This window comes from Salmo salar, chromosome ssa19 (assembly GCF_905237065.1).
Source record: "Salmo salar chromosome ssa19, Ssal_v3.1, whole genome shotgun sequence".
NCBI lineage: Eukaryota > Metazoa > Chordata > Actinopteri > Salmoniformes > Salmonidae > Salmo > Salmo salar.
In genome coordinates, this window is record NC_059460.1 from 32,741,626 (window position 1) to 32,885,804 (window position 144,179).

General features: G+C 44.4%; 2 protein-coding genes and 1 long non-coding RNA gene across 7 annotated transcripts; 1 reads left to right on the forward strand and 2 right to left on the reverse strand.

Annotated features, from left to right (window-relative positions):
• The first annotated feature begins 7,188 nt into the window (after nucleotides 1-7,188).
• LOC106578792 (uncharacterized) lies at nucleotides 7,189-105,960 on the forward strand. 4 transcript variants are annotated; one of them, XM_045702239.1, is made up of 15 exons: nucleotides 7,189-8,095; nucleotides 61,300-61,604; nucleotides 64,402-64,561; nucleotides 64,681-64,872; nucleotides 65,586-65,738; nucleotides 66,935-67,152; nucleotides 67,851-68,040; nucleotides 70,987-72,231; nucleotides 87,101-87,358; nucleotides 88,417-88,494; nucleotides 93,391-93,477; nucleotides 94,199-94,376; nucleotides 94,571-94,780; nucleotides 104,661-104,837; nucleotides 105,434-105,960. In XM_045702239.1, the coding sequence occupies exons 1-15, from the start codon at nucleotides 7,517-7,519 to the stop codon at nucleotides 105,811-105,813; spliced, it is 4,410 nt and encodes a 1,469-aa protein (XP_045558195.1). In that variant the 5' UTR covers nucleotides 7,189-7,516; the 3' UTR covers nucleotides 105,814-105,960. The 4 variants fall into 4 exon arrangements, with proteins under 4 accessions (XP_045558195.1, XP_045558194.1, XP_045558196.1 ...); XM_045702238.1 differs by having other exon boundaries at nucleotides 7,191-8,095; nucleotides 104,658-104,837; XM_045702240.1 differs by having other exon boundaries at nucleotides 7,191-8,095; nucleotides 87,101-87,298; nucleotides 104,658-104,837.
• On the reverse strand, nucleotides 37,313-39,000 carry LOC123728998 (uncharacterized). The gene is made up of 2 exons (XR_006760707.1): nucleotides 38,865-39,000; nucleotides 37,313-37,395 (listed from the first exon to the last, which is right to left on the reverse strand). It is a non-coding gene; the product is annotated as an uncharacterized lncRNA (long non-coding RNA).
• Nucleotides 105,961-124,633: 18,673 nt separating the features above from the next.
• Nucleotides 124,634-137,722, reverse strand: ntpcr (nucleoside-triphosphatase, cancer-related). Of its 2 annotated transcripts, none has more exons than XM_045701853.1 (5): nucleotides 137,289-137,614; nucleotides 134,823-134,985; nucleotides 133,880-133,982; nucleotides 132,816-133,025; nucleotides 124,634-125,336 (listed from the first exon to the last, which is right to left on the reverse strand). In XM_045701853.1, the coding sequence occupies exons 1-5, from the start codon at nucleotides 137,335-137,337 to the stop codon at nucleotides 125,259-125,261; spliced, it is 603 nt and encodes a 200-aa protein (XP_045557809.1). In that variant the 5' UTR covers nucleotides 137,338-137,614; the 3' UTR covers nucleotides 124,634-125,258. The 2 variants fall into 2 exon arrangements, with proteins under 2 accessions (XP_045557809.1, NP_001134734.1); NM_001141262.1 differs by lacking the exon at nucleotides 137,289-137,614 and adding an exon at nucleotides 137,657-137,722 and having other exon boundaries at nucleotides 125,081-125,336.
• Between the last annotated feature and the right edge of the window lie 6,457 nt (nucleotides 137,723-144,179).

Below are 144,179 nucleotides of genomic sequence, written 5' to 3' on the forward strand. Positions count from 1 at the left end.
TGTCAGGAGCTGGTGGTGTCAGGAGCTGTCGAGCTGGTACTGCTACTGCCTGGTATGGCAACTGCACGTCGCATCACCGGGGGCAAACTACCTGCCCTCCAGGACACCTACAGCACCCGATGTCGCAGGAAGGCCAAAAAGATCATCAAGGTCAACAACCACCAGAGCCACTGCCTGTTCACCCCGTTACCATCCAGAAGGCGAGGTCAGTACAGGTGCATCAAAGCTGGGGCCGAGAGACTGAAAAACAGCTTCTATCTCATGGCCATCAGACTGTTAAACAGCCATCACTAACACAGAGAGGCTGCTGCCTACATACAGACTTGAAATCATTGGCCACTTTAATAAATGTATCACTAGTCACTATTAATGCCACTTTAATAATGATGTTTACATATCTTGGACTATCCGTCCCAGATGTATACACTGTATTTTATAACAGCTATTGCATTCCATTTATGCCGGTTGGTCATGGACCATCCATATATTTTTATGTACATATTCTTATTAATTCCTTTACACTTGTGTGTATAAGGTAGTTCTTGTGGAATTGTTAGATTACTTGTTAGATATTACTGCACGGTCGGAACTAGAAGCACAGCATTTCGCTACACTCACATTAACATCTGCTAACCATGTGTATGTGACCAATACAATTTGATATGATTTGATATTAACGATAGAAATGCTGCTGTTTTACAGAACTAAAATCCTTCCATTCCTCTATTCATTCCTGGGTTCTTCACTGGTGGTGAACTGGAAAGCAACGTTAGAGTTCTTGAAGGATCTAACTAATGTCGAACCATGTGTTTAACCCAGGACTGCTGTCTGTTCAAAGTCCTCAGCTGTTAGACATGACATCTATTGAATGTTGTAGTTTCTGTCTGGACCAAACTCTGAGAGATATATACACGGGGCACTATAGGAACTCTGGGGGTTATTGTATCAGTTTTTCGGTACATAAAGACATCACACCTGAGTTTTCAAGCCTCCCCCCCCCCAGTATGTCCAGTCTCTCTCTGATTTGAAGCTGCAGCACATTAAAATGTGTTACTATTATGACTTCATCTTGGAACAACAGCTGTTTTAAAAGCCCCATTAAGCAGGTCAGAGCCAGGGAGCAGCCATATGGTGGTCTGCTGACTGAGGTCTACAACCAGGCCGTGACTTCACTACTAATGGATGCATTGTTCTATGGACACTACGTTTCTTTCTCCTATTTCCTAGTAAAAAGATCTCTGTTTAATTGTGTAACATAGATGTGGTTGGATCAGCTTTTTTTCATCCACCTGGTCAGGTCAGCAGCTAAAGGTCAAGTGAGAAAGTTCCTTTTTTAGGAGCACAGCTGTTCCCCTCCTCTCCTCTCTGCAAATGTTTTCTCTGCTGTTGTGTCAACTCAATAACACCCACCCCCCTTCCTGTCGTTCAGATCAGCCAGCCTATTGGTGGTCCCAGCAGTGAACCCCCCCTCCTGTCGATCAGATCAGCCAGTCTATTGGTGGTCCCAGCAGTGATCTGGGTCTAACCATCTAGATACAGTGTGTTCAGTGTGTTCTAGAGGTCAGGGTGTTCTAGATATCAGGGTGTTCTAGAGATCAGGGTGTTCTAGAGGTCAGTGTGTTCTAGAGGTCAGTGTGTTCTAGAGATCAGGGTGTTCTAGAGGTCAGGGTGTTCTAGAGGTCAGTGTGTTCTAGAGATCAGTGTGTTCTAGAGATCAGGGTGTTCTAGAGGTCAGGGTGTTCCAGAAGTCAGTGTGTTTTAGAGGTCAGGGTGTTCTAGAGGTCAGGGTGTTCTAGAGGTCAGGGTGTTCTAGAGGTCAGGGTGTTCTAAAGGTCAGACCTGTGCCTGTCCTTTACCTCCTGTAGTTGTCAAGACAGCGTTCTAGTGAAAGAGTTGATCTGTTGTTTTCCACAGCCTCTTGACAACTGTTCCTGGAGCTGTGGTTGTCTGACAGACAGCTGGGACAGAGGAGAGTGGAGACAGAGAGAGATAGATTCACTCCTGAAGGGAGTGCAAAGGCGTCACTACTGTTCCTGGCTCGATTCCAGGCTGTATCACATCTGGCCGTGATTGGGAGTCCCATAGGGAAGCGCACACTTGGCGCAGCGTTGTCAAGGGTAGGCCGTCATTGTAAATAAGAATTTGTTATTAACTGACTTGTTTAAAAAAATATACACTGCTCAAAAAAATAAAGGGAACACTTAAACAACACAATGTAACTCCAAGTCAATCACACTTCTGTGAAATCAAACTGTCCACTTAGGAAGCAACACTGATTGACAATAAATTTCACATGCTGTTGTGCAAATGGAATAGACAACATGTGGAAATTATAGGCAATTAGCAAGACACCCCCAATAAAGGAGTGGTTCTGCAGGTGGGGACCACAGACCACTTCTCAGTTCCTATGCTTCCTGGCTGATGTTTTGGTCACTTTTGAATGCTGGTGGTGCTTTCACTCTAGTGGTAGCATGAGACGGAGTCTACAACCCACACAAGTGGCTCAGGTAGTGCAGCTCATCCAGGATGGCACATCAATGCGAGCTGTGGCAAGAAGGTTTGCTGTGTCTGTCAGCGTAGTGTCCAGAGCATGGAGGCGCTACCAGGAGACAGGCCAGTACATCAGGATACGTGGAGGAGGCCGTAGGAGGGCAACAACCCAGCAGCAGGACCGCTACCTCCGCCTTTGTTCAAGGAGGAGCAGGAGGAGCACTGCCAGAGCCCTGCAAAATGACCTCCAGCAGGCCACAAATGTGCATGTGTCTGCTCAAACGGTCAGAAACAGACTCCATGAGGGTGGTATGAAGGCCCGACGTCCACAGGTGGGGGTTGTGCTTACAGCCCAACACCGTGCAGGACGTTTGGCATTTGCCAGAGAACACTAAGATTGGCAAATTCGCCACTGGCGCCCTGTGCTCTTCACAGATGAAAGCAGGTTCACACTGAGCACATGTGACAGACGTGACAGAGTCTGGAGACGCCGTGGAGAACGTTCTGCTGCCTGCAACATCCTCCAGCATGACCGGTTTGGCGGTGGATCAGTCATGGTGTGGGGTGGCATTTCTTTGGGGGGCCGCACAGCCCTCCATGGGCTCGCCAGAGGTAGCCTGACTGCCATTAGGTACCGAGATGAGATCCTCAGACCCCTTGTGAGACCATATGCTGGTGCGGTTGGCCCTGGGTTCCTCCTAATGCAAGACAATGCTAGACCTCATGTGGCTGGAGTGTGTCAGCAGTTCCTGCAAGAGGAAGGCATTGATGCTATGGACTGGCTCGCCCGTTCCCCACACCTGAATCCAATTGAGCACATCTGGGACATTTTTACATTTACATTTAAGTCATTTAGCAGACGCTCTTAGTCTCGCTCCATCCACCAACGCCACGTTGCACCACAGACTGTCCAGGAGTTGGCGGATGCTTTAGTCCAGGTCTGGGAGGAGATCCCTCAGGAGACCATCCACCACCTCATCAGGAGCATGCCCAGGCGTTGTAGGGAGGTCAGACAGGCACGTGGAGGCCACACACACTACTGAGCCTCATTTTGACTTGTTTTAACGACATTACATCAAAGTTGGATCAGCCTGTAGTGTGGTTTCCCACTTTAATTTTGAGTGTGACTCCAAATCCAGACCTCCATGGGTTGATCAATTGGATTTCCATTGATTATTTTTGTGTGATTTTGTTGTCAGCACATTCAACTATGTAAAGAAAAAAGTATTTAATAAGATTATTTCTTTCATTCAGATCTAGGATGTGTTGTTTAAGTGTTCCCTTTATTTTTTTGAGCAGTATAAATGGAGATCATCCTCGAAACAACATCACTGGGACAGAATATGCTCTTTTCAACAAATATATATGGAGATCATCCTCGAAACAACATCACTGGGACAGAATATGCTGTTTTCAACATACAGGGAATTTCATCTATTACGCTTTTTAACTAGAGAAAGACAGGTGACCTCTAATCCTGACAGGTGACCTGAGGATTAGTTGGGTTTGGCACAGAGACAGAGAGATCTCAGTAAGACAAACATAATGGTGTTCCAAAAAAGGTCCAGCTGCCAGGAACACAAATATAAATTCCATCTAGACACCGTTGGCCTACAGCACACAAAAAACTATACATACCTCGGCCTAAACATCAGTGCCACAGGTAACTTCCCCAAAGCTGTCAACGATCTGAGAGACAAGGCAAGAAGGGCATTCTATGCCACCAAAAGGAACATAAAATGCAACATACTAATTAGGATCTGACTAAAAATACTTGAGTCAGTTATAGAACCCATTGCCCTTTATGGTTGTGAGGTCTGGGGTCCGCTCACCAACCAAGAATTCACAAAATGGGACAAACACCAAATTGAGACTCTGCATAAATATCCTATGCGTACACCATAAAACACCAATTATTTATTTTTATTTCACCTTTAAGGCAAGTTGAGAACAAGTTGAGAACAAGTTGAGAACAGAGTTACACATGGAGTAAAACAAACATACAGTCAATAATATAGTAGAAAAATAAGTCTATTGTAACGACCGTCGTCGCAATGAGACCAAGGTGCAGCGGAGGATGTGTTCATCATAAAGGATTTTAATAAACGAATGAACACTACAAACAAACCACGAAAAGAAACGACAGCCAAACAGTCCTGTCAGGATTAACACAAACCTAGACAGAAAATAATCACCCACCAACCCCAAAGGAAAAACAGGCTGCCTATGTATGACTCTCAATCAGCAACAACGATCTACAGCTGTTCCTGATTGAGAGCCACACACGACCAAACCAAAGAAACAAACCAACATAGAAAAATAAACATAGAACGCCCACCCATGTAACACCCTGGCCTAACCAAAATAGAGAACAAAAAAACCCTCTCTATGGCCAGGGCGTTACATCTATATACAAAGTGAGCAAATGAGGTGAGATAAGGGAGGTAAAGGCAAAAAAGGCCATGGTGGCGAAGTAAATACAATATAGCAAGTAAAACACTGGAATAGTAGATTTGCAGTGGAAGAAAGTGCAAAGTAGAAATAGAAATAATCGGGTGCAAAGGAGCAAAATAAATAAATAAATAAATACAGTAGGGAAAGAGGTAGTTGTTTGGGCTAAATTATAGATGGGCTATGTACAGGTGCAGTAATCTGTGAGCTGCTCTGACAGCTGGTGCTTAAAGCTAGTGAGGGAGATAAGTGTTTCCAGTTTTAGAGATTTTTGTAGTTCGTTCCAGTCATTGGCAGCAGAGAACTGGAAGGAGAGGCGGCCGAAGGAGGAACTGGCTTTGGGGGTGACCAGAGAGATATACCTGCTGGAGCGCGTGCTACAGATGGGTGCTGCTATGGTGACCAGTGAGCTGAGATAAGGGGGAACTTTACCTAGCAGGGTCTTGTAGATGACCTGGAGCCAGTGGGTTTGGCGACGAGTATGAAGCGAGGGCCAGCCAACGAGAGCGTACAGGTCGCAGTGGTGGGTAGTATATGGGGCTTTGGTGACAAAATGGATGGCACTGTGATAGACTGCATCCAATTTATTGAGTAGGGTAATTCATTAACCAATTAATGCACGCAGAGCAGAATTAGTCCGGTACCCGCTAATGATCAAAATCCAGAAAAGAGGCATTAAATTCCACAACCACCTGAAAGGAAGCTATTCCCAAACCTTCCTTAACAAAGCCATCGCCTGCAGAGAGAGGAACCTGGAGAAAAGTCCCCTAAGCAAGCTGGTCCTGGGGCTCTGTTCACAAACACAAACAGACCCCACAGAGCCCCAGGACAGCAACACAATTAGACCCAACCAAATCATGAGAAAACAAAAAGATAATTACTTGACACATTGGAAAGAATGAACAAAAAAACAGAGCAAACTAGAATGCTATTTGGCCCTAAACAGAGAGTACACAGTGTCAGAATACCTGACCACTGTGACTGACACAAACTTAAGGAAAACTTTGACTATGTACAGACTCAGTGAGAATAGCCTTGCTATTGAGAAAGGTCGCCATAGGCAGACCTGGCTCTCAAGAGAAGACAGGCTGTGTGCAACACTGCCCACAAAATGAGGTGGAAACTGAGCTGCACTTCCTAACCACCTGCCAAATGTATGACCATATTAGAGACACATATTTCCCTCAGATTACACAGACCCACAAAGAATTAGAAAACAAATCCAATTTTCATAAACTCCCATATCTATTGGGTAAAATACCACAGTGGGCAATCACAGCAGCAAGATTTGTGACCTGTTGCCACAAGAAAAGGACAACCAGTGAAGAACAAACACCAAATACAACCCATGTATGTTTATTTATTTTCCCTTTTGTAATTTAACTATTTGCACATTGTTACAACACTGTATGTAGACATATGACATTTGTAATGTCTCAATGCTTTTGTAACTTTTGTGAGTGTAATGTTTACTGTTCATTTCATATTGTTTATTTCACTTCTGTTTATTATCTATTTTCACTTGCTTTGGCAATGTAAACATATGTTTCCCATGCCAATAAAGCCCCTAAATTGAAATTGAGAGAGAGAGAGAGAGAGAGAGAGCAGAGAAAGAGCAGAGAGGTGGTGACTTCATTCCCCTCTTTCACAAAACCTCCACATTTTCCCCTCCTCCTCCTTCTCCTCTCTCTCTCTGTGTGTCCCTGGCTGTGTGTCAGGGTGTTTCAGCAGCATTATGCCTGCAGTGTTCCTACTGCTCAGAACCCTGATAGGATCCCTGCTCCAGTTCCTCAGGAGGACTCTGTCCTCAACCTTCAGCCACGTGGGAGCCGCGCTGAGATACGTCTGGGACAGGATCAGCTCTCAGGAGTCTAAAGAAGCCATCCTGGGCTGTGTGCTGTGTCTCCTTAACATGCACAAGAAGGTGGATCAGCCAGCAGCTGACTCTCACTGAGTCACTCTCTTGGCTTTTCTTCCTCTTCAGAAAGAGAGAGAGGACAAGAGAGAGAGAGAGGAAGAGAGAGAGAGAGAGGAAGAGAGAGAGAGGAAGAAAGAGAGAGGAAGAGAAGAAAGAGAGAACAAGAAAATAACAAGAGTTTGAGAGAGAAAGAGAGAGAGAGAGAAAGAAAGAGAGAGAGAGATAGAACAAGAAAGAAAGGAAGAGAGAAGAGAGAGAACAAGAGAGAGAGGAAGAGAGAGAGAGAACAAAAGAGAGAGAGGAAGAGAAGAGAGAGAACAAGAACAAGAGCGAGAGAGAGTGAGAGAGAAAGAGAGAGAGAACAAGATAGATATAGGAAGAAAGGGGAGGAAGGCAGAACGAGAGAGAGACAGAGAGAACGAGAGAGAGAGAGAGAGGAAGAGAGGGAGCTTTCTCTGGTGAGCTCTTTCTTCTCTTTTCTTTCACCACTTGTTTAGTGGGAGAGAGTGAAAGACAACAAGAGAAGAAGGGAGGTTTCAAAACTTGAGTAGCTTTAATTTGGACTGTAGTATTTCTCTTAGCAGAGTGGAGCTGACTGATTCAGGTGAACGAGACTATATTTCTCTGTGTGGACCGTATAGTACCGCTGGGCTAACCATGTCAGAGAGCATCATTAGGAAGGTACAACCCTTCACCATCGGAACCAGGCTCTCCGTCTCTGGACCTGCCACCAGGTCTAGAGGTCCAAACTTCCCCCAGCAGCCGTCCTGGCAGAGTGACCGGGTCTCCCTCTACCTCAGCCAGGTGCAGGTGAGTGTGGCTACTCCTCATCTAGCTCCCCTCGCTAACCGGACCACCCCAACATCGGTACCTGTCAAACAGCAGCAGGAGGACATATCTACCCAGGACCACCGAAACCAGAATACCATGTCTGTGTCTCCCAACTCCCACCGGAGCTCTGTCTCTCCTACCGCCACATCCAGATCCATCAGGAAGATCACCATTTCTGGGAGCCCAGAGAAGGAGTACAGCTCCTGGAGGAAACAGGTGGAGTCAGACCACAGGGTGGTCAGTATCGGACCAGGACCAGGACGACCCCCTGTCACAGGGAACCCCGGATCAGAAAACATCATCATCAACAACAACAACAGCAACAACAACATCAGCAGCTCCAAGCAACAGCTGCCCAGAATAGTGGGAGTCAGCTGTGAGAACAAACCCAGCTCACATTTTAAGGTAGGAGACTTATCTTTTAATGGTACACAACATCAATGGTTGTTACTCTGTCTAATGTGGTTGTGTCATTAGATTGCAGAATAGCTTGTCTATTAAGTTTCATGAATAACCTAAAACTGATAGACTCTTTCTTGCCAATAGACACGTAATCAACAGTATAATTACACATGGATATGCAGGTTCATAGTTATCAATGGCAAAATAATTAGTTTTTCATTCAAAGATGGACTGGAATGAAAAAGTTTTCTGTGGAATATAGAGAGAAGATGGTGCCGACAGAGAGGGCTGCCTCGCTTCTAGTCCTTTAGTTTTTTATGTATTATATCACAAGAATTTCACTACATCCGCAAAAACATCTGCTAACCACCATGTGTATGTGACCAATACAATTAATTTTTTTTTTTTTGGGGTGCTAGACACTAATTTCTCATATGAATATCAGCTATGGAAAATGTGAACACCGGTGCGGTGTGGTCAATACATTTAATAATCACACACAGGGCAATTTTGCAGGGTTTGGTGTCAGAGCTTTTTGCAGGGTTTGGTGTCAGAGTGTTTTGCAGGGTTTGGTGTCAGAGCGTTTTGCAGGGTTTGGTAACAGGGTGTTTTGCAGGGTTTGGTAACAGGGTGTTTTGCAGGGTTTGGTAACAGGGCGTTTTGCAGGGTTTGGAGTCAGGGCGTTTTGCAGGGTTTGGTAACAGGGCGTTTTGCAGGGTGTGGTAACAGGGCGTTTTGCAGGGTGTGGTGTCGGGGGAATTTGGACAGGGTGTGGTAACAGGGCGTTTTGCAGAGTGTGGTGTCAAGGAATTTTGCAGGGTGTGGTAACAGGGCGTTTTGCAGGGTGTGGTGTCAAGGAATTGTGCAGGGTGTGGTAACAGGGCATTATGCAGGGTTTGGTGTCAGGGAATTTTGCAGGGTGTGGTAACAGGGTGTTTTGCAGGGTGTGGTGTCAAGGAATTTTGCAGGGTTTGGTGTCAGGCATTTTAAAGGTTTTGGTGTCAGGGAGTTTTGCAGGGTTTGGTGTCAGGTATTTTGCAGGGTTAAGTTTCAGGGTGTTTAGCAGGGTTCGGTGTCAAGGAGTTTAGCAGGGTTTGGTGTCAAGGACTTTTGCAGGGTTTGGTGTCAGGAGGTTTAGCAGGATTTGGTGTCAGGATGATGAGCAGGATTTGGTGTCAGGGAGTTTTTCAGGGTTGGTGTCAAGGCATTTTACAGGGTTTGGTTTCAGGACATTTTGCAGGGTTTGGTGTCAAGATGTTTAGCAGGATTTTGTGACAGGGTGGTTTGCAGGGTTTGGTGTCAAGATGTTTAGCAGGATTTTGTGTCAGGGAGTTTTGCAGGGTTTGGTATCAGGGAGTTTAGCAGGGTTTGGTGTCAAGGATTGTAGCATGGTTTGGTTTCAGGGGATTCAGCAGGGTTTGGTGTAAAGGCATTTTGCAGTGTTTGGTGTCAGGGAATTTTACAGGGTTTGGTGTCAGGATGTTTGGCAGGATTTGGTGTCAGGGTGTCTTGCAGTGTTCAGTGTCTGTTAGTTTTACTGGGTTTGGTGTCAGGAGGTTTTGCAGTATTCAGTTTAACAGGGATTGGTGTAAAGGCATTTTGCAGGGTTTGGTGTCAGGAACTTTTGCAGGGTTTGGAAGTTTAGCCGGGTTTGGTGTCAGGAAATTTTGCGGAGTTTGGTGTCAGGTATTTTTAAAGGTTGTGGTGTCAGGTGGTTTTGCAGGGCATGGTGTCAAGGAGTTTAGCAGGGCTTGGTGTCAGGGGGCTTTGCAGGGTTTGGTGTCAAGGATTGTAGCATGGTTTGGTTTCAGGGTGTTTAGCAGGGTTTGATGTCAGGGGATTCAGCAGGGTTTGGTGTAAAGGCATTTGCAGGGTTTGGTGTCAGGGACTTTTGCAGGGTTTGGTGTCAGGAAGTTTAGCAGGGTTTGGTGTCAGGGTGTCTTGCAGTGTTCAGTGTCTGTTAGTTTTCCAGGGTTTGGTGTCAGGTAATATACAGTGTTTGGTGTCAGGGCATTTAAGCAGGATTTGTTGTCAAAGACTTTTGCAGGGTGTGGTGTCAGGAAGTTTTGCAGGGTTTGGATACAAGTAGTTTAGAAGGGCTTGGTGTAAATTAGTTTAGCAGGGTTTGGTGTCAGGATTTTTTACAGGGTGTGTTGTCAGGAGGTTTAGCAGGATGTGGTGTCAAGGAGTTTAGCAGGGTATGTTGTCGAGAAGTTTAGCAGCGTTTGGTGTCATGGTATTTGTGAGCCCACATTTTTAACTGAAGTTAAGCCAGATGTTTTGGAGCAAGGTTTGGCGTCAAGGCATTTTGCAAGGTTTGGTGTCAGGGTTTTTGCTCGGTTTGGTGTCAGGAGATTTCATGATGTTGTGTCAGGTCTTTTAGCAAGATATGATGTCAGGGAGTTTAAGCAGGATGTGGTGTCAAGGGGTTTAGCAGGATTTGGTGTCAAGGAGTTTAGTAGGGTTTGGTATCAAGGAGTTTTGCAGAGTTTGGTGTCAAGTAGTTTAGCAGGGTTTGGTGTCAAGTCATTTTGCAGGGTATGTTGTCATGGAGTTTTAGCAGGGTTTGTTGTCATGGAGTTTATGCAGGGTTTGTTGTTAAGGTGTTTTGCAGGGTTTGGTGTCAGGGTATTTAGCATGGTTTGGTGTCAGGTAGTGTAGCAGGATGTGGTGTCAAGGAGCGTAGAAGGGTTTGGTGTGAGGATTTTACCATGTTTTTTGTCAAGGAGTTTTGCAGTGTTCGGTGTCAGGGTGTTTTGAAGGGTTTGGTGTCAGGAGTTGTTGAAGGGTTTGGTGTCAGGAGGTTTTGCAGCATGTGGTGTCATGGAGCTTTGGAGAGTTTGGTGTCACAGAGTTTAGCAGGGTTTGGTGTCAGTGTTTTTTGCATGGCTTGGTGTCAGGAAGTTTTGCGGAGTTTGGTGTCAAGGCGTTTTGCAGGGTTTGGTGTCAGGAAGTTTTGCATGGTTTGGTGTCAGGGCATTTAGCAGGATGTGGTATCAGGAAGTTTAGCAGGATGTGGTGTCAAGGTGTTTAGCAGGGTTTGGTGTCAAATAGTTTAGCAGGGTTTGTTGTCAGGTTGTTTTACATGGTGTGGTGTCAGGAGATTTAGCATGATTTGGTGTCAGGCAGTTTAGCAGGGTTTGGTGTCAAGGAGTTTAGCAGGGTTTGGTGTCAAGGAGTTTAGCAAGGTTTGGTGTCAAGGAGTTTAGCAGGGTTTGGTGTCAGGATATTTGTGAGCCCACATGTTTAACTGTTGTTAAGCTATATGTTTTGGAGAAGGGTTTGTTTTCATGGTGTCTTGCAAGATTTGCTGTCAAAGCATTTTGTAGGGATTGGTGTCAGGTAGTTTAGCAGGATGTAGTTTAGCTGTTTAGCAGGATGTGGTATCAGGGTGTTTAAAAAAAGGCAGAAAATCCACCTATGAAAAACAAACACCTGAGCGTTTTATCCGCTTTTGAAATGCAAAACTCGTCACATCAGTGCAGCAGACACACGAAAACGTGAAACTTAAACCGTCTATAAGGTTGTTAAAATAGACATGGGAGTACAGCAAAATCACGTTCAGTGTCAAGGAGTTTAGCATAGTTTGGTGTCAATGAATTTGGAATGGTGTCAAGGCATTTAGCATGGTTTGGTGTCAGGGAGTTTTGCATGGTTTGGTGTCAAATAGTTTTGCAGGGTATGTTGTCAAGGAGTTTAGCAGGGTTTGCTATCAGGGTATTCGTGACCCCCACATGTTTAACTGTGGTTAAGCTACATGTTTTGGAGAATGAGATTAATACATTGTTTACTTACAAGGCTTCTTAAATCTACTTATAATATTATTCCATGATGGACACCAAGCGACCTCCTCTTCATGATGGATTAAGTAGATTTTGATTGGTAGTTAAAGCCTTTCTCTCAGTCTCAGCAACTTCAATTACGCAAATTCACAGTTGCAAATATCGTACGTCACGTGTCCTACATGTCTCTAATTGTTGAACATTTATTTTGGCTAACAGAAGCAGGCTTTCAGTATTATTCGCTTATATTGTTTTCTGTCAATATGCAAATAAGGTTAATCAATTTCACACTTTGTATAAAGAGGGTTTACATTTTTTCCCCCTATTTAATTGTGGTTTCCTGAAATTATTCTCTGGGGTTCAAACCAACAGAATCACATTCTATTGTTTATCATCAACAGTCAAACACTAATTATAGGATCTGATCTTTGAATGAAAGATTCAACTCTGTACTGTACTCAGTTCAGCGTTATTCATATAATGTAATATAATTTAGCAGTAAGGCCCGAGGGAGTGTGATATGGCCAATATACCACGTCTAAGGGCTGTTCTTAACCGCAACGCAATGTGAAGTACCTGGATACAGCCCCTTAGCCGTGATATATTGGCCATGTATCACAAACCACCGAGGTGCCTTATTGCTATTATAAACTGGTTACCCAGGAAATTAGTACAGTAAAAAGTATGTTTTTTGTCAAACCCGTGGTATACGGTCTAATATACCATGGCTTTCAGACAATAAGCATTCAGGGCTCAAACCACACGGTTTATAGTATGATTCATATCACTGTAACAAGGATGAGCTCATCAGACTCCATTATGCAACAAGACAAAGACACTGTTCAGTCTCTGCTCTCTCCACAGATATACTGTAGCCCACAGCGAGATGACTTCATGAGTACAGCTGTCTAGCCTGATACAGTCAGATCATTATGTATGAGTCATGTGCTGTAATTATGCTGTGATTATGACGTGATTAAGGACTTCTAAGACGCTGTTGAGACAGATAATGGTTTTTCATTTACAGTTGAATCTAAGTTAGAATAAAGAATCCCATCTAATTTAAGACTTCATGATGTGGTTAAGAACTTTCTGGATGTTGTGGAGACAGATAAACTTTCTTCTTTGACAGTTTGAGTCATAATATCATATCTAATTTAAGCTAATTTGAAGCGCCAGCAGGTAGCCTAGTGGTTAAGAGTATTGGCCGATTAAACAAAAGGTTGTGTGTTCAAATCCCCGAGCCGACTAAGTGAAAACATCTCTTGATATGCCCTTGAGCAAGATACTTAACCCTATTTGCTTCTGGATAAGAATGTGTGAAAAATGCAAATCCTGAGGTAATACCATCTACATTAAACTATTATGAAACTTTTTATGGTAATGTTTCATTGCTGTATGTAGCTAATACCATCTATATTATACTATGGTGAATCTCTGTATTTAACACCATCTATATTAAACTATGGTGAATCTCTGAACGGTAATGGTTCAATGCTGTATGCAGTGGTGTAAAGTATTTAGGTAATAATACTTGAAAGTACTACTTAAATTTATTTTGGGGGTATGTGTACTTTAGTATTAATATTTTTGTAAACTTGTACTTTTACAACACTACATTCCTAAAGAAAATAAAGTACTTTTATTACATACATTTTCCCTGACACCCAAAAGTACATTTTGAATGGTCAGGCAGGACAGCAATATGGTTCAAGTCACACACCTATCAACATAATGCGCTATCATCCCTACTGCCTCTATCAATATAAAGTGTTGTCATCCCTACCGCCTCTATCAATATAACATGTTGTCATCCCTACTGCCTCTATCAATATAATGTGTTGTCATCCCTACTGCCTCTATCAATATAACGCGCTGTCATCCCTACTGCCTCTATCAATATAACAAGTTGTCATCCTACTGCCTATATCAATATAACGTGTTGTCATCCCTACTGCCTCTATCAATATAACGTGCTGTCGTCCTAATGCCTCTATCAATATAACGCGCTGTCATCCCTACATCCTCTATCAATATAATGTGTTGTCATCCCTACCGCCTCTATCAATATAACGTGTTGTCATCCCTACTGCCTCTATCAATATAACGTGTTGTCATCCCTACCCCCTCTATCAATATAACGTGTTGTCATCCCTACTGCCTCTATCAATATAACGTGTTGTCATCCCTACTGCCTCTATCAATATAACGTGTTGTCATCCCTACGGCCTCTATCAATATAACGTGTTGTCATCCCTACCGCCTCTATCAATATAACGTGTTGTCATCCCTACTGCCTCTATCAATATAACGTGCTGTCATCCCTAGCGCTTCTGACCTGGTGGACTCACTTAAGACAAACACTGTAAATGATGTCTGACAGTGTTGCTCTGGCTGTTCGTAAATAATTATGAAAATACAATCGTGCTGTCTGGTTTAATATAAGGAATTTAATGTACAGCATTTACTTTTACTCAAGTATGACAACTGGGTACTTTTTCCACCACTGGAAAATGACCTCGTATTTTTTGAGGGACCAATCATCAGTGGAATTTGTCACACAACCTGATGTGATTGGTAAATGAGTTGCAAAAATCGGACCAATAGTAGGCAAGCTTGAAATGTAGAAAGCCTCATTCATTGTTCCACCTATAAACCCAAAAATTATTATTGGGTTGTATTCATTATGTCTGGCAACGAAAACCGCTTAAGAACCAAATGGAAGCAAACAGAGCAAACGGAACAAAATGGGGAGGGACCTACTTGAATTTGTCCATTAGAAACTGTCATTTTGCTTTGTTTGCTTCCGCTTGCTCATAAATGGTCAACTGTTTCCATAATGAATACACCCCACACCCCAGAGGAAGTGTAACGGTCGAAACGAGTTGGTTTTACATTGTTAAACAATCTGGAAGCAGTAGCGGTGCGTGGGTAAAATCACTGAGGAAGACAAGCCAAGCCAGTAAAAAAGCCATATTACAACCTATGTTGTTATAATTGTGTTTTTTGCTCTATAACCCATTGGTTCATACACCACCGTGATATACAATAAGACAGAGACAACAAAAAGACAACAGTCACACAGTGGCAGAAGAAATTCAACAAAACATACATTTGTTTCATCACAAAACCAGAGAGCAACATCTGTCCGGTGAAGTCCGCAAAGCAAATATTGCATGTAACAAACAGTTGTATCACCTGCAGCACGGTCAAGCAATTTAATGTTTTCAACAGTTTACTAAACAACTACTGATTAAGAACCACAGAGTTAACGCAAGTCAGCACAAAGACAACAGGAACACTGCATCCACTATTCCAAACATTTAAACATCATCAAATCAACAATGCTAAAAACACATTTCAAATTACCAAAAACTATTTAGTCCAATCAATGTTGCTAAATGTTATGTGGCTGTCCATGCAACTGATTTCTGTCTGTCTGTGTGTATGTGTTGTGTTTAAAAACCCTACTTGTAGACTAGTTGAACGCCAATGCCATCCTCCTCTCTTTCATGTTGGAAAAATGGTCTATGGCTCTGTACACTTTTAGATTTTGTTCTCATAGGCTACCTAGCTAAAATAGTTGCTAGACTAACTTCCTGGCATCAACAACAGTGAAGCAGCTAAGTTAGCTAACGTGAACCTACTAGGCTACATTTAGGCTACATATTGAACTTCAATAGTCTCAGCCCAGTGGCACAATATATGAATTTATGGTTAGATCAGAATCGCAATCATAATTATCTGTACAGGCCAATGATTAAGTCAACACCACAAGTACAAATCCACATCTCTGTCCATGGCTTAGGAAAGGGGCCGATTTAGTAAGCTAGCTACTGCAGGACATCATCACAAGCAGAACAGAAACATATGTTTTTCTGACAATGATGCTTAGAGATGCTTTGCTTAGGATGTGATTTGATTGGTGTGAAGCCAAATCCAAACTGGCCTCCCTTGGGTGGAGTTTTGCTGCGCCAGGACAACCAACAGTTGAGCTCAGCTCAACCCTGATTGGCAAATGATTTTTCATCAAGGGAGGCCAAATGCTTGCTGGCATGAATCAATCAAATGATACGGTGGCAACAGGTTATACTCTTTTGGTCCAGACAGCATCAGATACATGGACTACACATACTGTTTCCCTCCAGTGAGATTCAGCCATTTGCAAATTGACAGAAAACTATGAAAACACAAAGGCGAAAGACAAATTATTATTTGTCACATTTTTGGGGAAGCCTAGCTTCCCTTGGCATGCACGAATACACACCACTGTAAAGAAGCACTTCTATCATCTTCCAACTCTCACTTTATTCATATCCACTGTCCTCCAAGGGCTGCTGAATTTCCTCTTTAGTCTCACAGGTGAGGTGAAATTATTCAACATTGCTCATGATACCATAGGCTAACAACAGCCAGAGAACCAGACACGAAACATACATGTAATTATTTGCTCAGTTCATGCACCTTGCTTGGAGAATGAGGTAGCAGCAGTGTTCAAATCACTTAACTTAAAAAAAATAATACAAATGATAAATTAAGAGACAATACACAATGGAGTTGGTAGAGAACAGATCTGGGACCAGGCTAGTAGAACATGGTTGTTGGTAGAGAACAGATCTGGGACCAGGCCAGTAGAACATGGTTGTTGGTAGAGAACAGATCTGGGACCAGGCTAGTAGAACATGGTTTTGGTAGAGAACATATCTGGGACCAGGCTAGTAGAACATGGTTGTTGGTAGAGAACATATCTGGGACCAGGCTAGTAGAACATGGTTGTTGGTAGAGAACAGATCTGGGACCAGGCTAGTAGAACATGGTTGTTGGTAGAGAACAGATCTGGGACCAGGCTAGTAGAACATGGTTTTGGTAGAGAACATATCTGTGACCAGGCTAGTAGAACATGGTTTTGGTAGAGAACATATCTGTGACCAGGCTAGTAGAACATGGTTTTGGTAGAGAACAGATCTGGGAACAGGCTTGTAAAACATGGTTGATGGTAGAGAACAGATCTGGGACCAGGTTAGTAGAACATAGTTTTGGTAGAGACCATATCTGTCACCAGGCTAGTAGAACATGGTTTTAGTAGACAACATATCTGGGAACAGGCTAGTAAAACATGGTTGTTGATAGTGAAGTTGCATAATTAGTTGTTAGAGTATTTTTATCCAGTGTTCAGCTCCACAGGTGTTGCTGAGAAAAGAGTCCAGTGCAGAGCAGCAGTATCTCAACAACACTGCAGGTCCAGGACAGATCATATTACCATGTAACAGGTCTAACTCAGACTGTAATACAGGGTTTGACCAGTAGACCTATGGATGTGTATTCTTTCTACATTAATACTCAAAATATGGAGCCTGGTGGAACCAGCCTGATCGCCGCGTTCACCATTCTGATATGTGACGGGAAACTGACTGGTTACAACAAGCTACAAAACAGAGGCTCTTATTGAAAATGGCCCAAAATAGTGTGTAGCGCTTTCTCTTGTCATGCTCCATTCCCATAGTGGCTCAGTGGTTCAGTCCAACCATACATGGTAATAGGCCGGGGGAAATGAAGGAAGGGAAGTCATGGGGTCAAGTCTTAAGGAGTTACACAGAGGCTACGTCCCAAATGGAACCATATTCTCCTAGAGTCAAAAGTGCTGCGCTGTATAAAGAATAGTGTTGCATTTTGGACACAACAGGGAAACGGCTGGTGAAGTCTTTATTGAGCTGTGGGGTTAATGGGACACAAACAGGGAAACGGCTGGTGATGTCTTTATTGAGCTGTGGGGTTAATGGCACACAACCAGGGAAACAGCTGGTGAAGTCTTTATTGAGCTGTGGGGTTAATGGGACACAACCAGGGAAACGGCTGGTGAAGTCTTTATTGAGCTGTGGGGTTAATGGGACACAACCAGGGAAATGGCTGGTGATGTCTTTATTGAGCTGTGGGGTTAATGGGACACAACAGGGAAACGGCTGCTGAAGTCTTTATTGAGCTTGTGGGGTTAATGGGACACAACCAGGGAAACGGCTGGTGAAGTCTTTATTGAGCTGTGGGGTTAAGGGGACACAACCAGGGAAACGGCTGGTGAAGTCTTTATTGAGCTGTGGGGTTAATAGGACACAACCAGGGAAACGGCTGGTGATGTCTTTATTGAGCTGTGGGGTTAATGGGACACAACAGGGAAACGGCTGGTGAAGTCTTTATTGAGCTGTGGGGTTAATGGGACACAACCAGGGAAATGGCTGGTGATGTCTTTATTGAGCTGTGGGGTTAATTGGACACAACCATGGAAACAGCTGGTGAAGTCTTTATTGAGCTGTGGGGTTAATGGGACACAACAGGGAAACGTCTGGTGAAGTCTTTATTGAGCTATGTGGTTAATGGGACACAACCAGGGAAACGGCTGCTGAAGTCTTTATTGAGCTGTGGGGTTAATGGGACACAACCAGGGAAACGGCTGGGGAAGTCTTTATTGAGCTGTGGGGTTAATGGGACACAACCAGGGAAACGGCTGGTGAAGTCTATATTGAGCTGTGGGGTTAATGGGACACAACCAGGGAAACGGCTGGTGAAGTCTTTATTGAGCTGTGGGGTTAATGGGACACAACCAGGGAAACGGCTGGTGAAGTCTTCATTGTGGGGTTAATGGGACACAACCAGGGAAACGGCTGGTGATGTCTTTATTGAGCTGTGGGGTTAATGGGACACAACCAGGGAAACGGCTGGTGAAGTCTTTATTGAGCTGTGGGGTTAATGGGACAGTGCCGGTACTGTTCACTTTATCCTTCTCAGATTGCGGACAGTAGGGTTTGTTTACAGACATAAGGGACGTCTGTCTCCTGGGGGACAGTCTGGTCTGAGACATGTTTAAATGTGCAATTACAGTAACTATTTAAATGGACAGTTTAACATTCTCCTCAAGTGAGGTGATTATGGTTGAATGCTGGGGGCCTGATTGGCTCATGTCTGTTATGGCTTGAACCAGTGGTGAGGCTTCACTCAGAGAGGAGTAACCATGCACCAACACACTGCTAAGGCTCTGGAAGTGGGTTACTGTGCCTCCTCTTAACAATGATGTTTGATCCATTAAATGTTGTATTTTTTGCCTTAAAGGACCATGGCAGCGTGTTTGGGTTCCTACAGACGTTGGGGCCCAGAGCAAGGTCCCCAAGGAAAGACAGAGATGCTGAGACAGTAGTGGTAGGAACCAATCATCCTTAAAGGGACAGTACCCTCAGCAACCACAGTCGAACTAATGTTTTTAGTTCATAACACATGGTCAATAGATTGATTTGATTAGTGTTTTCATGTTGGTTAATACATGCCTGATCAGCTTGCTTTCAATGAGCAAGCACTGCAGTAATGTGGTTGGCAGAAAAACAAGCATCATGTCAGGGAGAAGGAATGGAGACCTTGTCCCATGATCCTTAGAGCAGAACAGAATGTTGAGTGATTTAGATTCTGTCCCGAGTATGAGCTATGAAGCGCGGGAGGGAAGTAGAGGAGGAGGGGGTAGGACGGGGAGAAGAGTAGAGAGGGGAGAAGGGGAGAGGCAATGGGAGGAAGAAGAGGAGAGGTGAAGGGAGGGGCTGGAGTGAGGGACCAGCCAAAAGGGTAGAAATGATTTGTGGATGACATCATTGTCTGGCTCCATGTCTTCATGCCTCCTGAAGAGTAACCCTAACCCAGTACAGAACAACCAGCCAGCCAACCAGGCAGAACAACCCTAACCTTAACCTAGTACAGAACAACCAGCCAGCCAAACAGACAGAACAACACTAACCCAGTACAGAACAACCAGCCATCCAACCAGGCAGAACAACCCTAACCCAGTACAGAACAACCAGCCAACCAACCAGGCAGAACAACCCTAACCCAGTACAGAACAACCAGCCAGCCAACCAGGCAGAACAACCCTAACCCAGTACAGAACAACCAGCCAGCCAACCAGGCAGAACAACCCTAACCCAGTACAGAACAACCAGCCAGCCAACCAGGCAGAACAACCAACCAGCCAACCAGGCAGAACAACCCTAACCTTAACCTAGTACAGAACAACCAGCCAGCCAAACAGGCAGAACAACACTAACCCAGTACAGAACAACCAGCCAGCCAACCAGGCAGAACAACCCTAACCCAGTACAGAACAACCAGCCAGCCAACCAGGCAGAACAACCCTAACCTTAATCTAGTACAGAACAACCAGCCAGCCAAACAGGCAGAACAACACTAACCCAGTACAGAACAACCAGCCAGCCAACCAGGCAGAACAACACTAACCCAGTACAGAACAACCAGCCAACCAACCAGGCAGAACAACCCCAACCCAGTACAGAACAACCAACCAGGCAGAACAACCCTAACCCAGTACAGAACAACCAACCAGCCAAACAGGCAGAACAACACTAACCCAGTACAGAACAACCAGCCAACCAACCAGGCAGAACAACCCCATCCCAGTACAGAGCAACCAACCAGGCAGAACAACCCCAACCCAGTACAGAACAACCAGCCAACCAACCAGGCAGAACAACACTAACCCAGTACAGAACAACCAGCCAACCAACCAGGCAGAACAACCCTAACCCAGTACAGAACAACCAGCCAACCAACCAGGCAGAACAACCCTAACCTTAACCTAGTACAGGTCTGTCTCACGGTCTGCAGCTGCTCTGTCTCCTTCACCACGTCTGTCTCTCGTGGCAGTCTGCCTGTGTGTCTCGTGGCAGTCTGTCTCTCTGCCTGCCTTTCTGGGTCTATTTAAAATAACCTGTCTGTCTCTTGGCTGCTCTGTAAAACAGCCTGTCTGTCTCTTGGCTGCTCTGTAAAACAGCCTGTCTGTCTCTTGGCTGCTCTCTAAAACATCTCAGCTTTCTGCAACTCACTTCCATGGTAGAGAGGAACTAGAGGAACAGGGCATTACAAGATTCAGTTCAACATAATTGGTTATTGGATACATTGTCATCGTTACTGTAGCCAATTAGAACTGTTTCCTGTCCACCTGACCTGTTTGGTTGCTAGGCTACCAGTGATACATTGGTCCTTAGCGACCTTGGCTTATAGAATTATGATGGGGTCAAATGATTAATAAATTACAGAAATCCATGTGGAAAAGTTGCATATATCAGCTTCCCATGCTTTGTGGGTGTAAAAAATAGCTACATTTGGATCGACAGTCCATTGTTTTTATTATCAGGTCAAAACAGGAAGCAACAGGAAGAAACAAAGAAACATAACTTCCTGTGCGAGGTCATTATGGTCTGTATGCTATGGAGGAGATGAGCAGAGGCCTGGTTAGGAAGGGAGGCCTGGTTAGGAGGAGAGCAGAGGCCTAGTTAGGAGGGGAGGCCTGGTTAGGAGGGGAGCAGAGGAGGCCTGGTTAGGAGGAGAGCAGAGGAGGCCTGGTTTGGAGGAGAGCAGAGGCCTTGTTAGGAGGGGAGGCCGGGTTAGGAGGGGAGCAGAGGAAGCCTGGTTAGGAGGAGAGCAAAGGAGGATTGGTTAGGAGGGGAGCAGAGGAGGCCTGGTTAGGAGGAGAGCAGAGGAGGCCTGGTTAGGAGGAGAGAAGAGGAGGCCTGGTTTGGAGGGGAGGCCTGGTTAGGAGGAGAGCAGAGGAATCCTGGTTAGGAGGAGAGCAGAGGACGCCTGGTTAGGAGGAGAGAAGAGGAGGCCTGGTTTGGAGGGGAGGCCTGGTTAGGAGGAGAGCAGAGGAGGCCTGGTTAGGAGGAGAGCAGAGGAGGCCTGGTTTGGAGGGGAGGCCTGGTTAGGAGGAGAGCAGAGGAGGCCTGGTTAGAAGGGGAGCAGAGGAGGCCTGGTTAGGAGGAGAAGCAGAGGAGGCAGGTTAGGAGGGGAGCAGAGGAGGCCTGGTTAGGAGGGGAGCAGAGGAGGCCTGGTTAGGGGGAGAGTAGAGGAGACCTGGTTAGGAGGAGAGCAGAGGAAGCCTGGATAGAAGGGGGGCAGAGGAGGCCTGGTTAGGAGGGGAGCAGAGGAGGCCTGGTTAGGAGGGGAGCAGAGGAGGCCTGGTTTGGAGGGGAGGCCTGGTTAGGTGGAGAGCAGAGGAGGCCTGGTTAGGAGGGGAGCAGAGGAGGCCTGGTTAGGAGGAGAGCAGAGGAAGCCTGGATAGAAGGGGAGCAGAGGAGGCCTGGTTAGGAGGGGAGCAGAGGAGGCCTGGTTAGGAGGAGAAGCAGAGGAGGCAGGTTAGGAGGGGAGCAGAGGAGGCCTGGTTAGGAGGGGAGTAGAGGAGGCCTTCGTTAGGAGGAGAGTAGAGGAGACCTGGTTAGGAGGAGAGCAGAGGAAGCCTGGATAGAAGGGGGGCAGAGGAGGCCTGGTTAGGAGGAGAGCAGAGGAGGCCTGGTTAGGAGGGGAGCAGAGGAGGCCTGGTTTGGAGGGGAGGCCTGGTTAGGAGGAGAGCGGAGGAGGCCTGGTTAGGAGGGGAGCAGAGGAGGCCTGGTTAGGAGGGGAGGCCAGGTTTGGAGGGGAGGCCTGGTTAGGAGGGGGAGAAGCAGAGGCCTGATTAGAGGAGCCCAGCAATACCTCCATGTCACTACAAGGCCCCAGGGAGGTCTTACATTTAAAGACCTCTCTCTGAGGAGAGATGACATCATATTTTAATGTTATGCAAATACGCTTGTGTGGTTGCCAAGTGATTTGAGGTTTTGATGGTTAGTTGACATGAAAGAAGAACTGTGGTCGAGCCCAAAGAGATACCGTATCATGTTTTGTTTCATTCTGTGGTCAAGCCCTTCGTTAGAGCAGTTCACCAGAGCCTTTCACTCAAAGTACCTCTTAGAAGTCCGCAAGATACCTCTAGCTGTTTCACTGGAGTTGTGAAGGTGAAATGTAGGATGCTTCCCAAATGGCACTACTTTTGACCCATAGCTCCCCTGTCAAATGTAGTGCACTTTAAAGGGAATAGGGTGTCATTTGGATTTCATTGTCATCTGTTTAACCATCATCTCTTACCACCATCTCACTCCCTAGCCCTGGATAACTATAAAAACAGCACTGTGTAGATGGACTCTTTGTGCTACGATCAGAGTGAAACAGGCCATTAACCATAATGCCTTATTTGATCCATATGATTACTGTGTCGTTGGTGGGCTTCTGACAGCTACAGGCAGTTACAGATACATTTCACACCAAACTGTAGTGTTCTTCAGTTCCTAGAGTCTGGCCACCTGACTCAGGCCGCTGTTCTCTCCAGGAAGGGCAGCAGTTCAGAAAGAGAAAAATCTGCGTCCCAAATGGCACCCTATTCCCTATGGGCCTTGGTCAAACCAGCATGTTACATGTGCAACAAGAGGAAAAGAAACTCTACACCACCATTACTCCACACACAGAGATACGTACAAAACTCTCCCTCGCTCTCCACTTGGCAAATCTGACCATAATTGTATTCTCCTGATTCCAGCTTAAAAGCAAAAACTAAAGCAGGAAGTACCAGTGACTCGCTAAATACGGAAGTGGTCAGATGACGCAGATGCTAAGCTACAGGACTGTTTTGCTAGCACAGATTTGAATATATTCCAGGACTCATCCGATGGCATTGAGGAGTACACCACATCAGTCACCGGCTTCATCAATAAGTGCATTGATGACTTTGTCCCCACAGTGACCGTACATACATACCCCAACCAGAAGCCATGGATTACAGGCAACATCCGCACTGAGCTAAAGGGTAGAGCTGCTGCTTTCAAGTAGCAGGATGCTAACCCGAACGCTTATAAGAAATCCCGCTATGGCCTAAGACGAACCATCAAACAGGCAAAGCGTAAATACGGGACTAAGATTGAATCCTACTACACAGGCTCTGACACTCGTCAAATGTGGCAGGGCTTGCAAACTATTATGATACTACAAAGGGAAGCTTAGCTGCGAGCTGCCCAGTGACACAAGCCTAACAGATGAGCTAAACAACTTCTATGCTCGCTTCGAGGCAAGCAACACTGAAACATGCATGAGAGCACCAGCTGTTCCAGAAGACTGTGTGATCACGCTCGCCGTAGCCAATGTGAGCATGACCTTTCAACAGGTCATCATTCAAAAGGCCGGAGGGCCAGATGAATTACCAGGATGTCTACTGTGAGCATGCGTTCTGAGGAGGCCTCCCTCTGCAACTGGATCCTGGACTTCCTGACGGGCCGCTCCCAGGACCTAAGGGTAGGCAACTACACATCTGCCACGTTGATCCTCAACACGGGGGCCCCTCGGGGGTGCATGCTCAGTCCCCTCCTGTACTCCCTGTTCACCCATGACTGCATGGCCAAGCACGACTCCAAAACCTTCATTAAGTTTGCCAACAACACAACAGTGAGACAGCCTTTAGGGAGGAGGTCAGAGACCTAGAAGTGTGGTGCCAGGACAACAACCTCTCCCTCAACGTGATCAAGACAAAGGAGATGATCGTGGATTACAGGAAAAGGAGGGCCGAGCACGCCCCCATTCTCATCGACATGGCTGTAGGGGAACAGGTTGAGATCCTACAAGTGTCTTGGTGTCCACATCACCAACAAACTATTATGGTCCAAACACACCAAGACAGTCGTGAAGAGGGCATGACATTGTCTATACCCTCTCAGAAGACTTGGAATGGATCCTCAGTTCCTCAGCTGCTCGGCCTTCGACCGCAAGGCGCTACAGAGGGTAGTGCATACGGCTCAGTACATTACTGGGGCCAAGCTTCTTGTCTTCCAAGACCTCTATACGAGGCGGTGTCAGAAGAAGGCCCTAAAAAATTGTCTAAGACTCCGGCCACCTTAGTCATAGACTGTTTTCTCTGCTACGGCACGTCAAGCGGTACCGGAGCGCAAAGTCTAGGTCCAAAAGACTTAACAACTTTTATCACCAAGCCATAAGACTGCTGACCAGCTCATCAAATGGCTATCCAGGCTATTTGCATTGACCTTCCCCCCTTTTTTACGCTGCTGCTACTCGCTGTTTATTATCTATTATCTATGCATAATCACTTTACCCCTCCCTGTTGGGGTGGCAGGTAGCCTAGTGGTTAGAGCATTGGGCCAGTAACCAAAAGGTTGCTGGATCAAATCCCTGAGCTGACAAGGTAAAAATCTGTTGTTCTGCCCCTCAGTAAAACAGTTAACCCACAGTTCCCCTGGCACTGAAGACGTGGATGTCGACTACGGCAGCCCCCTGCATCTCAGAGGGGTTGGGTTAAATGCACAAGGCACATTTCAGTTGAATGCATTCAATAATTCAACTGACTAGGTATCCTCCTTTCCCTACATGTTCATATTACCTTGACTAACCTGTACCCCAGCACATTGACTCTGTACTGTAACACCCTGTATATAGCTTCCACATTGACTCTGTACCGGTACCCCCTGTATATAGCCTCCACATTGACTCTGTACTGGTACTCCCTGTATATAGCCTCCACATTGACTCTGTACTAGTACCCCCTGTATATAGCCTCGTTAATTTATTATTGCTTTTCAATTTTTTACTTTAGTTTATTTAGTAAATATTTTCTTAACTCTTATTTTTCTTAAAACTGCATTGTTGGTTAAGGGCTTGTAAGTAAGTATTTCATGGTTAGGTCTACACCTGTTGTATTCGGCGCATGTGACAAATACTATTTGATTTGATTTTGTCATTTTGGTTTTTTTCTTCTTGGTAGCAGATTAATTTCTTCAGTCTCCTGAAGTTGAAGAGGCGCTATTGCGCCTTATTCGCCACACTGTGGGTGTGGGTGGACCAATTCAGATTGTCCATGATGTGTACGCCGAGGCACTTGAAGCTTTCCACCTTCTCCACTGCAGTACCATTGATGTAGATAGAGGCGTGCCCCTTCTGCTGTTTCTTGTAGTCCACGATCAGCTGCTTCGTTTTGTTGCCGTTGAGGGAGAGGTTATTTTCCAGGCACCACTCCGCCAGGGCCCTCACCTCCTCCCTGTAGGGTGTCTTGTCATTGTTGGTAAAATTACTACTACATCAGGCTTACTACTGTTGTGTTGTCTGCAATCGTAATGATTGATTTGGAGGCATGCATGGCAATGCAGTCATGGGTGAACAGGGAGTACAGGAGGGGGCTGAGCATGCACCCTTGTGGGCCCTCAGTGTTGAGGATCAGCAAAGTGGAGATGTTGTTTCCTACCATCACTAAGTACATTTACATTTACATTTAAGTCATTTAGCAGACACTCTTATCCAGAGCGACTTACAAATTGGTGCATTCACCTTATGATATCCAGTGGAACAACCACTTTACAATAGTGCATCTAAATATTTTAGGGGGGGGGGTTAGAAGGATTACTTTATCCTATCCTAGGTATTCCTTAAAGAGGTGGGGTTTCAGGTGTCTCCGGAAGGTGGTGATTGACTCCGCTGTCCTGGCGTCGTGAGGGAGCTTGTTCCACCATAGGGGTGCAAGAGCAGCGAACAGTTTTGACTGGGCTGAGCGGGAAGTGTGCTTCCTCAGAGGTAGGGGGGCCAGCAGGCCAGAGGTGGATGAGCGCAGTGCCCTCGTTTGGGTGTAGGGACTGATCAGAGCCTGAAGGTACGGAGGTGCCGTTCCCCTCACGGCTCCGTAGGCAAGCACCATGGTCTTGCAGCGGATGCGAGCTTCAACTGGAAGCCAGTGGAGAGAGCGGAGGAGCGGGGTGACGTGAGAGAACTTGGGAAGGTTGAACACCAGATGGGCTGCGGCGTTCTGGATGAGTTGTAGGGGTTTAATGGCACAGGCAGGGAGCCCAGCCAACAGCGAGTTGCAGTAATCCAGACGGGAGATGACAAGTGCCTGGATTAGGACCTGCGCCGCTTCCTGTGTGAGGCAGGGTCATACTCTGTGAATGTTGTAGAGCATGAACCTACAGGATCGGGTCACCGCCTTGATGTTAGTGGAGAACGACAGGGTGTTGTCCAGGGTCATGCCAAGGTTCTTAGCACTCTGGGAGGAGGACACAATGGAGTTGTCAACCGTGATGGTGAGATCATGGAATGGGCAGTCCTTCCCCAGGAGGAAAAGCAGCTCCGTCTTGCCGAGGTTCAGCTTGAGGTGGTGATCCGTCATCCACACTGATATGTCTGCCAGACATGCAGAGATGCGATTCGCCACCTGGTTATCAGAAGGGGAAAGGAGAAGATTAATTGAGTGTCATCTGCATAGCAATGATAGGAGAGACCATGTGAGGATATGACAGAGCCAAGTGACTTGGTGTATAGCGAGAATAGGAGAGGGCCTAGAACAGAGCCCTTACTACTACACCAGTAGTAAGCCTTCCCTGTGGCTCAGTTGGTAGAGCATGGTGTTTGCAACAACAGCATGGTGTGTGCAACGCCAGGTTTGTGGGTTCAATTCCCACGGGGGGCCAGTACAAAAAAAAAAAAAAAACCTATGAAATGTATGCATTCACTACTGTAAGTCGCTCTGGATAAGAGCGTCTGCTATATGACTAAAAGGTAATGTAAATGTAAGTGGGGGTGGGCAGGTAGCCTTATGAGGGTTAACACGCTTACATGTCTTACTCATGTCGGCCACATAGAAAACGTGGAGACAGCCCACAATTGTTGGAGGCACTGTGTTATCCTCAAAGCGGGCGAAGAAGGTGCTTAGCTTGTCTGGGCACAAGATGTCAGTGTCCTCGATGTGGCTGGTTTTCCTTTTGTAGTCTGTGATTGTCTGTAGACGCTGCCACATATGTCTCCTTTCTGAGCCGTTGAATTGCGACTCCAATTTGTCTCTGTATTGACGTTTTGCCTGTTTAATTGCCTTGAGGAGGGAATAACTACACTGTATTCGACCGTATTCCCAGTCACCTTGCCGTGGTTAGGATGTTGGCATGGGAATACCCCCATGAAATGGACAAAAATGAATGGGAACATATTGCCATTGGAAGAAACATATACACAATCGCAAATACCCCTCAATTGGATGGCAGTTCATGCAAACCATATTGCAAATGGCATATGGCAAATGCCAAGTGTCATACAGCAAAGATCCCAAAGATGACGAGTGCGCTCCACTGTAGATTTTCATATTGCAAATGGACATAAAGTCAAGACCCAAGTGTCAAATGTAGAAAATTAAAAACATTTAAATAATGTATAACCCTCTAAAAAAGTGCTTTCTGGACCATTTTTCTAAATTCTTTCAAAATAATTGTCAATTATACATGTATAAGAACTGTATGAACATACCTTTGTCATATTGTATTGTCATGCTTTTTTACTTGTCCATAAGGCATATGTTTTGTCCATTTGCAATATGATATCATAGGAAGTCAAAAGTCAAAGTCAAAAGTCTGTGAACCATTGCCAAGCGCCATAAGAAATGTCCAAATGCAATATGAAAGCATTGAAAGTGCCAAATCAGGATGTTATGTCCATTTGCTATATATGATCATAGGAAGTCGGTTTCAAAACCCAAAAGTCAGTGAACCATGTCCAAATGACATTTATACTGCCCAAATGATATATATCACTGTGTTAACCTGTTGGGTCTAAGGGGCAGCATTTGCACGTCTGGATAAAAAAAATGTACCCGATTTAATCTGGTTACTAATCCTACCCAGTAACTAGAATATGCATATACTTATTATATATGGATAGAAAACACTCTAAAGTTTCCAAAACTGTTTGAATGGTGTCTGTGAGTATAACAGAACTCATTTGGCAGGCAAAACCCTGAGACATTTTCTGACAGGAAGTGGATACCTGATGTGTTGTATTGACTTTAAACCTATCCCATTGAAAAACACAGGGGTTTAGGAATATTTTGGCACTTCCTATTGCTTCCACTAGATGTCACCAGCCTTTACAAAGTGTTTTGAGTCTTCTGGAGGGAGATCTGACCGAACAAGAGCCATGGAACGGTGATGTCCCATTAGACACCTGGCGCGCTACTTCATGTTGGGTACCCTCGTTCCAATACGTTATAAAAGACTATGCATTCGTCCACCTTGAATATTATTCATGTTCTGGTTAAAAAAGGCCCTAATGATTTATGCTATACAACGTTTGACATGTTTGAACGAACGGAAATATATTTTTTCCCCTCGTTCATGACGAGAAGTCCGGCTGGCTTACATCATGTGCTAACGAGACGGAGATTTTTGGACATAAATGATGAGCTTTTTTGAACAAAACTACATTCGTTATGGACCTGTGATACCTGGAAGTGACATCTGATGAAGAGAATCAAAGGTAATGGATTATTTACATAGTATTTTCGATTTTAGATCTCCCCAACATGACGTCTAGTCTGTATCGCAACGCGTATTTTTCTGGGCACAGTGCTCAGATTATTGCAAAGTGTGATTTCCCAGTAAGGTTATTTTTAAATCTGGCAAGTTGATTGCGTTCAAAAGATGTAAATCTATAATTCTTTAAATGACAATATAATATTTTACCAATGTTTTCTAATTTTAATTATTTAATTTGTGACGCTGACTTGACTGCCGGTTATTGGAGGGAAACGATTTCCTCAACATCAATGCCATAGTAAAACGCTGTTTTTGGATATAAATATCAACTTGATAGAACTAAAAATGCATGCATTGTCTAACATAATGTCCTAGGAGTGTCATCTGATGGAGATTGTAAAAGGTTAGTGTATCATTTTAGCTGGTTTTATGGTTTTGGTGACCCTGTCTTTGACTTGACAAAACATTACACACAACTCTTGTAAATGTACTGTCCTAACATACTCTAAATTTATGCTTTCGCCGTAAAACCTTTTTGAAATCGTAAAACGTGGTTAGATTAAGGAGATGTTTATCTTTCAAATGGTGTAACATAGTTGTATTTTTGAAAAATTTGAATTTTGACATTTATTTGGATTCAAATTTGCCGCTCTTGAAATGCACCTGCTGTTGATGGAGTGCACCACGGGTGGCACGCTAGCGTCCCACCTAGCCCCAAGAGGTTAAGCCCTGAATCAACCTGGCAGGTATATTTGTCATGCAGGGACATGGTGAGAGAGAAGTAGGACTCTGTCATTTTTTTATGATTTTTTGAAAAACATCCAAAATGACCAGGGGCACCCCCTATTGGATGGGCACTGGTGGGGGATGCTCCCTACCCAGATGTGGACCCCTTGCACCCTCCTAAAGGCATTCAAAACCATTTACAAAATGTCTTCCTGGTAACCCGTTCCAATCACCTGTCCACAGCTGTCCATTTGCAATATGTTTCAATGGGCATTTACCATCACAAATTTTCCATGCTCAAAATTACTGCAGAAATGCAAAATTGACTGGCCCGATGAACTCGGGATGGCCGGGCAGTAATAGTGGTTCCTCTCCATCGCTCGTTGTGTTGATTTCATCATGTCCACTTGGTGATGGTTTTTCACTGTTGAATCTTATTGCAAATGTATAAAAGTCAGCCAGCAAGTGAGCGTCCATCAGTCAATAAGATATCATTCTGACACCAAACTGATACAAACTAACACAAAAAACCCACTTTGTCCAACTCGGTTAGAAGCCAACTATTACATCTTTCAGAGCAGGCCCAAAATTCACAGCGCCTTCTGTTTAACCTGTTAGGGCTAGGGGGCAGCATTTGCACGTCTGGATAAAAAAAATGTACCCGATTTAATCTGGTTACTAATCCTACCCAGTAACTAGAATATGCATATACTTATTATATATGGATAGAAAACACTCTAAAGTTTCTAAAACTGTTTGAATGGTGTCTGTGAGTATAACAGAACTCATTTGGCAGGCAAAACCCTGAGACATTTTCTGACAGGAAGTGGATACCTGATGTGTTGTATTGACTTTAAACCTATCCCATTGAAAAACACAGGGGCTGAGGAATATTTTGGCACTTCCTATTGCTTCCACTAGATGTCACCAGCCTTTACAAAGTGTTTTGAGTCTTCTGGAGGGAGATCTGACCGAACAAGAGCCATGGAACGATGATGTCCCATTAGACACCTGGCGCGAGTTCATGTTGGGTACCCTCGTTCCAATACGTTATAAAAGAGTATGCATTCGTCCACCTTGAATATTATTCATGTTCTGGTTAAAAAAGGCCCTAATGATTTATGCTATACAACGTTTGACATGTTTGAACGAACGTAAATATATTTTTTCCCCTCGTTCATGACGAGAAGTCCGGCTGGCTTAGATCATGTGCTAACAAGACGGAGATTTTTGGACATAAATGATGAGCTTTTTTGAACAAAACTACATTCGTTATGGACCTGTGATACCTGGAAGTGACATCTGATGAAGAGAATCAAAGGTAATGGATTATTTACATAGTATTTTCGATTTTAGATCTCTCCAACATGACGTCTAGTCTGTATCGCAACGCCGTATTTTTCTGGGCGCAGTGCTCAGATTATTGCAAAGTGTGATTTCCCAGTAAGGTTATTTTTAAATCTGGCAAGTTGATTGCGTTCAAGAGATGTAAATCTATAATTCTTTAAATGACAATATAATATTTTACCAATGTTTTCTAATTTTAATTATTTAATTTGTGACGCTGACTTGACTGCCGGTTATTGGAGGGAAACGATTTCCTCAACATCAATGCCATAGTAAAACGCTGTTTTTGGATATAAATATGAACTTGATAGAACTAAAAATGCATGCATTGTCTAACATAATGTCCTAGGAGTGTCATCTGATGGAGATTGTAAAAGGTTAGTGCATCATTTTAGCTGGTTTTATGGTTTTGGTGACCCTGTCTTTGACTTGACAAAACATTACACACAACTCTTGTAAATGTACTGTCCTAACATACTCTAAATTTATGCTTTCGCCGTAAAACCTTTTTGAAATCGTAAAACGTGGTTAGATTAAGGAGATGTTTATCTTTCAAATGGTGTAAAATAGTTGTATGTTTGAAAAATTTGAATTTTGACATTTATTTGGATTCAAATTTGCCGCTCTTGAAATGCACCTGCTGTTGATGGAGTGCACCACAGGTGGCACGCTAGCGTCCCACCTAGCCCATAGAGGTTAAACCATAATAATAACATAAAACACGTAGTTACGTTCTAGCTGCGGGTCCAGTTCTGACATTATGTGTAGGCCTAGCTGAGGCAAAACACGAATCCTGAGTTTCGGCTCGATAGGTCATTCGGAGCCCGAGCAGCAACCTTAATTGTTGCTGAAAATCCACTTTCTCCGGGCATTGCTACGGAGTCCTTGAATGAGCTATCGGACAGAAACGTTAGGGTCCATCTCTATGGGCTGAGGCGGTTTCAATGCACCTAGTCTTGTGACTCGGGGACTTTTCTAAATGTCGTCATTTTCGCGATGGTCAAAATGAATTGATGTTATTGCAAATGTACAAGGTTGTTTCTCGGCCTGAGAACCATCTAGAACCACATAACTCACTGTGCACAACCGACTTAAGCCCTATAACAGGTTTATAAAGTTTCAGAGGTCTTGGTTTGATGGTTCTTTGATGCTTCGAACGCAGGTAACTATTGCAGGCTCTGTGTGTCTGTAAGCCCCACACTGTGTCACTCCCCATTGACTGTGCGTACAATAGAAAAATGGCTAGTTCTATTTTTCCTTACACTGTAGGTTCATGTACATTGACGTGAAGCAGTCAAATTAGCTCTGTATTACTGTTTTTAACCTTTAATCCCAGAAAATGGGCATCAACTCAAAAAGCATTGCGGCCTTGACGCCATCTTGTTTCTGGGCTAAAAATACATTTGGCCAAACCTGTGCTCACCGAGTTTCGTCTTCGAAGTATTTTCCATTTACGAGAAATGTCCGTTTGGTGATGTTTTGTCCATTTGCAATAAGCAGCCAGTTGCCATCTGATGGAATTTTCAGGAACAGCAGAAAAATGTCAATATTAAAAAAAAATATATTGTGGAAACCAAATGTCTGAGAGACTTTGATGACTTCCCGGAAGACCGGGCCCTGGGGGATGACTTGAGGCCAAGTTAACAACACCAGCGGACATCAAGTAAGGGACTGTATATTTGCAATATGGAGATCCTCATCAACCACATGGGAAATGCCACCCTTATGTAGGAAATTGAACAAGCACAGCACTTAACCTCTATGGGCTAGGTGGAACGCTAGCGTGCCACCCGTGGTGCACTCCATCAACAGCAGGTGCATTTCAAGAGCGGCAAATTTGAATCCAAATAAATGTCAAAATTCAAATTTTTCAAAAATACAACTATTTTACACCATTTGAAAGATAAACATCTCCTTAATCTAACCACGTTTTACGATTTCAAAAAGGTTTTACGGCGAAAGCATAAATTTAGAGTATGTTAGGACAGTACATTTACAAGAGTTGTGTGTAATGTTTTGTCAAGTCAAAGACAGGGTCACCAAAACCATAAAACCAGCTAAAATGATGCACTAACCTTTTACAATCTCCATCAGATGACACTCCTAGGACATTATGTTAGACAATGCATGCATTTTTAGTTCTATCAAGTTCATATTTATATCCAAAAACAGCGTTTTACTATGGCATTGATGTTGAGGAAATCGTTTCCCTCCAATAACCGGCAGTCAAGTCAGCGTCACAAATTAAATAATTAAAATTAGAAAACATTGGTAAAATATTATATTGTCATTTAAAGAATTATAGATTTACATCTCTTGAACGCAATCAACTTGCCAGATTTAAAAATAACCTTACTGGAAAATCACACTTTGCAATAATCTGAGCACTGCGCCCAGAAAAATACGCGTTACGATACAGACTAGACGTCATGTTGGGGAGATCTAAAATCGAAAATACTATGTAAATAATCCATTACCTTTGATTCTCTTCATCAGATGTCACTTCCAGGTATCACAGGTCCATAACGAATGTAGTTTTGTTCAAAAAAGCTCATCATTTATGTCCAAAAATCTCCGTCTTGTTAGCACATGATCTAAGCCAGCCGGACTTCTCGTCATGAACGAGGGGAAAAAAATATTTACGTTCGTTCAAACATGTCAAACGTTGTATAGCATAAATCATTAGGGCCTTTTTAACCAGAACATGAATAATATTCAAGGTGGACGAATGCATACTCTTTATAACGTATTGGAACGAGGGTACCCAACATGAACTCGCGCCAGGTGTCTAATGGGACATCATCGTTCCATGGCTCTTGTTCGGTCAGATCTCCCTCCAGAAGACTCAAAACACTTTGTAAAGGCTGGTGACATCTAGTGGAAGCAATAGGAAGTGCCAAAATATTCCTCAGCCCCTGTGTTTTTCAATGGGATAGGTTTAAAGTCAATACAACACATCAGGTATCCACTTCCTGTCAGAAAATGTCTCAGGGTTTTGCCTGCCAAATGAGTTCTGTTATACTCACAGACACCATTCAAACAGTTTTAGAAACTTTAGAGTGTTTTCTATCCATATATAATAAGTATATGCATATTCTAGTTACTGGGTAGGATTAGTAACCAGATTAAATCGGGTACATTTTATTTATCCAGACGTGCAAATGCTGCCCCCTAGCCCTAACAGGTTAAAGGACTGAGAGAAATTGATGATAAAAAGATTGCGGGGACTGTTTTGTTAGATTTAAGTGTGGCTTTTAACCTCTGGGCTAGGTGGGACGCTTGCGTCCCACCTACTCAACAGCCAGTGTAATCCCGTGGCGCGATATTCAAATACCTCAAAAATGCAAAAACTTCAATTTTTCAAACATATGACTATTTTACACCATTTTAAAGACAAGACTCTCATTAATCTAACCATACTGTTCGATTTCAAAAAGGCTTTACAACGAAAGCAAAACATTAGATTATGTCAGCAGAGTACCCAGCCAGAAATAATCAGACACCCATTTTTCAAGCTAGCATATAATATCACATAAACCCAAACCACAGCTAAATGCAGCACTAACCTTTGATGATCTTCATCAGATGACAACCCTAGGACATTATGTTATACAATACATGCATGTTTTGTTCAATCAAGTTCATATTTATATCAAAAACCAGCTTTTAACATTAGCATGTGACTAGCATTCCGACCGAACACTGCCGGTGAATTTACTAAATTACTCACGATAAACGTTCACAAAAAACACAACAATTATTTTAAGAATTATAGATACAGAACTCCTCTATGCACTCGATATGTCCGATTTTAAAATAGCTTTTCGGTGAAAGCACATTTTGCAATATTCTGAGTAGATAGCCCGGCATCACAGGGCTAGCTATTTAGACACCCAGCAAGTTTAGCACTCACCAAAGTCAGATTTACTATAAGAAAAATGTTATTACCTTTGCTGTTCTTCGTCAGAATGCACTCCCAGGACTTCTACTTCAATAACAAATGTTGGTTTGGTCCCAAATAATCCATTGTTATATCCAAATAGCGGCGTTCAAGACACTATCCGAAAGGGTAAATAAGGGTGACGAGCATGGCGAATTTCGTGACAAAAAAATTCTAAATATTCCATTACCGTACTTCGAAGCATGTCAACCGCTGTTTAAAATACATTTTTATGCCATTTTTCTCGTAAAAAAGCCATAATATTCCGACCGGGAAAGCGTGTATACGTACAAAGAGAGAGAAAATAAAAACATCTCGTGCCCTCGTACACGCGCCTGAGTCTCAGAGTACTCTGACCAGCCACTATCCAAACGCGATAATGTGTTTCAGCCTGGGGCTGCCTCGATATCATTCAGCTTTTTCCCGGGCTCTGAGAGCCTATGGGAGCCGTAGGAAGTGTCACGTTACAGCAAAGATCCTCAGTCTTCAATAAAAAGAGCCAAGATGAACAACAACTTGTCAGACAGGCCACTTCCTGTTCAGAATCTTCTCAGGTTTTTGCCTGCCATATGAGTTCTGTTATACTCACAGACACCATTCAAACAGTTTTAGAAACTTTAGGGTGTTTTCTATCCAAAGCCAATAATTATGTGCATATTCTAGTTACTGGGCAGGAGTAGTAACCAGATTAAATCTGGTACGTTTTTTATCCGGCCGTGTCAATACTGCCCCCTACCCCCAACAGAATAACCTTTATTTAACCAGGAAGGGCTCATTGAGATTCGAAATCTCTTTTTCAAGAGCGTCCTGGCCAAGATAGGCAGCACCAAGTCATTACACAATTACAGACAGACAACATGAAAAACTACAGGTAATCTAGTAAAAAAACATAGAATTTACAAGAGTATAACAAAATCATAAAACAGCTAATTAGAAACATTGACAGGTCAGGGAATCAGCCTCAAAATCCTTCATCAGTGATTTAAAAACACCAATCGGGACAAGTTCTTCCAGTTTAAAAGTATTTTGTAAGGTGTTCCAAGCCGATGGCGCAGAATACATTTACATTTACATTTACGTAATTTAGCAGATGCTCTTATCCAGATCGACTTAATACATAAAAGCCCTTTTAACAAATTCAGTTCGGACATTTGGAACAGTTAGCAGGATAAAGTCCTGCGAACAAAGAGAGTACCCACCACATTTCTGACCAATAAAAATGGCCAAATAAAATGGTAGTAAACCCAAAATGGCTTTGTAAATAAAAGTATAACAATGACTGAGCCTATGACTAACTACAGAAGGCAAGCCAGCCCTGGTATTTAAAGTGCAGTGGTGGGTTTTGCAGTTCAAAATAAATCTTAATGCTTCACGGTAAAGAGTGTCAATTGATCTCAAACACTGAGTGGAAGCATTCATATATAAAATATCCCCATAGTCTCGTAAAGGCATAAATGTAGCTGATACTAGCCTCCTTCTGGTTTCAAAAGAAAAAACGGCCTTATTCCTAAAATAAAATCCCAACTTCAGCTTTAGGTTACAGTCTCAATCTCATTGCCCTGACAGGTAGTAATTGTCACGCCCTGATTTGTTTTACCTGTCCTTGTGCTTGTCTCCATATCCCCATGGGTACTTATACCTGTGTTCTCTGTTTGTCTGTTGCCAGTTTGTCTTGTTTGTCAAGTCAACCAGTGGTTTGTCTCTGCTCCTGCTTTTCCCCAGTCTCTCTTTTTTCCTGGTTTTGACCTTTGCCTGTCGTGACTCTGAGCCCGCCTTCCTGACCACTCTGCTTGTTGTGACTCTGAGCCCGCCTTCCTGACCACTCTGCCTGTCGTGACTCTGAGCCCGCCTTCCTGACCACTCTGCCTGACCCTGACTCTGAGCCCGCCTTCCTGACCACTCTGCCTGCTCCTGACCCTAAGCCTGCCGTCCTGTGCCTTTGCCCCTTCTCTGGATTACCGACCTCTGCCTGTCTTGACCTGTCGTTTCCTGCCCCTGTTGCTGTAATAAACATTGTTACTTCAACACAGTCTGGATTTGGGTCTTACCTTGATCCCTGATAGTAATAGGTGAAAGGTTCAGAGGTCTATTTCTTGCTTTTGAAAACACCATTAGTTTAGTTTTGTCAGTATTGAGGATAAGCTTCAATTGACACAAGGTATGTTGAACAGTATAAAAAGCAGTTTGCAAGTTCTGGAAAGCTTTTGTGAGAGACGAGGCACAACAATAAATAACAGTATCATCAGCATAAAAGTGAAGTTGCGCATTTTGCAAATTTGTGTCTAAATTATTTATATTAATAGTGAATAAGAGGGGACCAAGTACAGAGCCCTGGGGCACACCATTACATACAGACAATTTAACCTGTTATGGCTAGGGGGCAGTATTTTCACGGCTGGATAAAAAACATACCCGATTTAATCTGGTTACCACTCCTACCCAGTAACTAGAATATGCATATACTTATTACATATGGATAGAAAACACCCTAAAGTTTCTAAAACTGTTTGAATGGTGTCTGTGAGTATAACAGAACTCAAATGGCAGGTCAAAACCTGAGAGATTCCTTTACAGGAAGTGGCCTGTCTGACCATTTCTTGAACTTATTTTTCATCTCTATCTTTTACTAAGGATCTCTGCTCTAACGTGACACTTCCTACGTCGTCCATAGGCGCTCAGAGCCCGGGAAAAAACAGAATGTCGTCATCCCAGCCCCAGGCTGAAACACATTATCGCCTTTCTCAAGTGGCCGATCAAGGGACTCTGGGCTTAGGCGCGTGACCCGACCGCCCCCGCCTTTGTGATTTTTTCCTCTGTTTGCCGAAAAGGAGATTCCCTGTCGGAATATTATCGCTTTTCTACGAGAAAAATGGCTTAAAAATTGATTTTAAACAGCGGTTGACATGCTTCGAAGTACGGTAATGGAATATTTAGAATTTTTTTGTCACGAATTGCGCCATGCGGGCGACCCTTCTTTACCATTTCGGATAGTGTCTGGAACGCACGAACAAAACGCCGCTATTCGGATATAACGATGGATTATTTTGGACCAAACCAACATTTGTTATTGAAGTAGCAGTCCTGGGAGTGCATTCTGACGAAGACAACAAAAGGTAATGAAACTTTTATAATAGTAAAGCTGATATTGGTGAGTGCTAAACTTGCCGGGTGTCTAAATAGCTAGCCCGTGATGCCTGGGCTATGTACTTAGAATATTGCAAAATGTGCTTTCACCAAAAAGCTATTTTAAAATCGGACATATCGAGTGCATAGAGGAGGTCTGTATCTATAATTCTTAAAATAATTGTTATGCTTTTTGTGAACGTTTATCGTGAGTAATTTAGTAAAATGTTAGCGAATTCCCCGGAAGTTTGCGGGGGTATGCTAGTTCTGAACGTCACATGCTAATGTAAAAAGCTGGTTTTTGATATAAATATGAACTTGATTGAACAAAACATGCATGTATTGTATAACATAATGTCCTAGGGTTGTCATCTGATGAAGATCATAAAAGGTTAGTGCTGCATTTAGCTGTCTTCTGGGTTTTTGTGACATTATATGCTAGCTTGAAAAATGGGTGTCTGATTATTTCTGGCTTGGTACTCTGCTGACATAATCTAATGTTTTGCTTTCGTTGTAAAGTCTTTTTGAAATCGGACAGTGTGGTTAGATAAAGGAGAGTCTTATCTTTAAAATGCTGTGAAGTAGTCATATGTTTGAAAAATTGAAGTTTTTGTATTTTAGAGGAGTTTGTATTTCGCGCCACGCCCATCATTGGATATTGGAGCAGGTGTTCCGCTAGCGGAACGTCTAGATGTAAGAGGTTAATTAACAGACATGAGCCCATCAAATTGAGTGCACTGAGTTCTATCAGACAGATAGTTAGCAACCTACGCTCGACAATCTCTGCCCCAGTATAGCATGATCAACTGTATCAAAAGCCTTTGAGATCAATAAAAAGTGAGACACAGTGCTGTTTTTTTGTCAAGGGCTTCAGTGATGTCATTTATTGGATTTCTATTTGCCATATATTTTTCAACTGTGCTGTGATGTTTCACAAAAGTTCTGAACCTTTCTATTCTCATTGCTTCGACAGATTTAAAACATGCATGTATTGTATAACATAATGTCCTAGGAGTGTCATCTGATGAAGATCATCAAAGGTTAGTGCTGAATTTAGCTGTGGTTTTGGTTTTTGTGACATATATGCTTGCTTTGAAAATGGCTGTGTGATTATTTCTGGCAGGGTACTCTCCTGGCATAATCTAATGTTTTGCTTTCGCTGTAATGAAATCGGACAATGTGGTTAGATTAACGAGAGTCTTGTCTTTAAAATGGTGTAAAATAGTCATATGTTTGAGAAATTGAAGTTATAGCATTTTTGAGGTATTTGTATTTCGCGCCACGCGATTCCACTGGCTGTTGACTAAGGAGTTGGACGCAAACGTCCCACCTTTTTGCCACAATTTTGGAAGTATGCTTGCGGTCATTTTCCATTTGGAAGACCCATTTGCGACCAAGCTTTAATTCCTGACTGATGTCTTGAGATGTTGCTTCAATATATCCACATCCTTTTCCTGCCTCATGATGCCATCTATTTTGTGAAGTGCACCAGTCCCTCCTGCAACAAAGCACCCCCACAACATCATGCGGCCACCCCGTGCATCACGGTTGGGATTGTGTTCTTTGGCTTGCAAGCCTCCCCCTTTTTCCTCCAAACATAACGATGGTCATTATGGCCAAACAGTTCTATTTTTGTTTCATCAGACCAGAGGACATTTCTCCTAAGAGTACAATCTTTGTTCCCATGTGCAGTTGCAAACCGTAGTCTGGCTTTTTTATGGTTGTTTTGGAGCAGTGGCTTCTTCCTTGCTGAGCGGCCTTTCAGGTTATGTCGATATAGGACTCGTTTTACTGTGGATATAGCTACATTTGTACCTGTTTCCTCCAGCATCTTCAGAAGGCCCTTTGCTGTTGTTCTGGGATTGATTTGCAGGTTTCGTACCAAAGTACGCTCATCTCTAGGAGACAGAACGCGTCTCCTTCCTGAGCGGAATGACGGCTGCATGGTCCCATGGTGTTTATACTTAAGTACTATTGTTTGTACAGATGAACGTGGTACCTTCAGGTGTTTGAAAATTGCTCCCAAGGATGAACCAGACTTGTCGAGGTCAACAATTGTTTTTCTGAGGTCTTGGCTCATTTCTTTTTATTTTCCCATGATGTCAAGTAAAGAGGCACTGCGCTTGAAGGTAGGCTGTGAAATACATCCTAAGGTACACCTCCAATTGACTCAAATAATGTCAATTAGCCTATCAGAAGCTTCTAAAGCCATGACATCATTTTCTGGAATTTTGAAGGCACAGTCAACTTAGTGTATGTTAACTTCTGACCTACTGGAATTGTGATACAGTGAATTATAAGTGAAATAATCTGTCTCAAAGTGTCTCGTCCTGACCATAGCAAGTTGTTATTTTCTATGGTAGAGTAGGTCAAGGCGTGACAGGGGGTGTTTGTCCGTTTTTGTATTTCTATGTTCAGTTTCTAGTTTTGTATTTCTAGGTTGGTTTTTGTTTGGCATGACCTCCAATTAGAGGCAGCCGGTTGTCGCTGTCTCTAATTGGAGGTCATATTTAAGTTAATGTTTGTCCCACTTGTGTTTTGTGGGTTATTATATTTTGTGAGTAGTGTTTGTCCCTCCTGTGTCACGGTTTGTTGTTTTGTCCTTCAGTTTATTTTGGTATTGCATTAAGTTTCACAATCTAATAAATATGTGGAACGAAACAGATGCTGCATTTTGGTCCGATCATTTAAACAGCCGTGACAGTAAGCAATTGTGGGAAAAATTACTTGAGTGAGGCACAAAGTAGATGTCCTAACCGACTTGCCAAATCTATAGTTTGTTAACAAGAAATTTGTGGAGTGGTTGAAAAAGGAGTTTTAATGACTCCAACATAAGTGTATGTAAACTTCGGATTTATATATACAGTGAGGGAAAAAAGTATTTGATCCCCTGCTGATTTTGTATGTTTGCCCACTGACAAAGAAATGATCCATCTATAATTTTAATGGTAGGTTTATTTGAACAGTGAGAGACAGAATAACAACAACAAAAAATCCAGAAAAACGCATGTCAAAAATGTTATAAATTGATTTGCATTTTAATGAGGGAAATCACTATTTGACCCCTCTCAATCAGAAAGATTTCTGGCTCCCAGGTGTCTTTTATACAGGTAATGAGCTGAGATTAGGAGCACACTCTTAAAGGGAGTGCTCCTAATCTCAGTTTGTTACCTGAATAAAAGACACCTGTCCACAGAAGCAATCAGTCAATCAGATTCCAAACTCTCCATCATAGCCAAGACCAAAGAGCAAACAAGGATGTCAGGGACAAGATTGTAGACCTACACAAGGCTGGAATGGGCTACAAGACCATCGCCAAGCAGCTTGGTGAGAAGGTGACAACAGTTGATGCGATTATTCGCAAATGGAAGAAACACAAAAGAACTGTCAATCCCCCTCGGCCTGGGGCTCCATGCAAGATCTCACCTCGTGGAGTTGCAATGATCATGAGAACGGTGAGGAATCAACCCAGAACTACACGGGAGGATCTTGTCAATGATCTCAAGGCAGCTGGGACCATAGTCACCAAGAAAACAATTGGTAACTGTCACGACTCCCGCCGATGTCCTGTTTTTCATTTCGCTAATCATGTTCATTATTTAACCTCTGCATTTCCTGTTTGTCTTGTCGGTGATTGTTTGTCTGTTTTGTGTAGTTGGAGGTTTTTCTCCAAACTATGTATTTTTCTATGAGAAGATTTATTGATATTTTTAGTAAACACGTTTGTTTACCTTTATCCCTGTGTCCTGCGCCTGACTCCTCCACTTCTCTAAGAAAACCATTACAGAATCACCGACCACACAATGGAGTCAGCAAGAGCAGCCAGCCCTCCTATTCATATAGCGGAGCGCGTTCAGCAGCACGCGAGTATGATCCAGAATCTTATGACTGCCATGGATTGCGTGCTGCTGACCATGGAGAGAGTGGAGAGTAAAGGATGTCCCGTCGACCCAGCCTCACCACCGCCCGGCGCACCTCTGGATCATATCCAACCGCCGTCTAGATCCGGTGGGATTCGGCTCTCGCTCCCGGGAGCGTATGGCGGAGCAGCTGCCGGGTGTCAGGGGTTCCTACTCCAGCTGGAGCTCTACCTGGCGGCTGTCCAGCCACCGCCCTCGGGACGCGAGAGAGTGAGCGCCCTCATCTCCTGTTTGACTGGTAAAGCCCTGGAGTGGGCCAACGCCATCTGGGAGGTGGAAGACCCGACTCGGGATAACTACGAGGACTTCTCCCGCCGCTTTCGGGCAGTTTTTGATCATCCACCAGAAGGAAGAGCGGCGGGAGAGCGCTTGTTACATTTAAGGCAGGAGATGAGGAGAGCTCGGGAGTTTGCACTGGATTTTAGAACTCTGGCGGCTGGTGTGGGATGGAATGAGCGGGCCCTGATCAATCACTACAGGTGTGGTTTGCAAGAGGACGTTCGTAGGGAGCAAGCCTGCAGGGACACCACCCTCCACCTGGACCAGCTGGTGGACTTATCTATCCAGCTGGATAACCTGCTGGCCTCCCGCGGACGTCCGGATCGGGGTCCGTTGTTTCCATCCTCCAGTCCCTTAGACCCAACACCGATGGAGTTGGGCGGGGCTGGTACTACGGAGACCGGAGGGGAAACCGTTCCATGCACCAGAGGTGACCGCAGAGGACACACTGCTGGTCGGTGCTGGGGAGGTTTTCCAGGTAGTCGAGGTGGTAGGCGGAACACTGGTGGTTCATCTCAGGTGAGTAGGCACACGACTCACCCAGACCCCCCTGTTGCTCACATGTGGTTATCTATAAGATTTCCGGGGTTTTCCCCTCATTCCAAGCATAAGGCGCTAGTAGATTCAGGCGCAGCTGGGAACTTCATTGATCGGTCCTTGGCCAATAGATTAGGCATTCCTATTGTTCCCGTTGATGTTCCCTTCCCTAAACATGCCCTAGATAGTCGTCCTTTGGGGTCTGGGCTGATTAGGGAGGTCACAGTTCCCATTGCTATGGTGACGCAGGGGAGTCATGAAGAGAGTATTAGTCTCTTTCTGATTGACGCTCCTGCGTTTCCTGTTGTGTTGGGGCTTCCCTGGTTGGCTTCTCATGATCCTATTATTTTGTGGCAACAGAGGGTTCTCAAGGGATGGTCCTGTCAGTGTTCAGGGAGGTGTTTAGGTGTTTCCTTAGGTGCCACTACGGTGGAAAGTCCAAACCAGGTTTCCACCATGCACATTCCTCCCGAATATGCCGATTTGGCAATCGCCTTCTGTAAAAGGAAGGCGACTCAATTACCACCCCATCGACCGGGGGATTGTGCGATAAATCTCCTGGAGGGTGCTGCACTTCCCAGGAGTCACGTGTATCCTCTGTCACAAGAGGAGACGGCGGCTATGGAAACAGATGTCGCTGAATCTCTGGGACAGGGATACATTCGGCCCTCCATTTCACCTGTCTCCTCGAGCTTCTTTTTTGTGAAGAAGAACGATGGAGGTTTACGCCCGTGCATTGACTATCGAGGTTTGAACCAGATTACTGTTAAATACAGTTACCCGCTGCCTCTCATCGCCAGTATGACAGAGTCATTGCTCGGGGTGCGCTTCTTCACAAAATTGGACCTCAGGAGCGCGTACAACCTGGTGCGTATCAGGGGAGGGGATGACTGGAAGATGGCATTTAGCACTACTTCTGGGCACTATGAGTACCTCGTCATGCCGTATGGGTTAACCTGTTAGGGCTAGGGGGCAGTGTTGACACGGCTGGATAAAAAACGTACCCGATTTAATCTGGTTACAACTCCTGCCCAGTAACTAGAATATGCATATAATTATTGGCTTTGGATAGAAAACACCCTAAAGTTTCTAAAACTGTTTGAATGGTGTCTGTGACTATAACAAAACTCCTATGGAGGCCAAAACCTGAGAAGATTTCAAGCAGGAAGTGGCCTGTCTGAGAAGTAGTGTTTCATCTTGGATCTTTTTATTGAAGACTCAGGATCTGTGCAATAACGTGACACTTCCTACGTCTTCCATAGGGTCTCAGAGCCCGGGAAAACGTTGAACGATATCGAGGCAGGCTCTGGCTGAACACTTTATCGCTTTTGGCAAGTGGCCGCTCAGAGTACTATGGGCTTAGGCGCGTGCCCGCTTCGACCGAATGCTTTCTTTTCCTTTGTCTGTTTATCTAAACGCAGATTCCCGGTCGGAATATTATCGCTTTTTTATGAGAAAAATGGCATAAAAATTGATTTTAAACAGCGGTTGACATGCTTCGAAGTACGGTAATGGAATATTTAGAATTCTTTTGTCACGAATTGCGCCATGCTCGTCACCCTTATTTACCCTTTAGGATAGTGTCTAGAACGCACGAACAAAACGCCGCTGTTTGGATATAACAATGGATTATTTTGGACCAAACCAACATTTGTTATTGAAGTAGAAGTCCTGGGAGTGCATTCTGACGAAGACAACAAAGGCAATAACATTTTTCTTATAGTAAATCTGACTTTGATGAGTGCTAAACTTGCTGGGTGTCTAAATAGCTAGCCCTGTGATGCCGGGCTATCTACTGAGAATATTGCAAAATGTGCTTTCACCGAAAAGCTATTTTAAAATCGGACATGTCGAGTGCATAGAGGAGTTCTGTATCTATAATTCTTAAAATAATTGTTATGCTTTTTGTGAACGTTTATCGTGAGTAATTTAGTAAATTCACCGGCAGTGTTCGGTGGGAATGCTAGTCACATGCTAGTCACATGCTAATGTAAAAAGCTGGTTTTTGATATAAATATGAACTTGATTGAACAAAACATGCATGTATTGTATAACATAATGTCCTAGGGTTGTCATCTGATGAAGATCATCAAAGGTTAGTGCTACATTTAGCTGTGGTTTGGGTTTATGTGACATTATATGCTAGCTTGAAAAATGGGTGTGTCACGTCCTGACCAGTAGAGGGTGTAGTTGGGTCAGGACGTGGCAGAAGGGAGTGAGTGTTTTATTGTTTCATTTAATTTTGGCCGTGTGACTTCCAATCAAGCACAGCTGTAGAGGGTTGTGGTTGATTGGGAGTCACACATAAGTTGCCTACGTTTCCGTTGTGTGGTGTGGGTAATTGTTCTTGTCACTGTTGTTGCACCTGACAGGACTGTGTTGGCTGTCAGTTTTGTTGTTTTGTGAATTGCACAGTGTTCGTAACATTAAAAATGACGAACCCTAACTCCGCCGCATTTTGGTCCACTTCTTCCGTAGACAGCCGTTACAGAATTACCCACCAAACCAGGACCAAGCGGCGGAAGAGGAAGGAGCAGCAGGACTACTGCGTTATGGACAAATGGACGTGGGAACAGATCCTGGACGGAGAGGGACCATGGACTCAGGCTGGGGATTATCGCCTCCCGCAGTGGGAGATTGAAGCGGCGAGAGCGGAGAGGCGATACTACGAGGAGAGAGAGCGCAACGAGCGCGAGAGGCAGCCCCAATAATTTTTTGGGGGGGGGCACACGGGACAGTCGGTGGAGCTGAGGTCGGAACCAGAGCCAGTCGGGATGACATTGGAGGTGAGCGAGGGATATGAGACAGAGACTGTGACGGGGTTAATGGGAAAATTAGGAGAGAGAGAGATGAGAGAGCTGCTAGTGTGGTGCATAAAGTACGGCATTCGCCCTAATGAGCGTGTCGTGGGTATGATGTCACCTGAGGCAGCTCTCCATACTCGTCCTGAGGTGCGTGCTGGTTGTCTGGTAAAGACTGTGCCTGCGCCCAGAAACAGGCCTCCTGCATGTCCTCCCAGCCCTGCACATCCTGTACCTATGCCCAGAACCAAGCCTCCTGCATGTCTTCCCATCCTGGTCAAGCCCGTGCCTCCTCCACGGACCAGTCCTCCAGTGGGTCTCCCTATCCTGGTCAAGCCGGTGTCTCCTCCATGGACCAGTCCTCCAGTGGATCTCCCTATCCTGGTCAAGCCCGTGTCTCCTCCACGGACCGGTCCTCCATTGGGTCTCTCCACCCTGGTCTCTCCTGTGCCACCTCCTCAAACCAGGCCTCCAGCGGGCCTTCCCAAACTGGTGAGTCCAGGGCCTGCGCCCAGAGCCAGGACTCCGTTATGTCTCCCCAGCCTGGTGAATCCTGAGTCGGAGCTGCCCGCCAGTCAACAGTCGTCGGAGCTGCCCGCCAGTCAACAGTCGTCGGAGCTGCCCGCCAGTCAACAGTCGTCGGAGCTGCCCGCCAGTCAACAGTCGTCGGAGCTGCCCGCCAGTCAACAGTCGTCGGAGCTGCCCGCCAGTCAACAGTCGTCGGAGCTGCCCGCCAGTCAACAGTGGCCGGACTGCCCTGAAATGCCAGAGTGGCCGGACTGCCCTGAACTGCCAGAGTGGCCGGACTGCCCTGTTCTGCCAGAGTGGCCGGACTGCCCTGTTCTGCCAGAGTGGCCGGACTGCCCTGTTCTGCCAGAGTGGCCGGACTGCCCTGTTCTGCCAGAGTGGCCGGACTGCCCTGTTCTGCCAGAGTGGCCGGACTGCCCTGTTCTGCCAGAGGTGCCCGCCTGCCCTGATCTGCCAGGGTGCCCGGCCTGTCAGGATCTGCCAGAGTGGTCCTCCTGCCCTCCGGCCCAGCCCGAGTGGTCCTCCTGCCCCCCGGCCCAGCCCGAGTGGCCCGCATGTCTTCCGGCCCAGCCCGAGTGGCCCGCATGTCTTCCGACCCAGCCAGAGTGGTCCGTCTGCCAGGGTCAGCCCGAGTGGCCCTTCTGCCCGGCGCAGCGATCGGCGCCAACAGAGTGGGCGACGCCGAAGGTGGAGCGAGGTCCACGTCCTGCACCTGAGCCACCTCCAGGATAGGTGGGTTGGGGAGGGAGGGTGTAGCACAGTGCCGTCGGTGACGGCAGCCACCCTCCCTTCCCTCCCTTATTGTTTAGGTGTTCCTTTTTGTTGGGGATTTTTTTTTGTGTTTTCCTTTTTTTAGGTGCATCCCGGGGTCTGCACCTTGAGGGGGGGGTACTGTCACGTCCTGACCAGTAGAGGGTGTAGTTGGGTCAGGACGTGGCAGAAGGGAGTGAGTGTTTTATTGTTTCATTTAATTTTGGCCGTGTGACTTCCAATCAAGCACAGCTGTAGAGGGTTGTGGTTGATTGGGAGTCACACATAAGTTGCCTACGTTTCCGTTGTGTGGTGTGGGTAATTGTTCTTGTCACTGTTGTTGCACCTGACAGGACTGTGTTGGCTGTCAGTTTTGTTGTTTTGTGAATTGCACAGTGTTCGTAACATTAAAAATGACGAACCCTAACTCCGCCGCATTTTGGTCCACTTCTTCCGTAGACAGCCGTTACAGGGTGTCTGATTATTTCTGGCTCGGTACTCTGCTGACATAATCTAATGTTTTTCTTTCGTTGTAAAGGCTTTTTGAAATCGGACAGCGTGGTTAGATTAACGAGACTTATCTTTAAAATGGTGTAAAATAGTCATATTTTTGAAAAATTGAAGTAATATCATATCTAAGATATTTGAAAAACGCGCCACAGGATTCAACTGGCTGTTGAGTAGGTGGGACGCAAGCGTCCCACCTACTCAACAGCCAGTTGAATCCTGTGGCGCGTTATTCAAATACCTTAGATATGATATTACTATGGGCAAGATATGATTTTACTATGGGCAAGCGTCCCACCTAGCCCATAGAGGTTAATGAATGCTCCATCCGTCTTCCAATCATTTGTGGATGAGATCTTCAGGGACCTGCACGGGCGGGGTGTTGTGGTGTATATAGATGATATTCTTATATACTCCACCACCTGCGCTGAGCATGTGTCCCTTGTGCGTACAGTGCTTGTTCGACTGTTGAAGCATGACCTTTACGTCAAGGCGGAGAAATGTCTGTTCTTTCAACAGTCCGTCTCCTTCCCTGGGTACCGTTTGTCCGCGTCAGGGGTGGAGATGGAGACTGACCGCATTTCAGCCGTGCGTAATTGGCCGACTCCAACCACGGTAAAGGAGGTGCAGCGGTTTTTAGGGTTTGCCAACTACTACCGGAGGTTTATCCGGGGCATTGGCCAGGTGGCGGCTCCCATTACCTCCTTACTGAAGGGGGGACCGGTGCGGTTGCGGTGGTCGGCTGAGGCGGACAGAGCTTTTGGTAACCTGAAGGCTCTGTTTACCACGGCTCCAGTGCAGGCGCATCCTGATCCCTCCTTAGCGTTCATAGTTGAGGTGGATGCATCCGAGGCTGGAATAGGGGCTGTGCTATCTCAGCGCTCGGGTAAGCCACCAAAACTCCGCCCCTGTGCTTTCTTTTCGAAGAAGCTCAGCCCGGCGGAGCGAAACTATGACATGGGGGATAGGGAGTTGTTAGCTGTTGTCGGGGCTCTGAAAGCATGGAGACATTGGCTTGAGGGGGCTAGACACCCTTTCCTCATTTGGACTGACCACCGAAATCTGGAGTATATTCGGGCAGCGAGGAGACTGAACCCTCGCCAGGCTAGGTGGGCTATGTTTTTCACACGCTTTTCTTTCACTCTTTCCTATAAACCAGGTTCCCAGAACGTCAAGGCAGACGCACTGTCCCGGCTGTATGATACAGAGGAGCAGTCCACAGAGCCCACTCCCATAATTCCAGCCTCATGCCTGGTGGCACCGGTGGTATGGGAGGTGGACGCGGACATCGTACGGGCGTCACGTGCAGAACCCACTACCTCCCAGTGTCCCGTTGGGCGCGTGTACGTGCCGTTTGATGTTCGCGATCGTTTGATCTGTTGGGCCCACACATCACCCTCCTCTGGTCATCCTGGTATCAGTCGGACAGTGCGTTGCCTTGTGGGGAAGTACTGGTGGCCCATGTTAGCCAAGGACGTGAGGGTTTATGTCTCCTCCTGTTCGGTATGCGCACAGTGCAAGGCACCTAGACATCTGCCCAGAGGGAAATTACAACCCCTTCCCGTTCCGCAACGACCGTGGTCACACCTATCGGTGGATTTCGTGACGGATCTTCCCCCATCACGGGGTAACACCACGATCCTGGTCGTTGTGGATCGGTTTTCTAAGTCCTGCCGTCTCCTTCCTTTGCCCAGTCTCCCTACGGCTCTACAGACTGCGGAGGCCCTATTCACCCATGTATTCCGGCACTACGGAGTGCCTGAGGATATAGTCTCTGATCGGGGTCCCCAATTTACGTCTAGAGTCTGGAGGGCGTTTATGGAACGCCTGGGGGTCTCGGTCAGCCTTACCTCAGGGTTCCACCCCGAGAGTAATGGGCAGGTGGAAAGAGTCAACCAAGAGGTGGGTAGGTTTCTGCGGTCCTATTGCCAGGACCGGCCAGGAGAGTGGGCATCATTTATCCCTTGGGCGGAGATGGCCCAAAATTCCCTACGCCACTCTTCCACTAACCTTACCCCTTTTCAGTGTGTGCTAGGGTATCAGCCGGTCCTGGCACCATGGCATCAGAGCCAGATCGAGGCTCCTGCGGAGGATGAATGGTTTCGGCACTCGGAGGAGACATGGAACGCTGCCCATGTACGTCTTCAACGAGCCATCAGGCGGCAAAAGGTGAGTGCCGACAGCCACCGCAGTGAGGCCCTGGTTTATGCACCGGGGGATCGGGTCTGGCTCTCGACCCGAAACCTGCCCCTTCACCTGCCCTGCCGGAAGCTGGGTCCGCGGTTTGTGGGGCCATTTAAAGTCCTGAGGAGATTGAACGAGGTTTGTTATAGGTTACAACTTCCCCCTGATTATCATATTAACCCCTCGTTCCATGTGTCTCTCCTCAGGCCGGTGGTGACTGGTCTGCTCCAGCAGTCTGAGGTACGGGAGGTTCTTCCGCCCCCTCTGGACATCGAGTGGGCCCCGGCATATACCGTTCGAGCCATTATGGACTCCAGACGTCGAGCAAGGGGCCTTCAGTACCTCGTGGAGTGGGAGGGGTATGGCCCAGAGGAGCGAAGCTGGGTACCGGTGGAAGACATCCTGGATCCGTCGTTAATCCAGGATTTTCACCGCTTCCGTCCAGATCGGCCTGCTCCCCGTCCTCCGGGTTGTCCCCGAGGCCAGTGTCGGCGCGCTGCTGGAGCCGCGCGTCGGGGGGGGGGTACTGTCATGACTCCCGCCGAAGTCGGCCCCTCTCCTTGTTCGGGCGGCGTTCGGCGGTCGACGTCACCGGCTTACTAGTTGCCACCGATCGATGTTTCACTGTTCATTTGGTTTTGTCTTTATTGTGTACACCTGTTTTTCATTTCGCTAATCATGTTCATTATTTAACCTCTGCATTTCCTGTTTGTCTTGTCGGTGATTGTTTGTCTGTTTTGTGAAGTTGGAGGTGTTTCTCCAAACTATGTATTTTTCTATGAGAAGATTTATTTATATTTTTAGTAAACACGTTTGTTTACCTTTATCCCTGTGTCCTGCGCCTGACTCCTCCACTTCTCTAAGAAAACCATTACAGTAACACACTACGCCGTGAAGGACTGAAATCCTGCAGCGCCCGCAAGGTCCCCCTGCTCAAGAAAGCACATATACATGCCCGTCTGAAGTTTTCCAATGAACATCTGAATTATTCAGAGGACAACTGGGTGAAAGTGTTGTGGTCAGATGAGACCAAAATGGAGCTCTTTGGCATCAACTCAACTCGCCGTGTTTGGAGGAGGAGGAATGCTGCCTATGACCCCAAGACACCATCCCCACCGTCAAACATGGAGGTGGAAACATTATGATTTGGGGGTGTTTTTCTGCTAAGGGGACAGGACAACTTCACCGCATCAAAGGGACGATGGACGGGGCCATGTACCGTCAAATCTTGGGTGAGAACCTCCTTCCCTCAGCCAGGGCATTGAAAATGGGTCGTGGATGGGTTTTCCAGCATGATAATGACCCAAAACACACGGCCAAGGCAACAAAGGAGTGGCTCAAGAAGAAGCACATTAAGGTCCTGGAGTGGCCTTGCCAGTCTCCAGACCTTAATCCCATAGAAAATCTGTGGAGGGAGCTGAAGGTTCGAGTTGCCAAACGTCAGCCTCGAAACCTTAATGACTTGGAGAGGATCTGCAAAGAGGAGTGGGACAAAATTCCTCCTGAGATGTGTGCAAACCTGGTGGCCAACTACAAGAAACGTCTGACCTCTGTGATTGCCAACAAGGTTTTTGCCACCAAGTACTAAGTCATGTTTTGCAGAGGGGTCAAATACTTATTTCCCTCATTAAAATGCAAATCATTTAATCAAATTTTTGACATGCGTTTTTCTGGATTTTTTTGTTGTCATTCTGTCTCTCACTGTTCAAATAAACCTACCATTAAAATTATAGACTGATCATTTCTTTGTCAGTGGGCAAACGTACAAAATCAGCAGGGGATCAAATACTTTTTTCCCTCACTGTATGTGGGTATGTGTATATGTCACATCTACTCCCTCTCTGGTGCTCGTTGTCACCAGTTTTCTCATTATTTCGCACACCTGCCACCATCGTTATGCGCACCTGTACCTCATGAGACCCACCTGGACTCCATCACCTTCCTGATGACCTCCCCTTTATCTGTCTCTCCCTTTGGTTCTTTCCTCAGGCGTTATTGTTTATTTTCCTTATGCCTGTACGCTAATCGCGTTTCTTGTTTTGTTCCATGTTCATTTACTTAATAAATTCACTCCCTGTACTTGCTTCACGATTATTAACATACATATTACAGTATGTATATAAATATATATATTTACCCGCAAAATATTTTGGGGATTGGAAATTATGCAGAGAATTACATTGATGGAAGCTACAATCTATCCTCAATATTAAAGCTGATCCATCCCCTAGAAAATGTAAAATAAAATAATAAGAAAACAACAGGGTCAGGACAAAGGTGGACAAAAAGGGTTTAGGTTAAAGGTCAACAACAACCTGCAGCAAGGTGGAGGGTTGGTCTGGGAACAGCCCTAGTCTAACCTACTGTCTGTGTCTAACCTGCAGCAGGGTAGAGGGTTGGTCTGGGAACAGCCCTAGTCTAACCTACTGTCTGTGTCTAACCTGCAGCAGGGTGGAGGGTTGGTCTGGGAACAGCCCTAGTCTAACCTACTGTCTGTGTCTAATTTGCAGCAGGGTAGAGGGTTGGTCTGGGAACAGCCCTAGTCTAACCTACTGTCTGTGGCTAACCTGCAGCAGGGTAGAGGGTTGGTCTGGGAACAGCCCTAGTCTAACCTACTGTCTGTGTCTAACCTGCAACAGGGTAGAGGGTTGGTCTGGGAACAGCCCTAGTCTAACCTACTGTCTGTGGCTAACCTGCAGCAGGGTGGAGGGTTAATCAGAGCCCAGCACCCCGGCAACTCTAAGATCCAGGACTTCTTAATTCGGCTGGAGGAGTTATGGGAGGAGCTAAGGAGACGACATCACAGGAACCAGGTCTAGAGGCAGGAGAGGAGATGAGGTTTAGGGTAAGACACCTCTCTCTCTCTCTCTCTCTCTCTCTCTCTCTCTCTCTCTCTCTCTCTCTCTCTCTCTCTCTCTCTCTCTCTCTCTCTCTCTCTCTCTCTCTCTCTCTCTCTCTCTCTCTCTCATTCAGTACTATTAGCTCTCTGCCAAGTTGTGTGTAGCAGAGCTTCTGAGGTGGATCCACCTAACATTCAACAAAGGCAGAGCAGGCTGACCTTCAGAGGAATTATACAGGGGAACACAGTATATACACTGGGGTGCGTTAACATTCAATTACCACATGGAAAGACAAGAGCAGGACAGACAGGCAGACAGCCACAATGATAACAAACTAACTGGGACTGAACAGAACAATTGAAGCCCAAATTATAACCTATTGCCTATATAGTGCATTACTTTTGACCAGGGCCCACAGACCAATATATAGGGAATCGGGTGCCATTTGGGATACAGTCAGTCTTCAGTGGGCCATTTTAGACCACAGTGTTCAGTGGGTCAGTTTAGACCACAGTGTTCAGTGGGCCAGTTTAGACCACAGTGTTCAGTGGGCCAGTTTAGACCACCGTGTTCAGCGGGCCAGTTTAGACCACAGTGTTCCGTTGGCCAGTTTAGACCACAGTGTTCAGTGGGCCAGTTTAGACCACAGTGTTCAGCGGGCCAGTTTAGACCACAGTGTTCAGCGGGCCAGTTTAGAACCCAGTGTTCAGCGGGCCAGTTTAGACCACAGGGTTCAGCTGGCCAGTTTAGACCACAGTGTTCAGTGGGCCAGTTTAGACCACAGTGTTCAGCGGGCCAGTTTAGACCACAGTGTTCAGTGGGCCAGTTTAGACCACAGTGTTTAAAAAAAAAGGGGTGGATCAGCTTAATATTGCAGAAAGAATATTGCTTCCATCAATGTAATTGTCTGCATCATTTCCAATCCCCCTTATATTTTTTGGGTAAATATATATATCCATACACGCATGCGTACATATACACATATATACATACACATACCTATATAGACATACATACTTTTTAAAAGAATATACCTTTATTATTATTCTACGCAAATCTACCACCGATCGCCCAATTGGAGTAAACTAATAAACACTTCGGCTTTTACCTTCAATTTATTCATCTTATACACATTTTACAGACACAGTCTATTTTACAATAGTTATTTTATGTTTGTTTTTAGTCCTTCCTCTATTTCTGATGTCCATCCAGTTTGATTTCTATTTGTAGCTGTGCTATTTCACAAAAGTTCTGAACCTATATACATTTTACAGACCCCGTATGTTTTACAATGTTTATCTTGTTATTAGTCCCACCCTTCAGCTCCATTCAACCCCTCCCATCTATCTCTCAACACCATCCATTACGGATTTCTATTTGCCATGTATTTTTCAACTGTGCTGTGATGATTCACAAAACAATTGAACCTTTCTATTCTCATAGCTTCTACAGATTGTAAATTAAAAATAAACATTTTTGCTAAAATAATTATTATATTATTGATTGATTGACTATGGCTTTTCAAATCACCCAATATTGCTATCTGCAGCGTTAGTTCTAGGCAAATGTTCCAATTCTTCAGCCATTCCTGGACCTGTGACCAAAAACGAGCTACATATGGACAATACCAAAATAAATGATCTAATGACTCTGCCACCGCACAGCAGAATCTGCAGAGCTGGGAAGATTGTATCCCCCATATATATAACATTCTATTAATTGCAAGAATTTTGTATAGTAATTTAAATTGAAAAATTCTATGTTTTGAATCCGGCGTTGTTTTGCGTGTCAATTCATAAACCATGTGCCATGGAATGGTTACATCGAAAATCTCTTCCCAACAATTTTGCACAGCTGTCAGTTTTTTGGTCCTTAAATGAAATTGGTATATGTTTTTATTTATCACACTTTTCTTTAACCATTTATGTTCTTTAATACAGGGCCGACATACAAGTTCCTTACTTTTTTCCCCTTCTACTTGCCTCTTCCATTTTTGTGGTAATGCTGCAATTAATTGGTTGTAATTTTGGGTAGAGCAGACATTTCCATATGTCGGTGTTAACTGCATGTGTGACATCACTCCACCAGTCCTATTTATAATATCATTCACTAAAATGATACCTTTTTTAAACATTTCTTTGAAAAATACAGTTTTTTTATCAATTACTATATTTGAATTTAACTACAATATTTGTTGTATTATTTGTTCTGTTTTTTCAAGTGGATTAAACTGAAATTGCAACCAACTTTCTAAGGCTTGTTTAAAAAATAAAGATATTTTGGAGATTATTTCCTTTTCAAACAACCAAAAGTGGGCAGGTGTAATCTGTATAAAGGGAAAAGGCCTTTCTTGAACATAGGATGAGACATTCATACCAATTTACTAGAAAACCAGTTTGGATTTAAGTATAACTTTGGTTTGACTGATGCCTTTAGTGAGAGGTCTAATGCTTTAATATTTAATCATTTCTGCCCTCCGAATTCATATTCGTTATATAAATAGGCCCATTTAATTTTATCTGGCTTGCCGTTCCAAATAAAATTGAATATTTTTTGTTCATATAATTTAAAAAGCAGGTCACTAGGTGTAGGCAAAACCATAAGCAAATAGGTAAACTGTGATATGATTAAAGAGTTAATCATGGTGATTTTTCCACAAATAGACAGGTATTTTTCTTTCTATGGTAGCCAGATCTTATCTATTTTTGCTAACTTTCTATAAAAATTTATTGGAGTGAGATCATTTCTTGTATACCGGATTTGTATACCGAGTATGTCCACATCTCCGTCAGACCATTTTATTGGTAAACTACATGGTAATATAAAATTTGTATTGTTTAGTAATCCAATACATAATACAGTACACTTATCATGATTTGGTTTTAATCCAGAGAGGATAGCAAATGTATCTAGATCCTCTATGAGGCCGTGGAGAGACTCTAATTGTGGTTTTAAAAGAAAACATGAATCATCGGCGTACAATGACACCTTAGTTTTTAATCCACGGATTTCTAATCCCTTAATATTATTGTTTGATCTAATTTTAACAGCTAACATTTCGATGGCAATAGTAAATAAATATGCCGATAGTGGACAACCTTGTTTTACTCCTCTAAATAGTTTAAAACCTTTAGAGATGTAGCCATTATTTACTATTTTACACCTAGGGTTACTATACATAACTTTAACCCATTTTATTTGAGATTCCCCATAATTGAAGTATTCTAGGCATTTATATATAAGCTCCAGTCGTACTTTATCAAAAGCTTTTTCAAAATCAGCTATGAAAACCAGGCCTGGTGTCCCCGATATTTCATGGTATTCTATTGTTTCCAGTACTTGTGTTATATTATCTCCAATGTATCGTCCATGTAAAAAAACATGTCTGATTAGGATGAATAATATCTGACAATACTTTTTTAAATTCTATGCGCCAAGCATTTTGCCAGGATTTTTGCATCACAACACTGAAGTGTAAGAGGTCTCCAATTTTTTAAATGGACTGGATCTTTATATATACCATTTGGGTCCTGTTTCAGTAATAATGATATCAGACCTTCTTGTTGCGTGTCTGATAATCTACCATTTATATAGGAGATTATAATGCTAATAATGGTCCTCTGAGTATATCAAAACAAGTTTTGTATACATCCACTGGTATGCCATCCAGCACTGGAGTTTTCCCATCCTTAAAGGCCCCAATTGCATAAAGCAGTTCCTCCTCTGTAATATAGCCTTCACATGAGTATTTCTGTACAGATGTTAATTTTACATTATTATTAGGGAAAAAATCCATACAATTAGTTTCAGTTAGTGGAGAAGGAGGAGCCTGAAACGAAAACATATTCTTAAAGTACTTTACTTCCTCTTTCAAAATATAATTTGGTGAATCATGCGTGACTCCATCATTTCTAACAAGTTTTAATACATTTTTTTGGTAGCATTTGTATATTGAAGATTGAAAAATAATTTGGTGCATTTTCCCCCATATTCCATCCAGTTTGCTTTATTTTTATAATATATTACACTGGATCTTTCTTGAATAAGTTCCTCCATTTCTTTTTGTTTTTCCTCTAACTTATTCTGTGCCTCTATGGTACAGTTTTTATTGCTATCTAACTGTACTGATAGTCCTTCAATTTCCTTTGTTAATATGGACTGTTTTGATCTAAATTGCTTTTGTTTTATAGATGAGTACTGAACTGCATGGCCTCTAAAAGCACACTTAAAAGTGTCCCATACAATAAGTGGATCTTCTGTACCTATGTTATGTCTGAAAAAGTCAGTTATAAATTCTTCTGTCCTAGTTCTAAACAATTTATCATCTAGTAGGCTTTGATTAAATTTCCAATATCCTCGCCCACGTGGAAATTCTGTAAGACTAATTCCAATATATCCATGACATTCATGATTTCCTTAAGTGCCTGATGCTGATAGTTTGTAGTGTGATTTCCTTTCCGGTCCAGAGAGGTATTTAAGACCGTATTAAAATCTCCCACCATTATAATAGTCTAGTGTTGCTTGTAGAGTTGATCAATTCTTATATATATTTTCAAAGAAGCTTGGATCATCATTATTCGGACTGTATAGGTTAATAAGCCATATCTGTCCAATAACATATTTAAAATAATCCATCTACCTTGATAATCTGTTTGGACAATTTGCACATTTGGATGAAAATTACTGTTAATTAAAACCATCACCCCTTTTGAATTTCTTTGCCCATGGGAGAAATATATTTCGCCCCTCAGTTCTTTTTCCACAAAACTTCATCTAAAATTGTTGAATGGGTTTCCTGTAAACAATAGATATTAAATTCCTTCTCTTTTAACCAGGTAAATACTGATCGCCTTTTCTTATTATCTGCTAGGCCATTACAATTATAACTGGCTATACTTATTTCACCACTTACCATAATGAGACACAACTTTACATTTTATTTATGAAAATATATGTTTGTAAACGTACCATTAAAAAGTAACATGATGATTGAGTGTCTATATAGCTGTACCATGATATTTGCATTGCTACTAAGTAAACCTCCAAATGGTCCCTACTATTCCACCCGCTAAAAGCCTTCCTCATCCCTAGTTGGGTTGTCATCCCAATGCCCGGCAGACCACCCCAGATCCCCCATATCCTATAGCCCTGAACAGACTGGGATCCATCCTTCAAAAATAGCACACAGTGCCATTTACCGAATTGAAGTAAATCAATTGCCAAATGCATTTCCATCGCCCTCACCTCGATTTGTATTAGACCACAGTGTTTAGGGCCAGTCAGTGTGGATTCTGCCAGTGTATTATCTTATTGGCCTCTGTACATCAATATCCAAACTGATATCCAATGAGCATAATAATCTGACATTGTCACGCCCTGACCTGAGAGAGCCTTTTTATGTCTCCATTTAGGTTGGTCAGGGTGTGATTTGGGTGGGCATTCTATGTCCTTTTTTCTATGCTTTGTATTTCTTTGTTTTGGCCTGGTATGGCTCTCAATCAGGGACAGCTGTACATCGTTGTCGCTGATTGGGAGTCATACTTAGGCAGCCTGTTTTCCTTTGGGGGTTTGGGGGTAGTTATTTTCTGTTTTGTGAGTATACCTGACAGAACTGTTTTTGCCGTTGTTTGTTTTTGCCGTTGTTTGTTTTTGCCGTTGTTTGTTTTTGCCGTTGTTTGTTTTTGCCGTTGTTTGTTTTTGCCGTTGTTTAAGTGTTCTCTTATAATAATAAAGAAGATACACGCTGCGCCTTGGCCTATTCCTTCAGACAGCCGTTACAGACATTGATTTATCAAGACGAGTCTCCATGCTTGTCTCAAAGCAGCTCGAAAGGGTGCTGAAATAGTTGACCACAACGCGGGTAGGCAATTGTTCCAAATGCAGTAGTGGAACAAGTACCCAATTGTCATACTTGAGTAAAAGTATACAGTGGGGGAAAAAAGTATCCCCTGCTGATTTTGTACGTTTGCCCACTTACAAAGAAATGATCGGTCTATAATATTAATGGTAGGTTTATTTGAACAGTGAGAGACACAATAACAACAACAAAAAATCAAGAAAAACGCATGTCAAAAATGTTATAAAATGATTTGCATTTTAATGAGGGAAATAAGTATTTGACCCCCTCTGCAAAACATGACTTAGTACTTGGTGGCAAAACCCTTGTTGGCAATCACAGAGGTCAGATGTTTCTTGTAGTTGGCCACAAGGTTTGCACACATCTCAGGAGGGATTTTGTCCCACTCCTCTGTGCAGATCTTCTCCAAGTCATTAAGGTTTCGAGGCTGACGTTTGGCAACCCGAACCTTCAGCTCCCTCCACAGATATTCTATGGGATTAAGGTCTGGAGACTGGCTAGACCACTCCAGGACCTTAATGTGCTTCTTCTTGAGCCACTCCTTTGTTGCATTGGCTGTGTGTTTTGGGTCATTGTCATGCTGGAATACCCATCCACGACCCATTTTCAATGCCCTGGCTGAGAGAAGGATGTTCTTACCCAAGATTTGACGGTACATGGCCCCGTCCATCGTCCCTTTGATGCGGTGAAGTTGTCCTGTCCCCTTAGCAGAAAAACACCCCCAAAGAATAATGTTTCCACCTCCATGTTTGACGGTGGAGATGGTGTTCTTGGGGTCATAGGCAGCATTCCTCCTCCTCCAAACACAGCGAGTTGAGTTGATGCCAAAGAGCTCCATTTTGGTCACATCTGACCACAACACTTTCACCAGTTGTCCTCTGAATCATTCAGATTGTTCATTGGCAAACTTCAAACGGGCATGTATATGTATTCTTGAGCAGGGGGACCTTGCGGGCGCTGCAGGATTTCAGTCCTTCACGGCGTAGTGTGTTACCAATTGTTTTCTTCGTGACTATGGTCCCAGCTGCTTTGAGATCATTGACAAGATCCTCCCGTGTAGTTCTCGGCTGATTCCTCACCGTTCTCATGATCATTGCAACCCCACGAGATGAGATCTTGCATGGAGCCCCAGGCCGAGGGAGATTGACAGTTCTTTTGTGTTTCTTCCATTTGCGAATAATCGCACCAACTGTTGTCACCTTCTCACCAAGCTGCTTGGCAATGGTCTTGTAGCCCATTCCAGCCTTGTGTAGGTCTACAATCTTGTCCCTGACATCCTTGGAGAGCTCTTTGGTCTTGGCCATGGTGGAGAGTTTGGAATCTGATTGATTGATTGCTTCTGTGGACAGGTGTCTTTTTTCAGGTAACAAGCTGCGGTTAGGAGCACTCCCTTTAAGAGTGTGCTCCTAATCTCAGCTCATTACCTGTATAAAAGACACCTGGGAGCCATAAAATCTTTCTGATTGAGAGGGGGTCAAATACTTATTTCCCTCATTAAAATGCAAATCAATTTATAACATTTTTGACATGCATTCTTCTGGATATTTTTGTTGTTATTCTGTCTTTCGCTGTTCAAATAAACCTACCATTAAAATTATAGACTGATCCTTTCTTTATCAGTGGGCAAACGTACAAAATCAGCAGGGGATCAAATACTTTTTTCCCCCACTGTAGATACGTTAATAGAAAATGACTCGAGTAGAAGTCACCCAGTAAAATATTACTTGAGTAAATGTCTACAAATATTTGGTTTTAAATATACTTAAGTATCAAAGTAAATATAATTGACAAAATATAACAAAAGTAAAAGTAAACAAATAAATAATTTCAAATTCCTTAAATTAAAAAAAAAACAGACAGCACCAGTTTATAGTTTTTTTTTAATTTACGGCTCCAACACTCAGACAAATGAAGCATTTGTGTTTTGTGCGTCCACGAGATCAGAGGCCGTAGGGATGACCAGGGATGGTCTATTAATAAGTGTGTGAATTGGACCATTTTCCTGTCCGGCTAAGCATTCAAAATGTAACAAGTACTTCTGGCTGTCAGGGAAAATGTTTGGAGTAAAAAGCATGCTATTTTCTTTAGGAATGTAGTGAAGCAAAAGTAAAAGTAATTAAAAAAATCTCTTAATGACTTAAGTAGTACCTTAAAGTATTTTTACTTAAGAACTATTTTACACTTTTGTTCAAATGTATTATAATGATTTGATGACCTTGGGAGTTTCAGTAAGCAACACTAGGATGACCTTCAGTTGCATTAGCCTACTTTATTCCAATATTTTGGTCATTCAGTGATATTTATTCCCACAGTTATTCTTTCTGGATCCATCCAGTTGTGGCTTAGAAAACAGTTAATGTGGTGGGCTCTGAGAAGAGAAGGTACTGCCTTCCAATGGGCTCTGAGAGGAGAAGGTAGTGCCTTCCAATGGGCTCTCAGAAGAGAAGGTAGTGCCTTCCAATGGGCTCTGAGAAGAAAAGGTAGTGCCTTCCAATGGGCTCTGAGAGGAGAAGGTAGTGCCTTCCAATGGGCTCTGAGAAGAGAAGGTAGTGCCTTCCAATGCCACCTCAGCATTACGGCTACATTTCACACTAAGCTGTAGGCAAAACTTCACTGCAATCATGACTAGATCGGTTGGCAGAAATAAAAGTAGTCTTTGTCGCCACCAATACCTTTCATATATAAAGAAAAGCCAGCAACAAATTGGCGTGATGCTGAAGCTCTGGGCCTAACCCCTCAGTCATTACATTGGTGACCCTGCAGATAACCTCTCCTATCAGACAGTACAGCTCTGACCCTTCTTCTAGAGTCTAGACCGATGTTGACCCTGCAGTTAACCTCTCTTATCAGACAGTACAGCTCTGACCCTTCTTCTAGAGTCTAGACCGATGTTGACATTGCAGTTCTTCTCTCCTCCCTCCCCACACCCCCTCTCCTCCCAGACAGTGCAGCTCCTCCAGGCCTTGGGTAGTATAGAAGCCTGGTTGGAGGCAGCAGAGCTGTCCATGTCAAACTCCCAGCTGGCAGGAGACCCAGAGGCCATGAGGCTGGCTGAGAAAGACAGCTGCTTACTCCAGACAGAGATGTCCTGCCGGGGAATGGAGCTAACAGCACTCAGACAGGAGATGGACAGGCTGGGTGGTCAGCGGGAGGGTCAGTGCCCAGGATACTCCAACACTGAGGGCCTCCAGGTGCCACAACACCACACACAAGTCCTCCCAGATCGTATGGACCAGGTGGAGAGAAAGTGAGTACCCAGGGTGGAGAGGGGGAGAGAGAGAGAAAGAGAGGGAGAGAGAGAGAGAGAGAGAGAGAGAGAGAGAGAGAGAGAGAGAGAGAGAGAGAGAGAGAAAAGGAGAGGGGGTAAGGGAGAGAGAGGGTGGGTGGGTGGGTGTGGGTTATTCCTTCATGATTAATGTACCCTAAGTGACGTCTCCTCTGGTGTTCAGACTAAGGGTCCCCTCCTCTCACTAGGTTAGATTCCACCTTCACCAACACCCACAGGTTGTCTGTGTTCAGACCAAGGGTCCCCTCCTCTCACTAGGTTAGGTTACACCTTCACCAACACCCAGGAGGTGAACCTCATCAGAGTCTCCATTACTAAGACATTTGGTTTTGCACGGGTGGTGTTATTCTTCAATAATTGATACTTTATATAGCTTGTTAATATATATCTCAGTACTCTGTCCAACCGCTGGTTCTATTGTTTATATATTCCTATTGGTGTGTGTTCATCTTAGTGAGGTGGAAAGCAGTGAATGTTCCAGAATGTTCCAGAACCAAAGAGCATCTAAGAGATCCGCTGACATATACAATGATGTCATCATAACCAACTGTCCTACAGCTGGAGAGAGGGGGGGGGGCAGAGAGAGAGAGAGAGAGAGAGCAGAGAGAGAGAGAGGGGGGCGAGAGAGAAGGAGACAGAGAGAGGAGGTAGAGGAGAGAGAAATAGAGCAGAGAAAGAGGGAGAGAGAGGGGGGAGACAGAGAAAGGAGGGAGGGAAGAGAGAGAGAGCAGAGAGAGAGGGGGGAGAGAGAGGGGGAGAGAGAGAGAGCAGAGAGAGAGAGAGAGGGGTAGACACAGAGAGAGGAGGAAGGGGAAAGAGCAGAGAGAAAGGGTCCAGAAAGGAACATAAAATTCGACATCCCAATTAGGATCTGGCTATAAATACTTGAATCAGTTATAGAACCCATTGCCCTCTATAGTTGTGAGGTCTGGGGTCTGCTCACCAACCCACAAAATGAGACAAACACCAGATTGAAACTCTGCATGCAGAATTCTGCAAAAAGATCAGTGTACAATGTAAAACACCAAATAATGCATACAGAGCAGAATTAGGCCGGTACCCGCTAATGATCAAAATCCAGAAAAGAGCCTTTAAATTCTACAACCACCTAAAAGGAAGCAATTCCCAAACCTTCCATAACAAAGACATCAGAGAGATCAACCTGGAGAAGAGTCCCATAAGCAAGCTGGTCCTGGGGCTCTGTTCACAAACACAAACAGACCCCACAGAGCCCCAGGACAGCAACACAATTAGACCCAACCAAATCATGAGAAAACAAAAAGATAATTACTTGACACATTGGAAAGAATTAACAAAAAAACTGAGCAAACTAGAATGCTATTTGGCCCTAAACAGAGAGTACACAGTGTCAGAATACCTGACCACTGTGACTGACCCAAACTTAAGGAAAGGTTTGACTATGTATAGACTCAGTGAGAATAGTCTTGCTATTGAGAAAGGAGACTTGCTACTGCTTCTCAAGAGAAGACAGACTACAGTATGTGCCCACTGCCCACAAAATGAGGTGTGCGATTACAGCAGCAAGATTTGTGACCTGTTGTAACGTGGGTCGTATAAAGGGGACCAAGGCGCAGCGTGTAGTGCTCATATTAACTTTAATGAAAACACTTAAACGAAAACAACAAAACGACAGCCAACAGTTCCGTCAGGTGAACTCACAAAACGGAAAACAACTACCCACAAAAACCCAGGAAGAAAAAAACCCTACTTAAATATGATCTCCAATCAGAGGCAACGAGGATCAGCTGCCTCCAATTGGAGATCAACCCAAACAACCCCAACATAGAAATACAAAAACTAGAACTTAAACATAGAAATAGAAAACATAGAAAAACCCAAAATACCCCCTGTCACGCCCTGACCTACTCTACTATAGAAAATGACAACTTACTATGGTCAGGACGTGACACCTGTTCCCACAAGAAAAGGGCAACCAGTGAAGAACAAACATCATTGTAAATACAACCCATTTTTATGTTTCTTTATTTTCACTTTTGTACTTTAACTATTTTCACATCGTTACAACACTGTATATATACATAATATGACATTTGAAATGTCTCTATTCTTTTTTGGAACTTCTGTTAGTGTAATGTTTACTGTTAATTTTTTATTGTTTATTTCACTTTTGTTTATTATCTATTACACTTTATTTTATTTAACTCGGCAAGTCAGTTATGAACAAATTCTTGTTTACAATGACGGCCTACCAAAAGCCAAAAGGCCTCCTGCGGAGACTAGCTGCAGCGGATTGAAAAGAGGAGCGACCCAGGGATGTGTGTGTGTTTTGGGGACCTTTAACAGAATGTGACTGGCAAAATGGGTGTTGTATGTGGAGGATGAGGGCTAAAGTAGGTATCTCAGATAGGGGGGAGTGAGGCCTACACTTGCTTTGGAAATGTGAACATATGTTTCCCAAGCAAATAAATCCCTTTGAATTTAATTTAATTTAATTAATAGAGCAGAGAGAAAGATAGAGAGAGCAGAGAGAGAGAGAGGGAGAACTCTTCTACCTGTCGAAACCAATGGCCCTTCAGCCTCTGGCCCCCTCTCTTTTTTTGATGGTTGGTGGCTTGGTGTCTTTAACAGTCTGGCTCTATGTGTTAATAGACAGAGAGACTGAAGTCTAATAGACAAGCCAGAGGCTATAGCATCTCAGCCTCACCACACCCACCACAGACTGACTGGCCTTTATTGTAGGTTAAGTGTTGAATGTTGATGTACTCTGTGTCACCAGGTACCAACGTGTCCAGATTGCGTTGACTCAGCAGAGTTCGTCGCTGCAGGACACCAGGATGCTGACAGAGTTTTTGGAGAGGGTGGAGCTAGAGGAGAGGGTGGAGCTAGAGGAGACCCAAGAGGCCAGGGGGAGGGGCTACAGCAGTAACCTTGGACAGGTGAGGCACAGAGTTTTACCTGCATGAAGTCACATCACACAGCATACTACATTAGGTACCCGAGGGTTAGTCTGTCTTTAATAACTTTGGGTAAACCACCTCCGGTGTTTATCTCCCAGCCTCTCCACAGTGAGATCAGCTCAGCTCTTACCCTGCTGGGTGATGGGGGTGGGGAGCCCCTGATGGAGCCGCTGGGAAACCCTGTAGAGGAGCTGCGGGAGGCAGTGGAGATGTTGAATGACACGGTCAGAGAGAGAGGACGATCACAGAATCACATCCATGATCAAGCCATCCAGACTATGATCCGACAGGTAGGATGGTTCCGGAGGGTTGACAGGTTCTGGTATTGTGAAGGTCCATCCATGATGAAGCCATCCAGACTATGATCTGACAGGTAGGATGGCCCCGGAGGGTTGACAGGTTCTGGTATTGTGAAGGTCCATCCATGATGAAGCCATCCAGACTATGATCCGACAGGTAGGATGGCCCCGGAGGGTTTGACAGGTTCTGGTATTGTGAAGGTCCATCCATGATGAAGCCATCCAGACTATGATCCGACAGGTAGGATGACCCCGGAGGGTTGACAGGTTCTGGTATTGTGAAGGTCCAACCATGATGAAGCCATCCAGACTATGATCTAACAGGTAGGATGGCCCCGGAGGGTTGACAGGTTCTGGTATTGTGAAGGTCCATCCATGATGAAGCCATCCAGACTATGATCCGACAGGTAGGATGGCCCCGGAGGGTTGACAAGTTCTGGTATTGTGAAGGTCCAACCATGATGAAGCCATCCAGACTATGATCCGACAGGTAGGATGGCCCCGGAGGGTTGACAGGTTCTGGTATTGTGAAGGTCCAGTGGAGTCTGTGTTGGTTTCATATCTAGTGTACAGTATCCATGGCAACATGGTTGTTGTAGAAGAACAGTGAAAACTGTTTCCTTTAGTTTGTTTACTTGACAGAATAAACTAATCCCGTGACTGACCCTAAGTCTCCCTCTGCTCTCTCCCCTCTGCTGTCCCAGCTGGCTGTGCTGTTAGTGCGTGTGGAGGACAGTCTGTGCTGCAGTAGAGAGCTGAACCTGGACCTCCTGCAGAGAGAGAAAGACATGGCCATGCGCTGTGAACCAGAACGCAGTGGACTAGAGGGACTAAAGGAACAGCAAGACACCCTAGAGGTGAGGGGGGCTAGAGGAACAGCAAGACCACCTAGAGGTGAGTGGGGGGCTAGAGGAACAGCAAGACAACCTAGAGGTGAGGGGGGACTAGAGGGACTAGAAGAGCAGTAAGACCACCTAAAGGGACTAGACACTTCAACGCTCTAACGTCTTCCTGTCGTACTGTCATTGAAGGAATGAAGTAGAGGCTTTCAGAAATCTCCAGGTCTTGAAACATGCTGCGGATTAGACCCAGTTCCTTTACTGTAATATAACAATATATTCCATTGGTGTTGGGTAATGGTCGTTGTGTAATAGGTTACAATGGCTGTTGTGGAACAAGGGAAGCACTCCCTCCTCTCTCCTCCTCCCTTCACCTTGTTTCCCAAGCTGTCTGTTTCCTGTTGTGTCAGAGTTTCTCACTCCACTCTGACCCACAGAGACCATTGAGCCAATCAGCAAGCATGAACCAAGCCTGATTTCTGTTCCATTAAGGATGTAAATTACAACATGCCATCACACAGAGTTTATTGTCCACCAAGGATGTGTGTTTGTGTGTGCGTGTGTGTGTTTGTGTGTCTGTCACAAGAGTTGGAGGATTAGTGGGTGGTGTGTGTGTGTCCAGTCCAGACAGCTATGTGTTTGACATGAGTCATACCGTACCCCCCCAAACTGAATACACACATTACTGTCTGGAATCTGGACCCAGTGAAAACAACAGGACCAAATGGGATCTAACATACTGAAATAACTGTGGCGTCATTGATCAGCCACCGACCGTGATTAACTGAAAAACATTATGAAGTGTCACTCCCATCGAGACTTCACAGATATTAACTACTGGTTCAGATTGAAAGCAACAGAACGGCTTGAATATGTCTAACATGGTTCTTCTCCCTATCTGAGAAGTCTAAAAAACACCTCTCACACGTGTGGCCATCCTTCCTTCCTTCCTTCCTTCCTTCCTTCCTTCCTTCCTTCCTTCCTTCCTTCCTTCCTTCCTTCCTTCCTTCCTTCCTTCCTTCCTTCCTTCCTTCCTTCCTTCCTTCCTTCCTTCCTTCCTTCCTTCCTTCCTTCCTTCCTTCCTTCTCCTTCCTTCCTTCCTTCCTTCCTTCCTTCCTTACTTCCTTCCATCCATCCATCCATCCATCCATCCTTCCATCCATCCATCCTTCCATCCATATCATAATTCAACCTGTTGTCATTGTTCCCTGTAGGTTAATTATGCTGTACTGAAGGAAGAGGTGGAGGAGCTCCAGAGACAGACCGGTTATCTGGAGGAGCTATGCCCAGAGAGAGTGACCTTCCTGGGGGTGGAGGTGCAGGGAGCCCTGGGGGTTTGGAGGGAATTAAGGAGGAACTTAGAGGAGAACAGAGACAGATTACGACAGTTTGTTGACCTGCAGGACTTCTTCAGGACCTACCTGGCCATGATGTAAGCAGATGATATAAACCATACTGGCCCTTTCTGGCTCAATCAGGGTCTCTTTCTCAATTCCTCTTTCTTAGACTTCTTGCATCCTCTCTCCTCGCCTCATTCTCAAACCCCATTGGAGAAAAGGGTCTGAGTGAAGAGACCTTGGACACACTCCTCCAATACTTTTGAGAAGGAGGTGAGGAGACAGGAATGGAGAAAAGTTGAATTTAGATAGTTTCTTTCATAATCCCACTGTAGCCTGCTGAGAGTCGCTATGACTGGAGACTCTTAGCTGTTTCAGATCATAACAGGATGTCCTAGTCTGTCAGGCAGGCTTTGTCAGTAATTTAACACGTGTTGGGGAGGTCGGTATAGTTATTGTTATATCCATGGGTTCCATAGTAATGTTAGTTCTGTGGTTCCGGGTTCCGTAGAGTATTTGTAGCGAGGAACTATCATAAAGACTGGTTACCATCATCATCATCATGTCCTATTCATGGCTTTACTCCCTGTCTGTCTGTCTGTCTGTCTGTCTGTCTGTCTGTCTGTCTGTCTGTCTGTCTGTCTGTCTGTCTGTCTGTCTGTCTGTCTGTCTGTCTGTCTGTCTGTCTGTCTGTCTGTCTGTCTGTCTGTCTGTCTGTCTGTCTGTCTGTCTGTCTGTCTGTCTGTCTGTCTGTCTGTCTTCCTTTTCCCCCTCCACCCTTTTGAATGGACAGATCGTGGATGGAGGACACCCGGGAGTATATTTTCTCTGAGAGAGTGTTGCATTGTGGGAGGGACGACCAGGAGCCAATGGTTGCGGAGATGGAGATGGATGTCCAGATAGACAGGAAGTTGGAGGAGTTTGAGGAGCTGGATGCTGCAGGGAGAAACCTGCTGAATGCTGAGCACCACCTGGCCAACATGGTAGGGTCTACTTGATTGGTTGGTTGGTTGGTTGATTGGTTGGTTGGTTGGTTGATTGATTGTTTGATTGATATTTTTTTGTAGATTGGTTGGTTGATTTTTTGTTGTTGTAGATTGGTTGGTTCAGATGGTAGGGTTAACATTGAGTCGCACAACCCCTAGGAGAAATATAATACACTTAGGGTTCTGGGTTTTTGTAACTATGGCTGCATTTACACAGGCAGTCCAATTCTGATATTTTTACCGTAATTGATATTTTGACCAATCCGATCAGCTCTGAAAAAGATCTGATGTGATTGGTCAAAAGACCAGGGTTAACTGTGTAAAAGTAGCCCCAGCTGTCTAACACAGAGGTGTCAATTCCATGACTTGATTGATCAATTAAGGTCATTGATTAGTTAGGAACTCCCCTCACCTAGTTGTCTAGGTCCTTTTTTCTTTAAGGTTGCAGCCCCTATCAACGCCTATCTCAGTCCTTTTTAACCTGTCTTTCCTCTCTGGGGAGGTTCCTATTGCTTGGAATGCAGCCACGGTGCATCCTTTATTTAAAGGGGGAGATCAAGCTGATCCTAACTGTTATAGGCCTATTTCTATTTTGCCCTGTTTATCAAAAGTGTTGGAAAAACTTGTCAATAATCAACTGACTGGCTTTCTTGATGTCTAGTATTCTCTCTGGTATGCAATCTGGTTTCCGCTCAGGTTATGGATGTGTCACTGCACCCTTAAAGGTCCTAAATTATGTCACCATTGCCCTTGATTCTAAGCAATGTTGTGCTGCTATTTTTATTGACTTGGCTAAAGCTTTTGATACAGTAGACAATTCCATTCTTGTGGGCCGGCTAAGGAGTATTGGTGTCTCTGAGGGGTCTTTGGCCTGGTTTGCTAACTACCTCTCTCAAAGAGTGCAGTGTATAATGTCAGAACATCTGCTGTCTGTCTCAGCCACTGCCATTCACCAAGGAAGTACCCCAAGGCTCGATCCTAGGCCCCACACTCTTCTCAATTTACATCAACAACATAGCTCAGGCAGTAGGAAGCTCTCTCATCCATTTATACTCAGATTATACAGTACTCAGCTGGCCCCTCCCCGGATTTTGTGTTAAACGCTCTACAACAAAGCTTTCTTAGTGTCCAACATGATTTCTCTACCCTTCACCTTGTTCTGAACACCTCCAAAACAGAGGTCATGTGGTTTGGTAAGAAGAATGCCTCTCTCCCCACAGGTTTAGAGCTTGAGGTAGTCACCTCATACAAGTACTTGGGAGTATGGCTAGACGGTACACTGTCCTTCTCTCAGCACATATCAAAGCTGCAGGCTAAGGTTAACTCTAGACTTGGTTTCCTCTATCATAATCGCTCCTCTTTCACCCCAGCTGCCAAACTATCTACGATTCAGATGACCATCCTACCCATGCTCGATTACGGAGACGTAATTTATAGATCGGCAGGTAAGGGTGGTCTCGAGCGGCTAGATGTTTTTTACCATTCGGTCATCAGATTTGCCACCAATGCTCCTTATAGGACACATCACTGCACTCTATACTCCTCTGTAAACTGGTCATCTCTGTATACCCGTCGCAACACCCACTGGTTGATGCTTATTTATAAAACCCTCTTAGGCCTCACTCCCCCTATCTGAGATACCTACTGCAACCCTCATCCTCCACATACAACACCCATTCTGGCAATCACATTCTGTTAAAGGTCCCCAAAGCAAACACATCCCTGGGTCGCTTGTCTTTTCAGCTCGCTGCAGCTAGAGACTGGAACGAGCGGCAACAAACTGGACAGTTTTATCTCCATCTCTTCATTCAAAGACTCAATCATGGACACTCTTACTGAAAGTTATGGCTGCATCACGTGATGTACTGTTGTCTCTACCTTCTTGCCTTTGTGCTGTTGTCTGTGCCCAATAATGTTTGTACCATGTTTTGTGCTGCTACCATGTTGTGCTGCTGGCATGTTGTTGTCATGTGATGCTACAATGCTGTGTTGTTGTCTTAGGTCTCTGTTAGGAACTCCTCTCACCTGGTTGTCTAGGTCTTAATTGATGAGTTAGGAACTCCTCTCACCTGGTTGTCTAGGTCTTAATTGATGAGTTAGGAACTCCTCTCACCTGGTTGTCTAGGTCTTAATTGATGAGTTAGGAACTCCTCGCACCTGGTTGTCTAGGTGTTAATTGATGAGTTAGGAACTCCTCTCACCTGGTTGTCTAGGTCTTAATTGGTCACTAATTGATTTATTGGTTGACTGGTTGACTGATTGACTGATTGACTGATTGATTGGTTGACTGGTTGACTGATTTATTGGTAGACTGGTTGACTGATTGATTGGTTGACTGGTTGACTGATTGATTGGTTGACTGGTTGACTGATTGATTGGTTGGCTGGTTGATTGGTTGACTGGTTGACTGATTGATTTTTTGACTGGATGACTGATTGACTGATTGACTGACTGATTGGTTGACTGACTAATTGGTTGACTGGTTGACTGATTGATTGGATGACTGGTTGGCTGATTGATTGGTTGACTGATTGATTGGTTGATTGCCTGATTGGTTGACTGATTGATTGGTTGACTGATTGATTGGTTGACTGATTGATTGGTTGATTGACTGATTGGTTGACTGGTTGACTGATTGATTGGTTGACTGGTTGACTGGTTGACTGATTGACTGACTGATTGGTTGACTGGTTGACTGAATGATTGGTTGAATGATTGGTTGACTGATTGATTGGTTGAATAGTTGACTGACTGATTGATTGACTGACTGACTGACTGACTGACTGATTGGTTGACTGGTTGACTGATTGACTGACTGATTGGTTGACTGATTGACTGACTGATTGGTTGACTGATTGACTGACTGATTGACTGACTGATTGGTTGACTGGTTGACTGATTGGTTGACTGATTGATTGATTGAATGATTGATCATTCCTCTAGATCAATGAGCGTCTGGAAGAGTTGAGGTCCATGCTGGGATGGATGCTGGTCCACTGGAGAGACCAGAAACACCAGAGGAGTCAACGCAGGAATAACAAGACTGAAGCTAATGAAGATATTATCTACTCTGAGCCCCCAACAGAGCAAACTACTGGAGATAATATCTACACCAACACAGAGCCCATCACTGAGAACTACTCTGAGACAGCAGAGCAGATCACAGAAGATAACATCTACACAACCACTGTACCAGAGTCCACTAGAGATAATATCTACTCAGAGACCACAGTAGAGCCCACTAGAGATAATATCTACTCAGAGACCACAGTAGAGCCCACTAGAGATAATATCTACTCAGAGACCACAGTAGAGCCCACTAGAGATAATATCTACTCAGAGACCACAGCAGAGTCCACTAGAGATAATATCTACTCAGAGACCACAGTAGAGCCCACTAGAGATAATATCTACTCAGAGACCACAGTAGAGTCCACTAGAGATAATATCTACTCAGAGACCACAGTAGAGCCCACTAGAGATAATATCTACTCAGAGACCACAGTAGAGTCCACTAGAGATAATATCTACTCAGAGACCACAGTAGAGCCCACTAGAGATAATATCTACTCAGAGACCACAGTAGAGCCCACTAGAGATAATATCTACTCAGAGACCACAGCAGCAGATATCTACACAGATGCTACAGCCTGCCCCACCCACAGTACCCCTGCTCAGCCAGAGACCCACTTTACCCCTGCACTGAGTGTCTTTGAGGACAGATTGAGGACAATAGACAGTCTGTACTGTCCCGCAACAGACCAGCAAAGTTGGGAGGACCAAGAGGGTGGCTACCAGGTGATGAAAAGCAACACACATCCTACAGTGGGCAGTGGTCTCACCTCTCCTCCAGAGACCCACCAATCCCCCTGCCTGGTCTTAAAAGAGCCCAGCAGCCCAGCCCTCTGCCTGGGGGGCACCATAAGCCTAGGGGGCACCTCAGTCAACAGCAGCCCTAGGGTTAGCTTGGTGGGCCAGGGGGTTAGCCTGGGGGACCAGGGGGGAATGGTCTGCCTATGGGGCACCGTCAAGAACAGCCCTACCCTCAGCCTTGGAGGCAGTGTGGATCTGGGGGGTACTGTCAATCTCATCCTCAGCTTGGGGAACCAAGGAGACAGCCATGTGGAGGTGTTGGAGGCTAATCCTAGGGTGGGTGAGGAGGAGAAGAGCACAGAGCCTGTCCACAGGGTAAGAACCACAGACCTCCTCTCATATATACCTACCTGACTGTCCTGACCACTCTGTACCTACCTGACTGTCCTGACCACTCTGTACCTACCTGACTGTACTGACCACTCTGTACCTACCTGACTGTACTGACCACTATGTACCTACCTGACTGTCCTGACCACTCTGTACCTACCTGACTGTACTGACCCCTCTGTATCTACCTGACTGTACTGACCACTCTGTACCTACCTGACTGTACTGACCCCTCTGTACCTACCTGACTGTACTGACCACTCTGTACCTACCTGACTGTCCTGACCACTCTGTACCTACCTGACTGTACTGACCACTCTGTACCTACCTGACTGTACTGACCCCTCTGTACCTACCTGACTGTCCTGACCCCTCTGTACCTACCCGACTGTACTGACCACTCTGTACCTACCTGACTGTCCTGACCACCTTGTACCTACCTGACTGTACTGACCACCCTGTACCTACCTGACTGTACTGACCACTCTGTACCTACCTGACTGTACTGACCACTCTGTACCTACCCGACTGTACTGACCACTCTGTACCTACCTGACTGTCCTGACCACTCTGTACCTACCCGACTGTACTGACCACTCTGTACCTACCTGACTGTCCTGACCACCCTGTACCTACCTGACTGTACTGACCACCCTGTACCTACCTGACTGTACTGACCACTCTGTACCTACCTGAATGTACTGACAACGCTGTACCTACCTGACTGTACTGACCACTCTGTACCTACCTGACTGTCCTGACCACCCTGTACCTACCTGACTGTACTGACCACTCTGTACCTACCTGACTGTCCTGACCACCCTGTACCTACCTGACTGTACTGACCACTCTGTACCTACCTGATTGTACTGACAACGCTGTACCTACCTGACTGTACTGACCACTCTGTACCTACCTGACTGTCCTGACCACCCTGTACCTACCTTACTGTACTGACCACCCTGTATCTACCTGACTGTACTGACCACTCTGTACCTACCTGACTGTACTGACCACTCTGTACCTACCTGACTGTACTGACCACTCTGTACCTATCTGACTGTACTGACCACTCTGTACCTACCTGACTGTCCTGACCACTCTGTACCTACCTGACTGTACTGACCACCCTGTATCTACCTGACTGTACTGACCACTCTGTACCTACCTGACTGTACTGACCACTCTGTACCTACCTGACTGTCCTGACCACTCTGAACCTACCTGACTGAAACACTATTTCAACCCTCTTATTTGTTTCTCCTATAGAATCATAGGACTGGGTGGCCACTTCCACACGCCCTTCTCAGCTGTTTCCAGCTGTCCTTTCTTGCCTTAATTTCCATATTTTCTCTTTTCTACCTCTCCCTCTGTCTACCTCTTTCTTTCTCTCCCCCCTCTCTCTCGCTCTCTCTCTCTCTCTCTTTACCTCTCTTTACCTCTCCCTCTCCCCCTCTCTCTCTCCCCATCTATCTCTCTCTGTCTCTCTCTACCCCTCTCTCTCTCTCTCTCTCTCTCTCCCCCATCTCTCTCTCTCTACCCCACTCTCTACCCCTCTCTCTCTTTCTCCCCCGTCTATCTCTCTCTGTCTCTCTCTCTACTCCTCTTTCTCTACCCTCAATCTCTCTCTATCTCTCTCTATATCTCTCTCAACCTTTCTCTCTCTCTCTCTCTACCCCTCTATCTCTATCTCTCTCTCAACCTCGCTCTCTCTCTACCCCTCTCTCTCTCTCCCTACCCCTCTCTCTCTCTACCTCTCGCTCTATCTCTATCTTTCTCTCAACCTCGCTCTCTCTTCCCCTCTCTCTCTCTCTCTCTCTTCCTCTCTCTCTCTCTCTCTCTCTTCCCCTCTCGCTCTCTCTCTTCCCCTCACGCTCTCTCTACACCTTTCTCTCCGTTCCCCTCTATCTCTCTCTCTTCCCCTCACGCTCTCTCTACACCTTTCTCTCCCTACCCCTCTATCTCTCTCTCCACTACTCTCGCTCTCTCTACCCCTCTCTCTCTCTCTCCCCCTCTCTCTCTCCACCCCTCTCTCTACCCCTCATTCTCTCTCGCTCTCTCTCTTTTTCTACCATCTATCTCTCTCTCTCTCTCTCTCTCTCTCTCTCTCTCTCTCTACCCCTCTCTCTCTCTCTCTCTCTCTCTACCCCTCTCTGTCTCAGACAACTAAAACCTTTTGGAGGTGCTGCCAGGGTCTGTGGGAAAATACTCTGGGTAGTTTAAAGAGAAAGATTTATCGCCAGAGTGCAGAACAGGTAAATGGGTTAGTGTGAGCCGAAGCAGCATGCCATGTCTCTACTACAGTGTGTCTCTACTACTCTACTACTGTGTGTCTCTACTACAGTGTGTCAGTGTGTCTCTACTACAGTGTGTCTCTACTACAGTATGTCTCTACTACAGTGTGTCTCTACTACAGTGTGTCTCTACTACAGTGTGTCTCTACTACAGTATGTCTCTACTACAGTATGTCTCTACTACAGTGTGTGTGTCACAGCAAGGCACCTGATTGGTTCTGTGAAATGACCCAGTCTTTGGCTGTCCCAAACAGCATCCTATTTCCTATATCCTGTGCACTGACTAAACAGAACATTAAAAACACCTGGTCTTTCCCTGAGATAGACTGACCAGGTGAAATCTCCCTTATTGATGTCACCTGTTAAAGATGCAGAACGCTTTGCTCTGCTGTTTCCTGGTTGCTACAGTTCTAAAGAGTTTGACTAACTTCAGTTTATTTGACCAAACAAGCAGGTCTAGTGTAGAGAATCGTTATACCATCTAAACCACAGTGAAATGTCTTTTCCATAACCAAACATATTGTATTTTCAGCTGTTTGAAGTGTAAAGAAAACGAAAGAGACGCAAAAACTAAACTTAAAAACGGGAAGCATAGAAATGTGCCCATAGAACAGATCTACAGCTTCCCATAGAACAGATCTACAGCTTCTCTTAGAACAGATCTACAGCTTCCCGTAGAACAGATCTACAGCTTCTCTTAGAACAGATCTACAGCTTCCCGTAGAACAGATCTACAGCTTCCCGTAGAACAGATCTACAGCTTCCAGTAGAACAGATCTACAGCTTCCAGTAGAACAGATCTACAGCTTCCCGTAGAACAGATCTACAGCTTCCCGTAGAACAGATCTACAGCTTCCCGTAGAACAGATCTACAGCTTCCAGTAGAACAGATCTACAGCTTCCCGTAGAACAGATCTACAGCTTCCCTTAGAACAGATCTACAGCTTCCCTTAGAACAGATCTACAGCTTCCCATAGAACAGATCTACAGCTTCCAGTAGAACAGATCTACAGCTTCCAGTAGAACAGATCTACAGCTTCCCATAGAACAGATCTACAGCTTCCCTTAGAACAGATCTACAGCTTCCCTTAGAACAGATCTACAGCTTCCCGTAGAACAAATCTACAGCTTCCCTTAGAACAGATCTACAGCTTCTCTTAGAACAGATCTACAGCTTCCCGTAGAACAAATCTACAGCTTCCCTTAGAACAGATCTACAGCTTCTCTTAGAACAGATCTACAGCTTCCCGTAGAACAGATCTACAGCTTCCAGTAGAACAGATCTACAGCTTCTCTTAGAACAGCTCTACAGCTTCCCGTAGAACAGATCTACAGCTTCCAGTAGAACAGATCTACAGCTTCCAGTAGAACAGATCTACAGCTTCCCATAGAATGTAGAACAGATCTACAGCTTCCAGTAGAACAGATCTACAGCTTCCCGTAGAACAGATCTACAGCTTCCAGTAGAACAGATCTACAGCTTCCCGTAGAACAGATCTACAGCTTCCCTTAGAACAGATCTACAGCTTCCCATAGAAAGTAGAACAGATCTACAGCTTCCAGTAGAACAGATCTCCAGCTTCCAGTAGAACAGATCTACAGCTTCCCATAGAACAGATCTACAGCTTCCCGTAGAACAGATCTACAGCTTCCCGTAGAACAGATCTACAGCTTCCCGTAGAACAGATCTACAGCTTCCCATAGAACAGATCTACAGCTTCCAGTAGAACAGATCTACAGCTTCCAGTAGAACAGATCTACAGCTTCCCTTAGAACAGATTTACAGCTTCTTAGACATGTTTCCAATGAGAATGACAGATTTATAACCAATCACTTGGTCGGGTTGCCCAAAAGGTTCATATTGCAGCTTTAAATCCACTTTGATCCGTGTAGGTGAAGGGGAGGAGACAGGTTAAAGAAGGATTTATAGGCCTGGAGACAATTGAGACATGGATTGTGGGTGTGTGCCATTCAGAGGGTGAATGGGCAAGACTAAAGGTTTAAGTGTCTCTGAACAGGGTTTGGTAGTAGATGCCAGGTATGCTGGTTTGTGTCAAGAACTGCAATGCTGCTGGGTTTTTCACCCTCAACAAATTCCCATATCTTTATCCAAGATAGCGTAGCAGTCAGACATCCTTTGTCCTCGTCCTGTCGTGTCCCATGTATATATCTTTTTATATATTTTTCTTCGCATTCTTTTTATATTTTTTTCTAAAACTCAACTTCATAACACTCTTCTGCAACCCGCCTCACCCAATGTGGTGCGGATCTGTTTTTTTCTAAAGTATTATTCACCTCGAATTCGGAATCCCCCAACAGAAGCTACCCAGCTCACTAGTTGCTAGCCAGCTAACCACTGCTAGCAGTCATCAGCTAACCGTTAGCTCGGAAAGCTCTCGCCAGTTTGTACAACGTGACTCAAACCAGAGCATACTGGACCTATTTTCTCTCCATATCCCCGTATTCCTACCGCAAGCTCTGGACATTTTCACCTGAATCTTCGCAGCTAGCTAGCTGCTATCCGAGTCCTGGCTAACGTCGGTCCCGGAGCAAGCACCAATTAGCCTGGAGCTAGCACATACTAGGCCCTTTCTCCCGGCTAGCTGAAGAGGCCCATCAGCCACTCCTGGGCTACAATACCTGGACCCCTTCTACAGCCGGTACGGGGCAGGGAACCCCGCCGATCCTTCACGACTGGACTGCGACATAATCTGCTTGAAGGGGTACTCAACTGGCCTCTACATCGCAACATCCCCTGAATGCCCATCCAATAGCCGAGGCCCGCTAACTGCTAGCTGTCTAGAGCTTATTGGACTGTTAGCTTTATAGATCCATCGACCAATTTCTTGGGCTACTGTACCTATTTTGCCAATTGGACGTGGAACCCTCTGCTATTTGGAACCCTTCCATCACAACTGGTCTATTGACGTCACCGCATGTGGAGGTCAAAACAGACTTTCCTCCGTCGAGACGTCCCTCTAAGGCCCTTCTGCTAGCTTGCTAGCTCCAACCTGCTAGCTGTCTGAATCGCCGTGTCTCCAGCCAGCCTAACCACTCACTGGACCCCTATTGATCACCCGGCTACGCATGACTCTCCCTAGTATCAATATGCCTTGTCCATTTCTGTCCTGGTTAGTGATTATTGTCTTATTTCACTGTAGAGCCTCTAGCTCTGCTCAATATGCCTTAACCGACCATTTAGTTCCACCTCCCACATATGCCTGGTTTAAACATCTCTAGAGACAATATCTCTCATCATTACTCAATGCCTAGGTTTACCTCCAATGTATTCACATCCTACCATACCTCTGTCTGTACATTATGCCTTGAATCTATTCTCTCACACCCAGAAATCTGCTCCTTTTACTATCTGCTCTGACCGCGCTAGATGACCAGTTCTGTTAGCCTTTAGCCGTACCCTTAGCCTATTCCTCCTCTGTTCCTCTGGTGATGTAGAGGTTAATCCAGGCCCTGCAGTGTCTAGCTCCACTCCCATCCCCCAGGCTCTCTCATTTGTTGACTTCTGTAAACGTAAAAGCCTTGGATTCATGCATGTTAACATCAGAAGCCTCCTCCTTAAGTTTGTTTTATTCACTGATTTAGCACACTCCGCCAACCCTGATGTCATAGCCGTGTCTGAATCCTGGCTTAGGAAGACCACCAAAAACCCAGAAATGTCCATTCCTAACTATAACATTTTCCGACAAGATAGAACTGACAAAGGGGGTGGAGTTGCAATCTACTGCAGAGATAGCCTGCAGAGTACTGTCTTAATATCCAGGTCTGAGCCCAAACAATTCAAACTTCTACTTTTAAAAATCCATCTTTCCAGAAACAAGTCTCTCACTGTTGCCGCTTGCTTTAGACCACCCTCTGCCCCCAGCTGCGCCCTGGACACCATATGTGAACTGATTGCCCCCCATCTATCTTCAGAGCTCGTGCTGCTAGGTGACCTAAACTGTGACATGCTTAACACCCCGGCAATCCTACAATCTAAGCTTGATGCCCTCAATCTCACACAAATTATCAATGAACCCACCAGGTACAACCCCAAATCCGTAAACACGGGCACCCTCATAGATATCATCCTAACCAACTTGCCCTCCAAATACACCTCTGCTATTTTCAACCAAGATCTCAGCGATCACGGCCTCATTGCCTGCATCCGTAATGGGTCCGCGGTCAAACGACCACCCCTCATCACTGTCAAACGCTCCCTAAAACACTTCAGCAAGCAGGCCTTACTAATCGACCTGGCCAGGGTATCCTGGAAGGATATTGACCTCATCCCGTCAGTAGAGGATGCCTGGTTATTCTTTAAAAGTGCCTTCCTCACCATCTTAAATAAGCATGCCCCATTAAAAAAATAACCAGGAACAGATATAGCCCTTGGTTCTCTCCAGACCTGACTGCCCTTGACCAGCACAAAAACATCCAGTGTCGTTCTGCATTAGCATCGAACAGCCCCCGTGATATGCAACTTTTCAGGGAAGTTAGGAACAAATATACACCGGCAGTTAGGAAAGCAAAGGCTAGCTTTTTCAAGCAGAAATGTGCATCCTGTAGCACAAACTCAAAAAAGTTCTGGGACACTGTAAAGTCCATGGAGAATAAGAGCACCTCCTCCCAGCTGCCCACTGCACTGAGGCTAGGAAACACTGTCACCACCGATAAATCCACTATAATTGAGAATTTCAATAAGCATTTTTCTCCGGCTGGCCATGCTTTCCACCTGGCTATCCCTACCCAGGTCAACAGCCCTGCGCTCCCCACAGCAACTCGCCCAAACCTCCCCCACATTTCCTTCACCCAAATCCAGATAGCTGATGTTCTGAAAGAGCTGCAAAATCTGGACCCCTACAAATCAGCCGGGCTAGACAATCTGGACCCTCTCTTCTAAAATTATCTGCCGAAATTGTTGCAACCCCTATTACTAGCCTGTTCAACATCTTTTTTGTATCGTCTGAGATTCCCATTGATTGGAAAGCTGCCGCGGACACCCCCCTCTTCAAAGGGGGTGTGACGATCATCAAAAGGATCAAGGTGCAGCGTGATAAGTGCTCATATTTCTTTATTGTAACTCAGAACACTAAATCAAAATAATAAACAACGAAAAACGAATGTCACGTTCTGCAGGCTTATTGAGCTGTACGAAAACAAGATCCCACACTGAAAAAGGAAAAAAGGGCTGCCTAAGTATGATTCCCAATCAGAGACAACGATAGACAGCTGCCTCTGATTAGGAACCATACTCGGCCAATCAAAGGAAAAAACAACATAGAAATATAACACATAGACTGCCCACCCCACACCCTGACCTAACAAAATAGAGAAATAAACCATCTCCCTCAGGTCAGGGCGTGACATGGGGAGACACTCTAGACCCAAACTGCTACAGACCTATATCTATTCTACCCTGCCTTTCTAAGGTCTTCGAAAGCCAAGTTAACAAACAGATTACCGACCATTTCGAATCACACCTTACCTTCTCTGCTATGCAATCTGGTTTCAGAGCTGGTCATGGGTGCTCCTCAGCCACGCTAAAGGTCCTAAATGATATCATAACCACCATCGATAAGAGACATTACTGTGCTGCCGTATTCATCGACCTGGCTAAGGTTTTTGACTGTCAATCACAACATTTTTATTGGCAGACTCAACAGCCTTGGTTTCTCAAATGACTGCCTCGCCTGGTTCGCCAACTACTTCTCTGATAGAGTTCAGTGTGTCAAATCGGAGGGCATGTTGTCTGGACCTATGGGGGTGTCACAGGGTTCAATTCTCGGGCCGACTCTCTTCTCTGTACATCAATGATGTCGCTCTTGCTGCTGGTGGTTCTTTGAACCACCTCTACGCAGACGGCACCATTCTGTATACATCTGGCCCTTCTTTGGACACTGTGTTAACAAACCTCCAGATGAGCTTCAATGCCATACAACTCTCCTTCCATGGCCTCCAACTGCTCTTAAATGCAAGTAAAACTAAATGCATGCTCTTCAACCGATCGCTGCCCGTACCTGCCCGCCTGTCCAGCATCACTACTCTGGATGGTTCTGACTTAGAATATGTGGACAACTACAAATACCTAGGTGTATGGTTAGACTGTAAACTCTCCTTCCAGACTCACATTAAGCATCTCCAATCCAAAATTAAATCTAGAATCGGCTTCCTATTTTGCATCAAAGCCTCCTTTACTCACGCTGCCAAACATACCCTCGCTTCATACTCGTTGCCAAACAAACTGGCTCCAGGTCATCTATAAGTCTCTGCTAGGTAAAGCCGTGCCTTATCTTAGCTCACTGGTCACCATAGCAGCTCCCACCCGTAGCACGGGCTCCAGCAGGTATATCTCACTGGTCACCCCCAAAGCCAATTCTTCCTTTGCCTGCCTCTCCTTCCAGTTCTCTGCTGCCAATGACTGGAACGAACTGCAAAAATCACTGAAGCTGGAGACTCTTACCTCCCTCATTAGCTTTAAGCACCAGCTGTCAGAGCAGCTCACAGATCACTGCACCTGTACATAGATCATCTGTAAATAGCCCACCCAACTACCTCATCCCCATACTGTATTTATTTATTTATTTTGCTCCTTTGCACCCTTGTATCTCTTCTTGCACATTCATCTTCTGCACATCTACCATTCCAGTGTTTAATTGCTATGCCAGTGTTTAATTGCTATATTGTAATTACTTTGCCACCATGGCCTATTTATTGCCTCACCTCTTTTATCCTACCTCATTTGCACATGCTGTATATAGATTTTTCTACTGTATTATTGATTGTATGTTTGTTTAATCCATGGGTAACTCTGTGTTGTTGTATGTGTCGAACTGCTGTGCTTTATCTTGGCCAGGTCGCAGTTGTAAATGAGAACTTGTTTTCAACTGGCCTACCTGGTTAAATAAAGGTGATATAAATAAATAAATCATCTCAATATATGGAAGGTGTTCCTAATGTTTGGCATACTGAGTGTATATTCCCTATATAGTGCACTACTTTACCCAGGGTAGGGAATAGGGTGCCATTGGGGACGCATGTTCTGTTTGCAGGGGAATGCTGCATGAGGCTCTCTGCCCTGATAACCATTATGCACTAACAATCTCACAATATGAAACATAACTGTCCAATACTGTCCCCTTTCTATCTCTGTCTCCTCTCTTATCTCTGCCCCTCCTCTCCATTCCTCTCTAACCCTGTCTCTTCTCCTCTATCTGTCTAACCCTATCTCTTCTCCTCTCCCTGTCTAACCCTGTCTCTTCTCCTCTCCCTCTCTATTCCTGTCTCTTCTCCTCTCCCTTTCTATCCCTGTCTCTTCTCCTCTACCTCTCTATCCCTGTCTCTTCTCCTCCCCCTCTCTATCACTGTCTCTTCTCCTCTCCCTGTCCCTTCTCCTCTCCCTCTCTATCTCTATCCCCCGTCTCTTCTCCTCTCCCTCTCTATCCCTGTCTCTTCTCCTCTCCCTCTCTATCTCTATCCCTGTCTCTTCTCCTCTCTATCTCTATCCCTGTCTCTTCTCCTCTCCCTCTCTATCCCTGTCTCTTCTCCTCTCCCTCTCTATCCCTGTCTCCTTTCCCTCTCCATCCCTGTCTAACCATGTCTCTTCTCCTCTCCCTCTCTATCCCTGTCTCCTCTTTATCCCTATCTCCTCTCCTATCTCCTCCTCTCCCTTCCCTCTCTAACCCTGTCTCCTCTCCTATCTCCTCCTCTCCTCTCTAACCCTGTCTCCTCTCCTATCTCCTCCTCTCCTCTCTAAACCTGTCTCCTCTCCTATCTCCTCCTCTCCTGTCTAACCCTGTCTCCTCTCCTATGTCCTCCTCTCCTGTCTAACCCTGTCTCCTCTCCTCTCCTCCTCTCCTGTCTAACCCTGTCTCCTCTCCTATCTCCTCCTCTCCTGTCTAACCCTGTCTCCTCTCCTATCTCCTCCTCTCCTGTCTAAACCTGTGTTCTCTCCTCTCTAACTCTGTCTCCTCTCCTATCTCCTCCTCTCCTCTCCTCCTCTATTTAAAGGACAACAACATGACCTCAGCTCCTGAGAGTATTTTACTGCCCCGCCTCCACACCAAGACCTCCTCCTCTTCATCCCCCTCCTCCTCCTCCTCCTCCTCCTCTGGGCCTCCTCATCCCTGCGTCTCTTTCTCCTCCTCCCTCCCCAAGAACACCTCCATCTTGTCTAGTCTGAAGAGAAGGAGCAAGAAGAGGAGAAGGAAGGGAGACGCTGGCCGTCACACCGTTCAGAGAATCATGGTTGTAGAGGGGGAGGAGCAGACAGAGGTGGCATGCAATGCTGAAGCTGCACCCCAGCCAATCACGCTGTACGACACCCAGACCTGGCCAATGAAGGAGGGCCGGAGGAAGAAGAAGAGCTTATTAAAGGCCGAGGGGGTGGGGCCAGGGCAGGGGGTGGAGCTCGAGGACTACATGGATAACCCATTGGCCAGGGATATTGAAGATGAATCTTCTGGGGTCTACACTGTCAGCCCCTATGCAGTGACAGAGGCAGTCTCTATAGCTCCACCCAGGGGCCAGGTGTGGAGCCACTGCAGGTTCCTGTCTCTGGGGTCTGTTTTGACATTTGACCTCTCCAAAGACATGAGGTTGATCCCCAGTATACAGGACGTCATCACTATAGGACTCCCAGAACACAGGGGGACCCCCAACCCAAACCTCAATCCCAACCCTCACACAGAGACACACGCAGCCCTCAGCTCTTTCAAACAGACCCGCTCCCCTCCTTCTCACCCTTTAGATGGACCCCCTACCTCAAAAACACTGACCCGCTCCCCTCCCTCTCACCCTTTAGATGGACCCCCTACCTCAAAAACACTGACCCGCTCCCCTCCCTCAGACACACACAGAGCTTCAGACAATGAGGCCATCACTACTTACAGATATGAAACAATGACACAGGTACAGACACAACCACTACTGACACAGATACAGACACAGCCACTACTGACACAGACACAGCCACTACAGATACAGACACAGACACAACCACTACTGACACAGATACAGACACAACCACTACTGACACAGACACAGCCACTACTGACACAGATACAGACACGGCCACTACTGACACATATACAGACACAACCACTACTGACACAGATACAGACACAACCACTACTGACACCGACACAGACACAGCCACTACTGACACAGACACAGACATGGCCACTACTGACACAGACACAGACATGGCCACTACTGACACAGACACAGCCACTACTGACACAGACACAGACACAACCACTACTGACACAGACACAACCACTACTGACACAGATACAGACACAACCACTACTGACACAGACACAGCCACTACTGACACAGACACAACCACTACTGACACTGACACAGACACAGACACAACCACTACTGACACAGACACAACCACTACTGACACAGATACAGACACCACCACTACTGACACCGACACAGACACAACCACTACTGACACAGACACAGCCACTACTGACACAGATACAGACACAACCACTACTGACACAGACACAGCCACTACTGGCACAGATACAGACACAACAGCTACTGACACAGACACAGACACAGCCACTACTGACACAGACACAGCCACTACTGACACAGACACAACCGCTACTGACACAGACACAGACACGGCCACAGACAGTACAGACACAGACACAAATACTGAAACAGACAAAGCCACTAACACAGGCTATTCAGCTGGAGCCTCTGTCTAATCTAGATACAGATTTTCCTCCTCCTCCTCCTCCTGCCCTGGATGAGGACTGGGATCAGAACGTACCAAGCGATGACCTATCCCGATCACAGATCCAGACCGTACACCAGGAGCCTGGGCAGGAGTGGTCAGAGCTCGTCTCCAGCAAGCAACCACCAATCACAGCTTATTGTCCAAAGAGTTCCCTTCCAAAGAACCGAGACCATTACAATTACAGGGAAAGAGCCGTGGATAGTAGAAGTCCCATTGTAAAGAGCAAGGACCCCTGTCCCTCCTCAGCCTATCAGAACGATGAGAGCAAAGACCCCTGTCCCTCCTCAGCCTATCAGAACCATGAGAGCAAAGACCCCTGTCCCTCCTCAGCCTATCAGAACGATGAGAGCAAAGACCCCTGTCCCTCCTCAGCCTATCAGAACCATGAGAGGAAAGACCCCTGTCCCTCCTCAGCCTATCAGAACCATGAGGATGGACACCAGTACCATCATAGGTTGAAGACCCAAAGAGAGAGTGTTGACCTCCAGGAGACCTGCCAAGCATGTCAGATGGTTGTGAATCTGAAGATCAGTGGGTTAGGGAGTATGATGGAAGACTCTATGGACTCTGGCATCTCTGGTGCCTCCAACTCTGGGAGCTTGAAGCTCAATGCTGCTGATGTTCCCCAAGAGCTCCAGCCCAGGAGGACTGTGTTGGGGAGGCTAGTGTGTCTGGAGGTGGAACGTATGGAGGCTGTGTCCAGACCCAGTGAAAACCCCGCAGCAACCCCAGCTCCTGCCCACCCAGAGACAAAAACAACACCCAGAAACAGACACCCCGACCACCAGACAGAGACAGAACTCGACTCTGACCCGGTCCACCCCGACCTCCTCATCCATCCAGACCACCAGACAGAGACAGAACTCGACTCGGACCTGGTCCACCCCGACCTCCTCATCCATCCAGACCACCAGCAGTTTGAGGAGTTCGAGGAGGAACTGGAGGACATTTGGAACCATAGCAACGGTTACAGACAGAGTATCTCCTCTGACATCATGTACCAGCCACACCAAGAGGAGGAGGAGGGGGGAAGTAGCAACACCCCAGGACTGACCACAGACCCCCTGTCACCTCCCCAGAACCAGGCCCAGCCCCAGGTTCCTCCCTACAGAAAGCTGATAACAGCCTCTGCCCCTAACCTTCTGGTGGCTGAATTCACATTCCCATCCTCCCTCCAAACCCTACTGGGGTACAGCCAGGACCAGGGCTTTAGCCAAGACCCTAACTCCAGAGAAGAGCTCCCTATCCTGCCTTACAGAGACAGGAGGTCCTGGGCAGCTTTCCCTATTCAGGACCAACCCTGGAGGACCACAGCACTGGTCAATGAAACAGCAGCAGACCCAGTCAAGCTACCGGAAGTAGAGGACCAGAAGAGATATATCTACCAGTATAGAGAGGAGGAGGAAGAGGATGAGGAGGAGAAGATGGAGGACACAGGCTGTTCAAAGGTGAGGTCTACTTTGACAGGCTCACTGATTTTGACCTCTGAGATCAGTGAGCTTCTGTTGTCTCTACTCTACTGTCTCTACTCTGCAGTCTCTACTCTACTGTCTCTACTCTACTCTCTCTACTCTGCAGTCTCTACTCTACTGTCTCTACTCTGTTGTCTCTACTCTACTGTCTCTACTGTCTCTACTCTGCAGTCTCTACTCTGTTGTCTCTACTGTCTCTACTCTGCTGTCTCTACTCTACTGTCTCTACTGTCTCTACTCTGCAGTCTCTACTCTGTTGTTTCTACTCTGTTGTCTCTACTGTCTCTACTCTACTGTCTCTACTGTCTCTACTCTACTGTCTCTACTCTGCTGTCTCTACTGTCTCTACTCTGCAGTCTCTACTCTGTTGTTTCTACTCTGTTGTCTCTACTGTCTCTACTCTACTGTCTCTACTGTCTCTACTCTACTGTCTCTACTCTGCTGTCTCTACTCTGCTGTCTCTACTCTACTGTCTCTACTCTACTGTCTCTACTGCATCTCTACTCTGCTGTCTCTACTCTACTGCCTCTACTATGTTGTCTCTACTCTACTGTCTCTACTCTGCTGTCTCTACTCTGCTGTCTCTACTCTACTGTCTCTACTCTACTGTCTCTACTCTACTGTCTCTACTGTCTCTACTCTACTGTCTCTACTCTGCTGTCTCTACTCTGCTGTCTCTACTCTACTGTCTCTACTCTACTGTCTCTACTCTACTGTCTCTACTGTCTCTACTCTACTGTCTCTACTCTGCTGTCTCTACTCTGCTGTCTCTACTCTGCTGTCTCTACTCTGCTGTCTCTACTGTCTCTACTCTACTGTCTCTACTCTGCTGTCTCTACTCTACTGTCTCTACTCTGCTGTCTCTACTCTACTGTCTCTACTGTCTCTACTCTACTGTCTCTACTCTGTTGTCTCTACTCTACTGTCTCTACTCTACTGTCTCTACTCTGCTGTCTCTACTCTACTGTCTCTACTGTCTCTACTCTACTGTCTCTACTCTACTGTCTCTACTCTGCTGTCTCTACTGTCTCTACTCTACTGTCTCTACTCTGCTGTCTCTACTCTACAGTCTCTACTCTACTGTCTCTACTGTCTCTACTCTACTGTCTCCACTCTACTGTCTCTACTCTGCTGTCTCTACTCTACTGTCTCTACTGCATCTCAGTTGTATCTCTTATCACTGATTCACTCTTTTATTTACAACTGTTATCAATTTTCTCTTATTGTCAGTAACAGACAAATGCCTCCATTCAGCAAATACTTGTAAATACGTTCACTAAACTCAGTGAATGTCAGTCTTGACCCTGAGAGGACCTCTCCCCTCTCTCCAGGTCCCATCAATGAGCCTGCTGTCTGTCCACATGGGTCTGGACAGAGACAATCAGCAAGCTTCAAGTTGTGGCACTCTGGAGGGTGTCATGGAAAAGCAGGGAGAGAGTCTGGCCACATGGGGGAGATGTGGCACTATGGTGAGAGACCAGGAGCAGCAGGGACAAAGTCTGGCCACATGGGGGAGATGTGGCACTATGGTGAGAGACCAGGAGCAGCAGGGACAAAGTCTGGCCGCAGGGGGGAGATGTGGCACTATGGTGAGAGACCAGGAGCAGCAGGGACAGAGTCAGGTCACAGAGGTGTGATGTGGCACTATGGAGGGTGACCCGGAGGAAAAGACAACACACTCATACAGCTAGTTAGTCCTCTAGTTAGTCAACTAGTCAGTCATCTGGTTAGTCTAGTTAGTCCTCTAGTTAGTCTAGTTAGTCCTCTAGTTAGTCAACTAGTTAGTCATCTGGTTAGTCTAGTTAGTCCTCTAGTTAGTCAACCAGTTAGTCATCTGGTTAGTCTAGATAGTCCTCTAGTTAGTCCTCTAGTTAGTCATCTGGTTAGTCTAGTTAGTCCTCTAGTTAGTCAACTAGTTAGTCATTTGGTTAGTCTGGTTAGTCCTCTAGTTAGTCAACTAGTTAGCCATCTGGTTAGCCATCTACTTAGTAATCTAGTTAGTCCTCCAGTTAGTCAACTAGTTAGCCAGCTAGTTAGTCAGCTAGTTAGTCATCTAGTTAGCCACCTGATAAGTCTAGTTAGTCCTCCAGTTAGTCCTCCAGTTAGTCCTCCAGTTAGTCAACTAGTTAGTCAGCTAGTTAGACATCTGATTAGCCATCTGGTTAGTCAGCTAGTTAGTCATCTATTTAGTCAGCTAGTTACAAAGCTAGTTAGTCAGCTGGTTAGTCATCTGGTAATTATAGTTAGTCAGCTAGTTAGTCAGCTAGTTAGTCAGCTAGTTAGTCAGCTGGTTAGGCATCTTAGTGAATTTGTGCCTTTTCTATCAGATACTATTATCTGAGTAAATAAAAGTGTCATTTTTGTGTCTGGTTGGGATGTGTTGTTCTCTGGCTGATACTGGGATGTGTTCTCTGGCTGATATTGGGATGTGTTCTCTGGCTGATATTGGGATGTGTTCTCTGGCTGATATTGGGATGTGTTGTTCTCTGGCTGATATTGGGATGTGTTGTCTGGCTGATATTGGGATGTGTTCTCTGGCTGATATTGGGATGTGTTCTCTGGCTGATATTGGGATGTGTTGATCTCTGGCTGAAATTGGGATGTGTTGATCTCTTTGGTCATGCATTTCTTTCAAACCTGTCATCAGAATGGGAGTGGGTCTGAGCTGCAGACGATGGAGGGAACCCTGGAGAGGAAACACAAGCTGCAGGTGGGAGGAAAGAAGGTGAGAGGGGAGCAATACTACAGATATTGCATTTATACTACATTTACAAGCGATACTACTACATTTACACTCTATATTACATTTACACTCTATACTGCATTTACACTCTGTACTACATTTACACTCTATACTACATTTACACTCTATACTACATTTACACTCTATATTTAATTTAAACTCTGTCCAACATTTACACTCTATATTACATTTACACTCTATATTACATTTACATTCTATACTACATTTACACTCTATATTACATTTACACTCTATACTACATTTACACTCTATATTACACTTACACTCTATATTACATTTACACTCTATACTACATTTACACTCTATATTACATTTACACTCTATATTACATTTACACTCTATACTACATTTACACTCTATTACATTTACACTCTGAACTACATTTACACTCTATATTGCATTTACACTCTATATTACATTTACACTCTATATTACATTTACCCTCTATACTACATGTACACTCTATATTACATTTACACTCTATACTATAGTTACACTCTATACTATAGTTACACTCTACCACATTCACACTCTATACTAAATATATCCTCTATACTACATTTACACTCAATGCTACATTTACAGTTAATACTCCAATAGTTACACTCTACACTCCAACATTTAAACTCTATACTACATTTACAATCTATACTACAATATTTACACTATACACTACAACATTTACACTCTATAACACATGTACACTTTATAGTACAATGTTTATACTCTGTACTAGACACTACAACATTTATAGTCTGTACTACTTTCACACACTATACTACAGATATTACAACAGTTACACTCTATACTACAGCTACACTCTATACTACATTTACACTCTATAATACAATTACACTCTATATTACATTTACACTCTATATTACATTTACACTCTGTCCAACATTTACACTCTATATTACATTTACACTCTATATTACATTTACACTCTATATTACATTTACACTGCATATTACATTTACACTCTATATTACATTTACACTCTGTCCAACATTTACAGTCTATATTACATTTACACTCTGTCCAACATTTACACTCTATATTACATTTACACTCTATATTACATTTACACTCTACATTACACTTACACTCTATACTACATTTACACTCCATATTACATTTACACTATATATTGCATTTACACTCTATACTACATTTACACTCTATATTACAATTACACTCTATATTACATTTACACTCTATATTACATTTACACTCTATATTACATTTACACTCTATATTACATTTACACTCGATACTACATTTACACTCTATATTACATTTACACACTGTCCAACATTTACACTCTATATTACATTTACACTCTATATTACATTTACACTCTGTCCAACATTTACTCTCTATATTACATTTACACTCTATATTACATTAACACTCTGTCCAACATTTAAACTCTATATTACATTTACACTCTATATTACATTTACACTCTATATTACATTTACACTCTGTCCAACATTTACACTCTATATTACATTTACACTCTATATTACATTTACACTCTCTCCAACATTTACTCTCTGTATTACATTTACACTCTATATTACATTTAAACTCTATATTACATTTACACTCTATACTATAGTTACACTCTGTACCACATTCACACTCTATACTAAATATATACTATATTTACACTCAATGCTACATTTACAGTCTATACTCCAATAGTTACACTCTACACTCCGACATTTAAACTCTATACTACATTTTCAATCTATACTACAATATTTACACTGTACACTACAGCATTTACACTCTATAACACATGTACACTTTATAGTACAGCGTTTACACTCTGTACTAGACACTACAACATTTATATTCTGTACTACTTTCACACACTATACTACAGATATTACAATAGTTACACTCTATACTACAGTTACACTCTATACTACAGTTACACTCTATATCAGTGCTTCACAACCCTCTTCCTGGAGATCTACCGTCCTGTTGAAAACAGACTGAAAACCTTTCAGGACAGTAGGTCCCCAGGAAGAGGGTTGGAGTGAAAACCTACAGGGAAGTTGATTTCCAGGAAGAGGGTTGGACTGAAAACCTACAGGACAGTAGATCTCCAGGAAGAGGGTTGGGCTGCCTTGCTCTATATTATATTTACACTCTATGCTACCATATTTACACTCTACAATACACGTGCACGCTATAGTACAACATTTAGGCTCTATGCTACCATATTTACACTCTATAACACAACATTTACACTCTATATTACATTTACACTCTGTATTACATTTACACTCTGTCCAACATTTACACTCTATACTACATTTACACTCTATATTACATTGACACTCTGTCCAACATTTACACTCTATATTACATTTACACTCTAGATTACATTTACACTCTATATTACATTTACACTCTATATTACATTTACTCTCTATATTACATTTACACTCTATACTACTTTTACACTCTATACTACATTTGCACTCTATATTACATTTACACTCTATATTACATTTCCAATCTGTACTGCATTTGCACTCTATATTACATTTACACTCTATGTTACATTTACACTCTGTCCAATATTTACACTCTATATTACATTTACACTCTACATTACATTTACACTCTGTACTACATTTACACTCTACATTTACACTCTATATTACATTTACACTCTGTCCAAAATATACACTCTGTCCAATATTTACACTCTATATTACATTTACTCTCTATATTACATTTACACTCTATACTACATTTACACTCTATACTACATTTACACTCTGTCCAACATTTACACTCTATATTACATTTACACTCTATATTACATTTACACTCTGTCCAACATTTACTCTCTATATTACATTTACACTCTATATTACATTTACACTATGTCCAATATTTACACTCTATATTACATTTACACTCTATATTACATTTACACTCTATATTACATTTACACTCTATACTACATTTACACTCTATATTACATTTACACTCTATATTACATTTACACTCTGTCCAACATTTACACTCTATATTACATTTACACTCTATATTACATTTACACTCTGTACTACATTTACACACTATATTACATTTACACTATATACTATATTTACACTCTATACTATAGTTACACATCTGTACCACATTCACACTCTATACTAAATATATCCTCTATACTACATTTACACTCAATGCTACATTTTCAGTCTATACTCCAATAGTTACACTCTACACTCCAACATTTAGACTGTACTACATTTACAATCTGTACTACAATATTTACACTATACACTACAACATTTACACTCTATAACACATGTACACTTTATAGTACAACGTTTACACTCTGTACTAGACACTACAACATTTATAGTCTGTACTACTTTCACACACTATACTACAGATATTACAACAGTTACACTCTATACTACAGTTACACTCTATACTACAGTTACACTCTATGACAGTAGGTCCCCAGGAAGAGGGTTGGACTGAAAACCTACTGGACAGTTGATCTCCAGGAAGAGGGTTGGGCTGTAAACCTACAGGACAGTAGGTCCCCAGGAAGAGGGTTGGGCTGCCCTGCTCTATATTATATTTACACTCTATGCTACCATATTTACACTCTATACTACATTTACACTCTATAGTACAACATTTAGGCTATATACTACCGTATTTACACTCTATAGTACAACATTTAGGCTATATACTACCGTATTTACACTCTATAATACAACATTTACACTCTATAGTACATTTACACTCTATACTACAATATTTCATCTTAATATTACATTTACAATCTATACTATATGTACACTCCATGCTACAGACACTACACCATGTACACTCTTTACTACAGACACTACACAAATTATACTCTATACTACAGACACTACACCATGTACACTCTATACTACAGACACTACACAAATTATACTCTATACTACAGACACTACACAAATTATACTCTATACTACAGACACTACACAAATTATACTCTATACTACAGACACTACAACGTTTACACTCCATGCTACAGACACTACAACGTTTACACTCTATACTACAGACACTACAACGTTTACACTCCATACTACAGACACTACAACGTTTACACTATATACTACAGACACTACAACGTTTACACTCCATGCTACAGACACTACAACATTTACACTCCATGCTACAGACACTACAACGTTTACACTCCATGCTACAGACACTACAACGTTTACACTCTATACTACAGACACTACAACGTTTACACTCTAAACTACAGACACTACAACGTTTACACTCCATGCTACATTTACACTCTATACTACAGACATTACACCATTTAAACTCTATAGTACATTGACACTCTATATTACAGCAGTTACAAAATCTACTCTCTATACTACAACATCTAAAACATTTCCAGATAGTTAATGTGTCTGTCTGTTCTCGTCCAGGTCTCCAGATAGGTAATGTGTCTGTCTCTCTGTCTGTCTGTTCTAGGCCAGGTCTCCAGATAGGTAATGTGTCTGTCTGTCTGTCTGTCTGTCTGTCTGTCTGTCTGTCTGTCTGTCTGTCTGTCTGTCTGTCTGTCTGTCTGTTCTAGGTCAGGTCTCCAGATAGGTAATGTGTCTGTCTGTCTGTCTGTCTGTCTGTCTGTCTGTCTGTCTGTCTGTCTGTCTGTCTGTCTGTCTGTCTGTCTGTCTGTCTGTCTGTCTGTCTGTCTGTCTGTTCTAGGTCAGGTCTCCAGATAGGTAATGTGTCTCTCTGTCTGTCTGTTCTAGGTCAGGTCTCCAGATAGTTAATGTGTCTGTCTGTCTGTTCTAGGCCAGGTCTCGAGCATGGAGCTCCCATCATGCAGTGCTTTACAAACAGACACTCTGCTTCTACCAAGACAGCAAGGACACACTGAGGGTGAGAAGAGGCAGGACGCTAGTTCAGACATAAAAGGTCAAATAGGGGGTGCTGGTATTTGTCGTCTTTCATACATGTGTCAGTGTGTTATCTGTGGGTTATAACATACATGTGTCAGTGTGTTATCTGTGGGTTATAACATACATGTGTCAGTGTGTTATCTGTGGGTTATAACATACATGTGTCAGTGTGTTATCTGTGGGTTATAACATACATGTGTCAGTGTGTTATCTGTGGGTTATAACATACATGTTTCAGTGTGTTATCTGTGGGTTATAACATACATGTGTCAGTGTGTTATCTGTGGGTTATAACATACATGTGTCAGTGTGTTATCTGTGGGTTATAACATACATGTGTCAGTGGGTTATCTGTGGGTTATAACATACATGTTTCAGTGTGTTATCTGTGGGTTATACCATACATCTATCAACCCGGGTTATGAGTCGACCCACTCATCACTAACATAGTCGCGCTGTCTGATGGATAAGACATGGGTTTTAATGGTCTTGTTTTCTCTTCAATGTTATTCTTGAAACATCCATATAAACCATGTGTTTATTAATGATTCCAGTAATGTCCCTGTCCTTGTGTTGTGAGATGGGACGCCAGTTGACAGTGATCAGAAATGTGATTTATTCTACAATGTTTCATAAGACAATTGTATTCTCAGTAGTCCCAAATGGACACAATAGTCCAGTAATGTCCCTGTGTCCTCCAGAACTGTGTGTGTGTCCTGTCTCTAACCCTGACGGGAGCAGAGTGTGTCTCAGCCCCGGAGAACACTAAGAAACCGCAGTGTTTCAGTCTGCGCTTAAGAGACGGCTCTGAGTACCTCCTCAACACAGCAACCCGATTCATGATGAAGAAATGGATGCTGAAAATACAAGCCAACACTGGTAAACACAAAATATACAGCATCTCGTTTCTATGGGTAAACACAACTATTGAGTAAAAAGTCTGCAATATTATACTCATAATGAACAGAGAGTTAATATATGCACCTGTTATGTATTTAACAATGCATTGACTATAAATAATTGATGGTGAAGATGTTATATCTCTTGTCTGTGTATCTGTGTGTTTCCTGTAGTGCCCAGTGAGCATGTCTCCTCCATGACGTCACCCAGCGACCCCTTGGTTCAGGACCCCCCTGTCCACTTCACCACCTCTTTTCTCTCACCAAGTACCCACACAGGGACGGCCAGAGCCAAGGAGAGAGTGGTCCTGACCCGAGAGACTCACCGTCAGATCCCAGAGAAACAGCAGGACCCAACATCCGCATCACGTACAGGTCCTCGTGGTAAGAGTCTGGCTCTGGGATATACAGAACCAACCGAAAGTAGGATTTATCCAAATTATTATTTATTACATATAGATGATTAAAGAACACGACAGGAACTCTAATACACTATCACTATACTACTGGTACTCTAATACACTATCACGATTCTACTGGTACTCTAATACACTATCACGATACTACTGGTACTCTGGTACGCTAATACACTATCACTATACTACTGGTACTCTAATACACGATCACTATACTACTGGTACTCTAATACAATATCACTATACTACTGGTACTCTGGTACTCTAATACATTATCGCTATACTACTGGTACTCTGGTACTCTAATACACTATCACTATGCTACTGGTACTCTGGTACTCTAATACACTATCACTATACTACTGGTATTCGGGTACTCTAATACACTATCACTATACTACTGGTACTCTGGTACTCTAATACACTATCACTATACTACTGGTACCCTGGAACTCTAATACACTATCACTATACTACTGGTTCTCTAATACATTATCACTATACTACTTCTACTCTGGTACTCTAATACATTATCACTATACCACTGGTATTCTGGAACTCTAATACACTATCACTATACTACTGGTACTCTGGTACACTAATACACTATCACTATACTACTGGTACTCTAATACACTATCACTATACTACTGGCACGCTGGTACTCTAATACATTATCGCTATACTACTGGTACTCTGGTACTTTAATACACTATCACTATACTACTGGTTCTCTGGTACTCTAATACACTATCACTATACTACCGGTATTCTGGTACTGTAATACACCATCACTATAGAACTGGTACTCTGGTACTCTAATACACTATCACTATACTACTGGTACTCTAATACACTCTCACTATACTACTGGTATTCTGGTACTCTAATACACTATCACTATACTACTGGTACTCTAATGCACTATCACTATACTACTGGTACTCTAATACACTATCACTATATTACTGGTATTCTGGTACTCTAATACATTATCACTATACTAGTGGCACTCTGGTACGCTAATACATTATCACTATACTACTGGTACTCTGGTATTCTAATACACTATCACTATACTACTGGTACTCGAATACACTATAACTATACTACTGGTATTCTGGTACTCTAGTACACTATTACTGTACTACTGGTACGCTAATACACTATCACTATACTACCTGTAAACTAATTCACTGTCACTATACTACTGGTACTCGGATACTCTAATACACTATCACTATACTACTGGTACTCTGGTACTCTAATACACTATCACTATACTACTGGTATACTGGTATTCTAATGCATGATCACTATACTACTGGTAGTCTGGTATTCTAATACATTATCAGTATACTACTGGTATTCTGGTACTGTATTACATTTTCACTATACTACCGGTACTCTGATACATTATCACTATACTACTGGTGCTATGATACACTATCACTATACTACTGGTACTCTAATACACTATCACAATACTACTGGTATTCTGGTACTCTAATACATTATCACTACACTACTGGTACTCTAATGCACTATCACTATACTACTGGTACTCTAATACACTATCACTATATTACTGGTATTCTGGTACTCTAATACATTATCACTATACTAGTGGCACTCTGGTACGCTAATACATTATCACTATACTACTGGTACTCTGGTATTCTAATACACTATCACTATACTACTGGTACTCGAATACACTATAACTATACTACTGGTATTCTGGTACTCTAGTACAATATTACTGTACTACTGGTACGCTAATACACTATCACTATACTACCTGTAAACTAATTCACTGTCACTATACTACTGGTACTCGGATACTCTAATACACTATCACTATACTACTGGTACTCTGGTACTCTAATACACTATCACTATACTACTGGTATACTGGTATTCTAATGCATGATCACTATACTACTGGTAGTCTGGTATTCTAATACATTATCAGTATACTACTGGTATTCTGGTACTGTATTACATTTTCACTATACTACCGGTACTCTGATACATTATCACTATACTACTGGTGCTATGATACACTATCACTATACTACTGGTACTCTAATACACTATCACAATACTACTGGTATTCTGGTACTCTAATACATTATCACTATACTACTGGCACTCTAATGCACTATCACTACACTACTGGTACTCTAACACACTATCACAATACTACTGGTATTCTGGTACTCTAATACATTATCACTATACTACTGGCACTCTGGTACGCTAATATATTATCACTATACTACTGGTACGCTAATACACTATCACTATACTACCTGTAAACTAATTCACTGTCACTATACTACTGGTACTCGGATACTCTAATACACTATCACTATACTACTGGTACTCTGGTACTCTAATACACTATCACTATACTACTGGTATACTGGTATTCTAATGCATGATCACTATACTACTGGTAGTCTGGTATTCTAATACATTATCAGTATACTACTGGTATTCTGGTACTGTATTACATTTTCACTATACTACCGGTACTCTGATACATTATCACTATACTACTGGTGCTATGATACACTATCACTATACTACTGGTATTCTAATACACTATCACTATACTGCTGGTACCTGAATACACTATAACTATACTACTGGTATTCTGGTACTCTAATACACTATTACTGTACTACTGGTACTCTAATACACTATCACTATACTACCTGTAAACTAATTCACTGTCACTATACTACTGGTACTCGGGTACTCTAATACACTATCACTATACTACTGGTACTCTGGTACTCTAATACACTATCACTATACTACTGGTATACTGGTATTCTAATGCATGATCACTATACTACTGGTATTCTGGTATTCTAATACATTATCAGTATACTACTGGTATTCTGGTACTGTAATACATTTTCACTATACTACCGGTACTCTGATACATTATCACTATACTACTGGTGCTATGATACACTATCACTATACTACTGGTACTCTAATACAATATCACTATACTACTGGTACTCTAATACACTCTCACTATACTACTGGTATTCTGGTACTCTAATACACTATCACTATACTACTGGTACTCTAATGCACTATCACTATACTACTGGTACTCTAATACACTATCACAATACTACTGGTATTCTGGTACTCTAATACATTATCACTATACTACTGGCACTCTGGTACGCTAATACATTATCACTATACCACTGGCATTCTGGTACTCTAACACATTGTCACTATACTACTGGTACTCTAATACACTATCACTATACTGCTGGTAGTCTGGTACTCTAATATACTATCACTATACTACCGGTGCTCTAATACATTATCACTATACTACTGGTACTCTAATACACTATCACTATACTACTGGTACTCTAATACATTATCACTATACTACTGGTGCTCGAATACACTATAACTATACCACCTGTACTCTGGTACTATAATACATTATCACTATACTACTGGTATTCTAGTACTCTAATACACTATCACTATACTACTGGTACTCTAATACACTATCACTATACTAATGGTATACTGGTACTCAAATACATTATCACTATACTACTGGTATTCTGGTACTATAATACACTATCACTATATTACTGGCAGTCTAATACATTATCACTATACTACTGGTATTCTGGTACTCTAACACATTATCACTATACTACCGGTACTCTAATACACTATCACTATACTACTGGTACTCTGGTACTATAATACACTATCACTATACTACTGGTATTATGGCACTCTAATACATTATCACTACACTACTGGTATTCTGGTACTCTAACACATTATCACTATACTACTGGTACTCTAATACATTATCACTATACTACCGGTACTCTAATACACTATAACTATTGTACTGGTACTCTGGTACTACAATACATTATCACTATACTACTGGTACTCAAATACACTATTATTATACTACTGGTACTATAATACATTATCACTGTACTACTGGCACTCTATTACACTATTAGTATACTACTGGTACTCTAATACATTATCACTATACTACTGGTATTCTGGTACTCTAATACATTATCACTATACTACTGGTACTCGTATACACTATCACTATACTACTGGTGCTCGAATACATTATCACTATACTACTGGTATTATGGTACTCTAATACACTATCACTATACTATTGGTACTCTCGTACGCTATAACCATACTACTGGTACTCTGATACATTATCACTATACTATTGGTATTCTGGTACTCTAATACACTATAACTATACTACGGGTCCTCTGGTACTCTAATACATTATCGATATACTACTGGTATTCTGGTACTCTAATACACTATAACTATACTACTGTACAGGTGTGCTGTTAAACTTTTCCTAATCTGCTTTTTTTTATGGAACACTGATTTATATAGGTGACCTGTGGAATGCACATGTAATGTTGTCTTGGCAGCACTAGTGCTGGTCAGATAATACATTAAATGGCTACACATGGTTCTATCTGTATGGTTGGTTCCAGTCCAGTGTGCTCAAGCTGTTGTTACATGTGTATCACTTGAGGGGCGCGCATCACCAGCAAAGTCTTCAGTATCACTTTACTTTTGTCATTTATTCAGATGTGGCTCTGGGCTTAGCTATACCACAGCTTCTGCTATGGAAACTAACGGAGCATGGCTTAGTGTCCGTAGTCTCACCTTTACAATGCAGAACACAGGTCGTCTGTATCCCAACCCGTTAGTGTCCGTAGTCTCACCTTTACAATGCAGAACACAGGTCGTCTGTATCCCAACCCGGTAGTGTCCGTAGTCGTACCTTTACAATGCAGAACACAGGTCATCTGTATCCCAACCCGTTAGTGTCTGTAGTCTCACCTTTACAATGCAGAACACAGGTTGCCTGTTTCCCAACCCGTTAAAATCTAAAAACACATTTTACAGGAGCTACATTTTCTTCTTTCTGGCACAGATTCCTGGGACGCTCTTAAAGTGGTACACACAAATTAACCATTGTGAGTAACTATCAATACTATGACAATTTCAACATAAACGCTATTTAATGTGCAAAAGAAAAAATCACAGAAAATTGATTGTTTGCAGTATGGATCAGATGAGATGGAGGTCATTACCACCAAATAAATAATTACATTTTAGGTGTGCCGCAGAATTTTGTATCACATCAACGTGTGCCAGGGTTAAAAAAAGTTTGGGAACCACTGCTTTGTAGAATAGTTGTTTGATGTCATGTCAAACGGCGAAAGTGCAGGTATAGACGTTACCACTAGGTGGACCCAGAGATGCACTCAGTGACAGCTACTGCCAAGTTCCTATGGTCTGAATGAACAGCAGGAGCTTATCAGAACTGTGTAGACAGCTGGCCACTGTCACCATATACTTTGCACACAAACTGCAACCCGCTTTGAGTAAGAAATCATGAATGTATTCACGTGAAATGCCTGGGCCCGCAGGGGGTCTCTCGGTGAACAGGGCAGACTTGGAAAGGGGGCTGGGCCTTTTTGCGGTACGCTTGTAAGGCTCTGATTGTCCGGAATGGGTCCAATAAGTCTTCTACTGTTGTCCTTCTTCGTAGTTGTCTGGTTTCCGGTGACTTGTCGTGGAGTCCTGAGCAGAACTACAGAGTTGATTTTCCTTCCAATCGCTCTTGAAGATGCTTCTTTGAAGATAGGCTAGCTAGCCGTATCAATGGTTCTGCAATGTGGTGATGAGAGTCGCGTAACACGATGGTTTGAGCAGAGTAAAGGGATAGTCCTACCTAAATTTGCTTTTGAAGATACTTTATTTAGGACAGCTAATCAGCTGTACCAGAGATTGTCCAGGAGGTGAGTTTATCGTCTCCACCTTGTGTTGAGAGTCAAAGTTCAAACCACTTTAAACACGCAGCTGCAGCGTCATTGTTTTTCTGGTCTAATGTGTTTTTTTCTTAACCCACCATGTATACCTTTTGCTTGAAAGGGGCAGTTCCGGCAGGCTGACACGCTCTCGGACCACACTACAGGGCGGTGACTGCTCACTGTGCAAAGTTGTGGAAAACAATTATCTCTTATAGATTCTCAAATCACATCCCTCTCTTAACAAAAACACTCATCATTTTTCATGTTATATTTCATTATATTATATGCACAAAGCATAGCATGGAAAAGTCATATATGTAGTGGGTATACTTTCGAAGTTACAGTATTTCCTTTATAACATTTTTAATGACATCACAAAATAACAAACCAACTGACATTAGTGTTCTATAGATGGCATCTGCCAATTTCCCACGTTAGAAATCTAGTTCCAGTAGTTGCTTTTGAACGTGTTAGACTTTCAGCAGGAAAAGGTCTCTTGAGACAAAGCACATTCCTTTAGTGAATTTGGAGAGTTCAGGCCTGGATCTTCTCCCTTGATTTACAACAGGACATGAGTTGTTAATCCCCACTAGTCATTTCCTTCCACCTCTACGGGTGAGAGGGGGTCTGATTTAAGTTATTCATTGCAAACCTGATCTGATCTATTTTGGATTCTAGTGGACAGTCATGACATCGTGTTTCTTGGCCCAACAAGTCTCTTCTTATTATTGGTGTCCTTTAGTAGTGGTTTCTTTGCAGCAATTCGACCATGAAGGCCTGATTCACACAGTCTCCTCTGAACAGTTGATGTTGAGATGTGTCTGTTACTTGAACTCTGTGAAGCATTTATTTGGGGTGCAATTTCTGAGGCTGGTAACTCTAATGAACGTATTCTCTGCAGCAGAGGCAACTCTGGGTCTTCCTTTCTGATGGCGGTCCTAATGAGAGGCAGTTTCATCATAGCGCTTGATGGGTTTTGTGACTGCACTTCAGTTCTTGAAATTTTCCAGATTGACTGACCTTCATGTCTTAAAGTATTGATGGACTGTCATTCTTGCCATAATATGGACTTGGTCTTTTACCAAATAGGGCTATCTTCTGTATACCAACCCTACCTTGTCACAAAACAACTGATTGTCTCAAACGCATTAAGAAGGAAAGAAATTCCACAAATTAACTTTTAACAAGGCACACCTGTTAAGTGAAATGCATTCCAGGTGACTATCTCATGAAGCTGGTTGAGAGAATGCCAAGCGTGTGCAAAGCTGTCAGCAAGGCAAAAGGTGGCTATTTGAAGAATCTCAGATATAAAATATTTTTGGGTTACAACATGATTCCATATGTGTTATTTCATAGTTTTGATGTCTTTTACAATTTAGAAAAGAGTAAAAAATAAAGAAAAACCCTGGAATGAGTAGGTGTGTCCAAACTTTTGACTGGTACTGTATACTGAAAAATATAAACGCAACATAAGGTTGGTCCGTGCACAAATTTGTTTACATCCCTGTTAGTGATCACTTCTCCTTTGCCAAGATAATCCATCCTCCTGACAAGTGTGGGATATTAAGAAGCTGATTAAACAGCATGATCATTACACAGGTGCACCTTATGCTGGGGACCATAAAAGGCCACTCTAAAATGTGCAGTTTTGTCACACAACAAACTGACACAGATGTCTCAAGTTTTGAGGTAGCATGCAACTGGCATGCTGACTGCAGGAATGTCTACCAGGGAATGCCGGATAATTTAATGTTAATTTCTCTACCATAAGCCGCCTCCAATATAATTATTGAGAATGTGGCAGTACGTAGAACCAGCCTCACAAACGCAGACCACTTGTAACCACACAGAAACATCATAAAAAAGAGCTCCGGGAAACTGAGGGCCCGGAATAGGCTCGTTGATACAACGTTGCAAGTTTGCTAGCATCAGCTTCTGGACAGATCCAGTCGATGATTTGATACAATGTTGCACTTCACTAGCAATAGCTCAAGTCAAGACAGATAGAAAGGGAGGCGGACAGACGGAGAAGAGAGATGAATGTGATTGAAAGAACCAGAATTTTCATCAGGACATTTTTTACTGTTTTTGTTTGTCGGCTTTAGGCATATGTCTTTTACTTAGTTAACGATAGAAGTTATAGGCCTACTGCTGCACTGGCCTATAGGCTATCTCTGAGTTATAGGTCTACTGCTGCATTGACCTATAGGCTATCTCTGAGTTATATGGTAGTTATAGACCTACTGCTGCACTGGCCTATAGGCTATCTCTGAGTTATAGACCTACTGCTGCATTGGCCTATAGGCTATCTCTGAGTTATATGGTAGTTATAGACCTACTGCTGCACTGACCTATAGGCTATCTCTGAGTTTTCGGTCTACTGCTGCATTGGCCTACTGGCTATCTCTGAGTTATAGGTGTACTGCTGCATTGACCTACTGGCTATCTCTGAGTTATAGACCTACTGCTGCATTGACCTACTGGCTATCTCTGAGTTATAGACCTACTGCTGCATTGACCTATAGCTAACTCTGAGTTATAGACCTACTGCTGATTTGACCTATAGGCTATCTCTGAGTTATAGGTAAACTGCTGCATTGACCTACTGGCTATCTCTGAGTTATATGTCTACTGTTGCATTGGCCTATAGGCTATCTCTGAGTTATATGGTAGTTATAGACCTACTGCTGCATTGACCTATAGGCTATCTCTGAGTTATATGGTAGTTATAGACCTACTGCTGCATTGACCTATAGGCTATCTCTGAGTTATAGGTGTACTGCTGCATTGACCTATAGGCTATCTCTGAGTTATAGACCTACTGCTGCATTGACCTATAGGCTATCTCTGAGTCATATGTCTACTGCTGCACTGGCCTATAGGCTATCTCTGAGTTATATGGTAGTTATAGACCTACTGCTGCATTGACCTATATGCTATCTCTGAGTTATATGCTGTCATGTCTGTAGCCTCCAATGGATCACAGTGTATCAATGTGTCCATATGAGGCTGGGGCTCTCGCCCTAGTTCAATTTTAACTTTTAGTTTTTTATAATTTTATCCCCTGTATTGCAGTGACCACATAGATGCTCCTCTTTGGGTAGCCATGTCTTTTTGTGTCTCCCTTTTTACCCAATTGGTGGTCGCTGAGCCTGGTCAGGATCTGTATGTTTCGTAGCTGACATTCAGGACTCTTTTCAGGGTTCAGCTCTTGGGTTTCCACTGCTTTGAACTGCAGGGATGTTTTGGGGCTTAATTACAAATGATGCCAACATTTTTTTTTCTCTCTCTCTCTCTCTCTCTCTCTCTCCCTCTCTCTCACCATCCATCGCTCCCCTCCCTCTCCTCCCTCTGTCCCTCTCCCACTTCTCTCCCCTCTTTGTCGCTCTCCTCTCTCTCGCCCTTTCCTGCTCCCTGTCTCTCTCCCTCTCCTCTCTCCCTCTCCTCCCTCTGTCTCTCTCCTCACTGTCTCGCTCGCTCCCCCAATCTCTCTCGCCTGTTCCAAACTCTCTCCCCCCCCTCTCTGTCTCTCTCTGTCTCTCTCCTTCCCGTCCCGCTCCCTCTCTGTCTCTCTCGCCCTGTCCCGCTCCCTGTCTCTCTCCCCCTCCTCTCTCCCTCTCCTCCCTCTGTCTCTTTCCCATCTCACTCCTTTTCTCTCCACCATCTGTCTCTCTCGCTCTCCCCCGTCTCTCTCTCCCCCGTCTCTCTCTCCCCCCTGTCTCTCTCTCCCCCTGTCTCTCTCTCTCCCCCTCTGCCTCTCTCTCTCCCCCCTCTGCCTCTCTCTCTCCCCCCGTCTCTCTCTCTCCCGCCTGTCTCTCTCTTTCCCCGTCTCTCTCTCTCCCCCCTCTGCCTCTCTCTCCCCCCATCTGTCTCTCTCTCTCCCCCCTCTGTCTCTCTCTCTCTCTCCCCTGCCTCTCTCTCTCCCCCGTCTCTCTCCCCCCGTCTCTCTCTCCCCCTCCCTAGAAGATAGCTATGACTCCGTGAGACAGAAATTGTGTGGTAGTTCCAGAGAGAACAGTCCTTCCTCCTCTTCCATCCCTCCATTCTCCCTCCACTCCTCCATCTCCCCTCCTTTCTCCTCTGTCTATAGAGGTGGTCAGGACCGGCTCAGTCAAGTGAACAAGTTTCAGTCATTTACCTCAGGTAAGTAACACGTCACTGACACTAATGCAAGTTCCCCTCACCTCACTAATACCTGCCCCCTAGTTTAACACACTGACCACCTCACTATCACTACCCACCTAGTTTAACACACTGACCACCTCACTATCACTACCCCACCTAGTTTAACACACGGACCACCCCACTAATACTACCCACCTAGTTTAACAAACTGACCACCCCACTATCACTACCCACCTAGTTTAACACACTGACCACCCCACTGTCACTACCCCACCTAGTTTAACACACTGACCACCCCACTATCACTACCCACCTAGTTTAACACACTGACCACCCCACTAATACTACCCACCTAGTTTAACACACTGACCACCCCACTAATACTACCCACCTAGTTTAACACACTGACAACCCCACTTTCACTATCCACCTCGACCACTCACTGCTTCAACTCAGATACACACACAGACCACTCACTGCTTCAACTCAGATACACACACTGACCACTCACTGCTCAGCCCAATAGCTCTCAGACCGGAGCACCTTTAACTATGCTGGGCCTTGAATGGAAAAATAATCTGTCTGGTATTTATGTCCATGTTCTTCTCTCTCAGCAAGGTACCAGAAGATTAAACCAGCGTTGCTGCCCCCAGGAGGCCGAGGCCAGGACTACGGATCAGTGGGCCGGGGTCTGGGCTGTGGGTCAAACTACTCAGTGACTCTGATTATAGGAAACAAGCAGTCTGCAGCTTCTCCCACTCTCAGTTGTGATGGTAGTGGTCCATCTATCACCGGTCACACTGACCCACAGCGCCCCCTGCTGGATGGATGGCAGCACCACTCACATCACCAGGACTCTACTTCAAGAAGGCAGCGTCACCAGCACCAAGCTATGTACCACCACGACCAGGAACCATCTCTGAGGGCCTGCACCAGTCTGCCTCCGCCACGCAAGAAGTCTGTCTTCAACAAGTTCTTTGGGAAGAAAGACTGAAGCTGTTATCAATCAATCACATATTTCTCGTACTTTTCTTTTGGTATTTTCTTTTCAAACTGCATCATTGTCGGTTAAGGGCTTGTTAGTAAGCATTTCAATGTTGTATTTGGCGCATGTGACAAATAAAATTTGATTTGATATTTATGAAGTCCTTTTTACTTTACAGTCCTTTCTTGTCCTTCAGCTGAGTTATAATGGACTGAAGTTATCGTCATAGCAGGACGTCTGAACTCTGATGTCTTGAGTTTGCTATGTGAGGGCTGCTGTACTCAGTATTTTGCTATGTGAGGGCTGCTGTACTCAGTATTTTTACTCAATAAGGATTGGAAACCAAGCAGGCTTTGTGTATTAATGTGTGGTGCTCTTAAATTATACCTGATACATACAGTAGCTAATCTATGTGTGTTTGAACCATCCATGTGTGCTGGTAGTTTAGGATGTGTGTTTGAACCATCCATGTGTGCTGGTAGTTTAGGATGTGTGTTTGAACCATCCATGTGTGCTGGTAGTTTAGGATGTGTGTTTGAACCATCCATGTGTGCTGGTAGTTTAGAATGTGTGAGGTTTCTGTACTGCATGGTGATAGATTTGATATCTTTTAAGACTAATCATCCTTCTGTTGGTTGACCTGTGTTTTGCATCATGTGGACTGCTGTGTTTTTACTGCCTTGTATATTATCTTGCAGTTTTAAAGCTGATTTCCTGCAATTTGCCATTGCTTATATCATATTATTTATTTTTGGGTTGGGGCCCCCTGGAGGTTGAGGCCCCTGGAGGTTGAGGCCCCTGGAGGTTGAGGCCCCCTGGAGGTTGAGACCCCTGGAGGTTGGTGCACCCTGGAGGTTGGGGCACCCTGGAGGTTGGTGGCCCCCTGGAGGTTGGTGGCCCCCTGGAGGTTGGGGCACCCTGGAGGTTGGTGGCCCCCTGGAGGTTGGTGGCCCCCTGGAGGTTGGGGCACCCTGGAGGTTGGTGGCCCCCTGGAGGTTGGGGCACCCTGGAGGTTGGTGGCCCCCCTGGAGGTTGAGGCACCCTGGAGGTTGGTGGCCCCCCTGGAGGTTGAGGCCCCCCTGGAGGTTAAGGCCCCCCTGGAGGTTGGTGGCCCCCTGGAGGTTGGTGCCCCCTGGAGGTTGGTGGCCCCTGGAGGTTGGTGGCCCATGCTCTGCTGTGCCCGTTCGGTAATCCATCCCTGGAGTTTCTCACAGTACTGAGACAAGCATTTCACTACACCCACAATAACACCTGCTAAACATGTGTATGTGACCAATAAAATTGGATTTGATAATACAGCAAACTTTTTTTATTTGTTCAAATGCAATTTCAGGCTTAAGGGTTGGGTATAGGGATTGGGGTTAAGGTTAGATTCAGGGTTAGGAGTTAGGTTTAGGTTAAGGTTAGATTCAGGGTTAGAAGTTAGGCTAGGGTTAAGGTTTAGGGATTGGGGTTAAGGTTAAGGTTAGATTCAGGGTTAGTAGTTAGAGTTAAGGTTAGATTCAGGGTTAGGAGTTAGGTTTAGGTTAGGGTTAAGGTTAGATTCAGGTTTAGGTGAGGGTTAAGGTTAGATTCAGGGTTAGGAGTTGGGTTAAGGTTAGATTCAGGGTTAGGAGTTGGGTTAAGGTTAGATTCAGGGTTAGGTTTAGGTTAGGGTTAAGGTTTAGGGGAAAAGATTTTGAAAGGGAATAAATGTTTACTCCCCAAAAAGTCGTAAAAATACACGTAAAACAAGCTGTGTGTCCTGGATAATAGTGGGCCCCAAATTGATTGACACTCTTGATAAAGATGAGCAATAATGACTGCATAAAACAATTCAAATACTGAGCTAGATTGTATGCAAAAAAAAAATAGGGAAATTATATTTTTTTATACTAATACAACTGCTCAGATAAAGAGATTTAGTTTAAAAACCTTTTAAGGATCTCTACAGAAGGGGCTTAAAGTAGTATTTCTTTCGCAAAAAGGTGAAAATGATTGATACCCCTGTTTTCAGTACATTTCAATTAAATTCAAATTACTTTATTGGCATGACTTAATGAAAATATTGCCAAAACATACATATTGCCTTTCAATACCTCACCTTGTGAGGATAACGGCAATGAGTCATTTTCTAAAATGCTTTATTGGTTGGTGTCAAGGTATGCGTTAAGGACGGTAGGAAAGTCAGGCGCAGGAGAGCAGATAGTTGGTAGCAACACGGAGCCTTTTATTTTGGCGAAACAAAAACACACGGCACAAACTAACATGAAATACAAAATACGGGTTGAACATAACCCAGCACAAACCAGCCTGACGTGCGCATATATGAACACAGAATAAACAATACCACACAAAGACATAGGGGGAAAACAGAGGGTTAAATACACAACACATAATGAGGGAAATGAGAACCAGGTGTGTGTGAAAACGAGACAAAACAAATGGAAAATGGATCGGCGATGGCTAGAAGACCGGCGGTCGACCCGCCGAACACCGCCCGAACAAGGAGAGGCATCGACTTCGATAGAAGTCGTGACAGTTGGAGAGATCGTAGACCATTCATCCATACAGAATCCTTCCAGACCCTATATCCTTCTTCTGCGATTATGGAATGCCCTCCTCTATTCAAACCACCAGTTCAATGGGTTTTCAGTCCAGAGACTGAGATGGCCATTGCCAAATGTTGATTTTGATGTGTGCCGGGGCAACCAGTTTTTTTGGCTAAAATGTTCTGGTATAGGATAAAGTTCATGATGCCATTGACCTTAACAAGGCCCCAGGACCAGTGATGCCGTTGACCTTAACAAGGCCCCAGGACCAGTGATGCCGTTGACCTTAACAAGGCCCCAGGACCAGTGATGGCGTTGACCTTAACAAGGCCCCAGGACCAGTGATGGCGTTGACCTTAACAAGGCCCCAGGACCAGTGGAGCAAAAGAAGCCCATAGCTACTGTAGAACATGGTGGTGGATCTTTAATGTTATGGGGCTATTCACCTTCCACTGGTCCGGGGCCCCAGTCAACGGCATCATGAACTTTATCCAGTACCAGGACATTTTAGCCAAAATACTTGATTCCATACATGTTATATCATTGTTTTGATTTCTACAATGTAGAAAATAGTAAAAATAAAGAAGAACCCTGGAAAGAGTAGGTGTGTCTAAACTGTTGACTGGTCCTGTAGAGTAGCCACTAATAAATAAATAAACACACACACACACACACACACACACACACACACACACACACACACACACACACACACACACACACACACACACACACACACACACACACACACACACACACACACACACACACACACACACACACACACACACACACATATCAATAATGGTCTCGACCCCGCCCTGTGCAACTGGGTCCTGGACTTTGACGGGCCGCCCCCAGGTGGGGAGGGTAGGAAACATCATCTTCACCCCGCTGATCCTCAACACTGGGGCCCCACAAGGGTGCGTGCTCAGCCCCCTCCTGTACTCCCTGTTCACCCATGACTGCGTGGCCATGCACGCCTCCAACTCAATCATCAAGTTTGCAGATGACACAACAGTGTTAGGCTTGATTACCAACAATGATGAGACGGCCTACAGGGAGGAGGTGAGGGCCCTCGGAGTGTGGTGTCAGGAAAATAACCTCACACTCAACGTCAACAAAACAAAGGAGATGATCGTGGACTTGAGGAAACAGCAGAAGGAGCACGCCCCTATCCACATCAAAGGGACAGTAGTGGAGAAGGTGGAAAGTTTTAAGTTCCTCGGCGTACACATCACGGACAAACTGAAATGGTCCACCAACACAGACACCTCAGGAGGCTGAAGAAATTCGGCACGTCACCAAAAACACTCAGACTTTTACAGATGCACAATCGAGAGCATCCTGTCGGGCTGTATAACTGCCTGGTAAGACAACTGCACCGCCCTCAACCATAAGGCTTTTCAGAGGGTAGTGAGGTCTGCACAACGCATAACCGGGGGCAAACTACCTGCCCTCCAGGACACCTACACCACCCGATGTCACAGGAAGGCCAAAAAGATCATCAAGGACAACAACCACCCGAGCCACTGCCTGTTCACCCCGCTATCATCCAGAAGGCGAGGTCAGTACAGGTGCATCAAAGCTGGAACCGAGAAACTGAAAAATAGCTTCTATCTCAAGGCCATCAGACTGTTAAACAGCCATCACTAACATTGAGTGGCTGCTGCCAACATACTGACTCAATCTCTAGCCACTTTAATAATTACCATTTGGATGTAATAAATGTATCACTAGTCACTTAAACAATGCCACTTCATATAATGTTTACATACCCTACATTACTCATCTCATATGTATATACTGAATTTCATACCATCTCCTGCATCTTGCCTATGTCGTTCAGCCATCGCTCATCCATATATTTTTGTGCATATTCTTATTCATTCCTTTACACTTGTGTGTATAAGGTAGTTGTTGTGAAATTGTTAGATTACTTGGTATATACTGCTCAAAAAAATAAACTTAAACAACACATCCTAGACCTGAATGAAAGAAATAATCTTATTAAATACTTTTTTCTTTACATAGTTGAATGTGCTGACAACAAAATCACACAAAAATAATCAATGGAAATCCAATTTATCAACCCATGGAGGTCTGGATTTGGAGTCACACTCAAAATTAAAGTGGAAAACCACACTACAGGCTGATCCAACTTTGATGTAATGTCCTTAAAACAAGTCAAAATGAGGCTCAGTAGTGTGTGTGGCCTCCACGTGCCTGTATGACCTCCCTACAATGCCTGGGCATGCTCCTGATGAGGTGGCGGATGGTCTCCTGAGGGATGTCCTCCCAGACCTGGACTAAAGCATCCGCCAACTCCTGGACAGTCTGTGGTGCAACGTGGCGTTGGTGGATGGAGCGAGACATGATGTCCCAGATGTGCTCAATTGGATTCAGGTCTGGGGAACGGGCGGGCCAGTCCATAGCATCAATGCCTTCCTCTTGCAGGAACTGCTGACACACTCCAGCCACATGAGGTCTAGCATTGTCTTGCATTAGGAGGAACCCAGGGCCAACCTCACCAGCATATGGTCTCACAAGGGGTCTGAGGATCTCATCTCGGTACCTAATGGCAGTCAGGCTACCTCTGGCGAGCACATGGAGGGCTGTGCGGCTCCCCAAAGAAATGCCACCCCACACCATGACTGACCCACCGCCAAACCGGTAATGCTGGAGGATGTTGCAGGCAGCAGAACGTTCTCCACGGTGTCTCCAGACTCTGTCACGTCTGTCACGTGCTCAGTGTGAACCTGCTTTCATCTGTGAAGAGCACAGGGTGCCAGTGGCGAATTTGCCAATCTTGGTGTTCTCTGGCAAATGCCAAACGTCCTGCACGGTGTTGGGCTGTAAGCACAACCACCACCTGTGGACGTCGGGCCATCATACCACCCTCATGGAGTCTTGTTTCTGACCGTTTGAGCAGACACATGTGTAGCGTGGTTCGTTCTGCGTTGTGTATTTTTATTTAGGACACTGCCACAACTGGAATTCTGTTGGTAGAATCATTTTTATTCGACCTGCCCACGAAGAGACAACACACAATATGTTAGCCCTCGGTGCAGTCACAGCTCTCGGGCACCTTGCTAGCTGAAGGTCCGGCAAAAGAGAACGATAAAAGGGTACGTAAGTACGGATAACCCGCGATGGACCAAACCAAAATATACAAACTTTTACAATTAGATGTATTTACAATATAGATATCAAAAAATGTTTGTACACTGAAAAATAACATGAACTATGCTGCTGTAATTAAATAAAGAAAACACATTGAATTATTATTATTGTTATTAACTTATTAACATCCCCTCTTGACCTGGCCTACTTGAACTGTCCTTGTGCGCAACTTGGTGCATAATCTAGGGGAACAACATCACTCTACTACATTCACCCCCACTGTTTTACACTAGATTATAGGCACAAAACAAAACACATTACCTCGAAGGTAACAAAGCAAAGAAAGAAAAAAAAATTCACACCCACAGAGCGACGGAGTAACCCAGTGTAGTCCCTTAAGTCTAGACCCACAAATGGTCGATCAGCTGGAAAGCTATCCCGCGAAGGATTAGGAAAAATAAGAGGTAGCTAATCCCTTATTCAACCGTATACAAAAAAATGCCAAATACATTTTATGCTGATGAACTACACACAAAGTTACATGAATTGTCAAAAATATTAGACCAACCCACAAATCACTCTAAGACCCAGTTAGATTACCATATACACCCCAAAAAATGAAAAGGTAGGCAATATCCTACCGTCACTGAGAAACCAAGAACGGTTTCATTTCCTGTGTAGACATAGTTTGGATTAACCTATTCACTGGCTTAATAAATCTACCTAGTCTAGTCCGAACACCCTCACCCAAAAACCTAGCAGGAATGTCACGGACAGCACTAACCGTGCTCAGAGGTCTAACCTCAGGTTGGGGAATACTACAACTCGGCCTATCCGGAGCCAGCACACTTTCAGTTACAGACTCAACACTAGTAGTGTCAGACGACTGATCAGAATCCTGGTAGATTGCCACAGACCACACTGACAAAGCATCTTCAACCAAGTTAACAACATCTGTTACAGCACCATCCCCACTGAATGGAGTTTCGCCATCAGAACTCTTGTAGGCTTTGGGGATCTCTCTCTGGTCCACTTCTACTGAGCACACCTCACTCAAGGGGACGTCATATGGCCGTTCCACTTCACTTCCATCAACTGGGACTACACCATCCTCTTGGAATATCCTCCCAGAAGACTCAGGAAGACTTGCTACCCAGTGGACAGTCCTTGCGTCACTCCCATCCATTTTGCTGGACGCTGCAGACATCTCAGAGAACACGTCACCACTCGATAGATATCTGTGACTCTCAGGTTCCTCCCAAGAAGGCAAAGGCAGAAAGTTGACTGGCATAATCAGGTTCCTATGCACCGTCTTGATGCGTCCAGTGGTAGGGTGCTGTATACGATATGTGTTCAATGAGCTGTTCTTCGCAACAACTATGTACACCGCACTGTCCCAGCGATCAGCCAGTTTCTTCTTGCCCCTCTCTCCCTTGTTAGCAAGTAGAACTCTGTCTCCCTTCTCTACCGAATGACCCTTCGACCGTCTGTTGTAGACCTCGGCTTGTCTCTTTTGTTGCTTACTTGCATGCTGCTGAGCCAATGTCATGGCTTCTCTCAGATCCTCACCCAAAGGCTGGACATACTTATCCACATCGACCGTGTCCCCATCCAACAGCACACTTTCAAACATAACATCTACTGGCAGCCTAGGGGTGCGTCCAAACATCAAGAAGAAGGGCGGAAACCCAGTAGTCTCGTGAACAGTGCAGTTATAGGAGAATGTCAATGTGTTCAACATCTGAGGCCATTTAGCCTTGGACCTAGCTGGCAGAGCTCTAATCATCCCACCCAGCGTGCGATTTAGACGTTCTGCTTGACCGTTCCCCATGGGATGATAAGGTGTGGTGTGGGACTTTCCAACACCAGATAACTGAAGTAATTCTGCAATAAGTGAACTTTCAAAGTTAGCACCCCTGTCAGAATGGATACAATCAGCGAACCCATAAACGCAGAAGAAATTATTCCAGAGAACACGAGCCACAGTCTTAGCAGACTGGTTTGGACACGGATACGCACATGCCAGCTTAGTAAAGTGATCAGTCACTACTAACACATCAATAGACTTGTTGTTTGAATCTTCTGCAGTCCAGAAATCAATACACACAAGTTCCAAAGGTGCCGTTGTCACAATGGAGACAAGTGGAGCTCTTGCTTCAGGCTCAGGTGCTTTACTCAACACGCATCTCTTACAGTGGGCCACGTATTCCTTGACATCCTTTTCCATAGAGTCCCAGTAAAACCGCTGTCTCGTAAGCCACAATGTGCGCTGCTGACCCTGATGACCAGCATCATCATGAACTCCCTTCAACACAAGGCCTCTCAAAGACAAGTGGTGAGTTTTCCCCACTGTCTTAGAGTATAAACTGTTTCATTAGCTTCAAGGGCTCGCTCTCTCCTAGATGGGCGCCGGCCTCTATCTACAAAGAACATGACTCTGCTGATGACAGGATCCAGTGACTGGTTATCATACAGCTCCTTGTGTGTAAAGACAGGTAAAGGGCTCTGACCCATGGACATCAACTTCTCAAGGTGCTGCACATGTGAAATGGCCCTCACCGTGGCACCATCATCCCATCGGCGGTGAGCATGGAGGACAGCAGACACCTCTTCACAGGAAACCAACCCACTGACATCGTCTCCAGCTCTACTTAACTCACTCCCAGGAGCCATAGACGTTCCACAGCCAGCCTCGGGCTGTTCACAGGAGAGGCGGAACATGTCTTGAACATCACCCACTCGAAGACCTCTGGCTTCCTCCAGCAGGACATCATATGGGATTCTTGTCAGTCGGTGCAAAACTGTGGAGCGAACAAATGGCTCTCTGCTCAAGGCATCAGCAACGACATTCTTGGGACCTGGTATGTACTGGATATCAAAGTCAAAGGGTGCCAGCTTTGCAACCCATCTCTGCTCGCATGCATCAAGTCTCGGCTTTGTAAGAATATATTTGAGTGGATTGTTGTCGGTCCACACAGTAAACTTATGCCCTCGCAGCCAATGGCTGAATTTATCATGAATGGCCCATTTCATGGCTAGAAATTCCAGCCGGTGAGCAGGATACTTGGATTGTGCATGATTAAGAGATTTACTAGCAAAAGCTATTGGCCTGGCTATTGCCGTCCCATCTTGCACTTGGGATAGTACCGCTCCCAAACCACTAGTAGATGCATCCACAGAAAGTAAAAATGGCTGAGAAAAATCTGGATGAGCCAGCAGTGCCTGGTCAACTAGTGCTGATTTCAAAGCTTCAAAAGCGAGTTGACATTCGGCAGTCCAGTCTGCAGCAGTGAGCCTGCGAGAGGGACCAGGCCTCCTCCTACCCTTGCCTCTCCTAGGCTTCTTCTGACCTGTAGTTAGCTGAAACAACGGCCTAGCAACCATGGAACAATTCTCAATGTAGTGTTGATAGTATACTACCATACCAAGAAAAGAACGGATTTTGCTAGGAGACGGAGTGACACCATCAGCTTCCATCATCTCGCTCTCAGTCACGTTCAAAATAGTTTGAACTTTAGCAGGGTCAGTGGCTACACCCTCCTGAGAAATGATGTGACCCAAAAACTTAACAGACCTCCTCAAAAACTTGCACTTAGACGGAGACAGTTTAAGATTGTGCTCCTGCAACCGCTGAAAAACCATCTCAAGTCTCTGCAGACTCTCTTCCTCAGTCTTAGCAAAAACCATCAGATCATCCAAATAACAAAGGAGACTTAGAAAGTTTTGGTCACCAAAGATGGTCAGCATCATTCTCATAAACGTAGCCGGGCTGTTGCATAGGCCCTGAGGCAACCGATTGTACTTGTGCAGACCTAAAGGAGAGGAAAAGGCAGTGTATTTCTTATCCTATTCATGCAGTGGCAAGTTATAATACCCTGACGTCAAGTCCATTGTGCTGAAGAAGGCATTACCTCCCAGCACGGCCAGTACATCAGCCTGATGAGGCAGGGGATGAGCGTCCTTTACAGTGCGTGCATTTAACCACCTAAAGTCAGTACATAGGCGCAAGTCCCCATTCTTTTTCCATACCAGCACCAAAGGTGAGGCATACTCACTGCTGGATTTTCTGATGATTTCCTTTTCCTCCATATCATCCAGTGTTTCCCTGAGTTTTTGGTAATGAGCTGGAGAAAGCCTAGGATAAGGTAATCGAAATGGGCGGTCATCAGTCAGCCGTATGCGATGGCAGAACCCCTTTGCCTCACCACAATCTAGGCTATGTCTAGAGAACACTGTGTCATACTTCCCAATTAAATTGACAAGTTTATCCTTCCAGAACTGTGAAACTGGACACTCCTCAACAGACAGGCCTTGAAGTCCAAGATTGCTCATTGTACTGTTGCCATGAACTACACTGCCACCAACTGAACTCTTAGCTGTCAGACTGCCGTGTGAGCTGTCACATTGAACTTTAGCCACGTTCTGGTAAGCTGCTTGCTGCTTGACATCATCAAAATCCTCTAATGCAATGCAAGGATACACATCCGCCACTTTAGCATTTCGTCTCAGGGTAACTGGTGATGTTGTTGGATTCACTATCTTCACAGGTAGCCATCCATCCCCCCACAGAGGCGTAACTACTCTCCCCACTAGTGTGTCGATTCACACACCGAGACGTGCTGGGCTCGACAACAACAGTACTGCCCACAGAGAGTTTTGTCTTTGGGGGTAGGCGGCCCCACACCAGATGCTCACTCATGGGTTGGAGCGTTACTGCTCTCTTCAACTTAATGGTGCCTACTTTATCTGGGATGGAGTCTCCTCTCCATCTCTCCAGATTTGACAGGAGACGTAGGAAGTGGCTGTCATCGCACTGGCTAGAGGAACCTGGTGTACCCACCACCCGCCAGTAGCTGTCATTTGATTTGAACTGTCTAATCAAAGACTTCAACACATTAGTGCCCACAATGAGTTCATCAACCTGCCCATCTACAATAAGCACTGGGACTACATAGCTGAAGCCATAAAGCTGAATTTTTAAATCACACATGCCCACTGGGCTAGTTTGCTTCCCACCACAACCCACCAGGATGATATCTGAAGGAGCTAGAAAGTTCCCCTCTACCACTCCTGCCTCCCTCAACCGAGGTACAATATCTGCGCGCAGAGTAGTAGCCATGGACCCACTATCTAACATCCCCTTCAGCTCAACTTTATCCTGTACTAGCACAGAGGTGTAAAACAAACTGTCATTCTGAGTAATTCTCATTGTGTTCTGAAAAATGACTGTGTTGTTCTTGGGTACTGACTCACAAAAGTAAGAATAAACAGATTCGATATCATCATCAGTGGAGGAAAAACAAGACTGCCCCACATTGCCCTCCTCAGAACGGAGGCATTCTAGTTTTCCTGAGACCTGCCAGTCTGTCCACATCCAGGGCTCTGTCGCTGCCCAGCCTCACTACAGTCAAAGCTCATGTGGCCCGGAGAGAAGCACTTGAAGCACAGCTGGTGCATCTGACAGTGAGCTTTGGTCCAGTGATTAGTGCTTCCACAAACGGCGCACTCATGCTGACGTTTGTGGAATTGTTTACGGGGCCCTCTGTTCACAGACTGAGTATTGCTGACCAGAGCCTTCTCTAACAAAGTCAAAACCTTCTCTAATGTCTCAACCTCAGATATAGATGGTGCCTGGTCTGGTTCACGGCCACATTGAGAAAAGGATGACACCTTAGGTCTGTTCACAGGACCCACTCCCTCCTGGGGGGAGTCAAAGACGGCAGCCACCTGCTGTGAAAGTTGTGTTCTACATGCTTTACGTTCCCTTAACAGTTCATCCAACTGATTCTGTACCTCACTGGCTGTCCAGTCACGAAGGGGTTTGCTCTTGAACACTTGGGCCAACTCTTTATCAGGACAGTTGCGTACAAACATGACTGCCAACTCTGAGCACTCATTGGGTAGGGTCCTGCCCTCACTCACAAGGTACTGTTTGGCTGCCTCTGCAGCTTTGTTAAGCCTAATCCAGAAATCTATTGGACCCTCATTAGCATATGGTTTGATTGAATAGAAATCAGCTAATGGCATACCTGAGCAGACAGTATCCCCAAAGTGTTGCTTGAGAACACTGAACACCGCCTTAACATCTGTGACAACAGGGTTGTTACGCATCCAGACTTTGGTCACATCCCGTGCCCTCCCCATGAGCCTAGACATCACCTCCCCAACATTCTCAGACCCAGTGTAACCCCTCTTTTCTAAGTAGACTCCCATTAACTCCTCCCACTCCAGGACAGAGTACTTATCTGAGCCATCACACCTAAAGAAAGGTGGAGGACTAACATCGGACTTCACAACCAGATTCAGCTTGGACGCATCAATAAAGGTTGACCCACACTGCTCAGGCAGGGGAAACTGCTGGGGTTGGTGAGGGGGACAGGCAGGAGCAAGACTTGAAACCCCAGACTGCAGTAAACTCGCTCTGATAGATTCACCTATCTCTGAACCAATCTGCTTAATAATGTCACTAAGCTGACTCGGAGGCGTCCCATTATCACTGAGGACTGTGGATGACGGTACATCAAAAGACAGAGGTGGGATACCCTGGTCAGGTGGAACAAACAGCCTACCCCTCCCAGCGCTTGCAAACTCAGGACTAGCAAACGCTCTACTCCCAGGAGCTGACTGTACAAGTGGTGTAAATGCAAGGACACCCCTCCCTCTACCCACACTAAAATCCCCAGCATAACTAAATGTGTGGACTTGAGAGTCTTCCATGGCTCAACAGAGCACTAAAATACAATGTAATTTACTGCATTCAAATACCAAAAAAAATTGCAATAAACAAATTCATCAAAAACATACAAATAAGCACGAGTACCTGTATCTAATGAGTATTCTACACTCACATTCACTGTTCACAGTATATATTAGCTTACAGCAAACCATCAACAAATGCGCATGCGCAGGTCGTGCGCCTCAGCCACATGCACAGCTCCCGGGGGTCGGCTTGAGCTGACCAGTCGGCAGGTCACGGCACCAGTTTGTAGCGTGGTTCGTTCTGCGTTGTGTATTTTTATTTAGGACACTGCCACAACTGGAATTCTGTTGGTAGAATCATTTTTATTCGACCTGCACACGAAGAGACAACACACAATATGTTAGCCCTCGGTGCAGTCACAGCTCTCGGGCACCTTGCTAGCTGAAGGTCCGGCAAAAGAGAACGATAAAAGGGTACGTAAGTACGGATAACCCGCGATGGACCAAACCAAAATATACAAACTTTTACAATTAGGTGTATTTACAATATAGATATCAAAAAATGTTTGTACACTGAAAAATAACATTAACTATGCTACTGTAATTAAATAAAGAAAACACATTGAATTATTATTATTGTTATTAACTTATTAACATCCCCACTTGACCTGGCCTACTTGAACTGTCCTTGTGCGCAACTTGGTGCATAATCTAGGGGAACAACATCACTCTGCTACACATGCACATTTGTGGCCTGCTGGAGGTCATTTTGCAGGGCTCTGGCAGTGCTTCTCCTGCTCCTCCTTGCACAAAGGCAGAGGTAGCGGTCCTGCTGCTGGGTTGTTGCCCTCCTATGGCCTCCTCCACGTCTCCTGATGTACTGGCCTGTCTCCTGGTAGCGCCTCCATGCTCTGGACACTATGCTGACAGACACAGCAAACCTTCTTGAGACAGCTCGCATTGATGTGCCATCCTGGATGAGCTGCACTACCTGAGCCACTTGTGTGGGTTGTAGACTCCGTTTCATGCTACCACTACAGTGAAAGCACCGCCAGCATTCAAAAGTGACCAAAACATCAGCCAGGAAGCATAGGAACTGAGAAGTGGTTTGTGGTCCCCACCTGCAGAACCACTCCTTTATTGGGGGTGTCTTGCTAATTGCCTATAATTTCCACCTGTTGTCTATTCCATTTGCACAACAGCATGTGAAATGTATTGTCAATCAGTGTTGCTTCCTAAGTGGACAGTTTGATTTCACAGAAGTGTGATTTTCTTGGAGTTACATTGTGTTGTTTAAGTGTTCCCTTTATTTTTTTGAGCAGTGTATATTACTGCATGGTCGGAACTAGAAGCACAAGCATTTCGCAACACTCGCATTAACACCTGCTAACCATGTGTCATGACGTTGGCCTCTTTTGGTACAGGGAGGACAGTTGACCCCCTCCCCTTTGTACCATTTCCCAACCTACCTTCCCCCCACCCAGTCCCTGTGTGTAAAGGGTTGTAAAAACTCTAAAATTCCAGGAGAGTCTCTGGCCACATGGCCCATAGAGAGACACAGGAAATTCTTCCAACTCATAGAATTGGAGAGCCAAGCGACATTTTGTGTTCTGGAGAATGTATGGAAGATTGGTGAAGAATCCAGCTACGAACTGATCCGCTTGGTACAATTTTATGATACTCAGAAGAGACAATATAGCCATATTACCATAAAACTGTTTGTATAATGGCCTCAGCTTGAGACTTGCATCATAATGGTTGTATGGAATGTATTAATAAGGATAAAGCTTTTATAATACATTGAGATGCGATGTACTGATGTAATGTGATAGAATTGTATTTCTGTAACCAAATCTAACTCAGTCATAGGCACGCCCCAAGGGACCCATACAGGACCAGGCGTCATTTGACAAGCCTGTTCGATGGGCACTATAAAACACCCCCTGATTTACATTTCTTCAGACCAGGCCTCGACTCCATGGCCAATAGGTTTTACCATCCAATTCCTCTACTGAAAGTGAACCATACCACGTGGTTAACTTTTAGACTATTGATACCGACAGAATAAGAACAAGTCTTTGATATTAATTATTAGTCTGCAGCTAAGTAAATTATATCATCGAACGCGAAGACCAACGAAACAACCATTCTATGACGACATTAATGAATGTCGCTCTGAAAGATCCATTCTAACCGAGAGAGAGAGAGAGAGAACGCGGAGAAAACTTCCCAACAGAACCGAACTCTCCAACAAAGAACGACGACACACTGAGCGTAAATATATATTGATTGCAATTGTTCCCGAATGAGTGAGCCTTCAATTGTCAATTCTTAATATTAATGAACTCTGTGTAACTTCTCAGCTGACCGTTTATGACCCATTGTCTAACAGACCAGCCATGCCTGTTAGCCATTAGCGCACATTACTATACCAATCCTTTGTGACGATAATTACTGTTTGTATGTTTTCTGTTAATTACTTAGTGTAGTAAATAAATGATTTTAAGACAATTGATGTATGGATGATTTTAGTAAAGACTGGGTTCGTGCAGATACAACAATTTACGACGTTTGGAATGAGACTGGACTAAAGGTAAAATACACAATTTAAACCAGAAGATAATCGGCCTATACTATAATAGAATATAATATTATAGTACAGGAAAGTTATATTAGGAAAATTATAGCTTTGTAATCTGAATATTCTCCTTGGTGCCCCAATCTCCTAGTTAATTACAATTAAACAATTAATCAGTTTAATTGCGTGATAATAATTACATCGAGTTAATTGATAAACTTATCTTCAGTTTAATGGTACCCCCAAAGACAACACATGTGTACGTGACCAATAACATCTGCTAACCATGTGTATGTGATCAATAATATTTGATTTGTTGTGTATAGACAGTATGGGGAAATTCAAACTCGTGTAAAGCGCACATTAATGAAAATGAATTCCCTTTTTATGCACTGTTCTCGCCATAAGGATTCTGAACATGCTATTCACTCACCACTGACCATGCTATTCACTCACTACTGACCATGCTATTCATTCACTATTCACTCACTACTGACCATGCTATTCACTCACTACTGACCATGCTATTCATTCACTACTCACTCACTACTGACCATGCTATTCACTCACTACTGACCATGCTATTCATTCACTACTGACCATGCCATTCACTCACTACTGACCATGCCATTCACTCACTACTCACTCACTACTGACCATGCTATTCACTCTCTACTGACCATGCTATTCACTCACTACTGACCATGCTATTCACTCACTACTGACCATGCTATTCACTCACTATTCACTCACTACTGACCATGCTATTCACTCACTATTCACTCACTACTGACCATGCTATTCACTCACTACTGACCATGCTATTCGCTCACTATTCACTCACTACTGACCATGCTATTCACTCACTATTCACTCAGTATTGACCATGCTATTCACTCACTACTGACCATGCTATTTACTCACTATTCACTCACTACTGACCATGCTATTTACTCACTATTCACTTGCTATTCACTCACTACTGACCATGCTATTCACTCACTATTGGCCATGCTATTCACTCACTATTCACTCACTACTGACCATGCTATTCATTCACTATTCACTCACTACTGACCATGCAATTCACTCACTATTCACTCACTGCTGACCATGCAATTCACTCACTGCTGACCATGCTATTCACTCACTACTGACCATGATATTCACTCGCTATTCACTCACTACTGACCATGCCATTCACTCACTACTGACCATGCTATTCACTCACTACTGACTATGCTATTCTCTCACTATTCACTCACTACTGACTATGCTATTCACTCACTACTGACCATGCTATTCACTCACTACTGACCATGCTATTCTCTTACTATTCACTCACTATTGACCATGCTATTCACTCACTACTGACCATGCTATTCACTCACTACTGACCATGCTATTCACTCACTACTGACCATGCTATTCATTCACTATTCACTCACTACTGACCATGCTATTCACTCACTACTGACCATGCTATTCACTCACTACTGACCATGCTATTCACTCACTACTGACCATGCTATTCACTCACTACTGACCATGCTATTCACTCACTACTGACCATGCTATTCATTCACTATTCACTCACTACTGAACATGCTATTCACTCACTATTCACTCACTGCTAACCATGCTATTCATTCACTATTCACTCACTACTGACCATGCTATTCACTCACTACTGACCATGCTATTCACTCACTACTGACCATGCTATTCACTCGCTATTCACACACTACTGACCATGCTATTCAATCACTACTGACCGTGCTAATCCCTCGCTATTCACTCACTATTCACTCACTACTGACCATGCTATTTACTCACTATTCACTCACTACTGACCATGCTATTCACTCACTATTGGCCATGCTATTCACTCACTATTCACTCACTACTGACCATGCTATTCACTCACTATTCACTCACTACTGACCATGCTATTCACTCACTACTGACCATGCTATTCAGTCACTATTGACCATGCTATTCAGTCACTATTGACCATGCTATTCAGTCACTATTGACCATGCTATTCACTCACAATTGACCATGCTATTCACTCACTACTGACCATGCTATTCAGTCACTATTGACCATGCTATTCAGTCACTATTGACCATGCTATTCAGTCACTATTGACCATGCTATTCAGTCACTATTCACTCACTATTGACCATGCTATTCACTCACTATTGACCATGCTATTCACTCACAATTGACCCGCTATTCGTTGGTGGTGGAGATCAAAGAAATGGAGGTGTGGTGGAGGTGTCTGATAATCAATATGGACCATCAGTAGGTCTAATAACAATAAATATGGACCATCAGTAGGTCTAATAACAAACAGGTTTTTAGAAATGTTTGATAATTTATTAAAAATAAAAACATAAATATCACACTTACATAAGTATTCAAAGCCTTTACTCAGTACTTTGTTGAAGCACCTTTGGCAGTGATTACAACCTCAAGTCTTCTTGGGTATGACACTACAAGCTTGGCACACCTGTATTTGGGAGTTTCTCCCATTCTTCTACGCAGATCCTCTCAAGCTCTCTCAGGTAGGATGGGGAGCATTGCTGCACAGCTATTTTCAGGTCTCTCCAGAGATGTTTGATCGGCTGCCACCACAATGCTTCGCCATAGGGATGGTGCCAGGTTTCCCCCAGACGTGATGCTTGGCATTCAGGCCAGATAGTTAAATCTTGGTTCTCATGGTCTGAGTCTTTAGCCTTTTGGCAAACTCCAAGTGGGTTGTCATGTGCCTTTTACTGAGGGGTGGATTCCATCTGGCTTCTCTACCATAAAGGCCTGATTGGTGGAGTGCTGCAGAGATGGTTGTCCTTCTGGAAGGTTCTCCCATCTCCACAGAGGAACTCTAGAGCTCTGTCAGAGTGACCATCGGGTTCTTGGTCACCTACCTGACCAAGACCCTTGTTCCCTGATTGCTCAGTTTGGCCGGGCGGCCAGGTCTAGGAAGAGCCTTGGTGGTTCCAAAATTCTTCCATTTTAGAATGACGGAGGTCACCGTGTTCTTGGGGACCTTCAATGCTGCAGACATTTTCCCCAGATCTGTGCCTCGACACAATCCTGTCTCGGAGCTCTACGGATAATTTCTTCAACCTCATGGCTTGTTTTTTTCTCTGACATGCACTGTCAACTGTGGGACCTTATATAGACAGGTGTGTGCCTTTCCAAATCATGTCCAACCAATTGAATTTACCACAGATGGACTCCAAATCAAGGTGTAGAAACAGCTCAAGGATGATCAATGGAAATAGGATGCACCCGAGCTCAATTTCGAGTCTCATAGCAAAGAATTGTTATGTAAATAAGTTTTCACTTTGTCATTATGGGGTATTTTGTGTAGATTGCTGAGAATGTATTTTATTTAACCAATTTCAGAATAAGGCCATAACGTAACATGTGGAAAAAGTCAAGGGGTCTGAATACTTTCTGAAGGCACTGTATTATTTAATTCCATTCTTTTACTTTAGATTTGTGAGTATTGTTGTGAATTGTTAGATACTACTGCACTGTTGGAGCTAGAAACACAAGCATTTAGTTAGATACTACTGCACTGTTGGAGCTAGAAACAAGCATTTAGTTAGATACTACTGCACTGTTGGAGCTAGGAACAAGCATTTAGTTAGGTACTACTGTTGGAGCTGGGAACACCAGCATTTAGTTAGATATTACTGCACTGTTGGAGCTAGAAACACAAGCATTTTGCTACACCCGCAATAATGTCTGCTAAATATGCATATGTGACCAATAAAATTTGATTTTGATTTGATTTAAACAGTTAACGATCAAGATATATACACAGTACTACTAGGCTTTAAACAGTTAAAGGCATAAACAGAGAATAAACAAATACTATAGTGTGTAATCTGAAAGGATTCACTTTATCAAGTGGAAACAAAATCAACGTTTTATCAAATCAACTCTCACATCACTACATACAGTTCCAAAACAGTTGATGCAGGTAGGCTTGTACAGTACTCAAATTAATTCAATAAGAAATATACATTGATTAGGAGGCAATCCAGAGAACTTTATTGTTTAAGTAGTTGTTTCTTCATGGTGAACATGAATAAGCCATCAGGTTTATTGTGATCCATGTTAAATAGTGATCCATGTCAAACTGCATGAAGCCAGTTCTCAGTTTGACAAGGTGAATACTTATAAAAGGGTTAGTGCACTAGCTATAACAGTCTAGTCCTGGAACATGGTACAGAGCGCTGGCCAACATCCACCAGGGTCAGTCTGATCCATCAGGGTCAGTCTGGCAGGTCAGTCTGGCAGTCTGGTCCGTCAGTCTGGCAGTCTGGTCCATCAGGGTCGGTCTAGTCCATCAGGGTCGGTCTAGTCCATCAGGGTCGGTCTAGTCCATCAGGGTCGGTCTAGTCCATCAGGGTCGGTCTAGTCCATCAGGGTCTAGTTCAGAGTGCTGCTGTGTTTTCTGAATGCCTTCCATGATGTTCCACTGACCTTGGATAACTTCCACCTACTTAGGCACTTTGCTTGAGACAGTCCTTTAGAGCTGACACAATCTCTGTTAATATAACATCTCTGTTCTCCTTGGTGACCTGAGAAAGAGAGGAGGGAAGGCCGGGGGGGGGGGACACAACCAAAGATGTTAAAGAGATACCATAGCAGCAAGCGCACAGTGTTCTTGATAGATGGAACCAGATCTAACAGTTAATATCACTAACATTGACCCTGATGGATGGAACCAGATCTAACAATTAATATCACTAACATTGACCCTGATGGATGGATCTGGTTTAGTCACGCATGATTTCATCTTTAATCCCCACAATGCTTTGCGGTAAACGGATAATGATATCAGTAATGCTATACATTCTATATGGTAAAAGGATAATGGTATCCACCGTGCTATACTGTAAAGGATAATGGTATCCACCGTGCTATACTGTAAAGGATAATGTTATCCACCGTGCTATACTGTATCAGTCATGCTATACATTCTATACGGTAAAAGGATAATGGCATCCGCCGTGCTATACCGTAAAGGATAATGGCATGCGCCGTGCTATACCGTAAAGAATAATGGCATGCGCCGTGCTATACCGTAAAGAATAATGGTATGCGCCGTGCTATACCGTAAAGAATAATGGTATGCGCCGTGCTATACCGTAAAGAATAATGGTATCCACCGTGCTATACTGTAAAGGATAATGGTATCCACCATGCTATACTGTAAAGGATAATGGTAGCTTGAGCCCCTCCTGAATATAACAGACAGAGGGACTATTTGCTGTACACATGGTTGTGTTGGACATTACAGTGAGTAGACAGGGTAAACCAGTTTTGGTGATTTCTGGTATATCAAAGTTAATCAATCAGAATGTTTTGAGTCCCATTCAGACATTTCTACCTGATTAAGTACAAGACCACTGGAAATTAATGTTGAAAGTTCAATTTATATTTATTCCTAAAACCTAAATTGAAAATGATGCTGTTGCTATTTTGATAAATAGTAACAGTTTTAACATGTCCAAATCAATAACTAATATGCAGAAACAGTTCATGATATATTGAAAACAAAACATACCATCTACACATACATAATACTAAACAACTTATAAAACTGCACACACACCAAAAACCCTGTTGTTCTGACAAGTGGCAATAAATCACTGATATTGATGAAATCAGGTTGTATGAGCTGTTGAAACTACCACAACTCAAAAACCACATGGAAACTGGAGATATTTCTAGCTCACTGGTTAGAGAACAACCTGCAGAAGACAGTCAGCTACATTTTCGAACGTTGCATTTTAAAACTGGGGGTCACCAACAGAAAGACAAACGCAACACTGTTTTGTCAATAACTCATATCGATATCATGTGGAAATCAATAGCCCAAGGGGGGGGGGGGGGAGATGAGGTTGCAGGTTCTGTTAAAAGTAACACAGCTCAAAAACTACACCGAATCTGGGAATAATCTGTAGAAGAAACCTAGCTACATTTTGAAGTGTTGCATTTTGGTCGCAAACACGGCTTTTATCACTTCCATAGATATCATGTTGAAATTAACAAAAGGGGGTCAGTATCTGGTGTGGCCACCAGCTGCATTAACCTCTTACATCGAGATGTTCCGCTAGCGGAACACCGCTCCAATATCCAATGATAGGGCATGGCGCGAATTACAAATTCCTCAAAAATCCAAAAACTTCAATTTTTCAAACATATGACTATTTTACACCATTTTAAAGACAAGACTCCTTTATCTAACCACATTGTCCGATTTCAAAAAGGCTTTACAACGAAATCAAAACATTAGATTATGTCAGGAGAGTATCCAGCCAGAAATAATCAGACACCCATTTTTCAAGCTAGCATATAATGTCACAAAAACCAAAACCACAGCTAAATGCAGCACTAACCTTTGATGATCTTCATCAGATGACACTCCTAGGACATTATGTTATACAATACATGCATGTTTTGTTCAATTAAGTTCATATTTATATCAAAAAACAGCTTTTTACATTAGCATGTGACGTTCAGAACTAGCATTCCCACCGAACACTTCTGGTGAATTTACTAAATTACTCACGATAAACATAATTATTTTAAGAATTATAGATACAGAACTCCTTTATGCAATCGCGGTGTCCGATTTTAAAATAGCTTTTCGGTGAAAGCACATTTTGCAATATTCTGAGTAGATAGCCCGGCCATCACAGGCTAGCTATTTTGACACCCGCCAAGTTTGGTACTCACCAAACTCAGATTTACTATAAGAAAAATTGGATTACCTTTGCTGTTCTTCATCAGAATGCACTCCCAGGACTTCTACTTCAACAACAAATGTTGGTTTGGTAATTTGGTAATCCATAGTTATATCCAAATAGCGGCGTTTTGTTCGTGCGTTCAAGACACTATCCGAAGGGTAACGAAGGGTGACGCACCGGCGCATATCGTGACAAAAAAATTCAAAATATTCCATTACCGTATTTCGAAGCATGTCAAACGCTGTTTAAAATCAATTTTTATGCGATTTTTCTCGTAAAATAGCGATAATATTCCGACCGGGAGACGTCGTTTTCGTTCAAAGACTGAAAATGTAAAATGGACTCTTCACGTGCACGCGCGCCGCCGTCTCATTGTTCTCAGATCGACCACTATCCAAATGCGCTACTGTTTTTCAGCCAGGGACTGCAAAGTCATCATTAAACGTTCTGGCGCCTTCTGAGAGCCTTAGAAAGTGTCACGTTACAGCAGAGATCCTCTGTTTTCAATAAAGAGGCTAAAGAAGGCCAAGAAATGGTCAGAGAGGGCACTTCCTGTTTGGAATCTTCTCAGGTTTTGGCCTGCCATATGAGTTCTGTTATACTCACAGACCATTCAAACAGTTTTAGAAACTTTGGAGTGTTTTCTATCCAAATCAAACAATTATATGCATATTTTAGTTTCTGGGCAGGAGTAATAAACAGATTAAAATCGGGTACGTTTTTTTATCCGGCCGTGAAAATACTGCCCCCTATCCATAACAGGTTAAGTACTGCAGTGCATCTCCTCCTCATGGACTGCACCAGATTTGCCAGTTCTTGCTGTGAGAGGTTACCCCACTTTTCCACCAAAGCACCTGCAAGTTCCCGGACATTTCTGGGGGGGAATGGCCCTAGCCCTCACCCTCCGATCCAACAGGTCCCAGACGTGCTCAGTAGGATTGAGATCTGGGCTCTTCGCTGGCCATGGCAGAAGACTGACATTCCTGTCTTGCAGGAAATCACACACAGAACGAGCAGTATGGCTGGTGGCATTGTCATGCTGGAGGGTCATGTCAGGATGAGCCTGCAGGAAGGGTACCACATGAGGGGGGAGGATGTCTTCCCTGTAACGGACAGCGTTGAGATTTCCTGCAATGACAAAAAGCTCAGTCCGATGATGCTGTGACACAACGCCACAGACCATGACGGACCCTCCACCTCCAAATCGATCCCGCTCCAAAGTACAGGCCTCGGTGTAACGCTTATTCCTTCAACGATAAACGCGAATCCGACCATCACCCCTGGTGAGACAAAACCGCACTTTTTGCCAGTCCTGTCTGGTCCAACGACGGTGGGTTTGTGCCCATAGGCGACGTTGTTGCCGGTGTTGTCTGGTATGGACCTGCCTTACAACAGGCCTACAACCCCTCAGTTCAGCCTCTCTCAGCCTATTGCGGACAGTCTGAGCACTGATGGAGGGATTGTGCGTTTCTAGTGTAAATTGGGTAGTTGTTGTTGCCATCCTGTACCTGTCCCGCAGGTGTGACGTTCGGATGTACCGATCCTGTGCAGGTGTTGTTACACGTGGTCTGCCACTGCGAGAATGATCAGCTGTCCATCCTGTAGCTCTGTCTAAGGCGTTTCACAGTACGGACATTGCAATTTATTGCCCTGGCCACATCTGCAGTCCTCATGCCTCCTTGCAGCATGCCTAAGGCACGTTCACGCAGATGAGCAGGGACCCTGGGCATCTTTCTTTTGGTGTTTTTCAGAGTCAGTAGAAAGGCCTCTAGTGTCCTACGTTTTCACAACTGTGACATTAATTGCCTACCGTCTGTCAGCTGTTAGTGTCTTAACGACCATTCCACAGGTGCATGTTCATTAATTGTTTATGGTTCATTGAACAAGCATGGGAAACAGTCTTTAAACCCTTTACAATGAATATCTGTGAAGTTATTTGGATTTTTACGAATTATCTTTGAGAGACGAGACGTTTCTTTTTTTGCTAAGTTTATATTACACACACACACACTCTCTCTCTCTACAGGTCAAGAGTGTGCAAAGCTGTCATCAAGGCAAAGGGTGTCTATTTGAATAATCTCAAATATATTTTGATTTGTTTAACACTTCTTTGGTTACTACATGATTCCATATGTGTTATTTAATAGTTTTGATGTCTTCACTATTATTCTACAATGTACAAAATAGTAAAAATAAAGAAAAATCCTTCAATGAGTAGGTAGGTCCAAACTTTTGACCGGTAGTGAGTGAGTATGTATGTTTGTTTATTTATTTATTTATTTCACCAGGTAGGCAAGTTGGGAACAAGTTCTCATTTACAATTGCGACCTGGCCAAGATAATGTATGTACAGTGGCTTGTGAAACAATTCACCCCCCCTTGGCATTTTTCCTATTTTGTTGCCTTACAACCTGGAATTAAAATAGATTTTTTGGGGGTTTGTATAATTTCATTTACACAACATGCGTACTACTTTGACGATGCAACATATTTTTTATTGTGAAACAAACAACACTCCCTGCCAATGAAAAACATCCCCACAGCATGATGCTGCCACCACGCGTCACTGTGGGGATGGTGTTCTTGGGGTGATGAGAGGTGTTGGGTTTGTGCCAGACATAGCGTTTTCCTTGATGGCCAAAAAGCTACATTTTAGTCTCATCTGACCAGAGTACCTTCTTCCATACATTTGGGGTGTCTCCCACATGCCTTTTAGCGAACAAGTGGTCCTATGGACAGATACTCCAATCTCCGCTATGGAGCTTTGCAGTTCCTTCAGTGTCATCTTTGGTTGCTCTGTTGCCTCTCTGATTAATGCCCTCCTTGCCTGGTCCGTGAGTTTTGGTGGGCGACCTCTCTTGGCAGGTTTGTTGTGGTGCCATATTCTTTCCATTTTTTAATAATGCATTTAATGGTGCTCCGTGGGATGTTACAAGTTTCTGATATTTTTTTATAACCCAACCCTGATCTGTACTTCTCCACAACTTTGTCCCTGACCTGTTTGGAGAGCTCCTTGGCCTTCATAGTGTCGCTTGCTTGGTGGTGCCCCTTGCTTAGATGTGTTGCAGACTCCGCGGCCTTTCAGAACAGGTGTATATACACTGAGATCATGTGACAGGTCATGTGACAATTAGATTGCACACAGGTGGACTTTAACTAATTATGTGACTTCTGAAGGTAATTGGTTGCACCAGATCTTATTTAGGGGCTTCATAGCAAAGCACCACTTTTCCGTTTTTTATTTTTTAGATTTTTTGTTTTAAACAAGATATTTGTTTAATTTCAGTTCACCAATTTGGACTATTTTGTGTATGTCCATTACATGAAATCCAAATAAAAATCAATTTAAATTACAGGTTGTAATGCAACAAAATAGGAAAAATGCCAAGGGGATGAATACTTTTGCAAGGCACTGTATTTATATATAAACGTAAAGTGTTGGTAGAGCATGGTGCTTGAAACGCCAGGGTTGTGGGTTAGATTCCCACGGGGGACCACTATGAAACTGTACACAATAACTAATGTAAGTGGCTCTGGATAAGAGCGTCAGATAAATGGCTATAATGTCAAATTATATAAAGGTTGGATGGAAACCTGGTTACTGACATCTAATTATTCCTACTGCTGAAAAGACCAATTTAACCAGACTCCGTAGGGCGCGAGACCAATTTAACCAGACTCCGTAGGGCGCGAGACCAATTTAACCAGACTCCGTAGGGCGCGAGACCAATTTAACCAGACTCCGTAGGGCGCGAGACCAATTTAACCAGACTCCGTAGGGCGCGAGACCAATTTAACCAGACTCCATAGGGCGCGAGACCAATTTAACCAGACTCCATAGGGCGCGAGACCAATTTAACCAGACTCCCTAGGGCGCGAGACCAATTTAACCAGACTCCATAGGGCGCGAGACCAATTTAACCAGACTCCATAGGGCGCGAGACCAATTTAACCAGACTCCATAGGGCGCGAGACCAATTTAACCAGACTCCGTAGGGCGCGAGACCAATTTAACCAGACTCCGTAGGGCGCGAGACCAATTTAACCAGACTCCGTGAGGGCGCGAGACCAATTTAACCAGACTCCGTAGGGGCGCGAGACCAATTTAACCAGACTCCGTAGGGCGCGAGACCAATTTAACCAGACTCCGTAGGGGCGCGAGACCAATTTAACCAGACTCCGTAGGGCGCGAGACCAATTTAACCAGACTCCGTAGGGCGCGAGACCAATTTAACCAGACTCCGTAGGGCGCGAGACCAATTTAACCAGACTCCGTAGGGCGCGAGACCAATTTAACCAGACTCCGTAGGGCGCGAGACCAATTTAACCAGACTCCGTAGGGCGCGAGACCAATTTAACCAGACTCCGTAGGGCGCGAGACCAATTTAACCAGACTCCGTAGGGCGCGAGACCAATTTAACCAGACTCCGTAGGGCGCGAGACCAATTTAACCAGACTCCGTTGGGCGCGAGACCAATTTAACCAGACTCCGTTGGGCGCGAGACCAATTTAACCAGACTCCATAGGGCGCGAGACCAATTTAACCAGACTCCATAGGGCGCGAGACCAATTTAACCAGACTCCATAGGGCGCGAGACCAATTTAACCAGACTCCATAGGGCGCGAGACCAATTTAACCAGACTCCATAGGGCGCGAGACCAATTTAACCAGACTCCATAGGGCGCGAGACCAATTTAACCAGACTCCATAGGGCGCGAGACCAATTTAACCAGACTCCATAGGGCGCGAGACCAATTTAACCAGACTCCATAGGGCGCGAGACCAATTTAACCAGACTCCATAGGGCGCGAGACCAATTTAACCAGACTCCATAGGGCGCGAGACCAATTTAACCAGACTCCATAGGGCGCGAGACCAATTTAACCAGACTCCATAGGGCGCGAGACCAATTTAACCAGACTCCATAGGGCGCGAGACCAATTTAACCAGACTCCATAGGGCGCGAGACCAATTTAACCAGACTCCATAGGGCGCGAGACCAATTTAACCAGACTCCATAGGGCGCGAGACCAATTTAACCAGACTCCATAGGGCGCGAGACCAATTTAACCAGACTCCATAGGGCGCGAGACCAATTTAACCAGACTCCATAGGGCGCGAGACCAATTTAACCAGACTCCATAGGGCGCGAGACCAATTTAACCAGACTCCATACGGTCTGAGAACAATTTAACCAGACTCCACAGGGTCTGTGCAGTAGGCTGAACATTTGATGTCCCTACAATGATGGAGGTAAGATTAGATAGATACAGAGAGAGGGATTATGCGTGTGAATGTACTCACAGTGAAGACAGTGACGTCCGTCCTGGTCCGTATCTCCTCCATGAAACCCAGTGGTTTTCCTGAAGGGAGGGGTATAGTCCCCAGGACAGAGAAGACTGGAGAGTCCAGGGTCTGTCTGACTGACCAGATGAACGCCTGGCTGAACAGCTCCATTTTACCAACCTCATCTATGATAAACACCTGACGGTTGCTACTGCATGAAGAGTTAAGCTAAACACACAGAGACAGAGAGGTTAGAGACAACATCACTCACCACAAAACAGACTATATGGATGATATACTAGAGCTGCTGTGGGCCTACTCCACTCCACTCCCAGGGCTGCTGTGGGCCTACTCGACTCCCAGGGCTGCTGTGGGCCTACTCGACTCCCAGGGCTGCTGTGGGCCTACTCGACTCCCAGGGCTGCTGTGGGCCTACTCGACTCCCAGGGCTGCTGTGGGCCTACTCGACTCCCAGGGCTGCTGTGGGCCTACTCGACTCCCAGGGCTGCTGTGGGCCTACTCGACTCCCAGGGCTGCTGTGGGCCTACTCGACTCCCAGGGCTGCTGTGGGCCTACTCGACTCCCAGGGCTGCTGTGGGCCTACTCGACTCCCAGGGCTGCTGTGGGCCTACTCGACTCCCAGGGCTGCTGTGGGCCTACTCGACTACCAGGGCTGCTGTGGGTCTACTCGACTACCAGAGCTGCTGTGGGTCTACTCTACTACCAGAGCTGCTGTGGGTCTACTCTACTACCAGAGAATGTCAAGAGTGTGCAAAGCTGTAATCAAGGCAAAGGGTGGCTACTTTGAAGAATCTAAAACATATTTGATTCGTTTAACAATTTTGGTTACTACATGATTCCATGTGTTATGTCATAGTTTTGATGTCTTCACTATTATTAATTTAGAAAAGAGTCAAAAATAAAGAAAAACCCTGGAATGAGTAGGTGTGTGCAAACTTTCTACTGGTACTGAAAGAGGAAAAACACTGCTCACAACCCTGACAGAGGAAAAAAAACACTGCTCACAACCCTGACATAGGAGGAAAAACACTGCTTAGTTAAAAAGTGAAATAATCACATACGTTTCTGAAGAGGGGTAGAACCAGGTTCTCAAACGAAGGTACATCCACTACATACTGTCCAACAGTGTACTCTCTCCCTCCACGTGAAGCTACAGACTTCTCTCTGAACAGAACAAAGAGAGCAGAGAAAACACATTAACACATAGGGGACTGTTTCCCAGACGCAGATTAGGGCAGGTCCTGGACTGAAAATCGCCACCAGACAATTTACATTGACCCCCCCTCTTGAACACTGCTGCTACTCGCTGTTTGTTTGTTACCTATGCATAGTCACTTCGCCCCCACCTACAATTACAGATTACCTAAACTAGCCTGTTCCCCCGCACACTGACTCGGTACCGGTACCCCCTGTATATAGCCTCCACATTGACTCTGTACCGGTACCTCCTGTATATAGCCTCCACATTGACTCTGTACCGGTACCCCCTGTATATAGCCTCCACATTGACTCTGTACCGGTACCCCCTGTATATAGCCTCCACATTGACTCTGTACCAGTACCCCCTGTATATAGCCTCCACATTGACTCTGTACCGGTGCCCCCTGTATATAGCCTCCACATTGACTCTGTACCGGTGCCCCCTGTATATAGCCTCCACATTGACTCTGTACCGGTGCCCCCTGTTTAGAGCCTCGTTATTCTTATTGTGTTATTTTTTATTATTACTTTTTATTTTAGTCTACTTGGTAAATATTATTTTCTTCTTGAACTGCACTGTTGGTTAAGGGCTTGTCACTAAGCATTTCACCGTAGAGTCTACACTTGTATTCGGTGCACGTGGCAAATAAAGCTTGATTTGATAAGTAACAATAGAGAATGTACATTGAAAATGTTTGAAGTACTGAACTTGGCTTAATCTGTGTCTGGGGAACCGGCCCTTACAGAAACAGGTAGACCATTTTGGTTGATTATGTAAAATATTGACACATGACTGAAGCCTACCTTACTCTGGACAAGTGTCCTCTCTGTCCGGTCACCGTGACAACGTCGAAACCGACCCTGCGCCTCCCCTCCCTGACCTCCTGGGTGTAGAAGCCCTCCACAGACACACCTGAAGACACCATTACGTCACAGGCCTTCTGGACCAGGGTGGTCTTACCAACACCTTCACAATAGAAGAGGGTCGTGTCAAATCCAAAATGAAGTAGTTTGTCTTGTAGGCACCTTCAAACCATGACTATCAACAGAAATGCAATATTTGATCATAATGTAAAGTACTGACTCATGAATAGAGTTGTTTTATGTTAGTATTTGGCAAAGGTCACACCATTCACTTTACGGAGGAAATCAGAATACTCAGGATCTGCCTGGGATGCACGTTGTCTCTAGTTAACACAGCCACAAAGTTATAATTATGGCTAAAACCCTCCCAATTCTAAAAATTATATTCTTAAAATGTGATTCTAAACCTAACCACACTGCTAACCTCATGCCTAACCCTATCCTTAAATTAAGATGAGAATGCAAACTTTTTGTAGACAATTTTGACTTTGTGGCTTTGGAATCTGACTGTGTGTGTGTGTTATCTAGTGGAAACCGGGATACACCAGAGAGGATAGAAGAGAAGCGAGAGGGTTTACTTCCACCACAATATGTCCATGTAAAGCAGATCATTAATTATTAAGCAAGTGAGGGGGGTTTGTATGAGAGTGTCAAATTTAGTCAAATTTAAAATGAATAGCTATTTTAAATCTTGAGGCTCAATTGATCTAATAGAAGTTGCGTAATGCTGAGGTTCTTACGAGTGTAGGATATAACTTGATGCACATGACATCCCAGCAACTTGGAGAAAAAACGCTTTATATCAGTTGTCCCTGTTGAAATTCCAGACATCTATGAATATTCATTAGGCTAGCATCTCACTTGCCATTGAGTACAATTGTAATATCAACAAATATTCAAAAAAAGTACTCAAATAACAAGATGTATCCACCAATCCAAAGAGGAATAGGCGTGAGCTTGACAGCCCAGTGTTCAGCTCTGTGGGGGGGAAAAAAGCCCATAGTTAGGCATCTTGTCATTTTATCCAACGATTGTCTGTTATATTGACAAGACTCGATTGACCACTAACAATGGAAATACATCCTCAAAGATGGAAGGCAGGGTTAATTAAGGAGGTGAGATCAGGTAGGATGTTTCTAGCCAATCAGAGAAGACAGCTACACAGGCCATAGAGACAGACAGAGGACTCATCTTGTTGTAGCATCTGTGACAGCATGGGCAGCACCATTGAATCTCCATTTTAAAGTAGTCAATTTTCTTCTTCATTGGCTGATTGCTCCCAACTCCTAGGAATCCCCATCCAGTGTACTACTTTCAATTGGTGGAAGCCCTCAATGTCAATGTCCATGCGAAAACCGGTTATATCCATGACGAGTCCTCTATTTCTACAACAGGCACAACTCTGATATAAGTATATATATTTTTTTTAAGTTGCCAAAATGCCATGCGCGTCCACTTATAGCAGTGCATTCGTAACAAGTGAACCACTACAAAACGTATATTCGATCGAATAAGCCTCACGTATCGAATTAGCAATTCAACTTTTTGTTTGACACTCATTGACCTCCACACACAAACTCCTCACTCTGTGGGCTTATTTTGGGTGGAGCCCAACCTGTTGCTTCACCTCTTCCTCTCTTATATCAAGTATCTCCAATAGGGTCCAGCAGATACCTTCTCTAAGCTGGACACATTACATTTTTAACAATGCTTTTTTTCCCTGATAAAAACTAATTAATTGCATCCGCCATTGGAGCCCAGTTTCATAATATTACCATATGTTGGCAACGAGACCTGCCCACATTGCTGGTAGTTAAAATGTAAACAACAAATTACTAGATCTAGTGTGTACTAGCTAGCTAGCATGATACTAGCTAGCGTATACTAGATCTAGTGTGTACTAGTTAACATATACTAGAGCTTGCTTGGTACTTAAAATAATGCCCAGGACCAGCGCTTTTGTGCCGACTGGTATGTGTGAAGCACACTACACCCCGCAACAAAGCTACAGACTACACCCCGCAACAAAGCTACAGACTACACCCCGCAACAAAGTTACAGACTACACCCCGCAACAAAGCTACAGACTACACCCCGCAACAAAGCTACTGACTACACCCCGGAACAAAGCTACTGACTACACCCCGGAACAAAGCTACTGACTACACCCCGGAACAAAGCTACTGACTACACCCTGGAACAAAGCTACTGACTGACTGCAGACCAACACACGTCTACAGGTTGCGCTTTCACACACTGTTTCAGATGATGCTGCGTACCATTTTGCCCAAAAAACCCTGTCGGTGTGATCGAGGCATTAGCCTTGATCACACTGACAGTAATTATTTGTGCAAAATGGTACACAGCATCATCTGGATATGTGTGCAACCAAAGTAGAACATTCACCTTCTGCTCCCATCTCTGTCAAGCCGTCTCTGCATTCAGTTTGACGCATACACTATGCACCACACAGCACCTGCCTCTCCAACACAATGCAGCAAGTCAAATGCAGCGATCCATTGGAAATGAATGTATTTCTGGTGTCCCAACATGCTTGACCCTGTCGGTGTGATCGAGGCGTTAAATCAAGACACTCCAGCGTCATTTCACAAATTGTTTTAGGTATTAGCTGAACTACTGCTGTTAGATTGTATTGTGTGGCATCATGTCTATAGCTAGTTAGCTAGCAGCAGTCACGACTTCAGAGCGTTTCTGAACAACTACCCGTGCCATGCTGTCTGCGTTGTGTTTTAAAATGTTTGTTTTATAGTTACCCGGAGGTCCTGTTAGGAAAACGTGTTTGACCATTTCTGATTAAATGTTCTGTTTTCACTACTTTGCTTCTCCTCACATCCGTACACATGGGAGCCGCACATGTGCAGATTGAATTGGCAGGACTCAGTTAGAGGATTATATTAATGAACCCGGTTAGCGGGATTTTATTCCATTTGGAACCGGGCTGCCTCCCGGGCGAGAGCCGGGTACTACGTTCTGGTCGACGGTCAACTATGATCAGTATTCTGTGTTTTCACATGCAAAAGTAATTGCTTTTGACAAAAACGCTTCATCTGCCTTCCCAGTGAAAACTACTTTGAAAATTCGAACATACATTTTATGGAAAAGAGATTTCTGAACGATGCCCCCATGCTGCATTGTTGACAGATTACCGTTCTATTTGAGCAGGTCGCTTATGTGATGGGCCATAACACGGTTCAACCCGGGGCAGTTTAATCGAATCCCCTTATTGACATTCATTGGGCAGGACCAGCACAAATAGTAGAATAATCAGAGAGAATAATCAATCAATACTAATTGGAAGGGGTCTGTGTAAATATGAATCCAATCCTCAGAATCCTGGAAAAAGTAAAGCAGTTTGAATACTTTCTGAAGGCACTGTATATCAATATTTGCGGATAAAGATGTTTCCACCTCTATTTCTTGCATTATTAATTTTATACACTCAAAAAGATTCTATTATCAAATCAAAGTTTATTTGTCACTTGCGCTGAATACAACAATACTTACAGTGAAATGCTTACTTACAGGCTCTAACCAATAGTGCAAAAAAAGGTATTAGGTGAAGAATAGGTAGGTAAAGAAATAAAACAACAGTTAAAAAACAGGCTATTTACAGTAGCAAGGCTATAAAAGTAGCGAGGCTACATACAGACACCGATTAGTCAGGCTGATTGAGGTAGTATGTACATGTAGATATGGTTAAAGTGACTATGCATATATGATGAACAGAGAGTAGCAGTAGCGTAAAAGAGGGGTTGGCGGGTGGTGGGTGGGACACAATGCAGATAGCCCGGTTAGCCATTTACATGACATTTACATTTACGTCATTTAGCAGACACTCTTATCCAGAGAGACTTACAAATTGGTGCATTCACAATATGATATCCAGTGGAACAACCACTTTACAATAGTACATCTATATATGTTTTTGTTTTTGGGGGGGGGGGGGGGTTAGAAGGATTACTTTATCCTATCCCAGGTATTCCTTAAAGAGGTGGGTTTCAGGTGTCTCCGGAAGGTGGTGATTGACTCCGCTGTCCTGGCGTCGTGAGGGAGCTTGTTCCACCATTGGGGTGCCAGAGCAGCGAACAGTTTTGACTGGGCTGAGCGGGAACTGTGCTTCTGCAGAGGTAGGGGGGCCAGCAGGCCAGAGGTGGATGAACGCAGTGCCATTGTTTGGGTGTAGGGACTGATCAGAGCCTGAAGGCACGGAGGTGCCGTTCCCCTCACAGCTCCGTAGGCAAGCACCAAGGTCTTGTAGCAGATGTGAAGCCAGTGGAGTGTGCGGAGGAGCGGGGTGACGTGAGAGAACTTGGGAGGGTTGAAAACCAGACGGGCTGCAGCATTCTGGATGAGTTGTAGGGGTTTAATGGCACAGGCAGGGAGCCCAGCCAACAGCGAGTTGCAGTAATCCAGATGGGAGATGACAAGTGCCTGGATTAGGACCTGCGCCGCTTCCTGTGTAAGGCAGGGTCGTACTCTGCAAATGTTGTAGAGCATGAACCTACAGGATCGGGTCACCGCCTTGATGTTAGAGGAGAACAACAGGGTGTTGTCCAGGGTCACGCCAAGGCTCTTAGCACTCTGGGAGGAGGACACAATGGAGTTGTCAACCGTGATGGCGAGATCATGGAACGGGCAGTCCTTCCCCGGGAGTAAGAGCAGCTCTGTCTTGCCGAGGTTCAGCTTGAGGTGGTGATCCGTCATCCACACTGATATGTCTGCCAGACATGCAGAGATACGATTCGCCACCTGGTTATCAGAAGGGGGAAAGGAGAAGATTAATTGTGTGTCATCTGCGTAGCAATGATAGGAGAGACCATGTGAGGATATGACAGAGCCAAGTGACTTGGTGTATAGCGAGAATAGAAGAGGGCCTAGAACTGAGCCCTGGGGGACACCAGTGTTGAGAGCACGTGGTGCAGAGACAGATTCTCGCCATGCCACCTGGTAGGAGCGACCTGTCAGGTAGGACGCAATACAAGAGTGAGCCGCGCCGGAGATGCCCAACTCGGAGAGGGTGGAGAGGAGGATCTGATGGTTCACAATATCAAAAGCAACAGATAGGTCTAGAAGGATGAGAGCAGAGGAGAGAGAGTTAGCTTTAGCAGTGCGGAGAGCCTCCGTGACACAGAGAAGAGCAGTCTCAGTTGAATGACCAGTCTTGAAACCTGACTGATTTGGATCAAGAAGGTCATTCTGAGAGAGATAGCAAGAGAGCTGGCCAAGGACGGCACGCTCAAGAGTTTTGGAGAGAAAAGAAAGAAGGGATACTGGTCTGAAGTTGTTGACATCGGAGGGATCGAGTGTAGGTTTTTTGAGAAGGGGTGCAACTCTCGCTCTCTTGAAGACGGAAGGGACGTAGCCAGCGGTCAAGGATGAGTTGATGAGCGAGGTGAGTAAAGGGAGAAGGTCTCCGGAAATGGTCTGGAGAAGAGAGGAGGGGATAGGGTCAAGCGGGCAGGTTATTGGGCGGCCGCCGTCACAAGTCGCAAGATTTCATCTGGAGAGAGAGGGGAGAAAGAGGTCAAAGCATAGGGTAGGGCAATGTGACCATGACCAGCGGTGTCGTTTGACTTAACAAACGAGGATCGGATGTCGTCAACCTTCTTTTCAAAATGGTTGACGAAGTCATCCGCAGAGAGGGAGGGGGGGAGAAATCAGGAGGGAGGAGAAGGTGGCAAAGAGCTTCCTGGGGTTAGAGGCAGATGCTTGGAATTTAGAGTGGTAGAAAGTGGCTTTAGCAGCAGAAACAGAGGAAGAAAATGTAGAGAGGAGGGAGTGAAAAGATGCCGGGTCTGCAGGGAGGCTAGTTTTCCTCCATTTCCGCTCGGCTGCCCGGAGCCCTGTTCTGTGAGCTCGCAATGAATCGTTAAGCCACGGAGCAGGAGGGGAGGACCGAGCCGGCCGGGAGGATAGGGGACATAGAGCGTCAAAGGATGCAGAAAGGGAGGAGAGGAGGGTTGAGGAGGCAGAATCAGGAGATTGGTTGGAGAAGGATTGAGCAGAGGGAAGAGATGATAGGATGGAAGAGGAGAGAGTAGTGGGAGAGAGAGAGAGCGAAGGTTGCGACGGCGCAATACCATCTGAGTAGGGGCAGAGTGAGTAGTGTTGGAGGAGAGCGAGAGGGAAAAGGATACAAGGTATTGATCGGAGACTTGGAGGGGAGTTGCAGTGAGATTAGTATCTAGCATCTAGTAAAGATGAGGTCAAGCGTATTGCCTGCCTTGTGAGTAGGGGGGAGCAATGGTTGGTCGGGCCAATTGAGGTAGTATGTAAATGAATGTATAGTTAAAGTGACTATGCATATATGATAACAGAGAGTAGCAGCAGCGTTAAAAGAGGGGTTGGGGGGGCACACAATGCAAATAGTCCGGGTAGCCATTTGATTACCTGTTCAGGAGTCTTATGGCTTGGAGGTAAAAACTGTTGATAAGCCTTTTTGTCCTAGACCTGGCACTCCGGTACCGCTTGCCATGCGGTAGTAGAGAGAACAGTCTATGACTGGGGTGGCTAGAGTCTTTGATAATTGTTAGGGCCTTCCTCTGACACTGGTATAGAGGTCATGGATGGCAGGCAGCTTAGCCCCAGTGATGTACTGGGCCGAACGCACTACCCTCTGTAGTGTCTTGCGGTCAGAGGCCGAGCAATTGCCGTACCAGGCAGTGATGCAACCAGTCAGGATGCTCTCAATGTTGCAGCTGTAGAACCATTTGAGGATCTCAGGACCCATCTTTTTAGTTTCCTGAGGGGGAATAGGCATTGTCGTGCCCTCTTCACGACTGTCTTGGTGTGTTTGGACCATTCTAGTTTGTTGTTGATGTGGACACCAAGGAACTTGAAGCTCTTAACCTGCTTCTCCAGTACAGCCCCGTCGATGAGAATGGGGGCGTGCTCGGTCCTCCTTTTCCTGTAGTCCACAATCATCTCCTTAGTCTTGGTTACGTTGCGGGATAGGTTGTTATTCTGGCACAACACGACAAGGTCTCTGTCCTCCCTATAGGCTGTCTCATTGACGTCGGTGATCAGGCCTACCACTGTTTTGTCGTCGGCAAACTTAATGATGGTGTTGGAGTCGTGCCTGGCCATGCAGTCATGAGTGAACAGGGAGTACAGGAGGGGACTTAGCACGCACCCCTGTGGAGCTCCAGTGTTGAGGATCAATGTGGCAGATGTGTTGTTACCTACCCTTACCACCTGGGGGAGGTGTTTAGTCCCAGGGTCCTTAGCATATTGATGAGCTTTGAGTGCACTATGTTGTTGAACGCTGAGCTGTAGTCAATGAACAGCATTCTCACATAGGTGTTCCTTTTGTCCAGGTGGGAAAGGGCAGTGTGGAGTGCAAAAGAGATTGCATCATCTGTGGATCTGTTGGGGCGGTATACAAATTGGAGTGGGTCTAGGGTTTCTGGGATAATGGTGTTGATGTGAGCCATGACCAGCCTTTCAAAGCACTTCATGACTACAAACGTGAGAGCTACGGGTCGGTAGTCATTTAGAAAAGATACCTTGGTGTTCTTGGGCACAGGGACTATGGTGGTCTGCTTGAAGTATGTTGGTATTACAGACTCTGTCGGGGAGAGGTTGAAAATGTCAGTGAAGACACTTGCCAGTTGGTCAGCGCATGCTCAAGTACTCGTCCTGGTAATCCATCTGGCCCTGCGGCCTTTTGAATGTTGACCTGTTTAAAGGTCTTACTCACATCGGCTGTGGAGAGCGTGATCACACAGTCGTCCGTAACAGCTGATGCTCTCATGCATGCTTTAGTGTTGCTTGCCTCGAAGTGAGAATATATATTATTTTGCTTGCCTGGTGGGCTCGTGTCACTGGGCAGCTCGCAGCTGTGCTTTCCTTTGTAGTCCGTAATAGTTTGCAAACCCTGCCACATCCGACAAGCGTCGGAGCCGGTGTAGTATGATTCAATCTTAGTCCTGTATTGATGCTTTGCCTGTTTGATGGTTTGTCAGAGGGCATAGCGGGATTTCTTATAAGCGTCCGGGTTGGAGTCCCGCTCCTTGCAAGCAGAAGCTCTACCCTTTAGCTCAGTGCGGATTTTGCCTGTAATCCATGACTTCTGGTTGGGGTGTGTACGTACGGTTACTGTGGGGACGACGTCATCGATGCACTTGTTGATGAAGCGGTGACTGATGTGGTGTACTCCTTAATGCCATCGTAAGAATCCCGGAACAAATTCCAATCTGTGCTAGCAAAACAGTCCTGTAGCTTAGCATCTGCGTCATCTGACCACTTCCGTATTTAGCGAGTCACTGGTACTTCCTGCTTTAGTTTTTGCTTTTAATCTGGAATCAGGAGGATAGAGTTATGGTCAGATTGCCAAATGGAGGGTGAGGGAGAGCTTTGTACGCGTCTCCATGTGTGGAGTAAAGGTGGTCTAGAGTTTTTTTGTCCTCTGGTTGCACATGTAACATGCTGGTAGAAAAGAGGTAAAACGTATTTAAGTTTCCCTGCATTAAAGTCCCTGGCCAATAGGAGCGCCGCCTCTCGATGAGCATTTTCTTGTTTGCTCATGGCCTTATACAACTGGTTGAGTGTCGTCTTAGTGCCAGCATCAGTTTGTAGACAGCTACGAAAAAATACAGATAAAAACTCTCTTGGTAAATAGTGTGGTCTACAGCTTATCATGAGATACTCTACCTCAGGCGAGCAAAACCTTGAGACTTCCTTAATATTACATTTTGTGCACCAGCTGTTATTTATAAAGAGACACAGACCACCACCCCTTGTCTTACTGGAGGCAGCTGTTCTATCTTGCTGATGGAACTAAAACCCAGCCAGCTGTATGTTATCCATGTCGTCATTCAGCCACGACTCGGTGAAACATAAGATATTACAGTTTTGAATGTCTCATTGGTAGGATAGTCTTTATCGGAGCTCATCCATTGTGTTATCTAATGATTGCACGTTGGCTAATAGGACTGATGGTAGAGGGGGATAAGGTCTGTGTTTCATGTAGTCTTACCCTGGCGTCACGTTTGGATAACCGTGTAAATCTCTCTCAGACAGGATGACTTTTATCAATATATTCGGCTCTATTTACTCTCAGATTCTAGAACGCTAATTAGCATCAAAGTAGACATCATGAAAGACTACAAATCCCTGCAGGCTCCTGCACGTCATCTGACACCTTTGCTGTCAGCTAGCAAGCTACTAGCTACCTTCATACAAAACAAAATATATATTGAACATTTTAATTTAGTGTTCCATATTTTAACTGTCTTATTTATATATTTGGTCTTGTCTTGTACATAATACTATTCT

What these genes read in the sequence shown, in the direction of transcription:
- LOC106578792 (XM_045702238.1), top strand. Translation starts at nt 7,517, where the DNA reads ATGTCAGAGAGCATCATTAGGAAGGTACAACCCTTCACCATCGGAACC. An exon ending in AGGACCTACCTGGCCATGAT is followed by an intron (nt 67,153 to 67,850) that starts GTAAGCAGATGA and finishes TTGAATGGACAG; the next exon opens with ATCGTGGATGGAGGACACCC. An exon ending in ATCACGTACAGGTCCTCGTG is followed by an intron (nt 94,781 to 104,657) that starts GTAAGAGTCTGG and finishes CCCCCTCCCTAG; the next exon opens with AAGATAGCTATGACTCCGTG.
- ntpcr (XM_045701853.1), bottom strand. Translation starts at nt 137,337, where the DNA reads ATGCGTCAAACTGAATGCAGAGACGGCTTGACAGAGATGGGAGCAGAA. An exon ending in GGACACTTGTCCAGAGTAAG is followed by an intron (nt 133,983 to 134,822) that starts GTAGGCTTCAGT and finishes TGTTCTGTTCAG; the next exon opens with AGAGAAGTCTGTAGCTTCAC. An exon ending in TTCTACCCCTCTTCAGAAAC is followed by an intron (nt 133,026 to 133,879) that starts GTATGTGATTAT and finishes CTGTGTGTTTAG; the next exon opens with CTTAACTCTTCATGCAGTAG.